General features: G+C 38.4%; 4 long non-coding RNA genes across 4 annotated transcripts; 3 read left to right on the top strand and 1 right to left on the bottom strand.

The window, feature by feature from the left end:
* Positions 1-50210: 50210 nt before the first annotated feature.
* Positions 50211-57419, top strand: LOC135298697 (uncharacterized). Its single transcript, XR_010360746.1, has 3 exons — positions 50211-50320; positions 55726-55816; positions 57221-57419. It is a non-coding gene; the product is annotated as an uncharacterized LOC135298697 (long non-coding RNA).
* Positions 57420-74464: 17045 nt separating this feature from the next.
* Positions 74465-114556, top strand: LOC135298698 (uncharacterized). The gene is made up of 4 exons (XR_010360747.1): positions 74465-74685; positions 99838-99973; positions 100963-101068; positions 114373-114556. It is a non-coding gene; the product is annotated as an uncharacterized LOC135298698 (long non-coding RNA).
* On the bottom strand, positions 102141-122970 carry LOC135298699 (uncharacterized). The gene is made up of 3 exons (XR_010360748.1): positions 122480-122970; positions 121222-121290; positions 102141-102751 (listed from the first exon to the last, which is right to left on the bottom strand). It is a non-coding gene; the product is annotated as an uncharacterized LOC135298699 (long non-coding RNA).
* Positions 122971-126911: 3941 nt separating this feature from the next.
* On the top strand, positions 126912-129705 carry LOC135299941 (uncharacterized). The gene is made up of 3 exons (XR_010361785.1): positions 126912-127229; positions 127559-127682; positions 129589-129705. It is a non-coding gene; the product is annotated as an uncharacterized LOC135299941 (long non-coding RNA).
* The last annotated feature ends 14474 nt before the right edge of the window (positions 129706-144179 follow it).

The raw sequence follows: 144179 nt of genomic DNA, 5'->3' as shown, positions 1-144179 counted from the left end.
GTGATGGGGATTTGCTGGGTTTTTTTTTAATATATATATATATTTTTTTTTTAAGGAATCTCTGTACTTGCTGTTCGGAGGTGCTTCGTGCTGCTTCTGGGGTGGTGTCTCAGCCTGAAAGGTGACTCCGGTGTTTATTGTATGGGGTCGGTGCAAGCCCCGGTGTCAATCCAGGCTGGGGATGGACAGATTGAGGGCAGCCCTGCCCAGGACTTGGGGGTGCTGCTGGAGGAGAGGCTGGTGACCCAGCAATGTGCACTTAGTGCAGAGAGCCAAACATGTCCTGGGCTCATGCAGAGCACTGTGGGCAGCAGGGGAGGCAGGGGATCAGGAGATCCTGCCCCTCTGCTCTGCTCTGGTGAGGGCCCACCTGCAGTGCTGCATCCAGCCCTGGGGTTTCCATCACAGGAAGGACATGGACCTGTTGGAGTGACTCCAGAGGAGGTTACAAAGATGTTTGGAGCGATGGAGCGCCTCTGCTGGGAGACAGATTTGCTCAGGCTGGAGAGTAATCTTGCTGCCTTTTGGTACTTAATGGGAGTTTATAATAAGGGTGCAGACAGACTTCTTTCCAGAGCCCATTGTGATAGAACAAGGGAAAGGGTTTAGAGTAAAAGAGGTTCAATTTTGATTAGGTATAAGGAAGAAGTTTTTACTATGATGGTTGTGAATGACAGGAACATGTTGCCCAGGGAAGTGGTAGACGTCCCATCCCTGGAAACATCCAAGGTCAGGTTGGATAGATCAATTAGATGCACCTCACCTAATTGAAGATGTCCCTTCTCATGGCACGGGGGTTGGACTGGGTGACCTTTAAAGGTCCATTCTAAGTCAAATTATGCTATGTTTCTGTGCTTAGGACTAGGGATGCACACATGGCAGCTTCATGCAAATCACACTGAAGACTGTTGAGAGAAATAAAGGAAATAAGAATCATCTCTCTAACAGTTTTGGTTTTGTACCCTCAGATTCATTATCTTTTTTGCATACTATAATTTTTCATTGCAGTATTTAACATAGATAGCTGCCAAGAGGAGGGCCATTAATAATGTCTCAGAATGAGCTATATTTTAGCAGTTGTATTTTACAACATAAAGTCCTTACTGGTGTTTACATTTATCTTTCCTTCAGACACATCATTTGGGTCAGAAATCCTGGCCCTTGTTCTGCATGTGTTCTATACTTTTATCACTGTAACTATTCCAGATCAGTATTCTTACAGAAAGTACAGAGCCAGGAGTACAAGGTCCTGCTTTTCTTCTTGAGATTCAGAGAATATCTAGAATGATAGTAAAATGGACTTCAGTTTCCCAAGCTAAATGTTACCTGTTTTGCTTTAAAAGATAGCTATCTTTAATTTCTCCTTTCCATTTTCACTGTTCTCCTGACCTTCTTAGGTCATTTAGAGTGGCGGGTATAGCAAAGTATTTTGGTGATGAGGGTTTTGAAGATGTTTGGAAAGTTGAGCAGACAGCAGACATTTTTAAAGGGGAAGACAGAGGCGTTTTTTTGTCCATGAATAAACAAGTAAAGCCAAAAATTTACTGAAGATTAGTGAAGAATAAGGAAGGATTCTTGTGTATGCAGTCAGTATATTGCACAGGACATAGTAAATGAGACAGAGATCAATATGAATTCTTCCAGTCATGTCTTTCTAAAGTGTTTTAAATTATGGGATCTTCTTTTATTCAGTCATACTCTTTTAAGATAGAAAATGACATAAAGACTAACAGTGACAGTATGTTAAAACCCCAGATATTTTGCTTATAAGGCAGGTAGTGACTAAATTAAAGCTTTATCTCAGCCATACTAATGAAATGCAATTACATTGCAATCTTTAATTACATGATTGCTTGGATCAGACTCACAATGCATATAAATGACTGTAGCTCCCCCAGAGTCCATGCCAGTGTACACTAACAGAGAATGTAATTCCTTTTCTTGAACAGAGTAATTTTCCAGAGAAGAACCTTCATTTACTTGAATTAAAAGAATCTGTATAGAATATTTTAATCTGGTCTACTTACCCACAGGTGTAGGGGGCTGCATAAGCTTATTAATGGCAGTACACCAGGAAATGTGTTGTTTTTATATTACATCACTAAAGACTGCTCATATACTTAAAAACCTGTATCATCATCCATATGGACAAGAAGCAGAGCCCTGGAACCCATTTTTGGCTGGCAGCTGCCTAAATGTGCAGTTTCCCCACTCCATTAATATGCAATTTTATGGGGATGCTCTAGAGCCCTCCTAAAGTGTTGTTGCAGCATTCCTTTCATATACCTCTCTCATGCCAGGATGCAAATATATTTCTTCTAATGCCTCAACCTATTTTTGTTTTGCATCAGCTGTTAAGGTAAAAAAAGCTAAATCTAATATTTCCATCCCTCCCCATACAATTTCCTTTATTATAAATACATAATGATTTTGGATTCCCTACGCTAAATTGCTGCAGGGTTCCCTGTGAGCATTAAAGGCTGCTCTTAAATGCTGACCAGTTTTAAATACCCCAGCAGGCATTAAACGTCTGCCAATGAAGGTAGTGACTTGGCCGCATCTCTGTGACAATGGGGCTGCAGTGCTGGGTTTATTTAGCAGACACTACAGGGAGGACTCAGGTACACCCTGCACTTGCTGCCATTTGCAGGCTCCTCTTGCCTTAATTTTTCATGAGAGCAGTTGTGTTTTTAAACTTCCTGGAGCTTAATTAATAAACATGATAACAAAAGTGAGACTTGGCACAAAGCCCTTCCCCATCCAGCACATGGGCATAGCAGGGTAATTGCAGTTATTTACATTTGGCATCCAGCTGACTGAACTAACAGCACAGTATCTTTTTTTTTTTTTCCTCTTGGAGTAGAGAGGCTATTAAATTAAACAGGTTAATGTAGCTGCAGCATTTCACCCTCTGCTATCCCTGCAGCCATAGTAAATCTGCCACCTGTTTATTTCCATAAAAATTCAATTACAGCACTACCAGTTTATTCTTCTTATGTGTGTTGTTAACTTGAGGCAGTTTCAGACTCAAAGTGCATGGCCTATTCCCTTCCAAAGCTGGTTTTCTGATGCTTCTCTTTAGCTGGTAGCTTTTAATTTTGTTGAGTATCCCAGCCCTACAGCTCTCGAAAATGAGAGAATAGATTTCTTCTGCGGTGCTTTGCCTCGGTGCTGCAAAAGGCAAAGCAACATGTGCACATACACACATATAGACAAATATATACACATTTGCACACATCTCATCCCACTGTGGGGCACAAGCAGAGAAATGGCTATAGGCTCCCAGCAGCAGCAGTTAAAAGAGGTTAGCAAAACAGGCTAATGACTTACAGTAAACCAGACATATTTTTAAATTGGGTATAAATTCTCCCTCTTTCTTTCTCTTTCCTGATTTTTTCCTCTGAGAGGTGCAAACACATCTCTCTACAGCAAGGAGGCTCTGAATGAGATGCCCCTTCTAATTTGGGCTGCATGAGGTAAAACACAATCTGTACAACCTGGACTGGCTCTGTCTCTGCCTGCTGCAGGTTCTCACTTGGGTACGACATGGACTGGATGTGATGAGACTCTCAGAGTGAGAAGAGAAAGGGGAAGGCCTGAAGGTAAGTCAGCTTGTTTTATGGTATCACTTCGTCCCTTCGGGATCCCAAAGGGAATGGTAACACTTAATTCACTCCCTTACTTCTAGTGGGACAAAATAGGTTGGAAATGTTGTTCTTACAACAGTGTAATTTCTGGTCAGATGTTTGTCTTTTTCCATTTCATCACTGTTCCCTCCTCTTCCTCCACCTTCACCTGATTTTGTGGTTAAGAGCTTTTGCTTCTGCCAAAAGCAACATTTTTAATGGGGACCCTGAAGGTTAGAATGCAGAGAAAGAAACAGTGTTTGACTCAGAAAGGAATATGCTGTCATTCTTGGTTCTGGTATTGCTGCTAGCACAGGCACTGAGGGAATGAAAGGATCATTTTCCATGTGCTGCTGCTGGGAGAGCATTTAAGTCACTAAGCAGAATAGGAGCAGGATGCTTTTACTGCAGAGAAGGGAAAACCACTGTTTTCTTCTTCAGGAGCTGGGATAGCTTCATTAAAAAATTGCAGGAACTATAAGTGCCTCATTTTGGACTTGTGCAGAGACTCAGAGGCTGATTTCCTCTTACTTCATGTCTGTGCCTTGGGACATTGCAAGTGGCCACCGAGCCTGAGATTTCCCTAGAACATCTCTTGTGGCAGCATTTGGCAGAGGTACAGACTAACCTACACTGAGCAGAACAGTCCCCTGGGCTTGTCAAGCTCTTGAGAGAGACTAGATTTGTTACCCCTTCTTCTGTGGCAAACAGGCAGGTGTTTTCCTGAAAAAAATACCACACTACCAAAAAACATTGGCTTATAAAATACTGACAACTGGTGTGTCTGTTGCATTATTTATTTTGGTTTTTACAAGCAGAGACCATTCTGAACCCTTTTTGTGACTGGCTTCTTTCTCCTGAAGTCGAGAGAACATGCTCCAAAGCCGCCTTCTCATCCTGCATGGCTGCTTGGAGGCTGCTTGAAGGTGGGGGAACCTCTCATTGGACTTCTCTGAAAGGGAGGATGCACTTGCTTCATCCCACTTTCCATGAAAATTCTAGTTATAAATCAACTGTTGCGTGTGTAATGTGTAAGAGAAAATTGAGGCATAAGGAAATCCTGCTACAACCAAATTATGTGGGTTTTATCTCATCTGTTCAATAGCCTTTGGCAGGAATATTGTCTATTTAATACACTTTTTCTGAGTTTTGTATAGTTATTTATTATGCATTCTTCAGGTTGGATTACACTAACAGTCTTTGGAAATCTCCCCCATTTTTTATTGTTTTCCTCTCCAGAGTTATATCCTTAGGAGAAGAATGGCTGCAGAATTTTGTGAAAAGATTTAAATTTGGAATGACAATATTTTCAAAGGACAATTCAGGTAAATGAGGTTTAGATCTATGTTATGGTATTTTGTCAGAACCAGATGTGGATGAATTTTCTTTGGATATCAAATTATTCAACTTCAATACAGTTAAGCAGTAATATTTTTTTTTTTCCCTTCTGGATGATTTGAGTCTTTCAAATAAAACTCTAATTAATTTTTTTTCTGTTTTGACTATCATCTTAAGCAAAATTCAGCAAGGAATTTATGCCTCTGGTTATATTTAAGAATGCAATTAACTTGGGGTTTCTTTACATGCCAGAGTTCAAGTTTGCCTCCTGGTTCAAGGATTTGCATAACCCTGTTGAAGTCAGAGTAAATGTTTGTGCAGGAAGGAGTTCTTGGCAGGAGCCAGAGCATCAGAATCTAGTCTTTCTGCAAAATACAGGATAGCAAAACATTGCTGTTTTTGTTGTTAAGTAGCAAGGGCTTATTTAAAAAAAGAAAACTGTGGTGATGTGTTTGTTCTTGCTGCAGGTGATCCCATGTGGCTGTTATGGAACTCTTGGAGTCATAAGGCTATATTATCTGTATTAATTGACCACGAGCTGTATTAGAAAGGGTATTGAGGAAATTGTTAAAGAAACCCAAAGAACACTGGATAGTTTCAAAATCTTTCTCATTTGGGGGTTTTAAGGTTAACTGGAAGATTTAACGGCACCTCTTCATAAGAATGAGTAGGTAATAAGTTATTTTATCATTATAGAGAAATTGTCATTTTGGTGGAGAACTTTTCCACATGACCTCTAAGAAAAAAAGGTACATCTTTATATATGTTCCTTGTATCTTTTGTAAGGAGCAATTTACCGAGTAGCCCTGTGGAGCTTCAAAAGCTTGAAATTGTTTTTCAAGCAATACACAAGCGCTATTCCTCCCTATTGAAATGTGACCTTTTGCAGGGTAAAATGTGACAACTCTTCAATGCAGAAGTAAAGGACCATGAAGTAAAGGTAGATTCTGTGGGCTGTAGTAAGGCACTATGTAATTATCCCAAGTAATATGTGGTCAAAGAAGTTAGAGTCCCATTTTATTCTAGAGACACTCTTTTTCTCTTTTTCATTATGAAGAATGATACAACTTTGGTTTTGTTTTTATTTTGTGTGATTGTTGGGTATTTATTTTTGTTTTTGTTTTGTTTATTATATTGGAAAAATTGAGTTTTGGGTTGGCTAAGTCCTTTTTACTGCAGAACACCATAATTTTAGATTTTTTTAATGTCCTTTTATATAGGTTAAATTTCTCAGCCATTATCCTTTATGTGACATAATCCCCTAAAGAAAGTTTGAATCCATTTAATAAAAGACTTAGGCATGTTTTTTATCTTAATCAAAAAGGTACTTTCCTGAATCCAGGACACTGGATTCAGATGATCTGATTTCACCAATTCCATTCAGAATTTTCTAGAAAGGAGGAATGTTATTTTATTGTTCTGAACTTTCTGGAGGAGTATTAATAAATGTTATGGAATGGAAATGTGTTACTATTTATTGATGCTATAATTTCTCAGTTTGCACATAGGAAACCTTCCTTCCTATTATCTTCCATTTTTATTTTAGCCTAGCACTAGTTGTTTGCCGTCTATAGCTCCTTCACAAGGAAAAGATCACCTAAAGATCACAAAAGATCATCATTATCTTTTATCAGGACACACTTGCTATTAACCAAGGCATACCGAGTGCTCTTTGTCACCATATAGTTTGGATTTATTTATATATAATTTATTCTTCTACTTTTATGGATGGATAAAGTTCAGTGACAGCTGGACCTCGAGTGCTGCTCTGATGAATAGGTAGAACAAATAGGCCATTTAGAAGAAAAATTATATAACATCCTCAGCAGATTTTTCATGGGAAAAAAAATTTGGATGCTGCTTCTTATTGTTACACAAATTATCTGGAAAGGGGAAAGGTCTTATTTCTCTTTACCATACCTACAAAATGAAGATGGATTTTCCCAGATTATGTGAAAAGAATGTATGGTTTATCAATATTTCAAAAATAAAAGAAGTCTAGAAATTGCTGCATTCACCAGCCAACAGGAAGCTACTGATGATATGTAATGATCCTTATTTATGTAACCCAAAATATAACTATATAAGAAATCTATACTGGTGGAACAGTTGAACTTTGAAAAACATTGTACAAATATTTTAAAAACATTTAAGTATATAGTTAGTGAGGAGGGAAAGAGCTGTACTTTCCCCCCTCTTTTCTTACCCTTTTTTCTCAATTTTAATTACTTTTGGTGACACAGTTTACAAAAACTGGTAGAATACATTTGGACTGTGGGAATAAAACACTGGGAATATGTTTCCTGATTTGACTTCCTGTATCATTGTGAAATCAATGCAAGCTGAAGTTGTGTAAGAAATAATAGAGAAAAGGCAAAATTTCCAAACTTTTGTTGTGCGCACAACTTTAAGAGTTATTCTTGATTCTCTTAGTGCTAAATTCTCATGTAAAACTTCGTTTTAGCCACTGGCCAAGACAAAATTGCTGAGGGTTGACAGCATTGCTCAGTCTATCCTTTCTTTCTGTGAGGAACAGATGTCACTCCTTCTTAAGGAGTAATTGTGAATATACCAGTGAAAAATTACTTAGAAGAGCATCATAGTCAAATAACTGCAGGAAGACTGCCAGCTTTAAAAACCCACTGACAGCCAGAACCTGGGGTCTTTGTGGCCAACACTAAGGTGTCAACAGCCTGCCAGAGCTTGTCTGTCATTCCAAAAGGAGATAATACATTTGGAAATTTGTGAGCTTTAGGAGGTAATGACTATAAAGGCAGTCTGGGGCGTCACTTCCTCTGTGTGTCCCTTCCAAGTGTTATATTTGTCCAATTATCCAATCATAAAAGAAACCCAAACAAAATTAAATGTAGCAGCAATTTTAATTAAGTAGCTTAAAAGTATATAAAATTGAATACACTTGAAATATTGACAATATAATTTGGTTATGATAAGGGATAATTTGGTTCTTATAATAGTGCATAAACAAAAATAACCGCACGGGGTACGGAGGGCAGGGCTTGACACTGTCACCTCACGTATAAATTGCCAAGCCTAAAATTCTCCTTTTTATACTGTACGTCATCACCATCTCCTCCCATTTTCTATTTGTCACTCTTTGTATCTCCATTATCACCTTTACCAAGCATGCTCCACCATTTTTTAGGTGGTCACACCATTTTTTGGGGTCATCTCTGATGAAGGCCTCTCCTCTTCCTCGGTGTCTTTTGATTCACCTTTTGGATTACACACGTGCACCAAGCTGGTATAATGTAAGCCAAAGCTAATATCATTCAAGCCAATATTATGTTCTAGCATCTAACATCTCATATAATTAATATTTTCCTGGATGTCCAACCAAATTTTCCTCCCTTCCAACTAAATTTAGTAATAGTTATCTCTTGCTTCTTCCTGTTCTGAACATCTGTAGGAGAAGGGGGGCAGAGCCCCTCCTCTCTCTTTCTTTCTTGGCATTACATCTTTAACTGTTTTATTATTTGTAAATATTAATTACTGTATCAATATTGATTATTGTGTCAATTTATCAGCACAAATCACGTCTATTTATTACACAAGGGTAAGCTGAAGGCTAAACACTGGTTTCCTGCAAGTTTTTGATCAGGAATTCTTGGAGGTGTGAATGAACAACAATGCAGTGATTTTGTGTTTTAACTCCTCTGGTTGAATTTTACTATTTTGAAAAGAAGAACATGGCTCACTTGAGAAGTTCAGATAGCTTATGAAATTCTCTCTTTTTTTCCTTCTTCCCCTTAAGTTTTTCCACCAGTGGTAAGATTCATAGTGCAATTAAACTAAATTGGTGATTTCTGTATACTCTCTAGAAGCAGTGATTTCAGGATTCTTAGATTATATTTCATGTGAAAAATCAAAGGAAACAACCCCCCCAGTATTTTGTTTTTCCTTCAGCACTGTTAGACGGTTGCATTTGCTGTGGCAGAAGCATTCCTGTAAGCTCACTGGCATACACTGACTTGATCTTTTTCCTCTTAATATTTCAGGAGAATAGCCAACGGGCTACATAATAATTCATTGTTAGTTTCAGGTTTTTTTAAACAATAATCAAATAAAGAACATAGAATATATTTATAAAAGTAATTTTTGATCAGAAATTTTCATTTCTTACCTTGGATGTGATTGGGCCACAATGGGGCACAGAACACAAGTTCATAGATCCTTAAAAATGGGTTTAAACAAATCGAGTTAGTTTAGTCTAGAGAAAGTTATGTTAATTCATCCCACTGAGATTTATATCTTTATGTCTTCTCATTAGATGTTTGTGTGAAAATTTCTTGATGGTTACTAACAGAAGATTGTTTTGTAGACATGTAGAACTTTTTAAAAATGTGAGCTGCAGGGAAACCTTGAAAATTCCTGTTAGGAGTGTTTGAAGACATAATAATTTCACATGGGCTGCAACTTGTACTTGAAAAACATTGTGACAAGGTGTAGTCTATTTGTAATTGGTAAAATCATATAAGCTGTGTTTTCAGTGCTCTTAATCTTCACTGATACTATGAGAATATCAGTTACAGCTACCTGTTGAAGTCTTGATCTTGAGCATCAGATTAAGGTCCCTAATTTGTTGCATGAATTAGTTATACTGTTTATTATTGCTATTAATAAACAAGATCTAAACAGAGTGCACTGGATTGCCAGAGTTAGTTACTCTTTGTAAAGTAGAATCATCAGCTCTAATCAGTTCCTGCTACCTTTTATGGACTACAGAAGAGAAGAAACAGCAGTAGTGTGTGTGAGAGAGAGAGAGCTCATCACTTTTAAAGGTGTTTTGCAATTCTTTCATTGATGTAATTAAGTCAAGAGAAGAAGTTGTGGAAAAGCTATTCTAGATAAGCCCATTCCAGAAGCCCATGAATGCAGACGTTCAGAGACAGGTAGGGATGGCTAGGCAAGGGATCAAGGACAAAAGCAGATATCCTTGCAAACAAATCTATTGAGATTTTACAACCTGCTAGAAAACTAATCTTGACAAATACGGAGCAGTGGAGCTGTGTGAGAGAGATGTACTCCTTCAAGTCCCTGGGTTTCTGAAGTCTGAGCAGCTTCCTGGAACAGAAAAAAACCATACAGAAGGGTATTTGACGACTCTGGAAAAGAGGAAATTAAAGCACCATATGAATTCTTCTGCAGAAGGGAAGTAATGACAGAAGTCTGTGCAGGTGATTCAATGATCTAGAGAATGCATGAAGTCTCTAAATGAAAATAGGGTCCTTTCATTTCAGGCAGAGCAGATGTTTTACTGCTTATCTTATGGTGAGAATAAAGTCCAGCATTTTGTGTTGACTTCCACTGTTCTGTAGGTTGGAGGAAAAAGATGCCAACAAGCAATATCTTTCATGATTTGGACATTGGAAACTTTGGATACAAAATACCTTCTGGCTGATGATAGATGGTTGCTGCTCTCTCTTTGTAAGATTTTGCAGTAATATTACTGACGTCATCCTTGTTTAATTGCAAACTACATGTAAAAAGAAACTTTAATATTCTAAAATATCTTCTGTTTTTGAAGTCTGAATACTTTCTAAATTTGAAAAATTTTCAAGTTTTTTTAAACAATAATCAAATAAAGAATATAGAATATATTTATAAAAGTGACTTTTAATCAGAAATTTTGTAATGCTTTTACAAATTAAGAACAAAAAATACTGGAAACATATTTTTGATCAAAATTATCACTTTATACCCTTTTTCTATTTGCTCCTATTTATCCCAATACATTTTTTGTAACCAAAATGTGTGCAACCTATCTCTCTAAGTGTACATTCTCCTATCATCCATTCATTCTTTCAATTTCTTTCGACAGGATCAAGGAAGAAATGTGAGGGTGCCAAGAAGAAAAGCAATTACAACAGAAAGAAATGGGCTTGTTACAAGCCTACAGGCAGTTAAAATGTTATTTGTTCTACTGTGAAGCAATTAACGGCTAAGACTGTAGCAAATTTTTAATTGAGTATTGATTTGAAACAAAAGCAGTGATCATTTAAGTGGTTGTGTTCTGTTGAATGTTCCACATCTTGGCTTAATGCAGACCTTCAGTCAACTGTGTTAATTAATCTGTATATGGCATTTGTCTTTTTAAAAATCTTTTGCAGGATCATGACAGGGCTCTTTTGGACGATTAAAATGGCAGTGTTTGGAAGATGCTACTGTAAGGTTATAGGTGACAGCTATAAGAATTCTGTTCAAGTATATAACAGTAATGAAGTTTCATCTTCAAAAACAAAACTGGCACCTGTATTACTGCTGTACAAAGAAAAGCTAGTGTTTTTTTTTTGTTTTGTTTTGTTTTGTTTTGTTTTGTTTTGTTTGTTTTGGTTTTTTTTTTGTTTTTTTTTTTGCCAGGGAGCAAAGTAGTACATTCTTTTTCTCCAGCCTGTTTTTTTTTTGTTGTTGTTTTTTGTATGTTTGTTTCCTTTAGTTTTACATTGCTTCTTGTCAAATAATTCTCTTTGCACACCCTTATTTAGTACAGCTTAGCCTCTACTTTCAGCTGAGAAATCAAATATTGAGTTTTAGTCATAAATCTTAAAATATTGATGACAAACAGTAATTTATGTTTATTATAGTATGCACATGAATTGGAAGTAAAATATCTTTGGAAAGATATTAACTGGTATAATTTATAAATTATCAGAGATTGATAGGCTTTGTCTCTCTTCTCAGTGTGCATATAGATTTTGACAAACTCACTGTATCTTTCCTTTTGCTTCTATTTCTCTGCGTTTCTTCCTCATTGATAATAGTGTCAGCACAGGTCAAAATGTTAACTGTGCTCCTATGGAGCTCTTTCCAAATTCTAGCTTCTTGCGTGGTAGGCTGGCCCAGAAGACATTACCTATCCTAAACTACAGCCAGTTAGGTTAGCAATTTTGTTACTAAAAAAATATGTATGAATTGCAATCTTATCTTGCTGCCTACTTAGAAATTCACTTTTTGTGCGTATGACTGGTTGCTACTCTAAATCAAATGTCTAATGATATTGAATGGCATTTACTGTGGTTACCATTTGACAGATGTGCAACTCTAGCAGAGTGGCCCAAAATTATGCAGAAATATCTGAGCTTGGTGTTGCATCCTCTTCCATGAACTGTTTTAAAAAAGGAGTCTGGGGAAAACTGACCCATGCGGGTTTTTGTAATGAGCTGTCAGAGACTGAGGGTGGAACAGTGAAATTCTGGTGCTCAGACCTCTGCTATAACCATTTTAATTTAAATTTTCTTGTTAACAGTGAGATGAATAATGTTTATAATTCAACAGACACTGCAGTAGAATGAGTGTTGCTAATTATGATTAATTAATATTAGGATAATTGTGTTTAAACTGGCAAAAGATTGAAAAAGCATAAACTATCTTTCAGACAGAGAGAGGAAAAAGTATTTAGCAAAAGTAAAAATCCCAGACCTTTTCTCATATACCATTCAATTTCTGAAGTACATTTTGCCTCCAACATCTCCAGAAAACCAAATTTGACCTGACTCAATTCACTAACAAAGCTGAATATATGTTTCTGTCCCTAGGAGCTAGATATATTCCTGCCTGAAACACCTTTCAGGCATGTCATGTCTAAACTGAGGGAGACTGAATAATGACTTAATTCAATGAAGAGCAAAAATACAATAACTTTGTGATCCTAAATATTCTGTAGTTCCCTAAGCTTTCTTTTTTTTTGCATACTCAGCTTCAGAATAGAAAGGCTTTTTTTTTTTTGCTATAGATTAGATCTCAATTTTCAATTAAAAGGACTGATGTTCATTCTTACTCACGTATTTCCATAATACTTTGAGTCCTTTGATTTTAGGTGCCCTCTCTGCTTCTGTTACAAAAGCAAGAAATACAGCATAAATTAGACCTGTCCAGGAAGACAGTACCTGTGCTTCTGACCATGCATCTCAGTGTTCCTTCAGCATAACTTTTGAAAGCAGCTGTCCTGTCACATACTGGATGATGGGGAAAGACAAAGGCATTGTAGGAAACCATGTCTGATGTCTTCATGTTATCTGGGACCATTCTGGATGTTAATGTGGGAGCACATAAGAACAGTGACCTGACGCTTCAGAAATGGCAATTCATAAATTATACTGGAGAAGATGTGAATGACAACAAGCTCTGATAATCCAAATGTAAATTTTTCTTTAAATAGTCTGGTGAATTGTCTGTTACATGGATAAAAAAGTGGTTGGACAGTCACATCCAGAGGGCTCAGAGTCCCAGTAACAAGTGGCTCAGAGACATCGGTAACAAGTGGCATCTCCCAGGTCTGCATTGGACCAGTGCCATTAATGACCCAGGCAGAGGGATCTAGTGCACCCTCAGCCCACTTGCCCGTGTCACCAGGCTAAGTGGTGCAGTTGACACACCTGAAGGATTGGATGTCATCCAGTGGGACCTGGACAAGCTCAGGAAGTGTGCCCAGGGAAATCTTAGGAGGTTTAACAGGACCAAATGCTGCTGCTGCACCTGGGTTGGAGCAACCCCCAGTATCAATCTAGGCTGGGGGTGAGCAGATGGAGAGCAGCCCTGCCCAGGAGGACTTGGGGGTGCTGGTGGAGGAGTGGCTGAACATTCCTTGGCCATGAGCACTCACAGCCCAGAGAGCCAAATGTGTCCTGGTGTCATCCAGAGCACCGTGAGCAGCAGGGGAGGGAGGGGATTCTGCCCCTCTGCTCTGGTGAGAGCCCAGCTGCAGTGCTGCATTCAGCTCTGGGGTTCCAGCACAGGAAGGACATGGACCTGTTGGACTGAGTCGAGAGGAGAGACACCAAGGTGACTGGAGGGAGACAGCACCTCTTTTTCGAGGAAAGGCTGAGCAAACTGGGTGTGTTCAGATTGGAAAAGAGAAGACTTCAGGGTGACTTAATTGTGGCCTTCTGGTACCTGAAGGGAGACTACAAGAAAGATGGAAAAGGGGTTTTTGTAGGGACAGGTCGAGACAGGACAAAGGGGAATGTCTTCAAACTGAAAAATTAGGTTTAGATGAAATACTGAGAAAAAAATCTTCACTCTGAGGTGTGAAGCACTGGCATGGGCTGCTCAGAGAAGTTGTGGATGCTCCATCCCTGAGAGAGTTCAATGCCAGAATGGATGGAGCTCTGAGCAAGCTGATATAGGAAAAAATGTTCCTGTGCACAGAAGGAGATTGGAAGTAGGTGATCTTTAAGGCCCATTTTTTTCTCCAACTACCCACATGACATGTGACAAATACATGCCTTCAGAGAGGCGGAACAGATTTTTGATTGATTATTTATGAGACAAAAATAGTCTCTACCGCTGATACCAGTGGCTGTTTATGGAAGAAAGAGCCAGCAATGTTTAATGTTAATATCTTAGCACAAAGTGATATAAATGGGCATCTCAGTGTTGCCCATGGGGAAATGAAAATCCCAGGCACAGATTGCCTTGGTGTTGTATGCACTGACAAGGGATTTACTGTAAGAACTATGGATTGTGGCAAGTCTTGGGGTCTTTTCCCTCTGGGTAAGTAGATTCTGCTTTAAAAGTACTTTAGGCAAAGTTTTTATCTGAAGGCAGAAACCTCACAGGGACATTCAGAAATCCATTTTTGGTGCAAAGGGCAGTGAAAAGAAGATGAACAAAACTCTTTCTTCTGTTCCTGCCAATTGTCTACCATTTGACATACAGGATTTCTAAGTAATTTTATATGGTATACATGTAAGAAGTCTTTGCTGAAGTGTTCATGAAAGGCAGTGAAGAAAAACTATGTATATATGCACTAATGGTATTGTTATACATCTCCTGTGTAATAAAAATATGCAACTCATGTTTTCTGGATTCCAGAGCAGTTGTACTATGACTTACAGGTGCAAAGTGGCTGGAAAGGAGTTGTAGCAGCAGGAGCAAATTGGTAAATGCCTTTAAAAATATTACTTATTTCTTAACAAGCTGCTTTGTGTGCAGTTTCTTTAGTCTGATGAGAAAGAAGTATAAATTTGAGTTGGTATTTTTCTACATGATTTCAGTATATTTTGGTATAGTAACTCAGTGGAGTGGTGAGGAAACATTACATCTTTGGCTTAACTTGATGTTTCAGTTCTTTGGCTGGGATGTGAACACAGCTAGTTTTTATTCAGGCATGTAAGTAGAACTGGATTTACTTGTGGAGTGGTTCTTTTTTGATCAGATTTATATTTTCTATTAGACCTATCCAAATGTCAGAAGATACAGAGCCATATTCCTCACGTGGGTTCTCTGCCTTTTCAGAATTTCTTGGGAACCCCAGAAATGACCTTTAGTGCCCTCAGTTTTTCATGTCAGGAAAATCTGCAGCTTTCCTTCCTACCTTGTTCTGTGATCTGACAGATTTCACAAGCTATTTTAATCATGGCTTTCCCAGGTCTGTGCCTGGGTGGGGGATTTCATACTCCAGGTAGGGGATGGCAGAACAAATGTTGCTGGTGGTTTGGAAGTCTTGATTCACAATCCTCAACAAGTGTCCAGCCATAGGCAACTTTCTTTTTTTCTTTTTTTTTTTCCTTTGGGGGATATGCTATTTCTGTCATGAAGAAGAAGAGATGTTATTTATTGAAGCCATTACTGACCATCTTCAGTAGCTTTAGGCACCGAAGACTGGACTGCTTATATTTGGGAAAAGACAGTCTACAACCAAATTTCTCCTCTTGATTTTGTATTGCTGTGGTGGGAAAAGCTAACTACATTCAGAAAGAAACATATGCTAAGTAGCTTTCCACATACTTTGGGATAGCAGATACTATTAGAAGCGCAGTTTTTCAAAATTTTAGAGTAATTTCTTTCCTTGCTGCTATAGGAAGCAAAATAGATTAAGAAAATACTTTTGGTCTTGTGAAGTTTTCAAATTTACTTTGTTGTGTAGTTTAAGTATTTTGTAATTAGTACCTCTTTTTTTTTGGGTAAAGGTCTTAAAGTTATGAACATACCTGAAAATTCACACTGACTTACTCTCACTTCTGACTGGTCCAGTTTACCATAACTGGGTGTTCCACCTCACAGAGTCTTCATTAGGATTTTTATGTTAGACACCCTTGTGCTGTACAAACCTTCACTTAGAGCAGCTGACAGAGCTAACTCTGACAGCTCTAAAGTTTACATGATAACCCACTCCTGATGGGGCTCTTAAGTTTGTGTTTCATTTTGTTCAAAGTGAGTGAAAGATCAAAGGAAAATGAAGTGGAAAAATCTGGATGGTGAAAAGGATAGACATCCACCCCCAAATTACTCAGGATTTTCAGAACCTAGGTGATGGACTATCATTATTACACCGTTTCCAGTTTTTCATTCTTTTAGATGTTCTGTACTATGACTTGTTATCTTGTGTCAACTTGGCTTTCTGTCATTTTGGGGAGTAGTCAGGGTGGAACCAACAATTACACTGAAAGGTGTGCTAAGGTTAAAAACATGTGAAGTTTCCTGCATTTGGTGATGGTAGTGAATGCAAACGTGATCTTACTCTTCTCTTGCTTTTCTCCTTTTTCCAAAAAATTGCTGCTCTGAAAATTTAGATGAAGGTATTTTTTTGTAATAAAGGGACTACAATAATGTGTGAAAAAAAGTCTTAAAGGCATTTTCTCACATCATTCTAACAAGATACTGCACACTGTTTGAAATTTCAGAAAAATTTCACTGTATAACTTCACAGCAAATTGTTAAAATGCAGGTTATAAAGAAACATTCATGTTTTTTTTCTCCTCTCAACTCCAACACACTAGAAGGAAAAGAAATTTTGGAAAATAGTGTTCACTTGTGTTCTACAATGCTCAGAACTACATTATCCATCTGGTGTCTATATGCTCACTGTCTTCTCACATCTAGTCATTTTTCTGTGCTATGGGACGCCTTTATTTCAATGACATGATGGTTTTGGTATGAGAGTCTAACCATAACCAGATGACATGATAAGCTTAGACATACAGTGATAAACTTACCCACTGAAGTGTTTCCTTAGGTCTTGTAGTAACTTGGATGAATAAAGCAGTCAGTCAATCACTCAACCTTCATATTTCCTCTTTTTTCTTTTTAGTAGAATATACGCTATAAATCAGAAATTATTTCCAGAAAAGAGGTACATCCACTAGGTATGCACGTTGGCATATTTTGGGAGAAAAACTAGTTCCAGAATAGTCCTTAATCTTATATATGCTTCACTAGAATAATAGATTTCTTGCAGTTCACAGGTGAAAGAGAAGTGTTTTGAAAGAGGTTTTCAACATTTATGTATCACAACCAGAATAATGGTAGTTTAATGTTATGCTTTAAGGACCATGTAAATGTTTTGTTATTAGGCTGCAGTATAAGGCTGCAACATATTAGGCTGATCTATGAATTAAAAAAACATGAGGCATGAGGTATGGCTTCACTCTTTCATAATCTGTGCCATATTTTGCACCACCTAAACAATGAAGTCTCCAAGGTAGTTTGGATTTGATTCTGGCGTGTCTAGAGTTTACCTTGTGAACACAGTAAAACTTTTTGGGTATAGTGCAAGGAAATGGTGGGTGGGCTCTGTGCAAAGGCTGTCTTGGTTTGGGGTAGGGGGCTTGAGATTGGAGGCTTTTGGGTTACTTTATTTAATGGTCTTGCTCTGCAATCTGAGGCCAGCATGCTTAGCAGGGTTATGCTCTCTGCTTTCTTTCTGTAAGCATTTTGCTTGTTTGATTTGGAAACAAGAGACTAGATGCCAGGGGAGTGGAAAAGGAGTTGAGGTTCAAGTGCATTTTGTTATGTTATAAAGGAAAAAGCACAGCTGTAGGATCAAGTGGAGCTAGACCCTGAGAGAGGATGTGAGAAACCTGAAACATGCCTGTTGTCTCCATTGTTGAGGAATTGCACACACCTTATCAGCTGGTCGGTCTTCTGTACATGTGCTGGATCTTCTTTTATCAGAACTGACTCTTTCATTTTCTTTTTGTAAGTCTCTGGCATCATGGAGTATTATTTAAACTTTTTTTTTCTGTGTGCTTTGCAATATCTGGAAGCAAGGTCATACACAGCCAGACTAATCATTGCCTCCTTTTCACTGAGGTTGGTATGAAGATATATACACACTTCCATCTCTCTGGAAAGAAATATTTCAATTCCACAGATGTCACTGGGGTTAAACCCAGTAACACATAAATTCCTCTGCTCTCCAAATAGCCCTGAGGAATTCTACTGTGTATGTAAAACTCATCAGCAGTGGTTTAAAATCTGTACCAAACCAAAAGTGTAAATGTCACCTAAAAGGCAAGTTTACAAAAATCACAGGGGTGTTAAGTCCAGGAATAAGTGTGCACTTTCCCAGAGTTTTTGTTGTCATGAGCATTGGGCAAACAGACCTCTGGACCATATGGCAGGACTGTAAGCTTTGTAAGCTATCACTTGAAACTGTGCTATAGTAGCTGCTGAAAAACCTACAGCTTCCTCAGTGGAACTTCTCTGAGTGTCCATTCCATATCAGAGGTTCCTTTAGCTCTGAGAGCTTGGTACCAATTTAGGGAGAGTTTGCAGTATTTCTTGCTTTACTTGGTGTCCTGAGCAAGGGGAAGTTAAAGCCTCTTCTCTAATTTAGATTCCCCAAATATTTAAGTGACCAAATTCAAGGGAGAGAAACTGTGTTAGGGCTTACCTACACTTGTCAGACTGTCAACTGTCAGGCATCAATTTCCAGTATTGAATTATGAGATCTGAATCTCAGTCAGTCTTAAGTTTCTAGGCCCTATAAATATAAACCTCTTGCCTCGAAAACAAAAAAAGTAATGGCTACAAATCAACTGACTCTGAAGAGCAGATGATGCAATGCTCCTCCACTCATTTTTATCTATGTATATCTCAGTCACATGGACAAGAGATGGATATAAGGTAAACCAGACAGGGCATGCTACTTGGAATATGTCAAAGGCTTTGGCTTATTCAAGTTTGGTTCTGTTCCTGTGTGTTATTAGTAGGGAAATTTTGAACATCTTAAGGCGTAAAATTCACAGATTGAACTCTTGTTGCTAAAGTAAGAGGAATTACATTTCAGATGTTTCATGACATAATTTACAGCTCTTAGCACTTTGTGAGGCATTGGTGATGAGGCATTACTTTACTACAAATGGACAAATTATATTGGCAGAGGTAACTGCAGGAAGGTAAGTGAAGCATCTTATGTTTGAAGTGGAAATTGTGCAAGTGACAGAAGGCAAGTTGCTGGTGGCCTTCTCTCTCTGAAGCATCCTCTGTAGCTGGAACAGACTTTAACTACTCCTCACAAACTATGCGTGGGTGCTTTAAAATATTTATTACTTTCTCCCTCTTTAAAGTTAAAGCCTGCATCTGCTCACCACCAAATCCTTTAAGAATAGACATGGCTTGCTGCTTCTCTGCAGTTAGCACTTAGCAGTGAAGAGAGAAACTTGTGTCTGCAATTAGAAATTAAATTCCTCATCCCCCCTACTGTGTGGGAAGTTCTCATTCCTTCATCCTTGCCTTCTTGTTGCAAGGCTGAGGCATCTGGCTATCCTGAAAAAGCCTGGGACTCCTAAGTCAGATATTTCAACATTAATAGTAATAATTAAAAATGTACTCAGCTTGCATTTTTAAGCACTGAATAATCCTTGTCAAGTAGCTAAGAACTGAAGATGAGTACTTGTTATAATCACCATCTTTTGGGAAAGTGGAAAAGGACTGTTAACTACTGAATAGGACGAAGTCTTCTTGGGAGGAGCAGGTATAATGACCCCCTTTTTGGTACCTGTGGACGTAGAAATCTAATTATAGTGTATTTTACATAGCAGTTATGTAAGCAGACAGATTTGCTTTTGACCTGTTCTTTTCAATGGACCCAGTTAAATCCTCCTGATTTATTCTGGTAGGCGGCACCTTAGTTCAAAGTTAGATAAAATAACACTTCCATTATGAATAGTAATATTTTTTTCCAAAGTTATCTCCAAGTCGGAAGGGAGGTGAAAAACTAAGCTGAATTACTGAATTCTGAGTGTTTGTACTCAGATTAAGTTTTTTGGTAGCAAACTAATCTCTACTATTTAACATATGCCCCTGTTGCTGCAGTATTTAAGTAAAATCTCAGATGCGGCATAATTTAAGAATAAGGCTTAAAACTCTAGGGGCACAAGCTCTGAAGAGATCAGAAAACAGCTGTTTCTTGGCCATTAGTCCCAGAACCAACATGAGTAGCATTAGTGAACATGTTTTGCACCATTTGGAGCACGAGAGAGAAGCTGCTCTGCTCTTTGTTCACCCAGAGCAGACTCAGCTGCCCAAGGCACAGATACTCCTTCTGCATGGCCACTGATCACACGTGTGTTCAGACTCTTAATTCAGTACAAAAAGCTTGCCTGTAGCCACAGAGTAAATTTGGGGGTTTTACTCAGCCTCTGTTTCGCACAGCTTTGTCTTTAGAAGAATAACAGCTTCATCCCTTTTCCTTTCCGCAGGGAAAGCAAAACAGTTTTATAACACTTGCTGTCTTAGACATTTAGCATGTAGGGAGTTTTGCCCCTGCATCTGAAGTCACTTTTTCTAGTGGCACTTGCTGGTGGGGCTGTTTGCTTCTCTGCTTTGCTGGCAGAGCACTGAGCACTCTCTCCATCCTCGTCTTGTGGGTCAGGGTGCAGTGGTTAAAAGTCTGGGAAAGGTCCAGTTGAGGACGCAGAGTGTCAGAGCAGATGTGTGGAGCAAACAGGCAGAGCTTCTGGGAGTGTGTCTCCCACGCTTGGCAGAGATGGTGACTACTCATCACTCCCTGGTCAGCAGAATGCTGGGACTGGGACTTCCAGTTAGCATCCTCTGTCAGACTGGGATCTACACCAGAGCTACTGCCCTGAGCAATTCCTTGTGAGAATACTTTGCTCTGTTGTCTAAAATTGACTCTATGGTTGGAATGCCCCGTGCAAAATGCAACAATTCCCTTTCTTTTACAAGAAGTCCACCGATTTCTGTGTTCTCCAAATCAAATCAAGTGGAAAAGCAATTTTGGACTAGTAATTATTTCATTTTAATATTGACTTATTTCTACAGTAGCAGATGATTAAAAATACTTTGGGGAAAAACATTGATAAACTTGTCCTTGGAATGTCAATAAGAATTTTATGACAATATAATAACACTACTGTTTTTTTGTTCTTGTTTTTCCCAAGTAAAATTTGGTAAGGATCCACTGATTCAATTTTACAGGACATTGTAAGGTTGTAATTATTTTTTCTTCTACCAACTTTCCATATTGTATCTCTGCTGCTTTTCTCTGTGCATCTGAAAAGAATATCTGTCATATTTATTTTGTATGTTTCCATACAAATAAAAAGATTTTGTTAAAACATTGTCTAAACTTACCTTTCATAGAACTTCTTGATATTTTTCTGCCGAAATTCAACAGGCTGTTGACTTAATAGAGTCACTCACCAAAATTTGGATGACATCTCCCTGAGCATGAACAAGACTGCACTGCAGAGACTATGTGGTGTCCCATTAAGTGAGGATGCAGATTTCTCCATGCTAATCTATAAATATGTGAAGTCTGATCTCAGAGTTGAGGGCTCATTTTACCTTTTCTGTTTGGGCTGTGGCATGTCTAGCACAGTATGTATGTCAGCTTGGCTGAAATGTGGTGGGCTTGTTTTGTGCAGAGGCTTTTGAAGTCATTAAGTGCACCTTCTCTGCCCAGGAATAACAGGCTCCCTGTTACCTGCAGCTAGGTGGGCATCATGGCCAGCTTGACCTTTGAGTTGAAATTTCTTGCCCACCAAATAACTATCAAGCGACTTTAAGTACTATGCAATTAACTGGAAAGTTAAAATAACATCATGGCTGCGTCTGACAACTCTAAGTTCACACTCATGCCAGTGTTAAATTAGTTATGTGAATTCTGACAACCCAAATCATGCTGCTTTTCCTCCCAGCCCCTCCATGTACAGAAGGATCATTGCAGTTCACAAGGGTCTCAAGCATGGATCTGGGCTGTGCATCACTCTTGTCTGTTTGAAAAATGTAGGCAATAATGAAGCTTATGCTGTTGACTTAGAATTGTTTCTCAGGAAGGATGTCTGCTTGTGGTCAAGGTCAAAGCAAAGTAGAGGAAAAACATGTTGATTTTGGTTGGGGAAAAAAAAGGCTGTTTTTGAATGACAAAGGTTCAGTCAAAAAATGTATTATACAATCACCCCAAAGTGGCCTTTCCCCCCCTGTGGGTGACCCATTTATTTTGTTTGCCTGGCCTTCACAGCACTATCCATGTGAGTACATTTCTTGTATAAACTGTTAGGATGTTGTCATTTGGTGTCATTCCTAGTTACATGCTTGCTTTGTCTTTATTTTTTTGAGACTTTGGGGAATAAAACTTAAAACTTCTGCTGTGTCTGTATCATAAATCAAACATTTTGGTGGAAGATAATAGTGCACTTAAAAGTGACAGAGACTTCAATCTATATAATACCTAAAAAGCAGCAGCTTGCCTGCAGCTTCAATTGTAGTTAATTAATTAGAGTCAGCATTTACATATTTAGTATGTTTAGTATGTTTAGAAAACAACAAAAAATAAATCCATCCTTCCAATGCCTTTGATCAATGTATGAAAATCAGAATAAAAATTTTTTTAACCTGTTTTTATTTTATGTACATTATTTAAGTAATGTACACCCCTGGGTAAAGCTTATAGAGAAGTTAATTCAACCATTCTGTCATTTTAATTCACTTTCTGCAAGCTGAGAAGAACCGGTTTGCGCATTTACTGAAATCTCTTCTTTCAGGATTCAAATGCTTCCCACTTCCGTCCGTGTTCTCCCCTGAAACAGTTTTGTGGGAGTTTTGGATTGAACCCTGCAGAGGCCATTCTCTGCAGGACCATGATTTTCTATGCTCTCTAGGATACAGATGGGTATTGTAGACCTGTGTGGGGATAGGCTTGTGTCCCTTGTGCTACATAAGGGGTGCAGGGTCCCTTTTTAGCACATAGAAAGGGGTTTCAAGACTGTCATAGTGTTTGAAGCAATGAGAAATAAATTCAACATGGATAAGGGGACTTTGACCCTTTGCCAATATTGTGCAAAACAAGAAGAAATTGTTTGGTATGGTATAAGTTCCCAATAACCATGCCAGGAAGGTTAGCTGTAACCTGCACGAAAATGGTTGTCACCAAACTTTAATGCCATATTTGCAGTGAGTGTTTTTGTATACCAGGCAGCCCCTTGCATCAGGAAATATTTCAAAAAGCATGTGCCAGTGTGGGGAGGACCAGAACAGATTGTTTGTCTCAGCACAACTCATTTTTATTTAAACAGAGGGAAGAGTGCCACTTGCTGTGAGACAGGACCGTACTCCCCTGGAAACCAAGAAGAGTATCTGTAAGCAGACAGACTGATACACAGCCAAGGGGTTTTGAAACATTCCATTAGATAATCCTTTTTCCCCGTCCTTCCAGATCCCTGCTTGCTCTGTGAGTACCTCTGTGGTCACTGCCAACCCAAATGCTGTCCAGAGTTGTTCATGTACACAGTGCTCTTCTCCAGGTGTCCTGGAGAAGAGAGTGTACCACAGATCTGTAGAACACTAATCTTTGGTAACAATCTATTAAAATACATGCTTTTTCTTTTTCTTTTTCTTTTTCTTTTTCTTTTTCTTTTTCTTTTTCTTTTTCTTTTTCTTTTTCTTTTTCTTTTTCTTTTTCTTTTTCTTTTTCTTTTTCTTTTTCTTTTTCTTTTTCTTTTTCTTTTTCTTTCTTTTTCTTTTTCATCAAGAGAGTATTAAAAAGGCTAAACACTGAAGGAACTGCAGCATTTTGCTCTACTGTGCAACACATACGAGTTACTAATTATTTACAACCATACTTAGTGTCTGTTTAAATTGGTTTAAAAGTAACTGGTTTACAGTCAAGAGAAAATTTAGTTTTGAGTTGTCTATGAATATGCAATAAAGACTGCGCATGTGCCTGAAATGGGAAGGTAAAGTATTCAGGACCATTAGCAGAAGTTCCAGACTTTGAGTGTATATTTGCAGACTTGCAGAATGATACTGAGCCAGTTGAGTTCACTTCCCTGTGGGTGATGTCTCTAGGGCCATGTTGCTAGGTCTGCCTTTGCACCTTGCTGTGACTAATGGTAGCATCTGGACAGCACTTCTGTCACACAGACATGGAATGAAGGGTCTGAAACTTAGTCAAACCCTCTGAGCCAAGCACTGTGGAACTATTATGAGATCAGGAGAAATAGAAACCTGAATTTGAGTCTTGTTAGACTCTCTATCACCTCTGCATTGATCAATTTTTTTTCCAAAGCAGAATTTTAGGTTTTATATTTCACCTCATTTGACTTTCAGACCTGCAAACTCTCCACTCACCCATCAGCCACAGCCAAAGAGTGGCCTGGGTACATACTTGTGGCATCCTTGCTATAGAGCACTTCAGAGATGATCACAGTGTTTCTAAGTGATAGATTTCTCAGTGAAATCATAAATTAATGCAAAGGATGACTCTGTTATCACTGCTAAGCAGGTGAAAAATAACTTATAAAAACTTCATTTAATGTATTCTGGATGAATATATCTCTAAAACCAACAGCTTTTATAAATCTCTAATTGCTTTTAAAAGCAAGTTTAATGCACACAAATATTTTTCTTTTAATAAATATGTGCTTTTCATATTGAAGGTTCTGAGCTTTGCTGTGGGTTCAAGAGTTCTTCATCGTTCTCAATTATATTGCTTTTAAAAATTATTACAACTAAACAAACAGGCTTTGTCATGGTTAGGATATGTTTTTACTTTTATAAATTGTCTCCCTGGTAAGTAACTCCATGTTGAGCTCTCAGTATCTCAAACTTTTTAAAGGAATTCCTTATAACTTCTGACCTTTAGGACCATTTTTTAAAAAACCTTCAAGATTCCATCTCCATTTTTGTTCTCTTATTTTGCTGTCACATACTGAGTTTATTTAGGAGACTTAATGAGTTTCAGAGACTTCCTCAAAGGTTTCACTGCTAGGAAAAGAAGCATGCTGAAGGCTGCCACTTTTTCTGTAGATACTTGGATGTGCCTAAAATAAAAGCTTGTTGATAATGCAGTATTTTTTGGCTATGGTTTGTGACTTCTTTGTTATGCTAGTAGTGGCCAGGGCAAGTAATCCTAAATAGTGGCATAGGAGACACATCACTTGTCAATCTGCCCCCTGAATTTCATGCTGGGGGAGCAGAGATGGAAATATTAATATGAAATTCTTGCATATTCTCTTTTTATTGTTTCATTATTGACATGAATTCTAGAACAATTACCACAATCCGTGGCTGTCTGTAGCTGGGGAAGTCTTCTTTCCTCACTGAAGGTTTCATTGTCTTCATCTAGGCATGTTGCTTGTTGTCCTGAGCAAAACTTAATTTTAATAAACCCACAGCACTAAATATTTTGAGGCATCACTTCTAATTGTATTACAATGGCACGTATGGGTCAGAGCTAGCAGGGAAGCCTGCTAAGTCAACCAAAGTAATAAAATTAATCATAAACTAATTTTCATGACTGACACTTCCTCTCTGAATTAGAGAAAAGAGCAGAATAGCTTGAGAGATGTTATAGAAAATATCAGTTTAATTTATGGACAGTAAGGTTGCTGTGCACTACATGTATATGAACATGGATTTAAATTAAAGCTACCACATCTTGTTTGAAGTGAATTTTTAATGCCACAGTAAAACTTGAAGAGAAAATATAAGCAAACACTATTCTTCCCACTAAAAAAGAACTGGGGGTAGAAATGTAAGATCTGTCAAAGAAACTGGATTCAGAGGTGGCACTCTTGCTCTATATTCTTCTTGTGTAAAGATTTATTTTTGTCTTTGATGAATTCAAACAGATGCAGAGAGAATGAGCTAGAACGATTTGTAAGGTTAACACAGCAAAAACCCTGAATTCCTTATGAAGATGATGATGATGCCAAAATATTAGGCCTACAAAAAGGAGGGAATTTTATGCCTAGTATGAAATTAGATATGTCTGGTATTCAATATTGAGCTGAGATTCACAGGTTCAGTCCATGTTCAGTCCAGAGTTCAGAGATATGTCCAGTCCCCTTCTCTAAGGGATATAAAACTCCAAGGGATGAAGCAATTAAAACCCAAATCCAAATCCTAAACCACCAGATGACAGAACTTCCTTATCTATCTTTCAAACTTACGGCCAATTTTATGACAGTAACTTCTGCTTCTGTAGCTATAATCACCCCCCTCCCAAATGTATTCCGATGTAAACTATCTAAATCTCTTAAATTTACTAGAAAGGGAATAATTTTCTCTGAATGAGAGCCAGTGGATAGTAACAATGCTCTTGGCAGCATCTAAAAAGGATGTTTACAGAGGAGGGGGAACAAAGCCTGGATTCAGTTGGGTGATCTTTAAACTGTTTAATGTTCTTCCTTACTGATAGCATAAAGGAGGGATTGGCATTGTGTTCTCTTTAGATGACAAAAATATAGCAGAATATTCCAACCAGTTAAAATAAAAACATGAGGATAATGAATTTTCAGAATTTATGGCCACTTCACTTACATGAAAGCACAGAAATGAACAACCTACCATCTATCCAAGAAGTTTGATAAACCAGGATGTATCCTAGGGAGTTTAAGACAAATAAAGCTTAATGGCAAGGACTGTTGATTTTTATAGGTAGTAATTCTATTTAACTAGAATTTTTTCCAGATTATTTAGTGGTGCTCATTATATGGTCTTTATCTGTCTCATTACCCACTTACCATGCTAAAGAAGTGTTCACTTTCATCTTACCTGTAACTCATAAATGCAGTAATTGAATTCTCTGTCTGTGGTTGATAACTGCCTTATTCTCCACCACTATGCAGTTAATAAATCAAAAGGCAGATTAATCAAGACTATAAAAAAGTCTTTTGTAGCTTATTTCCTTTCTATACCCCAGGCTTATTTTTCATAAGCTCCTGTGTAGCATGTGAAAACCAGCCTATTTTGGAAGTGACCTAGGATAAACTTCATACATTTAGTTAAAACAACTGACTATCTTCCAAGTGTTTTGTACTGTTATAGTGTATAGTTGTTGATGTGTACCTTTTTTTTTTTTTTCTGTAAAGACACTTTTCTATGATAAGAACACCGGGATCAAACACATCTCCAGTTTGCACCTCTATTTTTGTAGAATATCTCCTCATACCACATACCTTATTTTTGGATAATGCCTCTCATTGAAAGGTTGCACTAAAATTATTGGAGTAAAATTGGAAGAAATTGTTTTAGATTTTAAGTTGGAGTAGACACCTGCATACTACAGTGCTGAATCCCTGTTTGGCAAGTGATGGCTCTCTGAAGCTCCTGATTGCCCCTTGACTGCTTGGACTTCTGGGGCCCTGGCTGTCCTATCTTGCCTCAGAGTCCTTACAAAGAAGCTCTTGGGATGCCCATTTTGGTTCTAAATGGAGTAGAAATCAGGTGCTGCTACATGGAAATTTCACGGTTTTGTGTCCTCCCAGTTCTGCTCAAACTCATACAATAGAATGGGTGGTGTTGGAAGGAACCTTAAAGATCATCCTGTTTCAATCCCCCTGCCATAGTCAGGGACACCATCCACTAGATCAGAATGCTCACAGCCCCATTCAGCCCCCCTTTAACACTTCCTGGGGTGGGGCACCAACAACTTCTCTGGGCAAAATGGACTTATAGAGACAACTAACTGCAAGTGAGTATGGTGATTGTAGAGATATAGGCAGAAGAGAGCAATTTCTTTGTGGTTGGACTTAAATGGAAGGGCACATATGCCCTTCCATTCCACATATGCAGGAATATTCAAAAGCTGTTTCAGACATCAGTAGCTTCAGAAGAGTGGACTCCAGACCTATTAGTCAGAGGCAAAGTGTTGTGGAAGAAAGTTCAGTGATGGAAAAGCCAAAATAGCCAAACTCCCAAGCACTGGCTTACACTATCAGCAAACAGCCTGTAAAACTTGGTTTCAAAAATTAAAGCTGTTTCTGAGTTTTGAAAACACAGAGTCAAAACTCATGTCTGATTCTATGGCTTAAAAATATTGAGAGTTTTTTCTACCTAGTTCAATTTAAGAAAGAAAAGAAAGAGCCCTTCTGGCTCTGGCCATGTGTGCCAGCCATCAGCCAGGAGCAAAGCTTTACAGCTGACTTATAAACCCATGAGAGATGGGTTTTCTAATGGAAATACTGACAGCCCCTGGACTAGCAACACTAGCAGGCACCGTTGTAATAAATGAGACTGAGAGACACATGATACAGGGCCCAGAAGGTAATTAATGGCTGGAGTGAAATAAAATATAGACACAACATCCCGCAGAGAGCATGACTCAATGGAACAAACTTGTAATAAAGCACAAAGAATGTCTGTTTAGTAAAGAGCTGTGTGAGACTGCTTGTGAAATAAATCATGAGTTAGTGCTAGAGACCGCTGAGCTCTCTGTATGTTTCTTTTAAATAGAAGGATTAACAAACGCCCCTTCACTGTAAAAAGCCATTTTTGGCAATGCAGAATTGCAGCTAAAATAAAATGAGAAGAAATGAAATGCTAAGTGCACCTATGCAAACAAGATCTTAATACACTTCTCAGCAGAAATATGGCAGAGGGGAGTTATGACTGCAGCTACCACCTCACCTTTTTAACAAAGTAACTTTTAGGATTGCTCTCATTCTGATTTAATCCAACTGTCTTCTCATTTGGAATATTTGACTTTATGCTTGTCGCATGTTATATGTCAAAACAGGCATCAAAACAGTTCCTACTCTTTTATTTCCTTCCTTAAATTCTTAGCTTAAAAAAAATTTAAAAATCACCACCACAAAAACATTCCCAAACCCGACTCTGTTGCCTTGTTTGTTGCTGTGCTTCCACTGACTTACAAGACTGTAGCTATCCTATATGAAGGCAAGCTATTGTTTTGGGATTATGCACTGTGATGCCTGATCATAGCTTATTACTGTTAATTTACTAACAATGTGCTAATAAGCTCCTACCTTATTATTGGTAATGTATCCTATGTTCACATTTCCAAGTCAGAAGAGTAAATTGTCCAGATTCCGATAGTCCAATTGAGTCAGACACCACAATGAATGTATTCCCAACACTACCAGCTCCCACACTGCAAATCTTAGAAGATTTCAGACTTAGGGTGATGCAAGCAGTTCTCATGTAACTGCTACTTTAATCTTTGTCAAACAGTGTTGGCAAGCCTCAATCCAACATTCCTTGAGTTAGGACTAAAAGTACTTGACGAATGATTAATTTCAGCTTCTGTGATTTCTATCACTAATTAACACATAAGAATATCAAAGCCCACTGTTTAAAACTGATCACTGAAGTTGAAATATGGCAGCACTACAATGTCAAAGTTGACTTTGTGACATGTGAATTATGTAAAAAAAACAATCAAAAATATCTTATCCAAATACACTTTTGTAATTTTCTGTTTCTGCTTTGTTTCATTTTATGTATCCTTAGGGGGAAAAATCAGAAATTGCTTTCTAGGTTCTTATGCTGCAAATCTTCTGTACTGGTGCATTTCAGTGTTTTTATTTCTTGACTGAAGAGCAGGGACCTGTTTAGTGTCAAGCTCTGTGCAAAAGGGAAATACTACACACCATCTTTGTGACATACTGCTGGAGACTAAAACACTTCCTTTACATCATCTACACTACAAAAGTTGCCGAAGAAGTTTTGTGATTTCAAGCAGTCTGCTAGTTAGTTTTGCCATAGTTTCAGTTCCCTTTCATTCTCAGGAGGCAAGATACCTTAAACTCAGTACTGTATTCTTTTCATGTTCAGGCTTTAATAATACTTCAACAATTATTCTCAGTGTGAAACACAGTGAGTTACAATAAATAGCTTTATATAAAGTTGGGATCAACTTCAGAAAGAACAAACCCTAAAACCCCTTCAAAATCTAAAAAACTCTTGTGAGCACAAGGGGTTTGGGGGTTTTTTCTTTCAAGACTAAAATGCAAGAAGTAAACTAGAAAGACCCCTACCTACCCTTGGCAGAAACTTTGGAGGCTTCAATAAATGAGCTCTTGCAAATTGCAGAAGGTGATTTTAATGATTTTTTTTCTGCCTTTAACTTTGATTCTGACATGTGGGTGGTTGGAAAAATGTTTTCTCAGCTGCTACAGTCATGTGATGTTTATGCTGGACATTTACTAAATGTGTAAATCCCAGCTGAAGTGAAGTATGTGCCCTGATTCTTTCTTATTCTGTCTGTAAAATCTTGGACATTTGTATCATTCCAGAGCTGGATTATGGACTGTGAACTATTTTGCTGAGTGGGACCATACTAAACTCCTTCAAATGTGGACCACCCTCTTTCCAAAATCCTAATTTCTTTTGTATTAAGCAAAAATAATTTGAAAATCATTACTTAATTTTTTTAATTGCCTATTTGCTTAAACAGAAATCATTTATGCCTCCTGCTTGTAATGTGTAAGTGACAATTTCTTGTCTGCTATTTGAAGTTTCTGTCTTAGATTTATAACTGGCTGAGTCTTATTACTTGATTTACAGAGAGGCTACAGATGAGTGCCCATATATTGCTGACTTAAACTAGATCAGTTATCTAAATCTTTATTGTGTATACAAAGAGCCAGGAATTAAATTTAATGCCCTTGACACTTCAAAGTATCAGTGAGAGTACCCAGATGTACAGGAACAGTGGCTTTTTATCATCATTATTTATGGACTTTTACATCCAATGTCATTTGTATCTTAGAATTATGTGGCAATTGGGAAACTTTATTGAGAGCAGATCAGGTTCCACAGACTTTGCATTGGAAATGAGAAGGAATATGAAGCGTTTTTTTTGATAATGTCACAGTAGAATCAGAAGCTTAATTGTTCAAAAACAGTGCTTTAATTGTAACACTGGAACTTGTCATATTTTGTTCAACCCTATGAAAACTGGAACATAATTTTTGATTCATTTTGATCACAGGAAGTATTTGAAATAATGTATAAATAGAACAGTCTAATATACATGACTAGTGATTGAAAAATCAGATAATAGCACTATGGCAAAAATATTCATACCCATTTTTGTCACCCCACTGCAGTAGCTGCGTCTTTCAGTGAATTCCTCTGAAGGTTATCAAGGTTTGATGGCAGAATTTGAAGTGTGAGAAGTCTGGTAAAACAACCATTTTCCCTTTCCACAAAAAAGCATTTAAATTCAGGTTCAGAAAGGCTCACTTGTCAAAAAGGCCTTTTGACACCCTCAGTCAAGCATCACCTTTCTGCTCCTGTGGGAGGGGAAAAAATAGAAGTTTTATTCTTAATGTTTAAAGAAAAATCCAACTCTCTTGTAGCTGTGTTGCACTAGGAAACTAATGATCCTTCCTTTGCAAGAATAAAAACAGAACTGGCAGAATTGCTTCCACTGACTACTGCACTGACACCCAGACTTATGAGAAGCACAGCCTAAGGAGTGCTCCCTTTGAAGTTACGTGTAAGGGGAGAATTTACAGATCAAATATTTCACTCTATCAATCAGTAGGCAATTAAGTCACATTGGTAGGCTGATGAGTGACCTGAAATTGGATTTGTGCCTTTTTTAAGATCTACAGTGTTCTTAAAAAAACAATAGAATCATTGAAATCCACTTGAGACATTTTTCCTAATGCTCATCTCTAGATTTGAAATTTATATGCTATATGAATGAAAGTAATATATATAAGTAGTAAACTAAAAGGAGAAAATTATAGGCTTCTAATCCTGGGTACCAGTACCTTAAAAGGAAAGGAAATTCACTCTGGAGACTAGCTAATCCATTGCTCTAGTAAAAATAGTCAATTTGGTTATAAACATTATGGTGAACTGTGGATTGGTTTTAACAGAGAAATTCTGTGGATAGCTCTGATGTTGATCTTTTAAAAATAACAATTTGTCTTGGGCACTCTTTACCTGAAATGGGTGTATTAAATATCATGTGGAATAAGACATGAAAATTTCATTTCTCTTTGGATATCCTTCTTGAGGACAAAGCTCAGTATCCAAGAATTAAAGCAATTTTGAACTATCACTATACAAAATTAAAGACTTTTACTCATATATGATGGTTTCACATAAAAAAAAAAATTGTACTAGCACAAAGAAAGGAAATTCCTGAAGTACAACTTCCTTTATGGCTACTCAATGAATTGAAAAAAATCTTCAAATCACCAAAACAGTTGTAATTCACAGAAGAGTTGTAAAGATTATCAGCAATAACAGTGTAGGTAATAGTCATGAGGACAAATGCTGAAGTACTGAAATAATTAAACATTTTGGATTTTTTTCTACTGCCGGCTTATTCTTTATGACATCTTATAGTGGTAGAACCTCTGTTCAGGAAAATAGTTTTTTGTTTTTTAAAAAAGCTATTTCTGATTATATTTTCCATTTCCTCTGAATATACTCCAGACTCTCATATATGACACCTTTTATTTCTCTACTTTGTAGACTGTTCTGCAGTCTTAAGTGTTGTACTGGATCATGTAGTAATTTCTCTTTAATGATCTTCCCTATTGTTTGTTTGTGTGAACACAGCCCTGCTTGATGTAGGTTGTTCTTATTTCATTCTTGAGTACTTCACATACTTTTCTTTTATGCAATGTGGTCCTTTTATTCCTGCTGTCACTTGAGTTCATGACTGTTTCTTATGGCTGTTTCAGTGCCTGTTCATTTTCACATTTATCACAGGCAGAAAGGTTATCTAGTGCTTAAATCCATAGTTGTTACTATTGTCATCAAGGGTAACCTTAGTTATGGTTTCTAAATTCTACATGTATTGGCAGAATCATGTTTGTCTTCAGAAGCAGAGTGATTAGAGAAAAGCCATTTATTGTTAAATATCTCAGTAGGAAGATGACTTTTAAGTCTCCACCTATTGATAGCTAGAGCTGACAGGTCTCTAATTCTTCAGAATTTCCTTGCCATCTCTGTTCAAATAAAACAACTGACAAACCTGCATACAAAGAGCTAGTACAGGCTCTTTTTTTCCTGGATGTATGTTGTTAGGAGTTAAAGCAGTTTGATGCAAGCATGTTGGTTTTTAATTCATTTTAATCAGATCATTAACTTCTGTTTCTCTTCTTTTCACTGTCTGAATTCACTACAATTTATTCAATGTATTCAAATTTTTAAAGTTGGTTTTTCTCAGCGATTCTTTTATTCTGCTATATTGGCTTGGTCATAGTTAATCCATGGTACAAATCACTGTGCCACATTTTTCTTATGGCCTTATGCTCTGGTTAAAGATAATGAGAAGTGAGAACTACTGGTATGGCATGAGAAGTCACTTGTATCAGAGTCTAAATTGCTTTGCAAAGGTTTCTGAAAAGTGGTCCAGATTTTGCTCTTATTCCTGGCATAAAGATGGTTTTAATCCATTTTGCCATATTCTCACAAAGAACGAGTAAGTCTTTCAGTCTAATCTTGATTTCTCTCTTACTTCTACCAGTTTCTTTGCTCCTGTTAGGAGTATCTCCACTTCTCTTCTTTAGACCCCCAAAGTTTATTCTGGTAGGTTTATTTCAGTTAATTTACTCAAACCAGCCTCAGTGGTACACATAAAGTTCACTGATGTTACATTTGTACTGCGAGTTATTTGGGTATTGATGTTGATGGGATTCCATGTTTTTTTGCGGATACTGTCTGATTCTTGGGTCTGCCAGGGTAAAACACTTGGTATATTGGATTAAAGCAAAAGAAAACCCTCAGCTGGGAAACTGAAGTTGTTTTTAAAGATGTAGTTGACAGTTGTTCACAGATTTTAAGGCATAGTTTAATTGCACCCTCACATTGGACAGGTTTTGAGAGCATTGAGACTGAGAGGAGAAAAACTCCACATTGGGTGTCAGAGTGTAGCATGGCTGTGCTCTTGTCTCTGATCCATTCTCCACATTCACACTAGCACTGGGATGCTTTTGGGAAGACCTGCCAAGAGGCCTACAATCTGCCCCTTACTTCACATGATGCAGTATAAAAACCTGGGGTTATTTTCTACTGGATAATGTCTGCCAAGAGATCTTGTGGTATTCATAACAAGGTCAAGTAGAATCTCTCTGTAGCAACTCAGGTGTTCTAAGTGTCTTGTCTTAAACCTTTCAATGTAGATATCCCTAGGGATTGTATGACAACAGGGACAAGGGACTTCTAGATGACTGTACAGTACAGGAACTTAGATGAAACTGAGCTTGCGTTATAAATGGGTAGTTTAGTGAACATTCTCCTTCTCCTTATTAGCCTTTATAATAATTATGGTATGTATGGCATGTTATGAAACTGTGAGCCCTTCTACACCCAGCTGTGTTGAACTCTACCGAAAGAAAACATTCTGATCAACAAGAAATGAAGGACAGAGTTCTGCTGTGATTAGTTTGAGTGCTTAGAGACAGAATTAGGTGGGAGGAGAGAGGGATTGGAAGTCTCTTGGCCTTGGCTTCTGGAGAAAATTGTAGGTTCTGCAAATGGGTGCCTCTTTTGGGGTCCCACTCTCCAGTATTTTACAATATCCTTAGGAAGCTATTTTTTTTTCAAAACTCCAGAAGGAAAACTGGGAGACAACAAGAAAAGGGCAGAGATAAAGTCAAAATTCAGGTGATGTTTTTTCCCCATAAAACTTTCTTCTGATTTAAGAGTACCAAATCAAGTGCCTCTATCAAGCTGTTTCCTAGGTTTAATATCACCTTGGAAACCAAGTTCCCTCAGGAAGTTAATGATGGTTAGGCAGATGATGAATCCACAGTTTGGATATTGGTTTGTTTTGTGTCCTTTTTCAAAACAGACATACATTTTGGAAGTAATTAGACCCAGACATTAAAAAAACCCCGGATTCTGTAGCTAATGTAAACCAAAGAGACACTGAGGATTGTTCAGAGACCTAGGCCTATCAACTTAAACCCTATGAAAGCAGCACTAGTATTGGACTTTATTAATTTCCAAGTGCACAAAAAAACCCCCAATTCAAACAGAACAACCAACCAACCAAAAAACAATCCCTCCCTCCCCCAAAAAAACAATCTCAAAAAACCCCACCAACCCACCCCGTCCTGCTTCTTTCCCTCTCTTGTTCCTTTCTTTCAACTGACATTACTGAAGAATGAATAGTCATGCATTATGCAGCATAATTATTCTATGGGAAATGTTCACAGTCATCTAAATTAATGGAATAAGTATGTAAGCTTCCAACTGCTAGACTCAGAGGATTTTCAAGCACAGATACAGTAACAACAGCTGGTTTCTTTAAGAATTCTAAGTAATTTAATTTTAAAAAATTAAATATGCATACATGCAGCATATTTTGACTCAGTTGCAAAGAAAGAATCCCCATTGCTTCTGCTCTTACTGTAACATATTGCTTTTCATGCTTTCCCCAGAGTATTGAAAGAATGCTGCAGATGTTCTCATTTAAACATTCTGTGTCCTGTTAAATAGATGAGAGAGAAGTCTCCATGCAAAGTCTCAACCACTTTTCAGAATGAAGGTTGTGAAATATATTTCTTCTCCATCAGGTTTTTTCACGTGAGTGTTGAACTTCTATAAAGAGTAGCAGTTTTCACTTTTTGGAGAATGTGAGGAGGCAGTGTATCTAAACAAATTAATAAAATTTAAATTAAATTCAAGATTTCAATTGAGTTTCAGTATTTGTACTAGATCTGGTATTAGTGTTCATAAGTTAAATAGTATAAAATGGGGAACTGATATCTGAGGATTTATTTACACTATAATTAATACTTATAACTCATATATTTGAACATCAAAGTTAATACTAATGAATAAAAACTGGGCACATCAACAGTGATTTCAACCTGAATGGCACTGTAGAGGCATTTAAATTTCGCATTTAATATTGGAGTTTCTTCAATTTAACAGTATTCACAGAATCACAGAATGATAGAATGAATTAGGTTGGAAAAGACCTTTGAGATCATCAAGTCCAACCTATGACCTAACACCTGCTTATCTAAACCATGGCACTAAGTGCCATGTTCAGTCTCTTTTTAAACACATCCAGGGATGATACCTCCACCACCTCCCTGGGCAGTCCATTACGATGCCCAGTCACTCTTTCTGTGAAGAATTTTTTCCTGATGTCTAGCCTAAACTTCCCCTGACACAGCTTAAGACTGTGTCCTCTTGTTCTGTCAGTGGTTGCCTGGGAGGAGACAACAACCCCCACCTGGCTACTATCATCCTTCAGGAAGCTGTAGTTGTAGAGAGCGATAAGGTCTCCCCTGAGCCTCCTTTTTTCCAGGCTAAACAACACCAGCTTCCTCGGCTGTTCTAGTGGCCCAAGCCCCTCTCCAGCCTTGTTGCCCTCCTCTGGACATGTTCAAGAATCTCAAATTCCTTCCTAAACTGAGGAGCCCAGAGCTGGACACAGAACTCAAGGTGTGGCTTCACCACTGCTGAGTACAGGGGAAGAATGACCTCTCTGCTCCTGCTGGCCACACTATTCCTGACACAGTCCCGGATGGCCATCCAGCCAGTTCTGAACCCAGCAAAGAGTGCGCCTGTCCAAGCTGTGGGCTGCCAGCTTTTCCACAAGTGTGCTGTGGGAGACAGTGTCAAAGCTTTTGATGAAGTCCAAATAGGCAACATCCATACCCTTTCCTGCATCCACCAGGTGGGTCACCTGGTCATAAAAGGAGATCAGGTTGGCCAGGCAGTCCCTGGCCCTACTAAACCCATGCTGGCTGGGTCTGATCCCTGGCCATTCTGTAGGTTTGCTCTTTGATTGCACTCGATGATCTGTTCCATGATCTTGCCGGGCACTGAGGTAAGTCTGACAGACCTGGAGTTTCCTGGATCCTCATTCCAGCCACTCCTGTAGGTGGAGGTCACACTGGGCAGCTCCCAGTCATCTGGGACCTCCCCAGTGAGCCAGGACTGATGGCAAATGATGGAGAGGAGCTTGGTGAGTTCTCCTGCCAGGTCCCTCAGCACTCTGGGATGGATCCCATCCAGTCCCACAAAACTGGGAGCATGTCAGTGGCATCTCACCAATTCTCTGACTGCTTCCTCCTGGATAACAGGGGGCCATTCTGCTCCCTCACACCATCTACAAGCTCAGGAGGACAGTTGTCCTAAGGACAACATGTCTTTATGCTGAAAATTGAGGCAAAGAATATGTTAAGTACCTCAGACTTTTCTTCATCTTTAATTATTAAATTCCCTCCCACATCTAACAGAATGGAGGTTGTCCTTGCCCTTCCTTTTTCCTTTAATATGTTTATAAAATATTATTTACTGTCCTTCACAGAAGTGGCCAGATTGAGTTCTAACTGAGATTTTGAATCTCTGCTATTTTTCCTACATGACCTATCAACTCCCTTCAGCATTTCCTGAGATACCTGACTATTACTGCAAAGGTGTCCCAGACGAAGGAGAGAGAATGATGTGTCTGACTCCATCTTACCAGAAGGCTAATTACTTTATTATACTATATTACATACATCTAAACTGAATCTGCCAAGCACTCACCCTGCACACAACTGCACAGGACTGCACTCATCTCCTGGCTGTCCCGGGACTCTCAGCTGACAGTCAGGACACACACAGACTCTTGGCCCTGACAGGCCAAGGAAACAAAACACCATCACTCTGGGTAAACACTCTCCATATTGCATTCTACTTTGGCACAACACAGGCACAGCAAATAATGAGAATTGTGTTTTCCCTTTCTCTGAGGTTCAGAGAATGTGAATCTCAGAAATCCTTGGGAAGAATTGTGCCTTGCTTTTCTCTGTGAAATGTGGCAACAACTGACCATCTGTCCAAAGATGATAGACTGTCTTTTTTGTCCCTAGTTCCTTGCTCCTTGTCCATCCAGGCCAGTCGTTTTCCTTGTTGGCTCACCTTTCAGTGCACAGAGACAGTCTGTTCCTGTGCCTTCAAGACCTCTGTTTTGAAACATGCCCATCCTTCCTGAACTCATTTGTTTTTAAGGGCTACTTCTCAAGAAACTCTATGAATAAATCAAAGTCTGCCCTCCAGAATTTCGCTATGGAAGTTTTATTGGTGCCCCTCCTTGTGTTGCCAAATATTGAAAACTCTATTATTTCATTATCACTATGCCCTAGATGGCCTCTGAGCACCACATCTCCCACCAGCTCTTCTCTGTTTGCAAACAGCAGGTCTGGTGTAGTCCTTCTCCTGGTAGGCTCCCTCACCATCTGTGACAAGAAGTTGTCCTTCATACACTCTAGGAATCTCCTAGACTGCCTCTTCTCTGCTGTGTTGAGTTACCAGCAGATATCTGGCAGGCAAGATTTACTTACAAGAACAAAGGTTGGTGATCCTGAAACATCCTCCAGATGCTTTTAGAATAATTAATCCAACTCTTCTACCTGTTTGGGCAGATGATAACAGACCCCCACCAGGATGTTAGCTTTGTTGGCCTTTGCCCTGATTCTTACCCATAGGCACTTGACCTTATCATAATTAATCTCAATTTCCATGGCATTGAGAGCCTCCCTAATACACAGAGTTACCCCTCCACCTCTTCTCCCTCTCCTGTCTCTTCTGAAGAGCTTGTAGCCATCCAGTGCAGCACTCCAGCCATGTGAGTCATCCCACCATGTTTCCATGATGGTAACTACATCACAGCTTTGCTGCTGCCCCATGGCTTCCAGCTCCTCTTGTTACCCACACTGTGTGCATTAGTGTACATCCACTTCAGCTGGGCTTCTCATATCACCCCTGACTCTGGCCTTTACCACCCTTGGGCTTTTCCTGGAGAGGATAGTTGCATCCTCTTTCCCCTTCAAACCTAGTTTAAAGCCCACTCAATCAGTCCCACCAAATCATGGTCTAGAATCCTTTTGCCCTTGATAGACAAAAGGAGCCCATCTGACTCCAGCAGGCCAGGTGCCAATTAAAGAGCCCAAAATTCTGCTGATGGCACCAGCCCTTAAACCACTTGTTGATAATGTGGGTTCTCCTGCTCCTTTCATTATTTGTCCCTGCCACTGAAGGGACTGAGGAGAACACCACCTGTGCTCTTGCTCTATCCATCAACCAATCAACCCAGAGCCCAGAAGTCCCTTTAATTGCCCTGGTGCTCTCTTCAATCTCATCACTGCCAGCCTAGAGTAGCAGCAGTGGGCAATAATCAGAGGGCTGAATCAGCCCAGGCAGCAGAGCTCCCTGTGGGATGGGTCCAGTTGACATATGGGGCCCTCTCTTCCCCTCAGAAGGGAGTTACCCACTACAGCTACCCTTCTTTTTTTAGTGCTAGAGGTGGTGATCCATCTTACAGACAAAGTGTAATTGGGAGGTTCTCCAGGAAAATTATTTTCTTTGATGTATTCTGGCTGACCCTCTGGATCCAGGGCCTCATACCTATTCTGAAGTGGCACCTGGGTAGGTGATAGGGTTTGGGAGGAATTTTTATTAACTCCCTGAGTAAGGGAGTTAATATAAATATTTTCACTCCCCTTCATCTACTAGGTGTCCTCCTTCTGCCTGATGGTAGGAGGCATGGGAATCCTCTGACTCCAGGTGGGCTTCTGTCAAGGATGGAAGGGTGAAACTCCACCAGTCTATTTCCCTTTCACTTTCCCTAATACTCTTTAGTCTTTCTACTTCCTCCTCAAGCTTGGCCACCAGACAGACGAGATCATTCACCTGTTTGCACCACAAGCAGGTGTCTAGTACTGACCTCTGGTACTAATGACTGCCTCAAACAATCACTGTACAGGAAGGGGTCCAGACAGATGCATCATTCTTGGGGGGTTCTGTTTGGGTTGGTAGACTTTTACTAGCTATAGCTTTTGATTGTTTCGAGACCATTGCTGAAAAAAAAAACTCAAACAAAATTTAAGAGGTAAAGTTGTTATCTTCTCAAAACAAAGAAATAGTTAATCGTGTTAGAATATAGATAGCTTTGAGAGATAGATTGAACTAAAGAATTTGGTAAACACATGGTATAGAGGCTTACTCTGAGCTCCTTACTATATCACTGGGAATTATAATTGTGTGGGCTGAAAGGCGTTGGACAGTTCAGAAAACCAGGCAGGAAAAGGATGTGATTTTAAATGGATTGGTTTCTGAGGAACTTTTCTGATCTCAGCTGGAGAGAAGTGCCCTTCACTATGTATGAAACTCAAATTCGTACTGTAAAATCATGCTTCCAGGAAAACAGTCCAGTAGCTGGTATTGACTGGAATGGAGGGAAAAGCCTTCCTTTGATCTAGAAGGAAGGAGAACTTGCAAAAATATCTCTAGTATCTGGTTGGCAGCTGAAGCTGGCGAAGCAGATTACTTTTCTGAGATGATAAAAATGAGAAATATTTTTGTAAACATATTAACTTACTATTTATTTACAGAAAGTTGATGTCTACACTTGTATATTAATGCCATTAGTTCTGTGTATAATTGACAGGTACCTTAAGTTGCTTTGCATGGATCTCAGGCAGTAGATGGGGTTTAAATGAGGTAGTAATTTCTAGACACATGTGTGGAGCTGACCAGGAAACTTAAACTTTAATTTATAAAATGTGTTGCTTGCAATTAATAGGTAAAAATTAACTTTTTTAGTAGTTACCTATTCCACCCCATTTTATTCTTCTGTCTTGGATTACTTGTGATCTGATTGCTTGGAATATCTGCATGGTTTAAATTTTTTGTTTGTATCAGGTTCTAGTTGCAGACTTAGGAAAACTAATCATGACAGCAAAGAATATGGAACATTTCCTGCTAAGGATCCCCTCTTATGCCCTCAAACTGAAATAAAAGATGACAAATATCCTCTTCCCTTCCTCCTCCTGCTCCCAGATTTGCGAGCCAGTGTCACAGCCTCTGGAGTATGAATGATGGCACAGTGTGGAGTGGGGGCAGGATCTCTCTCAAGTGATTGATCGATCTGCCACCTCATCACTTACTCGTAAATTCACTCATTCAGTGCAGAACTCATGACAATAAAGCACCATGACCGATACAGCTACACTGGAGCCTGATTGAGCTCACTATTGCAGACAGAAGTGCATAGTGAGTGTAAGAATTAGTTTATTTTGACCTTATGTAAGAGATTTCAGTTGTGCTTTTTTCCCTAAAATTCTCTCTTTAAGCAGCGAAAGCGATTATTGTACACGAGCTTCAAACCAGCAGCATTTTGCGACTGGATTAAAAATATGTACTGATAATGTTACTTTGTTGCCAGTGACAGCTTGAAACTTTCTAAAGAAAAATAATACAACCACCTCATAAATAACTTTATGGCTTTTCAACCACATAAATAAAATAAACCAAGTGTGTGCATTGAGCTACTTAGGCTTTACTGCAATTACTTTTGAGTGTGAGGATTGATAATATAAAATGATATAAAATTCAGAATGTGGCCTTGAACAGTGCTCCAAAGCTTCCTCAAGTAGAGAAATGACACCTTTACTCAACACGGATTTTTAAATGACCCAAAACTGTGGAAGCCTTTGTACAGAGGACCTCCAGGGTGAATACATGAGTCTGAAAACAATCATGAGCCCTTTACAAGGTTGGCTGTACGAACTTATCTGTCATTCTGACATGCTAGAACAAATCTACTGGAAATCTTGGTGGCAAGAACAAGAATTGGACTTGTTGAGATTTAAGATATCCAAAAGCAGATTAATGTGAAGACATTCCATTAATCAACCTGACAACAGGAAAATCCAGACAGAGGAAAAGTATAGAGCTGTCTTGCTACAGAATGGCCCACTATTTTTTTCCATACACATTCTAGTACTAGCCAGTTCTTGAGCTGTTCTCACAAATTTTATGTATTGGGCTGTCTATTACTTTACATAGCACTTTATTTTTATAGTCGGATTATACTCTTTTACTGTCACTGACCCTCTAAACCTTGAGCTCCTTTTCTTTCATGCAGCGCTGGAATCAACAGGGCCCAGTTTCTGGAGAAAAGTAAAAAGCAAGAGGAGCATGTGCATGTGGCTTGTGATTCCTAGCTATGTAAGCATGTTACTATCAGATTTCGTTTGTCTTCTCATTGTACTTAGTAAGGCAAAACATTTCCCTGCATCCTCATTCCTTTGAGGTCATGGGCTTAGCTGGAGGTCACACAACTCTTGGTTAATATTAAGGTCATATATTTGGACAGGTAGGAAAAATACCAACAGCTGAACCACCAGTGAAATTTGCACAGGTGCTTTATCTGTGTAACATAAGCTAGATCACCTTATTGCTGCAGCATGGCTTTTATCTTCCTGGTATTTGGTAAAAACTAAGCAAACTATGGATAACTTTGAAAATGTATGTGTTTTCAGTCTTTTCTCTACATTGAATAAGGTAACAAACTCTTAAATCCAAGAGACTACATATCTAGCATTTTCTGTTTAAAACTGAATTCCACATTTAAAAAACCTTTTGTATAATAAACATTCTTCATACAGAAGTGTAGCAACAGCCTTTAAGTCACTGTCATTTTTCTCAAATCTGTAGTTCCTGCATCGGGAATTTGCTAGGCACGATTGGAACTGCCTCTCTGTTGTTAAGGACTGATTGTGTCCAGAAGTGAAGGTACTCATGTCAATTTGTATGACACCTGTCTGATGTCCTGAAATGTAGATTGGTGATACATACTAATGAAATACTGCTAATGTGGTATATCATTTACTAGAGAAATGCTGTCTCATCTTCATTCTAGCTGGCAGCCAGAATCCTTTGGAGTGATGCAACACCAATTTTTGCAACAGTCAATTAATGTTCTGTAATTTTCTGTAGTAAAGTAGTAAATAATGTTTTACTACCAGAACCTTGTCTGGAATGCTATCCATGAATGTGTTCTGAATGTGTTCTGAATGTGTTCTAAATAGCAGGAACTTGAAATGGTTTCAAGATAGTTACTATGAAAATGAAGAGGCTGCAGTTCACTCTATTGTCTTTCCATCTCTGTCTTTCAGCATGTACCTTCTCCATCCTGTATTCTTCCCTTTACCACCAAGGGCCTAGAGTTAAACATTTATTCCTACTAGAAACAGTCTTCTCTGGTATCAAGTTTTCAAAGTCATAGCAATCTATACTTCCAGCCTAAATTCCTTGGCAACACAATGAACTTTTATTTTAGTATGATGTGCTTTCTTCTACTGTTGGTTTGAGTTGCTGTAATCAGATTAGGAAGAAGGTAAAGTCAAGGAGACAGGGAAAAGGTATAGGAAATAAGAAATTTGGCAGCATGGAAATGTACAACTAAAAAGGGACAAAGCAGAGTCAGCATAACTCTTTCTGCTGTAACAAAACTGAAATTTCTAAAACAAGTGATATTTAAAAAAAAATGTATGGCAAGTTGCCGACTCCCTTTAATGTCGTCTAAAATCCTATGTTGAAATGTTCTCCTGTTCCCCAAGGATCAGAAGGGCATGGATTTTCATTACATCCCATGGCAGATAAGCCTGGAAGAAAAACTTCTTCCTGCACAGGAGCCAAGTAGCTGCGGAAAAGGCACCAGGGAAGGGATAACATCACAGAGCAGTACTCCTTGGGGGTGCTGCAGGCCAGGACTGGAGCCCCTCTGCCTAATTCATGCTCTTTATTCCCTTAGAAGCACTTCATGACATCAGTGAGGACTGCTGTGGTCTGGAGGCTTTCACAGTTCATCTAGAATCAGCTAGAAATTTGTGACCATGTTGGATGAAACAATTTGGGACACTGTATTCCAGAAGGTGGAAAGCCTTCTCTTTGCCTGTGCTGAAACACTAACTTGTGCTTTTTGTAGAATAAAGTGTATTTTCAAGACTATTTTACTTCTCTTGTAATTGCATTCATAAATTTAGGATAAAAAACCCTGTTCCTCAACCCCTATACATAAAATAAATTATTGTTATGAAGAAGTGAGTTTTGAAATGAAAGCCCTTCACAATTTCAAAAAAAATTTTTTTAATTTTTTCTTGCCCAATTTTAGCAAGAGGAAGCACTTGAAAATCCATTTTTCTTTGCCTCTACTGTGTGGCGTGTTTTTTACCCTGAAGTCTTTGTTTGGAGTTGTTCTTGCTTAGAAATTATAAAGTTGTTATTTTTTTTTGGCCAGAGTTCCTTCAACCATTATGTGAACTTGTAATTAGGAACTGGCTTCTATTAAAGAGTTCAGTTAAAATGCTTTTTTTAGGCCATGAGTAAATTATACTAAGATAACTTAACCATGTATTACATATTAATTTTTTACAAATAAAGTAATTTTACAGTTTATCTTATTTTTGTTAGTCTCAGTTTCTGGCTAAACAATAAGAACTTGGATTAGCAGTGGAGAGTTTGGAACTTTCTATTTTGCACCTCAGAGAAGTGGGTTTTTAGGAGGGTGTTACCTATTTAATGCTTTATAACTAGAAAACTGAAGAAACATGAGGAAAGAACTGAGGGAATTCTTGAGGAAATGGTTATTCAGCAAGAACAAGCAAAAAACCTGTGAATTTTTGACTAATATTTTCTATATGTGAGATAATTAATGAATGTGATCTACTACAAAATCACTTGATATCCAGGGGAGCTGTGCCAGAGTTGTCTTTCCATTTAAAGATCAGTGCACATCATATGTGCTGGGTCATGAACTTTATTTCAGCACAGAGTCCTTATTTGAATTTGAAAAGACAAAAGAAAGCCAACCGAAGCCTTGAAATAGAATATACTACATGATCTTTTCTTTGATTATTCTGGACAAGGAAAGCTAAAATAAGTATTTTGTGTGACAAAAGAAATTCGATTTGACGGTTCCTCTGTGAAGGCTATTCTGGCAGAATAACCAACAAGTTTGATGCCAAAAAATGACATTAATAAAGTGGTAAGGCTGGCTGGAAGTGTATAGTGCTTTCCCAAGATGCCAGTGTGGGGGCTTTAAAAAAATAAATATAAAAATTAAGAACAGGAAAAAAAGAACAAAAAAAAAAAAGAAAAAAAAAGTCCTCCAAGTTATCTGGACAAGCAGAAGCAGGGGATTAAGAAATTAAACACCTTTGCAATGTTGCCTTGCATTAATACACACTGAATATGGGCTGTGTCCGTAATTGAGAGTCAGTGTTTTATATTCCAGGAGCAGCACAAAAAGTTTAGCAAGGAGCCACCTCCACGTTAATTATCATGCTTCAGTTTAAAGTCTTTCATCAGGTAACCTCATAATTTTAATTTTCTTCAATAGAAAGAAATGTTTTTAAATCTTAATGAGACTGATGTCGTTGACGTGTATGCATACACATATAATGCTCTGCATCTCATTAAAGGTGATTCATAAGTGTTTCTCCATATTCCTGTACAGTTTAAAGAGGAACAGAGAAAAACAGAGTATATTTTGAAATTTTTAGTTTTACTGCTTGACAGGAAAGGTAGAGAATTCTCAATAGCCAAAAGAACTTGACAGTTTTGTTACACAGTAAAGACAGTAACTAGAAACATGTGAGAGAAGATTGATGTGCTTCCAGACTTCTTCCATAAAATACAGCTTTGTCTACCCAGGACAATTAAACTTCTCTTTCTTAGTCTGTTGAACTGGATGCTGTGGAAGCTATGACCACGTGCATGAAGTTGCTCCATGCTTTCTGGAGTTTTCTTTGGCTTCAGTCACATACTGCAAGCAAATTCAATTATACATATTGATTCATTCTCTGCTTGTGCTAAGGCTTTTTGGAGGGCCTCCTTTTTACATCAGGAGCCAAGAGCATGGGAAGTGAATTATCTAAAATTATTATTTTGAAAACAGTGTAAAAATTACTTTATTAACCTATTTGGAGAAATGTGGTATAAATGAGCAATATAGCTACCAATATTTTAATTTGAAAGTGTTCATCAACATGCAGCCTTGCAAGACTAATTTGTGGCTGGAAGGTTGCACTTTACAAAGGTTTAGGAAGAACAACAGTTTTACAAAAACACAGCAGTCGTCATCTTTTGTGGAGGAGGTAGAGTGCTTTCAAGAAGCCAGGATTTACTGCATATCTGTGGCATTCCAGTCCTGCAGATGATATGGTAACCCATGTTTACAATGGCATGAAGTTGACAATGAATGAAAAGGACTGCCGGATGTGTTCATTAAATTTGATATTCCAAGGAGATAGATCTTCAACTACTTTTTAATAATCCCATTGAGTTAAAAGTTTGATCTTTCCTTCAAATAAAATTAATATAAATGTTTCACCAGTTTTAAAAAAGTATGTGTAAATATATTTATTTAAATATGTGCAATATTCCTGATATCTACTTCATTAAAATGTTTTTTTTTTCTGTAAGATCTTGACAATAACTGTGCTATTTTAAAGGCTCTACATAGTTTCTATTCAATGTTTTTGCCTTTATTTCTCTGATCTCAGCAAAATCTCATTAAAGTGACATATTTTAACCTAATGAAATGAAAATTTAAACACTGCTTGTCACTTTTTGGGGGAAGGAATAAACCCAAAACTTACACATACCAGTAAAGAAAAGGGCATGTTCTGCAAAGAATGTTTGAAATGCTCATTAAAAAGTGTTAGGAAAGTTGGTCTGAAGCTTCAGCACAGTTTTATTCCTAACTGGAGAAACTTTTGTTTTGAAATTGTGCTTTCTGTTTACTTTTCAAAGCCTTTATGTTCGTCTGGAGGCAGAATTCTAAATTATGCTCTTTTACAAGTGGTGTTTTCATTTTTATTTTAAAATTTGGACTTTCTTAATTCATCATAAGCCCTTACAAAGCAAGTGTTTAATGGAATGTGATAATGTTATTGAAGGTGTTGTTTTGAAGAGATGATGATGGCAATATTCTACATGTGTGCTGGCTGTGTTACATACAGATAAATTTAATTTTGCTGTAGAAAGGAAAGATCATGCTTACAGGAAAATTTCAGTGCCATCACATGCTACTGTTAACACAGGTGATTAATTTATCTTTTCAGCTTTCTCCACTTAAAATCCTTGTCTCTGTTTCCCCCAGTGAGGTTGGAAATGCTCCTGTCAATTTTTACCAAAAGTAAACACAATTATGATTACGTGTATTTATAGTAACTGCCTTTGTTTTTCAATCTAGAATGTATTTTAAGAGGATATTATTTTCTTCAGTACTGTTGCTGCCAGTAGACACATCAAGTGCATTACTATTGCTGTCTTTTATGTTTTCCTTGCTGCTTTTATCACAGAAAATTTTAGAATGTGTATAGATTTCTGAAAGTTGACGTGGTACACTTAAAGGCTGCTGAGTGGCTCCTGTTTGGGAATGGGGACATCCTGGGTTCACCAGTTCTTCTCCTTTCTCACTGCTCTCTGTCTGTAGATGGCAGTGGGCATACACTATGCAACAACTTTTCCAATGCAGCATCACAATAAGAAACTACTTCAGATTCCTATTTTCAGACTTTTTCCCTGGTGTTCTTTCCTTTTCCTTTTCCTTTTCCTTTTCCTTTTCCTTTTCCTTTTCCTTTTCCTTTTCCTTTTCCTTTTCCTTTTCCTTTTCCTTTTCCTTTTCCTTTTCCTTTTCCTTTTCCTTTTCCTTTTCCTTTTCCTTTTCCTTTTCCTTTTCCTTTTTCCTTTTTTTTCCAGGAAAAAATACGATTCACCCTGAATATCACCAGCATCTTTTTCCACTAAAGCTGCCTACCTTTTTTTTTTTTAATATTTTATTCTGAGCCAAGTAGAGAGATTGAAATTTTACCATTTGCACCGACAGTTCTCCACTCTGATACTCAGGCAGTAATGTTTAACAACTTCCAGTAAGAAAGCTGAAGTGGGAGTGGGTGTGCAGAAATCCAGTATGTTGGTGTACACTTAGTCTCTTTAATATTCAGTGAGTACTGTGCTGTTTGTCTCAGCAAGAAGTTTAATCCAGGTCTTTTATTTTACATCTTTTTCCCCACTTTACTATTCCTGTTACTCAACTTCAGGCTCCAAGTGGGACATTCCTAGCTTTCAGATCCTGTCTTTGGAGTTATTTCAATCTCTCAGATGGATATAAATGAAAGTAAATAAAATGAAATGGCCAGCAGGTTAAAGCAGGTCATTCTTCCCCTCTGCTATGCACTTGTGAGACCCCACTGGAATGTTGCCTACAGTTCTGGTGTCCCCAAGATAAGGACACAGAACTGTTGGAGGAGGAGGCCTCCAAGTTGTTAAGAGGACTAGAGCATCTCCCCTGTAAGGACAGGCTGTGAAAGTTGGAGCTGTTCAGCATGGAGAAGCTTGCATGGAGACCTCAAAGCAACTTTCCAGTATCTGAAGGGGTTACAGGAAAGCTGGAGAGGAATTCTTCATCAGGAACTGTAGTGATAGGACAAGGAGTAATGGGCAAAAATTGAAAGAGCAGAAATTTACACTGAATATTAGGAAGAAATGAGGAATAGCAAAGCGCTGGCACAGGTTGCCTAGAGAAGCTGGGGATGCCCCATCCCTGGAAGTGTTCAAGGCCACTTTGGTTTGGGATCGGAGCAATCTGGTCTAGTGGGAAATGTAGCAGACAGGTTGGGACTAGATGGTTTTTAAGACTCATTCCAACCCCTTAATACTCTAAAATTCTGTGAAAAAGCCTGGTGGACCTGCCCTCCCCATGTTGTCTCTCTGTGTGTCATGTATGCCAGTACCACAAAAAGCAGGATCACCACTTTTTCCCTATCTTCTGAAAGGAAGTTTTCTGCATCTCATCCATACTTGTGTATTATGCAGAGTTGCAAACACTCTGGAGTAAATCTCTCTAGATTACATATCTTTTTAGCAACTAGAGAGATACTGTCAGCATAAGTTCAGAAGGTTCAGTAAGATCTCTTATATTTCCTTAAAATCTTTCCTATTTTAAGGTATGTGTACATGTAATGCCAGTGCAAATATCCAGAGGGCCAAAAGCAAAACATGACAGCATTTACTTTTCTTGTTACTGGATTTTAAATACAAATAGACAATATGTAAAACAGAAAATTAAAAGATGATACAGGAATGTGGATAAAGGGTTAATTTGCAATAAGAATGCCAGAACTTGGTGCTGGTTTTCCACTTAGGTGAGACAAGTCCTGCCTTCAAGCTGCTATGGATACACACTATTTTGTGCCTGCATTTCAGATCCCTTCCTGTAAAAGCATTATTTTTGCCTCTGGGGCTTGATGAAATAGGCATGTTGTATTGTGAAGTACCAGATGTTGGAGGAAAGGAACATAATGCAAGGTGAGGAAGCTGCTTTTAAGCTCTCTGTGGCTATTTTGGGAACTTTATCACATAAACAGTGAATCCAAAGTTATGGAAGCACAGGATGTGGAGCGAAACCACTGAAAACCAAAAAACATACATGAGAGAAAAGTGCATGTAAAAAGCATTTCCAAGATGCTGTTAGTGAATGAGCATAAAAGGAAATGTCTTTAAGATGAACATAGAAAAGTAGAAGTAGCAGAGTCAATTACGCCAAGCCTGCAAAAGCAATTTGATATCCAAGAATCCACATGAAACTCTGCCTCTTGGAGTCAGAGCAGGCTATAGGAGGTCTGTGTAAGTAGGATTTCTCTCCCCATTCTACAAGTCTGTTATATGTTACTGGAGACCCACATTCTTTCAAAAAAAAAGTAATTTCATAACAAACATATGCTAAATTCTAGATTAGTTAGATCATTACTTTATAAAATAAGCTGGTAAATGTGCCCTGGGCCAGGAGGACAAGGTAATTATTCCATACTTGAGGACCTTACCTATGTGGTTGTATTGGCTTTGATCCTGCAAGCTCTTTCTGTCACACCTAATCTGAAGCAGATGGACTCCTCTGTTGAAGTCATTGCTTGCTGACCTAAAGTTTTCCACTGAACCAAGCTAACATCAGATGAAACACTTGGCATGAAGTCAGAAGAGTAATAAATTGAACTATGCAAGCTGAAAAGTTGATTCACATTTGAATCATAGAAGATTTTGGGTTGGAAGGGACCTTTAAAGGTCAATGTCCCTGCAGTGAGTAGGGACATTTTCCTCTAGAACAGAGCACAGAGTCCTGTCCAACCTGACTGTGAATATTTCCAGAGATGGGGCATCTACCAACTCTCTGACCAGCCTTTTTTAATGAGCTGGACACAGTGCTCTAGGTGGAGCCCCAGCAGAGGTGAAAGGTAGAGTCATCTCCCTTAACCAGTGAAATCCTCTTTGATTAACATTTACTGGAGAGTAGAAAAAAAATTTTTTAAAAATATTTCCTCAGTTTTTGCCTCATTAACTCTAATTATAATTTTTCTCCCAGCAAATATTCATCTGAAGACACCTGGAAAATCATTGTAAAGGGAAGATTATTAGGTCACAGTACCTGTGAGGTGGGATGCCGTGTCATTATGTGTTACAGCACACAGACCTGTTTGTGGGGGACACCAAAGATAAACAGTAGAACTTGGTAGCTTCCATGATCCATGAATCAAATGTATAATTCTAAATTAGAGATCCAGGATCCACACTGTTCCTCAAGAAAGGTAATGGAGACATTTGTCTGATAAAGCAGGTTGCTTTTCTGATTGCTACACTCGACTGCAGAAATGAAGGGATGACTCTGACCTATCTAAAGGTTAATTAAAGTAAGTCAGAAGTAGGTAAATAAAGTCCAGATCTTCCCTCCTTGTTCATGGGGAAGCCCACTGAAGGTCATTTTAATTTGAAATCTGTAGGACTGAGCACCGAAGGTGCAGAACTCTGAGCAGATATTGCTTGCGGTTTTAAATCTCAGATTCATTTGATGTCTGCTGTTTGTATGTGATTGTTGGCAAAGTTTTAATAGCTGAGTACGATTTAAGATCAATAGGAAGATATCAGTTGTGACCTATGAGGCTTAACCAACCAACAGGTATGTGAAGATCATGAAGTTATATAGTGAATTTTTATATATATAAAACCCAATTATATATGCACAAACAGCTTAAGTCACCAGAAAATTACCACTAGGAAAGCAAGTATACTTATGGCACAAGTAAAGTAAATATACATACATTATAAATTACTACAAAATTCCAATTCTGAAGGAAGTATTTAGTTACGAACATTTACTTGTATACACCTGTAAGTATGTGACTTCTGACCAAACTGCTTCCAGGAGTAGGGCTAACCACTAACAGAAAATTCTTACTTAAAGATGATCTGCACCCCTGGAACTGGAGTTTGTCAGGTGTTCCCAGCCAGGATCCCATTGGGGAGGTCTGGTGCTCCTTTTAGGCAGGCAGTGAGTTACTTTTTATACCTTCTGGTATAGATACATAACTGTGTGTAGGACATCAGCTCATGAGATAGCTGTTGCTAGCTTGTGCTTTTCTAGAAGGCAAATTTGTTGCCACAGTTTTTGTCTTAGTTCAATCAAACTTTGTTTTTATGCTGCCAACCACACCCCAGCAAGAAAGTTTAGGGTGAGTTTGCCAGGGATATCCTTCACCATCAGTATGTTTACCAGCTTTTGTATGTAGGAGTCCCGTCCCATTACTAGTCAGAGATCGTAACAAGATGAACAAAGAGACATGCTTGTAGAACTTTCTACATGCTTGCAGAAACCACTTAAGCTTTCTTAGACTTCAAGGTCCAAGATGATGAAAGTTCTCAAGAAAAATACCCCTGTAATAGACGAATGAGGCCAGACTTCAAGAAGAAAAAGGCTCTTGTTTATTAAAACACATTACAGAGGACGGAGAGTTCAAGATAAGCCCAAGCTTCCATACAACAACTCAAAAATATCAATGTCTCCCAAACACACTGAGTTCTGCCCAAAAAGGAGTAAGTCACAGAAGGAGAAGAACCCCAAACTGAACCGAAATCCCCATTTTATAACCCCTATCAGGTCCAGGATTGGTGGGTTTTGGATCTGCGCATTGATTGGTTGGTTTCTGTTCTAATTGGTCTTTATTGATATTCATTCTGGACCAATCATTCTCTCGGGGCTTCAAGTGATTGGTCAAGTCTCCTGCCCAAACACCTTCCAACCCCCTTTGACTATCACCCCCACCAACCCCTAGACCTCCCCTCCCCAGAGCCCACAACAAGTATTCATCTACCCACCCTAAAACAACAATTCTTAACTCAGCCCCAATTTAACACAAACTGAACTCCATTTATAACACCCCGACCCTTCCTTCAGTTTATTTTTTGCAAGGAAATCTTCATGAAGTAAATAACCACTTCAGCAATTTTCTCTCTCAACCTTGGCTCCCTCCTCGTCTGTCCAACGGGATTAAAACCAAGCCAAGTAATTTGACTCAAATGTTATAAACAGCATACTGTGTTCATTTTCAGAGGTATGGTGTTTACTGTTTGTTGTTTTAAAAGTTTATGGCTCAGTTCACAAACCTTGAGAATACAAAATTGATTATTCCTTAATGTACTAAGGAGCTTGTGATTTGGGACCACTTTTGTCCCAAAAATTTATGGTATTTAATGTTTTCATAGTTAATGCATTGCAACTAATCCCTAGAAGCCATTTCATAGAAGCAGCAATACATCTTATTTGCTTAGCCACATTGATGGCAGCGTAGTGTAGCAAAATTATCAATTAGCACAGAATCATTGTGGGCTTAAACCTGTTTTTTAAATAATGAGTAGTCTATAGATAACATAACCAGAATATTCATGCAACACTTGATATGCTGAGAGGTCTCAGCCAAAACCGTTCTCTCCTGGGTAAGAGAACTAGTAAGTAGGTTTTTTTGCTAGTAAGTTATTTTCCAAATAAATTAGATTTTTTATTTGGCAGAAATTAGTATAAAAATGTGTCCATTTATTTCAGATTATAATGGAAAACTCTATACTTGTTTATAAGTACAGTCACAAGTTACTAACATTCAATATATTCAAGATCTTCAAATCTCACAGCAGCATTATCTTATTTTTTTTTCTGCTTGCTTTAGGCTGTTTCTGGCCAAAACCTAGGAGGAGCAGTAAGGAACAGCAAGTGGGATAATCCAGGCTGAGAACCAGAATATTTGTTATGTTCTCTCCTTGTTTTTAATGGTTGTAAATTTTCTGATGTTTAGAGCTGCTGAGAAAGCAGCTGCACGTTCTTGCTGTCACTGTCTCCTGACAGGGAATACCTGTGAAAAGCATTTGTTTTGTACTAGTAATATGTGAGCCTGTTTAGAGTTGGAAAAGACTGCTTCCCCTGTAGGATCCATGAGCAAGATGATGCTCTTCAAGTGCTTCATTTTCAAATAAGACAGAATAAATGGTAACAAGCTTTCAGTTAGATTTCCAATTAAAAGTTTGAGGGCATGGTGTTTTGTGGTCTGTCAGTGATTTGTCCAATAATGCTGGGAACCCCTCAGATAACTGTGAAGTTGGTAGATGAAATTTGAACTCTGAGAAAGGTGTTTTCTGTTTTTTGTTCAGGTTTTGCTTTGATTATTTTGTTTGTTTTTTGTTTTGTTTTGTTTTATTGCCAGTGGTGAATCTGTAGAGCTGGCATGAGGCCAGCCAACGAAGGCCATGAGGTAACAGTCTCAGTTCTAAAAGGGAGGTGGGAGGAGAATCTGCACCATAGGAGCACTCTTGGAATTTTGGAGCTGAGGCAATAACTTGAAGTAGAAAAATATGTTAATTAAAACATTAGATGGGGCCAAAACAGCAGTCCAAGAGCCCAGCAGAGCACATCCATGATGAACATTCAAGGCAAAAATCTTTGACACTGGAGTTTTCCTTGGCTGATTCCCTTTATTACTATAATTCAAGCAAATGTTAATGTATATCCTGAAAAGACAAGAAGTTTCCCCAGAAGTATTCCTGTACTAACACTATTAACCAATCCTTTAATGTATTCTGTTCTTTTTTTGGCTAAAGAATAGAGTGATAAATAAATGTCTTGATAATAATAAATCTGTTCAGCATGTACTTATTGGAAGCCCGTGATTAAGTAAACCTTAGTAATTTGGTACTCAATGTGTTGTGGGTTTTTTGCCTGAAACAATCAAACTCTTCTAGTTTTCCTAGGGAATTATATTGCTAGCAAAGTCATTAGTGTTTGCACATCAGTTTTGAGCCAAATTATGAATATCCCTGAATGCAAAGGAGTAAGTTTCTAAACTACATCATTACAGAACAAGTGTATTGAGAATAAGATCTTTTTTTAATCCAAAGTGCTTGGGGAGTTTACCCCTGAGTATTCAAATTAATCATTAATTACAAAAGCAATTTGTTGGGCATTTGGAAATCGTTACCACTTTAAAAGACTTAGCTTCTATTTCAAAGCTTTCAGTGGGCAAAAAAGCTACAGCTGTCACTTGAGAATACCCAATCTACACAGCAATTTAAACACTGTGTTTACAACACACATATGTGGTTTTAATTTTCACAGCTTTTTGTGTTCTACTTTAATATCTATTATTCATTCATAGCAGGGAAAAATAACCTTCAGTAAAACAAGTATGTTTGACATGTTGAACCTGGCACATTCAAAGCTAGTCTGCAGAGTTCCTCATGGGACAAATTGGTGAGAAGCATCTACAGAAGTCCAACAGCAGCTTCAAGCTGAGTTTATATACACTTTCATAGAGGCTTTGTGGTGAAAAATAAGTGACATTGTGGGTAGGATAGAGGATACAGCAATATTCAAGAGATCGTTGCTCTTTTATATGACAATTATAGTGTGAGTTTGGTCCAGTGTAATTTTAAAAGAGCATTTCAGTTTAGTATTTAATAACCCTGCCCTCAGTAAACAGGCAGCTCTGAAATCTGCCATTCTGGCACAGATGTGTAAGTCCTGGGCATCTTGCCTTTTGGAAAGCCTTCACTAAGTTGCTTTAGGAATTAGCATGGCTACAGAGGCAAGTAGCCCAGATAGTGAGGAGGAATATTTGAATTTCTGTGTGTTTTAGTCTTTAAAAAATGCCTGTATATGGAGATGTTGTTTTACTGAACTATATAGGTTTTATTGTTTGTGTACAAGGATTATTTGCACTTGTTCTATAAAAATGGGAATGTACTTCAAGACTAAATGAAAGTAATCAGTAATGTAAAACACTGTACTAGTTTGCAAACAAACCAGTGGGAGATTCCAAATCAGAAATACAATTTAATAGGAAAATTTAAAAGAAATGCAGCAATAATACTGAAAAACTGACAGAGTCAGAATACAACCTGACACCCTGTTGGTCAAGGTGTCAGGTCAAACCTGACACCCTGTTGGCAGCAGTATGATTAATGGTGGCTGCAGTCCTCTTAACAGATGTGGTTCTGTTGAACCAGTGATCCTGTAGAAGGGTTTGGTCTTCCTCTGATTGTCCAGTGGTGATTATGTAGCTCTTGTCCTCTGGGAATTCAGTGGATAAGGCTGCTTATGATGTTGCAAATATCAGATTATCTCCAGGTAGGAATACTTGGCTCCTCCCCTTGGGCAGGCATCTCACAATAGACTGATCTAATTTTATCACTCATGCAGTGAGATTTTGATGGCCAATTGACAGAAGACATCCCCTGGAGGGAGTTATCACGGCTGACACATGGAGAAAATAAAGAACACTGTTTTTAGCATCTTACATAGATGGTGATAGAATACATACTTTTGGTTACATCTTACATGGTTACCTAAGACAACACATACCTATTTTCTCTTGTCTGCAGCAAATGCTCTCCTTTCTAGATAGGCTTTTCTTTCCCTTGATGTGAGGCAATAAAAGGCACTTCATATTTAAAAAAAAATACATATTCTGTACTCAGTTCCTCAGTTCCTAGAATTTTTGGTAACTTACTATTTCACACATGATATTTTTACATTGGATCATATATATATTACATTTATATTTCAGGTGATATATCTTCTTTGTGAGGGGAGATAACCATGTATGAGTTGGGTGCTGGAGGAAAAAGATTGCTTTAGCCTTACAGGAAAATATCTTGGTTTATTCTAAATTAGGGCCTACTAAGCTGGAGTTTGGGAAAGTCAGTAAAAACAATCTATGGATACATCTTAATTTCTGAAATCCTTGTGCAGATCAGGAAATCTGGTAAGTAAAAGGTCAGGTAGAACATGTGTTTTACTTGTAAAAGCATAATTGTTGTGATTCAAATACGCCACACATTCACCTTACCAGATTTTGACTGAGTTTATTTTTAAGTGGATGTGAAATTTAATAGGCAAATGTGTGGCATAAAACTGTTTACTGTGCAAAAGTAGTAAGTGGTTAGTGCAAGGCCATGCTCAGATTGTAATTAAATAGTCACAAATAAAATATTTCTTCAATTTTATGGTAATTCTCACCTTAGAAATATTTCTGTACTGGTGTATTGATACAACCTGTAGCTATCTGCTGTAAGAAAACAGCTGGAGGTACCCATGGGAATAGCCAACTAAGTCCCAATTATCCCATCACAGCTGGGGTAGAAGAAAGATGCTTTAGGACATGTCAGAGGAATGGACTGGACTTTTTGGACTCTCAGTCACAAAGACTATTGTAGATGTGCAGATGCACTCCTGTCTCTGTGCTGATCCTGTGGCTGCCTGACTGAGCTGCTCATCTTTTACATTCTGACTGAGAGCTGATCAACACTTTAATTGTGTGACTCCAACAAAGTCTGTTCTTTGCCTACTGGGCTACAGAATAACTTGAGCCCTCCATTGTTTGAAAATAATTGGAAACTAATGTGTCTCACTGAAATAAAAGCTCAGACTTAGGGGAAAAAAACCCCAAACCCAACCCCTCAAAAATTAGTTTCTTCCTTCTTTTGCCAACACAAAATTTATAGGTGAAAGATAGATTTCATTAACAAGGCTGGAAATGTTCTGTTTTCCACCCTAATTTCTACGTGGCTGGGAAAAGCTCAGGGCTGTTTCAGATGGCGTCTATAGTATTTGGAGATCAGAAGCTTTTATAGAAATAATGAAGATATTATAGAATGTTATCGACAGAATATAGATGATCCTAAAAAATTGGTATCACCTTGCTCTGCTGGAAGTCCTGTTATTTCCCCTTCTAATTTATTTATGAAAATTCCACAGGAGAAGAGTATCAACTTCTTGGAAACATTGATTAAATGTGTAGGAAATACTTAAACATCTCCCTCTGAATACAAACCTGACTGAAGTAAACATGAAAAGTCCTATTAATATTACCATGCATAAGCATGGTAGACAAAGCCTGTGATTGCATAATCTATGCCTGAGTTCCAGTGTGTTTTTTAAAATATGCCTTTAAAATGTACTGCATGATATAATGACAGCAAAGGGCAGAGTTGAACTGTGCATCCATAGCAACAGGATGCTCCAGTGGCTTGTAAGATGCAATAACACCCAGCTCCTTATCAGATAAATTACTATCAGGTCTAAAGTGCCTTCATCCACCCTCACTGCTCTGTGAAAAGAAGATAAAATATTCGGCTGAAAAATGTTGATAAATACCAATGTGCCACAGGGTAAAACGTGGAAACTACCAGGACCAAAAGAATGTCAAGCCCTGGAAGTAGGAGTAATCACAGGAGAGAGGGACATCTCCAAAACTCTTCAGCATCTGCAGTTTTCCAGAACGTGCTGATTTCCAAAGATTAAGCCAAATTACCAGTATGAAGAAAGAGTCAATAAATGTTGACAGACAGAAAATGTGGTTGAAGAAAAAAACCCCAATATGCAGGAACACAAATCTTTTGCTCTGCAATTTAAACAAAACCCAACAAAGCTTGTTTCAGACAAATCATAGTTTTGTGTTTGTGTTGGTGATGTATTGAGGAAATCTTTGATTTAGTGTTTACTGTGTTTAAAACATCAGCTAAGAAAGTCAGTAGATAGTTAGCTAAGGGCCTCAGCACAAGCCAAGTTATGAAATTAGGATTAACCAGAGTAAGAAGGAATCTGCAAGACTCAAGGCTCAAACACCCAGAAGGAATTTTACTGTGGCAAATAATTCTGGCAATTATAATGTGATTGTACCTAGACCTTGTAATACTCCAATGCACATGTATCTGCATTGATGGATTTTATCTACTGACATCTCATAAGAGTTGACAAATGCTGCATCAGTGGTATATCTTCTCTGTCAAATATTTCTGTAAATGTCATGAAAGCCCTGTGCTCTATCCTTGTTATTTGAATATATATTTGTGTCAAAGGAATGACAAGTGTGTGTGTCACTACATCTTCCTGCTGTCATCCAGTTATTCTGCTGGAGTGACCAGCAGTTTTTATTCAGTCTGCATAGCCAGATAGCCAGAGTTCTTCCCATAAAAGCTAGGATGTGACTGAAGAACAAGATGTATGCTGGGGTCTTGAGGTAACCTCATTTTCTCTTTCTGGCATGAGAAGGAGTGTACTAACTTGAAAGCAAACCAGTGGGAGATTGTAAGTCAGAAATACAATTTAATAGGAAAATTAAAATAAATGAAACAACACAGAAACACTGTCAGAGCCAGAACGTGACCTGACACCCTGTGGGTCAGGGTGTTGGTAGCTATTTGATTAAATGGTGGCTGCAGTCCTCCTGCAGTGACAGATGTAGTTCTGTTGAAGCAGTGATCCTGTAGAAGGGTTTGGTCTTCCTCTGAATTTCCAGTGGTGATTATGTAGCTCTTGGTAGCTCTTGTCCTCTGGGAATTCAGTGCATAAGGCTGCTTGTGATGTTGTAAACCTCAGATTATCTCCGCGTGGGAATGTTTGGCTCCTCCTCCTGGGTGGAGCATCTCACATTGGGATGATATAACTGTATCAGTCATGCAGTGAGACTTTGATAGCCAATTAACAGAAGATATTTCCTGGAAGGAGTGATGAGAGATGGGTTATTGAAGACATAAACAGCACTGTCCCACCTGGTGGTAATAGGTGGTAATAGAATACATACTTTTGGTTGCATCTTGCATTGCAGCCTAAGACAGAGAGGAATGCTATTGCATCACTCTAGCAATACACAAATTAAATATCTTTTAAGAAAAATAAATTTGACTCCATGTAGAAGTGTGGAAGAAATGCAGATCTTCAGTAGCACTAATGTAAAATGACCTCAGAAGAAACAAAACAATAATGTCACTTTTTTGGGGTCTTTTTTATTCCTTTCCCCTCGCCGCCCCAACACCCCCCCCCAAATTTAAAAAATAAGCTGACTATCATGCTTGGTCTCTTTACAGTGGTTCTGACAGCTGGAGGAAACCTGTATTGCTGCTCATACCTATTCTATTTGACAAACTTGATTTTAGTATGCATAGTTAAGGATTCTTCTGAAAATAAGTTTCAAAAGCAATATAGGCACCACAGTGTGTGAATAAGAGTGGATTCTGTGACTCCATGGGCAGTAGAAGATATCTCAGAGTGAGTTCCCTACACAAAATTTAGTAGTAATTTCGTTTGATTTGGGAATGTCTTTTTTTTGGTAAAAGAAATGAACCAAAGGTGCACATTACATGTTATATTTCCTTTTCAATTATTAAAATAATATATTACAGAAAATTTTATTTGAAGAAGAAAGGAAATTTCAATATGTGAAAAACTGAATTCTAGAGCTTTTGGAAGAGAGCTGAAGTTTAGAAAGCATGCTATCCAAAATTCTTATAATTAAGTAAGTTACTGAAGAAAGTGTAGGCAGTTTAATAAAATTCCTGTCTCACAAGTTCTGCTTGATCACATTACTTTAGGCTTTGTTCAACAATATCAAATCAGTTTTATTAACTTAAGTCATAATATTTTTAAAGCTTTGTAAATCATAATGAAACCAGCCTCACTTTTCCAAATGAGTCTTAGAGAAAAGTAAAAATATCTTCATCAGCTAAAATGACAAAAAAAATTATGTGGTACTTAAATAAGACCAGGGGAGAAAGAGGCAATGGAACAATTTTAGTATTTCAGAAAAGTTTTAAGACTGCAAACTTTTATTTTCTAAACAATTTCTAGGAACAGTGGATTGTTCCAGTTGTTCCAGTTTTGAAATTGTTCCAATTTCTTGGAACAATATTGGGCTCTTCCCAGTGGCAGGTATGGGGCTGTGTTTTGGATTTGTGCTGAACACAGGGTTGAGAACACAGAGATGTTTTTGTTATTGCTGAGCAAGGCCTTTCCTGCTCTCCATCCCAGCCATGCTGGGGAGGGAGCTGGTGGTGCTTGAGAAGGCAAGTGGGACACAGCTTGGATGAGTGATTCCAAGGGACCAAAGAGATATTCCAGACAGTATGGCATCATGCTCAGTATACAAAGAGAAGGGAAGAAGGAGGAAGTAGAGGACATTTAGGCTGATGGTGGTATCTTCCCTGGTCACTGTTACCTGTGATGGGGACCTGCTGCCCCAGGGATGACTGAACACCTGTCTGGCCATGGGAAACACTGAATTAATTCCTTGTTTTGCTTTGTTTTGCTTGTGTGTGTGGCTTTTGCTTTCCCTGATAAACTTTCTTTACCTCAACCCACCAGTTCTCTCCCTTTTACCCTTCCAATCTTCTCTCCAAAATCAGGATACCCCATGTTCCTTGCGTTCCTTGCATTCCATGAGAACATGTTCCATTTTCTTTTGCTCTTTCCTACCCTGAGGAGTGCAGAAAACATGCAGATAATAAAGAAACCTGAGAGCTGAATGTTAAACCCATCAGTAGATAGTAGACAATATATTCTCACTGTATTCCATCTGTCTCTGATTTACAGCCAAAACATTCTCCGTATGCTGCTCTGCTGATTCAGATGTAAGTGAATATCTGGATCCAGATATGGAATCTGGGAGGGATATGAACTACTTTACAAATTAGAACAGTTGCAGAGCTGGTGGATGTTGTGATTGTGGTAGGGGAATGGCCTTATTAATTGGGAAAGGCTTGTTAAAAACTGTGCACTGATGTGTGATGAGATATTAAGGAGTCAGAGCTTTATAACATAATAAGGAAAGATTAGAATGTATATAAATATGGTATTTGAAATTCTATTCTGTCTCTAATGAAAAAGTATCATATTTTAAAATGTGATTTAAAGCCATTGCATACAAAGAAAGTATGAAACTTCATTTGTTTTTAAAGTAAAAAGTTAGTCTCTGTTTTTCATGTTCTGAAAAAGTGAATTTATTAATGGCATAACTCCAAAAAGTAAGTGTCATAATACTGGGATGAACTTTCTTGCATGACCCACATTCACATTCAAAATGTACTGCTTTATTTCTGGTGGCTCTTTCTATCCCTACTGGAACTGTTTTTCTAGTTGCTGTTTATTTCAGAAGCTAAAAGACACTGCAGAGGAGTGCTCTATTAAATGCTACCTCAAGGAAAAACTGAGAAGTTCTAATTAGCTTCAGGATGCAACTACAACTGTGCCAAACCTCTGACATTTACAGAGGTAAAAGCAGGTTGAAAGATTTGAGCTTTGTTTTCCACTTTTATGTTTCTATCAGTAAAGGTGGATTTTACATTCAGTGAAAATGTTGGTGGAAGTTCTGAATAGCTCACAAATTAAAATTCTGTCTTTAGAATTGTTCAGAATAGGTTTCAAAAACTGGCTAACTGGCTTTTCTTAGGCTTTGTACACATACCAGATAAAACATAAAGCATCAAACTTTCCTGAAATGTTATTTCCTTTCTTATAGCAAATGTGATCTGAAATTAATGGAAGATTATTTAAAAGGTCTAATAGTGTTCATTTCAAAGTCAGTAGATTTTAGACTCGCTTTCAAAGATTTAGGGGCTAGCATTTCATCTACAGATGTAGTAATCTCTAAGATTTTCAGAAATTACTATTATATATAAAAAAAATCCTCAATCTGGAACTAAGAGTAGAGGTATTTTAAAATTCTTAATATTTTTATTAATTGAGAAAATGGAAGAAATTGGGGTGATATTGAACAAATGTCAGAAAATGAATGTTAGAAGATAAATATTTATTTTTACTATTTATTTATTTGCTTTATATGCTTTCTGTACATTTCATAATTTGATCTCAGAGTGGTGAGAAAAAGATGTGGGGAATGTCTTGCAAATCCATGTATGTTTTGAACATCAGGGTGATGCTATACCCATGGAAAAGAATAAGAATTATTTTGCTGAAAAGTAGAGAAAATCAGTTTATAGTGCCTATAGTAGAAATTACTTGGCAGTTGCTGTAAGATACTGACTGCTGGGGGAGGTGTTTGGCAGAGCCTCAAGCTAAAACTGCAGTCAGAGCCCACTATTCTCCCAAGAGCTGCCAGTTAATGTCCCATTAAACTTTCAGGAGGAGGAGTTAGTTCAGACTGAATTCTGAATCAACACACACAGAAAGATAAATAATTGAGAGAATATACAGGCATTTATAATATCAAAAGTCTGGTCTTGGACTCAGAACTGGGATGGAGAACAGTTGAAAGTAGTACAGTTGAAATACTATATTATTTGCAAGATTTAAAAAACTTAAAAATTTTCATTCAGCACGATACAGTAATTTTAAAGCCTGAACCCATATACAGCAGACACTGAACTAGTTTTTCCAAACCAGAAACGTGTATGTACAAACGTATTTCATATACAAGAAAGAAGCTTTAATTATTTGTAATCCAGTTCTCTTGTGTTCTCTGTAACACAACTGAGTTGTCTTATTGACTCACTTAAGCAGGTGAGGTTTAGACTGAAGTCTTCCACGGTCCCCAGACATACTGCTTGGCATACATAGGTGCCCTAAGCAAATCACAGAATCACAGAAAGGTTTGGGTTGGAAGGGACCTTACACATTATCTCATTCCAACTCTCTGTCATGGGCAGGGACATTTTTCACCAGATTGGGTTGCTCAAAGCCCCATCAAACTTGGCCGTGAACATTTTCAGGCATGACACATGAATGTCCACAGTGTTTATGCTCTCACTGCGTATGCAGCAACGGGGTGATGAGGTGGCCAAGGCTGATTTCAGAACCTAGTTTACGTCATTGCTGTGGCGTGTGTCTGACTTCTGGTGACCTCTCTGACCCAGCCAGCAGCGGAGTGGCCAGAGACGGGCTGGCAACAACACCCTGAGGGATCCCCAGGGTGCACGGGGAAACTCTGGTTCTGGGAGCTCCGTGACGGTGTGGTCATGTGGCACAGCAACAAGGAAGGGCTGGGCTCAACTGAAGCGCCAAAACTGAAGATGTTTATTATATAAATAAAAAGGTACAAACAAGGGCCCAAAACAAAACATAAAGAGGCTGCTTCAGAAGACCCCAAAGTGGGGCCGACAAATATATATATAAAAGCTGTCTGGATGTCATTAGTTGTAGCTTCTTAATTGGCTCTCTGGCCAGTTTGCAGCCTGTTCCCTCCAGGACAAGCTCCCACACTTCATGACTTCCAGTGGGGAAAAAGAAGCTGTAAAGCTGTGCTGGCACATGCCATGATATGCTGACACATGCTGCTGGTATCTTCCTCTGATGGAAATTTCCTTTGGCTGTTTGACTACTGCTTGTACAATGACTCTGTCCTGTCCTGTCCTGTCCTGCTTAGTGTGGTTCCACTGCTGCAGGCAGCAGTTTCATTACAAACTTCAGAACATCATTTTTTCATATTAGGAGAGAGCTTTCACATCAGACCTTGTTTCTTGCCATGATGGGCTTAGCAGCAGGTGTATGAGAGTTGTCACAGACAGTTAGTGGATACCTGAATTCTTGCCACTCAGAGGTAGGGTGTAAAGCTACCAAGCTGGCTGTCAAAATGAGTTTTTTGATGGCTCCTAATAGCACAGTTAAGATATTGAAGTTTCTTGGGAGCCAAAAAACTTTTAAAAGCAAGTGTCATATATGGTAGTATAGAAAAAGAGAACAGTGAAGAGATATTTGTCTTTCCCCCCACATTTCAAAATGAAAATGGCAGTTATAATGCTGTGTGGGATTTATGCCTATTTGCACAAACACATGCATATTTATGTCATGAATTTCTCTGAAGTGTACCGTGGGCAAAGTGAACGCTGAAATCTAATCCATCCTTTTGCATAAATATCTGAATTCTCTATTCCTCTTGTTGAGATTTTCTTTTTCTTCATCTTAAATTCATAAAGGATCCAAGGAAAGGATATTTTTACTCTAATAGCAGCTTTAAACATGAATCTTGTGCTGGTCTCTATGAAGCTACATTATATGAACATTTTTTATTGTTGATCAGATCTTGAAGCACTCCATTTTTCTGTCGTCCTTCTTCAGGGTAAACATCCTTCCTATAAAACATGACTGCTTATATGTCTGTAAGTGTATGAAAAAATAAATTGTTCATGATCTGACCCATAAAGAAATATTTATTCTTGGTGTCATACTAAGTTGTTGTGTGACTTGGGAGAAACAACTCTGTCTCTATATTTCCTGACAGCTGTAAAACAATTCTACTTCAAAAGTCACAGGATTTGAATTTCAAAATAACTTGCAGGCTGGAAGCAGGGCTTTAATGGTTTTAACTGAGAAATAAGCTGAAAATGATTCTAAGTGTCAGGAGAATAGTAATTTTCATGTGTACAGGGCTTTAAAATTCTGATATGCTTCTTTCAGAAAAGTTGGAATAAGCACCTTAGTCCCCTTGGAACTAAATGGACCAAAAGAATAATCCTAAAACTCCTGGGAGACCCGCAAATGACCAAGGCACAGACTCAGACCGGCAGGGAACCTGAATTATTTATTCAAAGAAACAAGCTGGTTTTAAACACTTCTTCAAGACACAGTATTTCTTTATATGGTAATTCACACTCAGCATCCTATCACACATCGCCACATCAGCAACACTCTTTCCCAATGTCCTTCTATGGGGTGATCACTTGTTATTCTGGGGCTCAGCAACTTCTGGCAGCCTCCTTTCCATAGGGGTGTGCTGTGTTGTAGCTCCTACCTCCTTCCCACAAGGTCAGGCAGAGACAAACTTCTTTGTGCTGTCGTGGCGTTCTGCAGCCACATCCCACAGCCTGTAACTCAATTCTATCTTATCTCTCCCCACAGAGACCCACACAAATCTGGCACTGCTTTTAGCATGTTGGGAGTGTGAAAGGATCCTTTCAGAGGTTACAGACAAGTTTTCCATACTCAAACTGTTATTGCAGCCCAGATGACAAGTCATGGGGACAAATCAATCCATTGCTTTGAAACCAGTTCCCAGGTAGAAGAATCAGCTCTACCTAATCTACAAGAGCTGGCTTTAGAAGTTATAGGAAATGACTGCTTTTATTTAGTCCTGTGGATAATCTCCCCTTCCCTATTAAGTGTGGCTTTTTACAGGGCTGTGGTATGTGCCAAGCTGTGGATGTTCCTTCCTGGGCAATGTACAAGACCAGGCTGGATGGGGCTTTGAGCCACCTGGTCTAGTGGAAGGTGCCATTACCCATGCTGGCGACATTGGAAACAGAAGAATTTAAGGACTGTTTCAACCCAAACCATATTATTTTTCTACAAATGTATCAAGGGAGACCGTAGGGAACTGAGGAAGCTGGTCTAGCTGTGGTATTTATCTATGCTCTTTGGAAAACTGACAAAAGATATTCAGGACAGGCAAGATAGTTTTGCTGGTTAACAAGAATGAGTCACTGGAGCTGTACACAGTAGCCAGATGCTAATCCAAGGTAGAATAATGAAATGGCTACTCTGTGAGTCTGTTAAATAACAATTAGATAATATAAATATAATTAGGCTTGTCACTATGGAGCCTCTTCTCAGACAGGTCAGCTTTTGTTTTCAGCAGAGTTCATGGTCTGGTTGATGAAGATATATGTGTCACTATTAGTTACTTTGATTTCTCTGAGGCATTGAATTTAGTATCACATAATATTTCAATTTTAAAATACTGCATTATGTAGCATAAACAAACTTAACCCCTTTATAAGAATCACCTATGATGTTGAGAGTAGATGTTGACCAGATGACCCTGTTAATAAGAGGGCTTCCTAATTCTCTGAAACCAATGACATTACAATTACAAGGGAAAATACAGGCTTTCTACTATCCTGGGTGGTACCACCTCCTGCCCTGCAGGAGATACCACTGCCTGAGGATGCAAAATGTTGACCAGGGGAGAGGTAGGCAAGGAGTGGATTAATTTTGGGTGAAAGTAGGATCCAGTAAAGGCAGTAGTCGGCAAACCAGAAACTTGTAGAGTGAGACACGCTCGATTTAGTCCAAGAATTTCACCCAGGATTTCCTCCTATTCCAACCAGGGTGGGCAGAAGCATCCACTCATGAGATAGGCAGTTTGGTCACAAGGTTGGGAGAAGGAAATCCCGAAAAGACTAATGAACAGTCTCTCCAAAACCAACTAGAACAGGTAGAGTCAGAGTGGCCAGACGGGATGTCCAAGAAATCACATGCAGAGAAGTATAACATAAGGCCAGATGCACCTGCCTTATATTTCCATGATTGATCCAGACATTGATGTAAAATCCTTGGTGAAATTTTCAGATTAATTAAAGGTCTGTGAGGTAGCAAATACCGGAGACAATAATTAGAGAATCATGCCACATGACAGTTGGATGTTGCAGTGGGTTAATGTTTCAGTGGTGCCTGGGTGCCACTGGGTACTGCTGTGAGGGTAAAATGCCAAACATTTCATCAGTGGCCTCATGTTCAACCTGCTGTGGAGTGTTCTAACAGTGCTGCATGCTCCTCTCTTCCTCAACAATTCTCTATTTACCAGAAAATACGTACAGAAGGCAGGTCTTGGGAAGGAAAAAGTTGAGAGATGTTGCTCTGCTGTTGTGGTTCCAATTAAATAAACTCAAGCAAAGGATAGCCTCTCATAGCAGAAAGTGAAATTCCCCATGGCAAATTAAGACAGATCAGCTGGAGAGAAAAAGATCAGATTTTTTTTCCTCCTTTTTCTGTCAAGTTGTTGCTTTATTTTCTCAGAGCTGTGTGGTAACAACCTGCTGGAAAGTGCTATATGCTGGTATTAGCATTTTTTTAAGGTAATAACAATCCTGGAATTAGAGAAAGGTGGTTGTTGGAGAGAACTTCGCAGTCCAACTTCTTGCTCAGGACAGGACAATTTGGAAATTAGGTGAAAATGCTCAGAGCTTTGTCAGTTGAGCTTTAAAATTTCGAAGTCTGGGATTTCCTTATCTGCTTTGGGAAAGCTGTTCTGGTGTTTGACCATGTATAGGCCTAGAGAAGCTGCCTTTAGTCACAACATCCCCCTCAGGTTGCACTGTTATCTGAGAAATTCTCATTAGGCCTCAGCCTTGACAAACTGCAACTGGACAAAGCCTCTCTCCAGCTTATCAGAAAAACTGTCTGTTCTCAAAATGAATGCTGTCTAATGAGCACCTGGTTTTTAACAAGCAGCCTTATAAACTTTTTTTCTTGTCTGAATAATAACCCAAGTAGAATATTTCTGTTGCCAAACCATTAATAAAAGTTACCAACTTGAAGTTTGGCCAGGGTGCAAAATTTCTGTGACTAAGGCCAACTCTCTTGAGACCCAGTAAGCAGGTCCAAAGTAAGATCTTTTTGAGCTCTCAACGCCTGGAAGATAACTGGCAAATGTGTGTGTCAAGCACTGATAACTGGGTGGCTGTGGAGCCAAGGAACTCTTAGTAATAACAGACAAGGATGGTTGGTAATAACCAAGGACCATTATTACTAAAATACTGTTAGAAAAACTAAGTTTTGGCTGGTTAAGGGAGGCCAGGTGGAAATAGGGCAGCACTTTTTCACAGGAAAGACCCACAACACAGTAGAGCAGAAGTGCAGAAATGATTGGCAGGAAGTGGACGTGGACTGTAAGGCAGGACTGGGATGACCCAAGAGCCCTGAAGCTCTCTAACCCATGCCCAAAATATGTGAAAGAACAGACAATGCATGATAACTAATTAGCATAGAAAGTGAGAAACCTGTCTTTGGGTCAGTGAAATCTGTCCATATAGAGGTACGCCCCCCCACAACCCCACACCTGAGCAGTCCCCTCCAGCCCCTGAACATCTCATCAGCCAGACCAATGCAGCTGGATTGCCACTTATTGCCTGGACTGATGCTGAGACCAGGATTGGTAAGCCATCAGCTGGATTGACACTGGAGCAGGGATTTACCTTTTTGCCTCTCTTTTTTCTTATTTTCCCCCTTTTCCTTTCCCTTTCTTTAATTAATCTCTCCCTTTTAAAATAACCTGTTCAATTTCTCTTTTCCCTTCCACCTTCCACCTTTATCCAACCCTTCCTATCATGAGCTTAATTTCTATTTTCCCTTTACTATTCTCTTTTATCCCAAACCCACTCCTGTGTTCCTGTATCGTAAGCCAGGGACTAACAAACCAATTTCCATGTCAAGTGTATAATTTATTAATGAAACTCTCTGATTGATTGAGAACTCTCTGAATGTTGTCATTAATTTTAATCAATGAACATTTTTGAATCTTAAGTGCTTTTTTCCTATTAAGGGATGTCCATCACAGACCATTCCAGTGAAGACTTTTTTTCCTTTTACCTGAAGGGTATTTTCTGTATTGCATCTTGCTTCTTGTTGTTTCAGTGCACATATGCAAGAGAAATGTGAGCTGTTTGAACTTGTTTCAATTGTCGTTGATAGAAATATATCAGGTTAGTTCCTGGTCACGATTTTGGATGCTTGGGGAAGTGAAAGAAATCCTCTGTGTGTGCGTGTGTGCGTGTGTGTTTACTTCATCATCTACATTCAGAGTTCTGATGGTGTCTGATAGCACTATAGGCATTTTTCACTGCTTTGATCAATGTCTACAATAAATAGTAGCCCTTAAACTTTTACTTCAGCAGTGGAATTGTACTTACCTAATTTCAAGCTCTGTATAGTCTTCATAACATGAATAGAGGCAGTTTATATCATTCCTTGCCCTCAACAAGCAGTCATTCAATTTACTTCTCAACCCTAGTTAAAATTATTTCTATGTCTAAGCAGTTTTGAACCAGTTATAAAATGTATTGGGTAGGAAGAAAATTTATGCTACTCAGCCTTTTAGTGATTTTAATACAAAAATATGGTATTGTATCTAGAATAAATGGAAATTTAAAAAGCTATGGAAATGGATAATTTTATTCTGAAAATAAGTGTCACAGTTTCCATACTGATGTTTAGTGTAATTTTGAAATTGTCATTTGTAATCTGAAATAATCCCATTTCAGTGAAGGAGATGCTGGGATATTGTAGTACAAAATGTTGAATTGACTCAGACACAAAACTGCTTTGCCCGAGTTCGTTCTGTAAATTACATGAAATTCTATTTTAAATGAATAATTTTATTAAACTTAGATTTTTCTACTTCAAATCTCTCCCTAAAAGTATTCCCAATCTTTAGTTTAAACTGTGTTATGCTACAGTTAAATATCTTGATCATAGTTTTCACAATGCAATTAGAAATCAAATTGATATGAAAGGAAGCTACTGAATACTTATCTTCTGCTCTCAATATGTAAACACATGCATTTATATATGTATAAATATACTTGCCCCACAGGGAACATCATACCAAACCCTAGAAACCTCAAGATTTTGAATACAGAGCTCTTAAATGCAATAAGATGGAGTGTGTTTGAATAAAACAGTATTTTGGCCAGTTGTACATGCAACTTGTATTTTCCTCAACCTTGGAAGGACATAGCAATGAAACTGCTCAAGGTTTAATTAGGATTAGGGCACTGTTTTATTTGATTACTTGTGGGTCCCTTACAAATCAGGAAAGGAAATCTATGATTTTCCATTTTCCCTTGGTTAATTCAGAGGTTATAATAAAGAATCCATCACAATAAGTGAAATCTTGGCTTGAGTAAAACTTTCTAATTTTACATTGTGCTTCATTTTTGATCCAGGATTTTGGAAATAGGCCCTGAAAGTTTAGTTAGGAAGTGTGTAGGTGGCTAAGGCATGGAATAAACCCAGAGCTTGCTTCTACTTTGGTATTCGTGCTAAGGATAAAAAAAATAATTGTAATAGTAATAATAATAATAATAATAAATGTTCATCAGAACACATTTTCAAAGGCAAATACAGTTCTAGATATTTGTTTAGATAAAAATTATTCCAGTGAGAAGTACAGACTCTGCCTAAGAGACAATGGGAGGAAATAGGACAGTCAAATGCTGCAGTTTCTGGAAGTCAGAAGTCACTAGGGCACCATACCCACTTGTAAAATAAAGGAACACGTTAGCTGAATTAGACTTTGATATAGAGGATGAATTATTTTATAAAGCCAGCCCTCTCTTTTCATTGTCTAGTTAATAGTCCTTGAAGGGGAAATATAATTGTAATGTGCCCATTTAGGAGCTGTTGATACTGTTTTAGTTTCTGTTAGACTGAAGAATTTTAAACCTAAGTAGCTAACTTATTAATGAGTTAGGTACTCATTAAAAAGAAGAAAAGCACTTTTGTTCAATAGCTATGATTTAAAATCATGAGTACTTAGGCATATAGATCCATCATTTTTACAGACAGACAACTTTTAAATTATTTTACTGCAGTTTTGACACAACATTCCAGCAGAGATGTCTTCATCATCTTCCATTTTTCTTGGTGTGCTGATTTGGCATAACCAGATTTTTTGGTAGCAGGGGAGGGACACAGGTAGATTCTGTGAGAAGCTGCTAGAAGCTTCGGCCATGTTCGACAGAGCCAATCTCTGATGGCTTTGAAGATGGACTTGCTGCTGGCCCCGTTAGGGAGGTTGGTAATGCCTCTGTGATGACATATTCAAGAAGAAAATCAAAACACTGCACGCACAGTTTTTTTCCCAAGGGTGGGGAGGTACCGAAGCCATCTTGGTGCAGCCTGCGCCGCGCCTTGCCTGCCTAGCCTGCGACCTGCCTAGCTAGCTGCACTGCGGACGAAAGGGCAGGGGCAGGGGGGGCAACTTCACCCTGCCAGTGCCCTGCATGAAGAGAAGCATTAAATAGCACCAGTGTTGCTTCAGCTGCTGCTGTCCATGCGATGGTGGCAGGGCTGCCTGGCTGGTAGCGGAAGCATGACAAGCACCTCCCCACCATGGAACCTACATGAGATCAACTTCCTAGCTGTGAGAAATGTCACTCATTTAAAAAAGTTAAAAGGTTTATTAAAAACCTTAACAAAAGGACTGAATAAGGAAAAGGGACAGTGCACACTAGGAGCAGGCAACCTGGCATCCACAAGCTCACCTACAAAATGGCTGTTTCTGCCTTTTATATCCCTGGGATTACATCAGGCCACACTGACCCCTCCAATGGGGTCTTTTCTGTTTATTGGTGGATACTTTCTTGCAACTTGATTGGTGGTCAGGTGTTGTCATGCCACACCTCCCCAGCAAGAAGCTTTGTAAGGGGTACAGGTACGCGCCTTCTGTCTACATGTTCCAGACAACCCAGGCTGCCCAGTGGAAACAAGGCAGAGAGGGGAAAGGGGATTATGGGGAGAACAGAGGATGTCCAAAAAACAAACTACAACAATATAACCAGACATCAACAAAACTTCTCTTAACATACACACAATATTAATCTCTTAATTGTGAGAACCAGTAATCTCATTACTCATCTTAACATTGGCGCCGGGGCATCTTGCAAGAATCTTTGAATTGCTGGAACTTGTTGGCAATGGTACCTACAAGCAGTAGTTTTTCTTCTAGTCAGAGAAGAGGAGGAAGTGAAGACATGTAAGAGAAACCATGGTGGCACCAGGGTCATGGAAAAGAAAGAGGAGGAGGAAGTGCTCCAAGCATTGGAGCAGAAATTTCTCTCAAGCTGTAGTGAGGACTATCATAAAACAAACTGTTCCCTTGTAATGCATGAAGTGGAGGTGCCAAAATCTGCTTCCAGCCCTTGGGAAAAGTGCTCACTCTGGAGCGGGTGGATGTCAGAGAAAGCTGTGATCCAGTGGGAGACCTGAATGGAGAGAGAGGGCCCCTGCTTCCAGAGACAGCAAGAGAGGGCCCTTGCTTCCAAACTAGAGCAGCCTGTCCTGCACTCCACGGATGAGTGACCCACACCACAACAGTTTTGGGAAGACTGTTTGCCTGTGGGAGGGATTCCACAGTATAGCAGAAAAAAGACTCCTCTTCTTGAATGAATGGAAAAAGGTCTTGAGAGACGAACTGACCAAAACCCCCTTGCCCTGTCTCCTTGTGCTATTGGTAAGAAGGAGGGAGAGGCTCGGGAGGAAAAAGGTATTTTAAAGACTTGTTTTACTTCTTATTATCCTCCTCTGACTCTATTAATAATAAATTTATTTTATACCTTTAAATTTGAACCTATTTTACCCTTAGAATGTTTTTTTTCTCCCAGTCCTTATCTCAACTCATGAACCCTTCATTCATTTTTTTTCTCTCCTCTGCCCAACTGTAACGAACGAGGGTAAGTGAATTACTTTTGTGAGGGTCTGGCGTTTGGCATTTGTCAAACCACAACACTTGGCTTTTCATTTTCATGAGAATTTTAATTGGTTTATGAAATATATTTAAAATTTGACCCAGTTTACCATGTGTCAACGTGTCATTCACACTTTAAATCTTGTTCTAAACTGGTGAAATTATTTTTTTTCCACAGGGGAAAGGATTTTCTGCAGTTGAAACACATTCTTTGTTAGTAGAGAGTTGACTTTCTTTTTAATGGTCTAGTATTTTGGGTTAGATGATTAGTTGTCCCTGGATGAGGAAAAGGCTATTTGAATGGCTGTTCCTTCTAATCCAAATAATCCTGGTCTCTGAAGAGATTAACATAAACACATATAGCTTCTTCCTTTTGCCTGTGCTTCAGTGGTTTGGTTAGTTAAACTGTATGCCATCTCTGCTTTATAAAGAGCAAACCAAAAAACAAACTAAAACTCTGTGAAAGCAATGGCTAATTAAAACCATAACTACTAACTGAGAAAGCAACACAAACTGGGTCAAGTGTGTATTGTTTATTGTTCACAACACAGACTGGGTCAGAAAAGAATTATTGCTCACATGAGATAAGTTTCTGTTTGCAATCCTATGCAAGTTGATGTAGTATTGATGTTCTTGCACAGGCCCAGTGAACTTTTAAGCTGGGTAATATGCATGACTAGCAAATTTTGTGTGAAATAGGCATAAATTAAAATTGTTGATGGGAACTGTTCATTTGTGAGATACAGCAAATGGATGTCATCTGGGCTTATGATGCTAAAATGTGAAATTAATCTGTTTCATAGCTGCAGTAAATGCTGATGGAAGAAACAATCAAAAGAGGATGGCTATAATTTTTTTTTTCTTTTTAATTAAAATTGTTGCCATTACAGATAAAGAATTTTGTGTGAAAATGTTATATAGCTAATTTATATACATCTTTCATTCTAAGTGCCCAGCTTCTTAATATGGCCTCTCCTAGACAAAGAAACTCCCTTGTGCACCTAACTGATCTCAATACTAATGAAGCTCAAAGTATAACACTTTTTTGCTTGAGGTACTGATTTGTTGCCTAATATGTCATTGCGGAAGTTTCAACACTTAGGTAAAATAAATTCTTTAAGAACTGCTCTAGTGGTGTACACACACAGTTGGCCCTGTTTTCCGTCGCTCCTTGTACTTAAAGCAGTGCCTTGCTTAGAAACCAACTCCCAAGTGCTCCATCACATCGGCCAGAATCTTACAGTCTTCAATGGCAAATTCTGTCTGAATATTGGTCTGTGGTCCTACCTCAAATCTTGTTGATTATTTACCAATTGTTTAGTTAAGGTACAACAAATACTGTAGGGTTCAGACCAGGAGGGAACACAAATGCATATAAGACATCTGAATTTACAGGAAATCAATAACTTCAGGTACTTGATGTCTAACAGCTTTCAAAAACAGACTTAAAAATTTAAGACTATGTACCCCCAGGACAATGGGGGGCATGAGGTATAACTTGAGCATGGTTGGAGTTTTCACCAAAACAAATCATATTCTGCACAAGTTCATGCATTATTTTAGTGTGAAACATACTTTGTCAAAAGTTTTGTTTGGAAGACTTCTTCCACTGCTAAAAAATATGAAAATAACTGGAACATATATTTAAATATCTTAACATTTTAGCTAGCTCTCCTGACAAAAAACCCCAATCCCAAACAGAATGTGCAGAGGATTCAGCCCTTGAACAGACCAAAGACGGATTAACAAAAGACAGTTTCCAAATATGAGGTATTGATCATAAGATGTATTTTCATTTACTTAAGGCAACCCAAAAAATTCATTGCTAGAAATAAAATGCTTTGGTGCTCTATCATTATTACCCCAAGATAGTTAACTATAAGGTAGCTTGATTTTCACATTAAATGTCAAAAGTAATTTGACACTGAAAATGTGTCTTTGCCTATTTCAGAAAGTAAATAACTCTGGATGGCATGTTTTCCATTTGCTATTGCTGTAACAGTTCTAGGAATGATAATAATGTATCACAATTGGTTTCCTGGCAAAAATCAAACCAATAAATATATTATGTTTTTAACAATAATAACAACAACAAAGCAACAACAGTTATTTTATATTAATTTGGTAAGTACATTAGAAATCTTGAAGTAAAAGATTGCATAAATATTTAAATCCTGGTTAGAATATTCTTGAAATCCAGGCAGCTCACACTGCAGCATCTTGATGAAGTGCTAGGAAGGAGAGTTTCTCAAGCGTCATTGTGATAAATAATAAATTCTCTTTCAAACCCTTGAATTCCAAGGCATACATCACGTGAATTAAATGCTAGGAAGCCCACAAAGTTATAAATACCAGGTGCTCTCTTCCTATATTCTGAATTCAGCTCCCTGTTCCAGTTTGGCTTGGGGGAGTTGTCAGAAACTGGAAAAGATGATCTGTTCTGAGACATCTTGGGGGCCTGTGAGAGGGTAGGCCTTGCTAGGGTATGGTTGTGCCCTGCCCCCAGCAGCCCCCAGTCCCGCAGTGTCTGTCAATCAGAACACACTAGAAGCAGCCCCAGTGTTGCCTAACCCAGTCCCTGAGTGGCCAGGTGAGCAGAAATCCCACCAGGGAGGAAGGCCCAGGATGGGCCATAAAGGTTTAAGAAGGGTCACCACGAGGTAAGCACATTGTCCTTTAACCCTGCCTTCATCTTGGAGATCTACATCACTGGAACCCAGGAGTTGGTAGCTATGTCTGTTTTTCTACAACTTTCCTTTCCAGAAGTCTTTCTGTTTCTCTCCCTTTCTTCTTCTTCTTCTTACTGTCTTCCCACAGAATGTAACATCAAATGAGTTTAAAGATTTTCTATGTCCAGTGGGCTATGCTCTGATAAGTGATATTATGTTGTCTGTACTCTTGCCAATGTTCCTTAATTTTCTAAACTTTGTCAGTAAAGTTTAGGTTTTTTACCTCTTGAAAATATCTCATTGAAGAAACGTGTTGCCTGGGCTGTTGGGGTCCACTCCGGCTAGCTACAGACCCTTGCCCACACGATAATTCATAGACGGAGGTAAAAGATTAGAGAAGCGCTCTCCTCCACGTGGGAAACGCTGTCCTTTATTCCAAGACACACATCAGGTGGGCAAACCCATGGGAGGAAAGAGAGCATTCCCTGGTGGCAGGGAGCTTTTATACCCTGAGATGGGGACAGAGAGAGAGAGAGATCCACAGCCAATGGGACACCAGTGAGGAGTGGCGAGGGGAGGGGTAACCCAGGGGAGAGACCACCAGGTGGTACCGGGACAGGTGAGGGAAAGGCCGTGTGATGGGGGAAAGGGGTAACAAACCAGATAAGCTATACAGTGCAATATAAAACTATTCTGTGCAAATTCCCAGTCACCCAGTGCAAGAGAACAACTAAACTGGTGCACCACAACATCTCATTGGTATTTTCTCCTTTGCATCTACCCAGAGAAAAAGAATCTTGGTTTCACCTTGGAATTCAGTGCCTGGGGTGAAATAGGAGTGACCCTCTGAATACACAATGGGGTGTTGCAAGTGGTGTTCATAACTTTGAAAGTAAAGAGGTTTGTTTAAAGGCATTGAGCATTGAAGAGAGGAGAGTTTCAGCTTCAGCTTCTAATTTCAAGTCAATCCCTCTGTCAAGGAAATGAAAGATCTGGATCATGTGAAAACTAGTCTGTGTTTTTCCATCACTTCCTAAAGATAAGTCAAGTGATAAAAAACTTAGATATATTTTCCAATATCAGCTTCCTCTCTGATAAATCCCTGGTGTAAAAAAAACTACTGAATGATGTCCAAAGAACTGAGGAGTGGTTTAAATAAGGCCACTGTGATTTACTATCTCATAAGTCTAGTGTGAAACAGAAGCTGGTCTCCTCTACAGCGTCACGCAGGCATCTGTTGATAGCTTTTGTGGATAGGAGCTTGTCACTTGCAGAGTACTCTCGTATCACTTCAGCACCGTACCACAGCTGTCAGCTTTGAGTATGGGTATTGCCTAGCTTGGATAGATTATGTTCATAAAGTTTATAGAAAGGGATTAAGAATACCCTGCTGTAGTGTTGAGGTGGTAGGGTTTCACTTGGACTGGAAAAGAAGGTGATTTATGTGAAGCCCTAAAACATCTGCTAGCACTGAGTATCACTTAAGGATATAATTAGCTGAAAAGATCTGGTTAAGTAACAACAGCCACCAATCAAAACTCAAAAAAACCCAAACCCCCAAACCCATGAAAAAACTCCGCATAAAACTTATTTTTTAATAGATTAAATAAATGAGAACTTATATCAATATTAATTCATTCTACTAAGAGACAGAGATGGCTGACAGGGCCTTTGTGTTCCCTTCTAGACATTTTTCTAAAAATTGTGTGTAGTAGCTGCTCTTTATTTGTGTGGAGTGGCTATATACAACCAGGAACAACTCAGCTCTGTTGATTAAAGTGGGTGATGGAAATGAAAGCTATAATGTCTTTTAAAAAGTCTTGATATTGGTAAAAGAAAAATCATGAACTACAGCAAACTTGTGTAGTAAAGAACAACTGTAAGATACCACTTCAGTGCTGTCCAATATCAGGCACTGCTACACCTGACAAAGTCCAGAATCTGCCTGCAAACACAGTCAAAATATTTGTTCACATTGACAAATAATTAATCTGAATTTTGAAGAAATAACTCAGCATATTTGCAGGAATTTCTGCACATCAAACATTTTTACATTTGTACCACATTCTCTCCCTACAGCCACAAATGCCCTCCCTTTTAGTTTAATTCAAATTCACTAGAATCTTACGTCAATTATAGTTCATCTGTACAACTCTAAAATGCATAAATATTCTCCTTGATCCATCTTTTTTTTTGGACCCCTCATAGTCCTGGGAGTGTATTGGGTGATGATCATACAAGACTGGAGCCTCTTAGGAGCCTAAGAAATGAGCAGTTGGAATTCTCTGTTGATTTTTATCCCCATTTATTGGACAATTTTCTGGCCAAACCAAATAGACCAAGTGAACTGTTTTTTTTTTTAGCTAATCTATCAGCTGATTTCCAGAGATGTACAAACATAACTTTGATGACATGTAACTTAGATGAGTGTTAGATTCTGCATCTGTTTGGAAGGTAGGTTTGTATTCCAGCCTTAGACAAAAAGTGATTTCATGTTAAGAATACACAGCAGTGGTGCTGTAAAATCTGTGAATACACAAAAGAATGCTTATTACCTTTTGATATGGGAAGCTCAGGTTGCCAAACTTTGAAATTTCAAGGACTTGGTGATTTCTCAAAGAGATCTCAGCCTGATCTAGACTGAATGGCTGAGAAAATGAGTAAGTGGCCATCTGTGGCTTGCAGGACAGAATCAGCAGAAGGAGCATAATTTAAAATATAAATACTTTACAAAGAAACTGGCTGAAATTAGCCAGTAAGCTTTCCATTATGATGTCTACACATGGTGAAGACACATTCATGAACAAGAAAGCAATATGTGAGTGGGGAGAAAAGAAATACAGAAGTTTTGTGTTGCAAATTGCTCTGTTGCACAGGTGCCTGGTGCTTTTAGTATAATGAAAATAGCTGGTCAATTAAAGAAGCAGAGACAGATGCAGAAATAGCTCAGACTTTCCTACTGTCTTTTACTATCTTCAAGGTAGTAAAGTTCAAGGTACATTATCCCTGGTTCGTGCTGAAATTATATTTCAAAATCTAACAGGTAGCACACATATTTGGAAATCTTCTGCCTGTTTGTTGTGTATACTTGCAGGGGCAGAATTGCTGCTTCTGTCAGTTAACAGTATGAGCAAATCACTTGGAGATCTCAATATATTGAGATATCTTCTGATTTATCATGAAGGAGGAAAAAAAAGGGTTGAATTAAAGAAGTTTTGTTTTGATTGGTTTTGGAGAACTATATTATAAAGGATATTTGTGATATATTAATGCTATGCTTGTATTGCTCTTTTCCTGATGCTCTTTTCCTGAAACAACCTGTTACATCGAGAAGAAAGAAACTGGAATGTGTAGAGTAGAAACCAGAAGACAGGACCATTTGAAGCTAAAACTTTTTACTAAGGAACTAAAGATTAATAAGGACAAGAAGTCCTTAAGTCTGCTTATTTAGCATGACAGATAACTGAGATACATATATATAGATATATATATATACACTTCTAGTCTAGAAGGACCCATGATACATCTGTACCATATGTCCTTGCAAAATACAAGTCCAAAGTGTTACCCTGAGAACCCAAGCCCAAATGAAATTTGTGGTAGATTAAACAAAGAGCCAAAGCCCCTAATTTTTAGCATTAAAGGAAGAAAGGAAGAATGAGAGCGGAAGCTGTGTAATCAGTCCACAAAAAAAAAAGGGGGTGCTTATGAGTTACTGCTGTGATGTGGTGTGAGTAGGAAACTCAGCAATGTATAATAAAGTTCATTTTATAATTTCTACTTATCTGAATTTCTCTGTGCAGTGTATCCAAGAGGTTTTTGAGTATGTCAGAAACATTTGTGTAGTCCCCTTTGACACAGCTGAAATCCTGCTAGACTCTTACTGTCTGATGACAGACCTTCAATGTACAGTTTAGAAAAAAATAAGGTATCTCCCCTCTCCTTAATGTCTCTAGAGGGTTTTATAAACTATCCGTTTTGAAATATTCTGTTAATAACTATGCAATATTCTGTTAATAACTAGCTGTTTTGTTCAGAGCGACTATATAAAGTAAGCCAAGAAAAAACAAATACTATTTCCAGGTGAACAGGTGTTAATGTCTTTACCCAATTTTATTTCTGGTTCCTTCTCTACTAAACTCTCACTGAAGTCAGCAAGTATGCCTCAGTAAAGAACAAATAGTCATTAATTAAATGCCATAAGTTTTGTTTCGGGGCAAGGAAATGACTGTTGGATTGCTGATCAGCCAAGCTTTTCTAGAGAGAGTAAATATTAAGCTTTCCATGTATTAAAAAATCACTGTGTAGAATTCAAAATTAGTTCAAAGATATCTGTCTCTGAAATACAGGTAAATATTTTTAATAATGTTTTTTATTTCTCAATGGATATGCTTTTATAGGGGGAAAAAGTTGATCAAGCACTCATTCATGTATGAACTAGTATATTATCATTTCACTAACCTAAAGAAAAATATTGTTTTGCTTTGTTTGAGAAAGGGTTAAAATGAAAAGCAAAGTCTCACCTGCGAATGTATTGTCTAAATCAGTATCATTTTGGCAGGTGTAATCTGAAGCATGCATTAGTACTGGTCTCAGACACTCAGCCATCTGTCAACGTCAAGAAGCTTTGAACTGGATTGTGAAGTGAATTTGGGACAATGTTGGTTTGACCCAGTTTAATTTTATAACACAGGAATGATTGCTTTATATCCTGTGATTCCAGTTAGCAGTTTGCCTCTTGCCACTTCTCGTGTTATTGGTGCTTTGAATTTGAATAAATATTTTGAAAAAAAAGTGTATTTTCTTTCCTTTCTGCAGAATCCCAAAGTAAATGTATCAGAAGTGTGGTGGCAGAGAAATTGGGAGAATGAAAGTATGTTCTGCTTTTCTCTAATGCTTCCAGGACCTCTGATAGGAGTTCTAGACTAAATGGGAGAGATTAATTCTAAGCTAGCGATCAACAGAGTTGCAAAGACCCCCTGGCAGTTGTGCCAATACAGTCATTCAGAATTAAGTTTTATGTGGTTGCACATAAGGGATGTGCAATGGAATTTAGATATTTGTTGTTTTTATTATACTATCTACAGATAGGCTATTCTGTGATTTCTAGTTTGTGCTAATTACCTATTGAGTTCTGATGTTAAGCAACGTTCTGTTTCGGTACTTTTGGAAAGCTAAGTATGGTAATGAGACATGGGAAGTATCTAATGAGAGGTTCAACACTCAAGACTTCCATCTAGTTTTGAGAAATAAGGTGATGATGGTGATTATCGTTAAAACTATTTGTCATCTTCACATCAAAGTGTTTATTGGATAACACTGATATGAAAGTAAGTAGCATTCAATGCCAACTTAGATCTGGTTCTAATGATAGACTACAACACCTTAAAGCAGTTTTGTTTCAGCTTGTTTTCAGCAAGGTTGTATCACATTATCTGTTGTGATGCAATTTCAATCCCCCCAGGTGCTCCTTGATGCTTTTTCTTCTGGATTTAATAGTTAGCATGGAGAATCTAGCACAGAGAGGAATCCTATCAGGGCTTCACCAGCAAATTTGATCTAAAATAAATGGATGTTCACTGCATCAATCAATTTTTGAATATTCCAATACTTGCCAGAGCTGGGAAGGAACATCTTCATTCATCATATCTCCTTTTGTATTATTAAGACAGAGTTATTGTGTGTATTTCAAAGGCATAACTCCAGGACAAAGTTGGACAGTTTGCATCATGACCAATGCATTAAATATGATCTAAAAAATGTTAAGGGAGGAAAGGATCAATGAAATATTTCGGAGTAGACCCTGGAATCAGAATTTAATATGAACATTTGCCTATAATGGTAACATTGATTGCTGTAAAACAAGTTGCAGCAAGTTAGCTTGATCTTAAAATGGAAAACTTGTGAAGCACTGGTTTTTCAGTCTCCAAATGTTGAGAGAATAACCCATATTCATTCCAAGATTGATTTGATGTTTTACTCTTCAGGCATGAAGAAAATGCAAATGTTAGCCTAGTATTTAAATGTTTTAAAAAGAAGGATGTTTGCAGGATACCAGATAGCTACCTCTCAGGGGTTTGGTGGGTTTTGTTTATTTATTGTGGTTTTCTTTCCCTTTTCTCTTTTTTAATTGATGGAGAAATGGAAAGACAGGGTCAACGCCTGCTGAGATGTCTACAGCTACTTCAATCTCTGATTGAAGTGCTACAGTTCCAACAAACTGTTTTGCCTGTAGGCAAATTCTCACTTTTCAAACATTGTCAGCATGCCTAGGGGTTTAACTTGAGGGGAAACTCAGGCTGGTTATGTTTATGTTTTAACCTGAACTTGTCAATATGAGTCTGGGGATCAATATCTGGAGTTCCACCTTCTTTACTCAGGATTTTATCCATTTTACTTACATGTGAATATGACAGAGTGCAAATCAATGTGCTGTGCTTAACAGTGTTTAAACAAACAAGGGTCTGTTTGCTGATTGCCAGGTACTTCTCAGCTCCTTATTTTCCACTCATAGTGAGACCTTGGCTCACCAAGTTCTTGTAACACAGACACAGAAATAGCAGTGACTAACAGAAAATATCCTGCACACATTCATTGCCCTAAGCTTTATGTATGTCTCCCAGGAGTAAATTGATAACACATAAGCTTATAAACTGCTATTCTTTTTTTCCTATTTGATGAAACAGAAGCCGGAATAGAAGGAAGCCCTGAAGCATAGATAATTTTATTTTGTTCAGTAACAGGCACAGAACATGACAAACCAGAGACAGCAGTGTGGCAGAATCACAGGAGATACTGGGCAAAACCTCCACTGGCATCTTTCATGTCCTGAGATCTGCGTTCCCGAGGTCACACAACTCATATCTTCCCTGAACCTTATTAGACTGCTCCAGCAGGACCATCTCTATGCTAATGAGACCTTTGCTTTCCATGCTTTTGTTGTTTTAGCTTCCTACCACATATCAGAAAGATCAAAGTTCTCCTTTATTATTTTGCTACCTGTTAGCAGCAGTAGCCTGGGTGGCAGTTTAGAGTGAGTGGAATAAAAATTCAGTGTACTGCTAATGACTCGATACAAAGGCCTCTCTTTTTCTTGGTTGTTTGGGTTTTTTTAACAATTTTTTTGACAGAAGTAATCTCTATTTCATCTCTGCTACAAGCAGTGCTTTTTGGCCAATTTATAACTGCAGCTGCCTGGAGAAAACCTAAAGGAGATGTGATAAAGCCAGACTATATAGCAAAACATATTCCATAAACATGCAACATGCACAAAGAAATGATTTGAAGTATGAGGGGGAAATGTCAAACAGGATGTCTGAAAACCAATTTGGCTTAAAATTCGAGACATTATGTATATGTGGCATTTGCCAGCTTTCCATTTATCCTTGGAGGGAAGGCAGACATCAATCATACCTGCATGTCAGCTACTGTCAACAGTGCCAAAATTCTTTACTGGACTTTCTCATCTGGCACAAATTAATTTAGAACAGATTAATGTAAGAACTCTTGCTGTGATTTTTCCTTATAGGCATGCAAAAATTATTTCACTTAAAATATATGATGTGAAACTGAATAATATCTCCTAAGTTGCTACTGATTCTCCATTCAAATGTTGCTGCTTATTAGGAATTCCTTTTCTTTCTATGATTAGAACACTTAGGAAGGTTCTAGAGCTAGAAGAGTCTTCTAAACACAAATTTAAGTGCTTACAAGCTCTGAAACAAATATATTGAACGCACCTCTCACAGATCTTAGAGGTCTTAGGTCTTAGATGTCTTTTCCAGCCTAGATGATTCTATGTTTCTAAGCATGTCTGCAATCCTTTGATTAAAAAAATAATTTTCCTCATGTCTAAATGAAAGATTGCTTCTCACTTCTCACATATGCAATATTTATTCCCATTACTCGCCAGTAGAGATCTATTAGTTACTATTAGTTAATAACAAATATGACATAGTAAATCTGTTTTCATGTGATTTGACCTTACATTTTTTCTGAATTTAGAGTAAGATGATTTCTTTCTGCTTCGGCCAGATTTTGTAGGTCTTATTCCCTTTGATATTCTCTAAACTTCTTTTAAGCACAAACTGGGGTTTTCATGGAGCTTTAAGGGGGAGCACAGCACAATACTGAATTATGAAACATACAGAACCATCTAGTTTATGGTATGTGTCTATGACATTAAGTGTGCATTTTAATGAATGTTCAGTGAGTTTGGTACTTACTAGTTTTCAGCTTTTCACTGCTTACAGTCAGGCTTGGAGCAGACTTGACAAATAAAAGGATAAAAGTTATTTCAAATTGCTTTAGCCACATAGCTACTGCCTATTGAGCCTTCACATGCTTTATCTGAGTGCTTTCAAAAAACGTATTGTCAGTTGTTATTGAAAGGCGGTTTCCAGCCGGGCTGTGCCCGGTGGGCTGCCTTGGCCAGGATAGCTCAGTGGGGCTCAGCACAGCGTCCAAATTCCCAGCAGCTCCCAGCCGCCGGCAACCTTAGCAAGCTTTAGTGATTTCAGCTCTTAGTGATTATCAGCTCTCAGTGATTTCAGCTCTTTAGCTTGCTAGGTGCAGCAGACGCCGGGAGAGAGAGGAGAAAGCTGTATGAGGTTCCAAAGAATTCTTTATTGGTCCACGAAGGTTCTCAGTGACAGCTTCTTCTACTAAACCAGGCAGGAGTAGGGGTTTATATACCCTACAGGGGTTTTGGAAATTGTCCAATAGTAAAGGTCAGGGGAAAGTGACCTACAGGCTTAGAGAGAGATAAGCAGGGTCTGAAGGCAGAAGAGAGGGGCTGCTAAGGCCCAGCCATCATGACTGGGCATTTCCAAGCTCAGGCTTCTGGCCGCCAAGGAGGCCTTGCAGGCCCTGGGCCTGCTACAAGTTGTAACAAAATCTATGATGCTGGAATTTCGGTGCCCTCGAATGTTTTGTAAAGGGTATAATACAAATGTTTGCAAATCCCTCTGTACCTATCGAAACTCCAAGGGATAATCCTTTTCAAACTAGACCATCAGAACATGGGCAGCTGTCTAAAATGTTTTGCAACTTTTGTTCTTCGAAAGATAGTGTTTAGTTGTTTCTTTTTTGGTATTTTTTTTTGGCTGGACATGAGGTCTCCTTCCTTTATTTAACAGTGGTCTACTACATTCTTCTGGAGTTAGCATGCTTCCTGTGGCATTCCATCATTGTGTCAAGGTGGTGCTTCACAATATTTTTCACATTTTCTGCCTCATATATCAAACTGTAGTAGTTATCCATAAGGCATAGCTGTCATTCTGCAAAATTTTTAGTAATGCTTTCATTTTTATCTGACAGCAAGAAGTACCTAAAGTAATAAAAAATCATTTCTACTTCATATTTGCTTTGGTGTTCATTTTGTCCCTGTCAGTGTCTGTATATTACAGTAGGTGAGATTTATACATCCCCTTACTTGGCATTTTGGGAGAGCCATGCACAGAACCCGAGACTGTGAAATTATTCCTCTTGTCAAGATTAAAAAAAAATAAATTATTTCAACTCACAAAAATTTCCATTGAATGTGTTATATATGCTCTATATGAACATAAATCAACACTTCATTGAATGATTTCTGTTCTGTGCATGCTCTTTTTTTTTCTGTAGAGATTGTTACATTCTCCTGTTTCTATAGTTCTGAAGATCATTAAGTTTTGCAGTATATTTGCAGAGAATTATTTTATTCAGTAGAGAACACTGACAAATCTGTACTTTATTTACTATTCAGTTGAACTGTGTAATTTATCTGCAAATTCAGTCCTCTAAGTCATTAATATAATCCTGAGGAGAATATAAAATAAATCTGTCATATTTTAAAGTAATCATTTGCATTCAAATCAATATATACTGTCATATCATATAGCTGAAAAAAAAATTGAAATCTGAATATCAGAGCTCTTAACATGCTTTACCCATTCTGAGGATTTTACCTCAATGTTCAATGTTAATTCTATGCAGCCAATACCTTTCTGTGATCACTAAAATATCATGTTTTCGAGGCCATCTGTTTGATACTTCACTTGATTCTTATGAGGTGCAGGTTAACTTCAAAGAACACAAAGAATGTACAGCCCATTGGACTGAGTCTGTAATGCAATTCTTAAATCATGTCTGCAATATGAGAAGTATTACTAAGCCAGAATTATTCAGTTGTGTGATCATTAACAGAAGTCTAACAGTACTGTACAATAATTCCATCTGTTTCCTAAATGCTCCCACATTGACTCCTCCATATTATTGACTTCCATATATTGTCATAGATTGACAAAAAAGGCTTTGGAAAAGTTAATGCAAATATTGGCAGGTTATTTTAATGCTGCCTAGTCTGTAAAGGTACATTTAAATCTGACTAGATTTAAATTTCTTGTTGTATAGAGGCACTCTTTCCAGTATTAGCAATTCAAATAAGAAGCTGTGTGTTATACCAGAGAGCAAGAACTGTCAGGGTTCCAAAGTTAATTAGACTAAACAGACAACTAATTATGTCTTATTAAAATGTAAAGGACCTGTGACAAATTGCACTAATTGCATGTTCTTATATTTCTGAAGAGGTCAAGCTACTTAAAAATCGTGTTGTTAAAGGAAGACAAATGTAGTTTTATATGCTCGATAGGAATATTATAAACTGCATTATTTATGACTCTGGGAGGAACACTTAATAATTTTAAGCTATAAATCAAACTGTTCATTAAGCTAGGGAATCAGCACACAGTCCTGAAAATAGTCTGTAAAAACCTGCTGCCAATGTAATATTCATTTGAAGGTCTGTTGTTCCCCCACCCTGGCAATACAGATATAGTGCTATTTTAAAGTACGTAAACCCTAAGGGAGTTACAGCTCTTTGAAGTTTTCCCCTACTGTCCCAATCAAATAGCACAAAAACATTTTATAATATTAATATTTTCAAGAACTGTGTAAAAATCAACTGCTCTCAGGTCTAAATGTTTGCAAGTCTATGTGATAATTACCAGTAAAATGAAGAAGAATTAAATAGTGGTTAATAGGATAAAGAATACAGAAAAAAGTTGAGGAAATTCCCTAAAATCTTTGTAGGTGTTGCTGTTAAATATTGAACCATTATTGCATTTCTGACTAGATACACTAATATTTAAAGTACTGGTTATGTTCTGTTTAAATGCTTTAGAATAAGTGTAAAAGCTGGGGTACTTATGATCTCCAAATGAACCAAGCCAAGACTAATGCAAGAGTGAAGATTTGCTATGCTGGAACAAAAGGGAGATGCCATTTCAAATCACAACTAACACAGGAGAACACGGAATCACATTTAGAAAGCCTTTGTCACAGGCTTGGGAGTACATTATTTCTTAGACTGCTCTTAGGATGAAAATGAGTGCTAAGAAACACATGTGGAGTGAAAGCCAAGGACACCACACTGATGTTACATTTATAATGCTTTCCCTGGGAGGTAACCATACTTGCTAAGACAGGCATTCAAAATCACAAGCTTTTCTAGACACTTCCATAGCACAGAACATGGAAGACAGTGTTAGAAATTTTGTGATACTGTAAGAGCATTACAGATAACAGTCTGCAAGAGTAGCTTTAATTTCAGGTACTGCAAAGAACAGTAATGCCCATGATCCTCTGAGTTTTTAGGGGGAAAAATGATATGACTGAGCATGATGTTAGCATAGATTACATTTTTCTTTGATCTTAACAATTATTACATTTAAAGTTTATTATTCTTGAATTCTTGCACATTTCTACCCTGATAAATTAATGTCTAGATCAATAATTATTCTTGCTGATGCTGGTAGTTTGTGAGAGTCACAGGAATCCAACCATTGTAGTGTCTAATTGCTTTCATGTTAGTGAAAAGTTATTAGTGTGGGATTTTTTTCTGACAGCATGTAGTTCTTGTTGAAATACATTGTTTTGACTGAATAGATACAAGTTTCAAATATGAATAAACTCTAGAAAAAAATCTTTAGTAGGGGAGATGTATTTTGGTATGGAACCCTTCATACTTACTGAAAAAAAATCAAAATAAACCCCACAAAGCCAAAGAAACAGGACAGAACTTTGAGTGCAACAAATACCGAGATTTATATTCCTCTTCTAATAAAAAATATTCTTCATTGCAGCATGCAAAATGGTAAAACAAGCACTTTTGTTTTCTTCTGAGTATAAAGGAAAGGAATGCAGAATCAACCAGTTTGGAAAAGACCTCGGAGATCATCCAAACTATGATCAAAAACCACCTTGTCAAACAAACCATGGCACTAAATGCCACATCCAGGCTTTCCTTAATGACCTCCAGGGACAGTGATTCCACCACCTCCCTGGGCAGCTCATTCCAATGCCCAACAACCTTTTCTGGAAAGAACTTCTTCCTAACGTCAAAGCTAAATCTTCCTTGGTGCAGTTTAAGACTGGTTCCTCTTGTCCTGTCAGTGGTTGCCTGGGAGAAGAGACTGACCCCCACCTGGCTACAGCCTCCTTTCAGGGATTTGTGGAGAGTGATAAGGACTTTTCTGAGCTTCCTTTTCTCAAGGCTAAACACCCACAGCTCCCTCAGCTGCTCCTTACAGGATTTGTGTTCCACACTCTTCACCAGCCTTGTTGCCCTCCTCTGGACATGTTCCAGCACCTCAAATTCCTTCCTGAACTGAGGAGCCAGAACTGGACACAGCACTCAAGGTGTGGCCTCACTAGTGCCCAGTACAGGGGAAGAGTGACCTCCCTGCTCCTGCTGGCCACACCATTCCTGATCCAGGCCAGGATGCCCTTGGCCTTCTTGGCCACCAGGACACACTGCTGGCTCATGTTTAGTCAGCAGCTGACCAGCACCCCCAGGTCCCTTTCCACCCAGGCACTCTGTCCAGGCACTCTGTCCCCAGCCTGTAGCACTGCAGGGGGTTGTTGTGGCCAAGTGCAGGACCCAGCACTTGGACTTGTTAAACTTTGTATCGCTGAATTTGGTCCATCAATCCAGCCTGTCCAGGTCCCTCTGCAGAACTCTCCTGCCCTCCAACAGATCAACACTTTCTTCCAGCTCTGTGTCATCTACACATTTGCTAATGGTAGAGTAGATTTCTTAGGACCCAGCAAAGTAGCTTAGCCACCATGTGTTATACTTTCTATCTCATTTTTTTACATCTGCCCTAGTTTCCATGGAATTTATTTCTTATTTAGTAGGAGAATTGAAATCCTTGTGTTACTGTTTTCTAGGCATTATTGTCAAATAAAAAAGTGTTGGATTTGGTTGATTTTGGTGTGTGTCTGTGTGTGTGTGTGTGTGGGGTGCATTTTTTGGGTGTTTTTTTTTTCTTTTTTTTTGGTTCTTGTTGTGCGGTTTTTTAGGTTTGGTTTGTTTTTTTTTTGTATGCATAAAATCTGCATACCTGGTAAACATATGAAGAATATCCTGTGAAATTTCTTTGGTCAACTGAGCCATGCTGAATTGTACAAGGTAGATACAGAACATGTTTAGTACAGGATAACTGAAACAGCTAATATATGATTTGACTGCAACACAACTGTCTGAGAACTTGCCTTTTGCTGTGCTTTTTTACTTGTTGTATGCTGTGCATGAACTATTATACATAATAAGTCAGTGCATTATATCAATTAGAATGTTAAAAATCTTGATTACGACTCTTCCCTGAAGTTGATGGGAATCTTCTACTTTACAAGGCAGTTGCACTTTTAAGCCCATTCCATTCTGGCAGTTGTTTTGATTACATAGACTTGAATTAAAAAAAAAAAAAAATTGGATTCAATAGATATTTCTTGCTGGCTTGATAGGCTGTGGCATTGCTGGAATGAAATTTTATGTAATGTTTCTAAAAGCTACTACTGTTTTTTTGTGTTTTCCCTGGCTATGCGCTACTGGTCGTGTTTCTGCAATATATATTTCTTCATTAAAAGGAGAGGCTAAAATCATCTTTTTGATTAGCTGAAATTAGTAAGAGTAATATCCTAATTTCATTTAAGGAATAAATCTATAGATATGTTTCCTAATTTTTTGGCTGCATCAGAAAGTAAATTATGGTTATTAATGGTGAATACAGTTATATAAAATGTAGAAGAATGAGAGAGTGGAAATTATTTAATACAAATGGATATATTTTGATTACTGATAGAAAAATGTAAGTGCTTTCAACCATGCCCCTAAGTAATCCTGAACCTATCAATACTGGATGCACAATACTTTGCTTCAGCAAGCTAATTAAATATAAGACAAAATGTGTCATTTTATAGCCTCCTGACTTAAGAATATTCAAATACATAAATAGAAGATTTTCTTAGGTATTCTTCTGAAACCAAAAAGTTGATATGGTTTGACACTCTCCTTATTTTCTAAACCTCGTAATTGGTTTATCCAGTATATTGCTATGCTGGTAAAAATGTTCAGTCTCTGTACAGTGCTATGTCATACCTCTTCTTGTTATGAGGAGTGCATCAGAAAAAAAATATTTTTTCACTGCTTTCTCATATTTATCCCCTAAGGCTGTAGTTTAATTGGCCTATGAACAGCCTCACACTCAAGAATGTCTGACAAATCTTGCAGCTACACAGTAGTGACTCTGAACGAGATACTGTAAGATCCTTTTTTGCCATCAACAGTACTAGAGCTACAGCCCTTGATGTTCCTGATTTTTCACATCAGTATTGCTTTAGCTGGCCTCTGGCACTTAATGATGGTACTGAGCTTACACTTGCTTCTAGTTAATAAGCGATCATGTAGTGTTGTTAATTAGTCTAATTTTAACTACGTGTGAAAGCCATACAGACTCTGCTTTAATACAAATTTGTGATAAACTTAGTTTTCTATGAGATTGTATCTCCTTAACTGACCTGTGCAGTAGCAAAAATAAATTCAATACCTCAGAAACAATTAGGTTACATATGCATAATCTTAATACAATACTGTTGGGAGCACCTTTTATCATTTTCTCAAGAGAGGGACTGCAGCAGAAGTCTAAACTTGAAATATTGGTATGCCCTGCACAGAAAATGTGTATACAAATGACACCTGAGTAGATTGAAACAGAAGTCATTGGTGGAATGAAATCTTCTTCTGGAATGATTAGGTTATACTCCCCAGCAGAGCTTACAGATAGCTGCCAAAGTAAATCCATGTAGGGAGGAAGGAGGAAATTACTGTTTATGAATGGCAGCCTCTGGCTGTGCCCCCAGAGAAGATGGCAGGACCAGAGATGATGAGTTTTAGTGTCTGACAAGGATAATAAATTGATTCAAAATAACCCAAACCTGGTGAACCCTTGGGTGTTGTGCATGATGTATGTATCTGACCGGATTTGTGTGCATACCTCTTGCATCCAGGGAGGGAGACAAAGGACTGTCCAGCTGGCTGAGCCTGTTCCAGTGTTACAACAGGTTATGGTGTTATAGCTGATTATTTTGACTTTAATCTGGCTTCTTTGGATTAGATTGGAGACCAGAGGGAGCAAGCAATTTACTGATATTGCTAGACATGCATTTTTAAAAAACTGGTCAGTAATAATACAGGCAGACATAAAACTTCCATGATTTGCGTGACATCTCTTGTAATTCTACCACTACAAAGTGGTAGAATGTTGTCATCACACTCCTGAGTGTGATGACAATATACCAGTCTCAATATAATACTTAGTGGTAACTGATTGTATCAGGCAAATGAAAGTATAATATTTATAATCAGGCATTATACATATAGTGGAAATGCATGCTGCATGCATGTGATCTGCATATAGTCTTGCTATGTAATTTACTGCAAAGAAGAATAGAGTTACTCAGACATAGTCATAAAGTCAACCTTTTCCTTCCAGATATTTTCACAAAAAAAAATAAAAATTAAAAATTGTTCTTTCTTATGGACAGACAGGACTAGATACTTATGTTTCTTGCAAATCAATTTGCGGCCAGATGGATCAATTTACTCCTCCGCAGAGAAATTATTTTCATGCAGCATGTTACAGTTCTGTTCAGAGATTGCTGCTTTTTTCTTCACAGTATTTGACTTCACCAGAGTATTGCAAATTTGTAATGAAATTCATAGACTTTTACAGAGTTTCTTGTGATGGTCTCTAGAGTATCAATATTCAAGTAGACAGTGAAAAGAAAGGCAGATATAATTTTCTCCTATTATGTAAGTCCATACCCTGCAGAATTAATTCAGAAAGTCAGAATTACTTGTGTTTACCTGTCTTATTCCTGCAAATTTGAACTGTTTACTTTCTGTGCAATATAAAACACTGCCTAATTTCCTCTTGTTCTACATTAATCTCTGTTTCAAAGTCAGAGATGATTTGTAAATAACATTGTTTTGTTACTTGTACATTTTGTTATAGGATAGCAAATGCTAAAAATTATCACACCATTTGAAGTAACTGCATAAACAAAATTGAACCAGAAATCCTTAGAATATTGTAACAATCTGTATGTAACTCAATGCTGGAGAGAAACAACTTTTTCTCATATTTGTAGTAAATTTAAAGGAATGTATTCTCTATGGCCTTAACCCAAATATATTTTTCAGTTTAATGTCCTTGTTCTGCATCTGCAAAATGATCACTTGACTAATATACATGGCTTGGGACACTCTGTCTGGGTGCTGTGGCTTAAGTACCAACATATTTATTTGTCACTATAAGGGATAAAAATTTCTTTGTTTTGCACATATTCAAAGCTTAACTACATGGCAATTTAACTGTCTGACTGTCATTTGACAAATAGAATGAATTCAGGTATGGAGCTCTTGATTCCTCTTTCAATTTACTTCTTTACAAAACCTTTTATTTTCATCTTGGATTCTTTTCTCCCATTCATGGTAAACGTTTTATGATAGTCTGCAGTTGTTTCCTTAAGCCTGATAGATATTTGCAGCAGCAACATGCTGAAATTATAATTAAAATGAGGGGCTGTAATCATCCTTATCATCTTCATATGTCCCCACATTGTGATCATTAATATATTCTGGTTTGTTATCTTAGTAAATTAAAACTGATTCATACTTTGTAAATATAATCAAAGACAACAGCTGCCCTCTTTGTATATTTAATAAAATGGAATCTTCTCAGCAATCTTTTTATCTGGAAAAATTACTATTTTATTTCAAGACTAAATACCTTTTTTTTTTGTATCAGTTTGATGAGTGGCATAAACCATTTGAGTCTAGTTCCAAAATGCTTCTATTATAGAGGCATCATTAGGGGGTCGACAGGATAAACTTGCATTTTGATTTCCAATAAAAGCAGGACTAAAATCTCCATTTGATACTTTAATGGTTGAATTGAATCTCTAAATTCAGCACAACAGCTTTTCAAGGGACAGCTGGAAATTCTATTCTTCCAATAAAATATTTATAACAGTCTTCAGTAGAAATATTTCAAAAGGATCTTAGAAGTTCTACTTTGATTTTCGTCTGTATTGGCTTTCCATAGCTAAGTAAATAGTAGTTCTCACAAATTTTTAGCTGATGATATTCTGACAGTGTTTTGTGCATAGATGTTTTCTGAAAAGTTTAACTCCCCTGTTTTGGAATAGCCTAGCCAATTTTGGTTAAGATTAACAAATAAAATGTTCTCTGCCCATATTCTTGAGGCACAGTGTATTAAGGCAAGAGAATCACAGGAAATATTCTATGTGCCTAGCTTTCAGCACAGAATTCCAGAAATTTTATGACATTAATCACAGTAAAGGGGCTCTCTTTACTCAGTGTAAAGAGTTCATTTTAGCTGTAAAATGAACTCAAATTTACAGGTTGAAGTTGACAGATTGAATAAAGGACACAAAACTGCCTTTAATTTTTGTTTTCTGTTTCCTTAAGGCCTTTCCAATCTGTAGGTTTTTTTATCTCTCTCAGGTTACTGCACTGCATCAAATGTTAGAAAGGTGAATAAAATCTCTTAGCTATTAAAGCCAATAGTAAATAGAATGAGTAGGATGCATATCTTGCCTCTCATTTCATGGAATACCTCCCTTGTAGTTATTGTTTTAAACTATTCTTGCATTTATTTTTGTTGAGAAATTTGGGCCAGTCAGTCCTGGCTGCTATTTATAATGTGAAGACTGAAAACCTGATTTATATAAGAGTCAGACTCGTCTCTGAGCAAAAAACCACACATTTATTTATGTATATTTAACATTTTCAAAACAACATGATATACTGTAAGGTTCCTAAGATACAAAGATGTCATAAAAATGACAGACTTCTACAAAAGCTGTGAAATAGTCTCTCATCCAAATTATTTGTCAATGTCTCAGAAAACAGAATCTGTGCTTGCAGGCACCCCGTGTGCTTTTCACTGAAATGAGTGTTTTTTCATCTCAGAGATGTGAAGGACGGAATTTGGTGCAGAAACAGTGACCACCCATCTAGAACATCCATTTTGGGATGGCTTCTATAGTACCTTTCCTCCATCCTTATAATATACCCCTTCATTGTCATCAGCAGGACAACAACTGCTGGCTCTATTTTTCCTGGTATGTACTACTCTAATTGCAAGGAAAGAAAAGTGATGTTCTCTGAGTTAAGCATGATCCAAGACCTGTGAAAAGCTGGATCTATGCAAAGTTTGTGAGAGGAAGAAACTGGCTCCCACTCGTGGGAAACTAGTAATTAGAAGTTAGGCACTGCTGTCTCTGAAATCAGTGCTGAGTGCTTTTCCTTGCAGAAGGAAATATGCAAGACTGTGTTTCTGTCTGGTCTTTGCACCCTGTGTGCTGTTAAATCCTGGTGGAGGATTTTCTAGCACATTAACTAGAGGCTGCATGTTGAAAGCTCCCATGTGTTTGCAGGAAGTGCACTGTGTAGTATTCCATTCATATGATAGGCAATGATGGAGAACAAATGTGATGGAGAACAGGAGTACAGGCTCAGGAAACTTCAATGGGAAAGACAAAGAGCAAGTTTCTTCCACATCATTTGTACAGGGAAATTTTTAAGAACATGTCTGCTGGCTGGCTCTGAGATTTCTGAAAGTCAAGCTGAGTTGTCCCCTTCTTGTTTCCCACTGACTCTTGTGGTGTAGCTAGTCCAGACATGGTAGAAAGGTGGGTTGTCCACAGGACAGATGAATGAATGAAAACAAAGATTTATTAATTAGATTTTGAAACAATATTTTAACCATATGGTTTAAAAGGTACTTACGATGCTTTCTACTACCAATTAATGAAAGAAAATCCCCAAAATTGGTGGGGCTGGAGGTTTGAGACTGTATTACTCTTTAAGCAGACACTAAATAATGTGAAAACCACATTAATAGAATTTAAAACCCTTTAAAATAAAAAGTTATCCTCTCTTACATGCTCCAAAGTGCTGCTTCAGGTTTTTTAATTGTTCTGTGAACTGCTAAAGACTCACTTGGCAGAATTTCTCTGCTTATCTTTTGGTGATAATCCTACTGTTGCCACCTGATCTAAATGTTGGGGAATGTGAATGCACACCTCTGCCATTTAAGCAAGTGTTATACCTCTCTGTCTGGTCATTCAAAGCTGTATGAGCTCTTCAGCAGGTGTTTCCAAGCAGGTAATGTCCACATAGCTCTTGGACAAGATTTGCAATGGGACCAAACTGTAACTAGGTCACCCTTCTCTGCTGGCTCAGTCCGAAGAGTTTCATGGAAACTAGGAATAGTTTTCTATGTAAAAAAATTCTCTGGACAACACAGAGATTAGGCAATTAAGAAGGAAGAATGAAGTGCTCCTTCAGACTGTGATTAGTGAGGAGCTGAATGCCCGGGGAGGTGGTAGAGTCACAATCCCTGGATGTGTTTAAGAAAAGACTGGATGTGGCACTCGGTGCCACGGTTCAGTTGAGGTATCTGGGCATGGGTTGGACTCAATGGTCTTGAAGGTCTCTTCCAACCTAGTCATTCGGTGAATTCTGTGAATTCTGTGAACTTAAAGAACCTTTGCTGAATCAATGAATTGCATATTTCCTAATGATGTCTGCAATATCAGATGTCTCTTCCACATTTCTGAAGTGGCAGCTCTCTACTGTCTAAACCTAATAAGAACAGCCCCTCAGTGGATTCCCAGCAGTCTGCCTTTTCTCTTTCTTCCCTTTATATTGGGAAGTTTTGAATAAATGTCCTGCAGAATTTGAATGACTTTTCAGACACAGCAGTATATGAACAAATGGATGATTTTGGGTTTAACACACTTTTGGTGTAGCTCTTGTCCACAGGTTCAAAAATATTATATATACTACCTTCACTCACAAATCTACAACATGCTTTAGCAAAAAACCTGTTCTGATTTAAAAATGAGTTGGCAGTTGTTAAACATTTCACCTTTTTTTTGTGACTAAGAAAAATAGCAATAAATGCATAGAATTAATAAAGGCTCAAAAATAAATGAAAAATTAATGGCTAAGGATAATAGCACCAGTGAAACATCTGTCTGACCATCCTAATAATCACTTAGATATCCAAGATGTTTGAGTGAGAATGATACCTATAGTCTGCTCACCTGAACTCAAAGGGCAAACTTGGAAGAGAAATTAAGTATAGATGTGCATTAGAAAGTAGGAAAAATTCTCAAGAGTCAGTGTATAATGATATACATTGGTCAGTAAAATGACATCACTTTTAGAGGAGATTGTTCTGATTGTGGCCAGGACAGGGTTAATGTTTGGAATAGCCAGGAGAGTAGCATGGTCAGAGAGAAGAACTTCAGTGGCATCCTAAATTTTATCAGTTATAGAAAGGTACTTTCCACATGCTTATGGGGATGCTTGGAAAAGGACTGCCTGGGTAGCAAACTGGGTGGTGAATTTCTGCTGTAAATGTTACCACATCTATTTTCTCTCAAGCTCTCCTAAGGTTTGCAATTGCTTTTAGTGCTGTGACTACCCTTTACTGAGAGGAAAACAAAATTATATGTGTGCGCACCCAAAACAGACTTGAAATCAGACCCTGAAACTGTGATTTATGTCTCTCTTTACAAGGAAGAGAAGCTATTTCTCCAGCCAACCAGTTCCATTCTTTTGCCGAGAAAGGTTAGACCAGATGATGTTTGCAGTTCCGTTCAACCTGGTTGTGTTTGAGGGTGTCAGGATGAGAGAAGAGATGAGAATCTTGACTCCATGTTTCAGAAGGCTGATTTATTATATTATGATATATACATTATATTAAAAATGCTATACTAAAACTATACTAAAAAGAATAGAAAGGATCCATCAGAAGCCTAGAAAGGACAGGAGAGGAATGATAACAAAAGCCTGTGACTCTCAGAGAATCTGAGCCAGCTGACGTGATTGGCCATTAATTAGAAACAACCAACACGCCCCAATCACAGATGCATCTGTTGCACTCCACAGCAGCAGATTGTTTACATTGTTTACATTCCTTTCCTGAGGCCCTCAGCTCCTCAGGAGAAAATCCTGGCAAAAGGATTTTTCAGAAAATATCGTGGCTACACCTGGTATTCTATGACTCATTTTATTTGGGGTCCTTATCTATACCAAGATACAAACCAGGGCTATAGGCCAATAACCAAACTGTTTTTTAAGCCTTTCTAGAGGCTTAGAACTTTCCTCCTCCCAGCTCCAGCAGCACTGTTGAATATAACTTTTGGAAGCTTGCCCATAAAACTAAGAAAAGGAGCTCTGAATAACACAAGATAACTCAGGCTTTTGTTTAGTACCTATGTGGCTAATATTTGGAAAATCACTTGGCTGAAGTGTGGTTCATTTATAGCTTTTACTGTTCTTTTTAGCTCTACCTGAAGAAAGAGAATTTCAACTGACAGACCAATCTTTCTTTTTAATGACATGAAATATAGGAAGAAGTGGAATTACTGCTTCCATAAATCATGGCTGATGATTCCAAAGCTCTTTTTGTAGTCTAGGTCCTCAGAGGTACATTATCAGAAAACTGCAATGCTAAGCTCTCAGATGCATGGTATTATCTGACATCGAGCATTCTATAAATTCCATGAACTTTGTTATAAAAGGATGCAGACAGGTAATTTTTCAATTTTAAAACTTTTAAATTTTCAGATTTTTCGTGCCTTGAGAACATACTTTGTCCCCCTATTGATCTCATCCTTTTCCATTTGGCAATATTGATTTGTTCTCCTATCTCTTAAATGTAACAGAATCCAGACAAGACTGTTTTTATTTAACAACTTCTATTTAAATAGTACTTTAATATCTTCCTGCAACAGTATCTTCAAATGATGCTAGCACAGCTCTGAGGATGTTATTCAGCAATGTGCTGTTGAAGTCAAAAGAGGACACAATATATTATTTGTATGCAAACCAGTGGAAAAATAAAGTTCTTTTTACCTTGATCCTATTTTCAATGGATTTTTTGATGAGAAGTTTTGAAGTATCTTTGAAAATAAATGACAACTTAAGCTAGTTTAAGCTGGGGGTGTTTAGCGGGGAGAAACACAGGCTCAGGGGTGACCTTATCACTCTTTACAAGGAAAGGAGAGTGTTGTCAGGTGGGAGTTGGCCACTTCTCTCAGGCAGCTGGTGACTGGACAAGAGCACAGGGCCTCAAGCTGCATCAGGGCAGGCTCATGTTGAACACGATGAAAAAGTTCTTCACAGGAAGGGAAGCGTTAGAATGGGCTGCCCAGGGAGGAGGTGGAGTCACCATCCCTGGAAATGTTAAAGAAACTGGATGTGGCACTTGATGCCACAGACTAGTTGACAGGATTGTGATTGGTCAAAGTTTGGACTCGATGTTCTCAGAGGCCTTTTCCAACCTAAATGATTCTGTGGTTCTGTAAACTATAATTATTGATATTAGGAAAATTGTGATTAATTTTGTAAACCCATACTGAGGGATTATGACTTCTACAGATAGCTCATTTTAAACTTAGTCCCATGTCCATTTCTAGATGCCCACAAAAATATTAAGTAAATTTGTGTATATTTCTAAGTCTTTAGGCTTTATTCAGCTTAGCTGATATAATCCAAAGCTAAGAGTGAGTACTACTCCCTGCAGCTTGAAATCTGTGCTTTTGTGACTTGAAAAGTGTATGCAGGAAACTGCAACAAAGAGTAAAGTTCTGACAGCTCAGATTTGCTTGCCACCTACAACTCACAAGTCATTGTGGCCACAGAAAGTCCAGTTTAGGTGCTGTGCTAGGCAGTATGAGTATCACCCCTCAACGTCCATAGTGAACTCTAAATTTCTTTCCCCCTGCAACTGCAAGTGGATATGGAGAAAGTTTGTCTCATCAAAATGAAATCCAGGATAGCATGAACCCTGTGCAAGGTATCGCTTAAAATGGTTCAAATTACACTGAAAATGCATGGTACTGCCATGGATGTACTTAAATATTTCTGACCATATATATGTCTTAAATTCCTTTTATTTCTTTTGAACTAGTGAAGATCAGTTCCTTTTTTTTTAAGATCTGTGAAAGACTTAATTTCTTCTTTTAAAACCAATCCTCAAGGTCCTCTCTCATTATACAGTTCTTAATTTTTTTTAGAACACTTACATAGGAGGTCAGGACATGAATTCAGTTTCTTCCTCCTGAGATTGTTCTGTAACTCTGGGAAAGAATAATGTATAGTTAGTCTTTGATCATTCACAGGAAAACATGGGATCAAAAGAGAGGACCAGAAAAACTGACTGTATCACTGGTGAGTGGTTAGGGCATTTGAATTATTAGGGAGCTCAGTGGGGAAGAGGAGTGGGCTTTATTTTTTCTGATTGATATTGTACCTGGTACGGTTCATAGAATCACTTCCCAATTCCACTCATGCAAAATGGAATGGAGTCTTAAGAGTGATACCAAAGTGCATTTTTTTTTTAATTAGTGGAGTCATGTTATGCAATGAGAAAGTCTGCAAATCCTTGAACAATGTAGGTAGAGGATTTTCTCTTGTGTTTTTAGATTTGTTGACATTATCAGATTGGCAGTTCTGGGCTGAGCAAGGATACAATGCTAGGTAGCCAGGAAAAGTTGATTTTACTGATGGAAAACTTAACATGAGCCATCAATGTGCACTTGCAGCCCAGAAATCTAGATGTATCCTGGACTACATCCAAAGCAGCATGGGCAGCAGGGGAGGGAGGGAGGGGATTCTGCCCCTCTGTTCTGCTCTGGTGAGAGCCCACCTGCAGTGCTGCATCCAGCTCTGGGCCCCCCAACATGAGGACATGGAACTGTTGGAACAAGTCCAGAGAAGGTCAGGAGATTGATAAGAGGACTGCAGCACCTTTCCTATGAGGACAGGCTGTGAAAGCTGGGGCTGTTCAGCCTGGAGAAGAGAAGGTTGTGTGGAGACCTCATAGCAACTTTCCAGTATGTGAAAGGACTACAGGGAAGCTGGAGAGGAATTCTTCATCAGGAACTGTAGTGATAGAATAAGGAGCTCAAACTGAAATACTAGATTTAGTTTAGATATTAGGAAAAAAAAAATAAATCTCTGTGAGGTAAGGCCCTAGCACGTTGCCCGGAGAAGCTGTGGATGACCAACTCCTGGCAGTATTCAAAGCCAGGTTGGATTGAGCACCTTGGTCTATGGAGATGTGTTCCTGCTCATGGAATAGATTCTCTTTATGGTCCTTTCAATCCAAACCATTCTATGCTTGTACGAATTCAAAAGTTGAGAAGAGATACAGAACTCCTCCTCACCATGCCCAAGATGAGATGGGGACTGAATGGGAGTTCTCAGAACTTCTCAGTTTTGGACTTTGATACTCAAATTCAGTGGAGTTTTCTGCTCTCTCATGCTCTCACACTCTCTATTTTGATTTTTCATTGTCTAGATCTGCTCTTCAGTATTGCATTGAAAGGAAAGCTTAGAATCAAGAAATAAAATAATCAGAAAATCAAAAAAAACTTCTGTAGAGACCAGGATCTGAATTATGCCTCTCAAGTTCAACTGTATTCCAGAAGTCATGAAATGTATTACATATTCATTTCCTTATCCCCCAAAGTGCTCCTTCATGTGCACGCCCCAATACTTTTACCTGTACCAAAGGGATTATAAGAGGTGATGGTGCAGTGAATATTTTTATGAAATGAAAAACTTCCGTTGAGCCACAACCTCTCTGGGTAGAACAAACTTCAAAACAACCCTTAGGTATCAGCTTTATGAATGCTTTATGCTGGCACATCATCAAAAGAACTAATCCATCTTTTTTTCTCTGTTCCTTCCCACTCCCTTTTTTTGTGTTGGTACAGTCATCTTGGGAAGCAGTTTGGAGCTGAAATGAATGCAGGAAGCTCACTGATGTGTTTTAGCCCCAGGGGATTTTCTGATCCTGTTCATTGTACATCCAACACTTCTAATAGCACAAAGGGAGAACTTTAGTTGTAGGTGAGTGCCTGGTAACATGGATATAAATCGTTCTCTTTAAGTGAAATTCCTAATTTTTGCTGCTTAAAGTATTTCTGAAACTGTTTCTTTGGATCAGCAATGACTCAGTGGATAAACCATGAGAAGATGGTGTTAGGGAAACACGACTATTAGTATCAAGCACACAGTTTCAGTCTTTGTCTTAAAATAAAAATCAAGACGTATTAGATGGGGATTTATGACCTGGTAGCAAATGCATCATCCCTGCCCTAGAAACCATTGTGGAGAACCTAGACCAGACTGCAAAAGAGTGTCTCTTGTAGAGATTGTTCAATATGGAGTCAATTACAGTTCTATTTCAGTCAGGAATTTTTAATGATTTAGCTTCCCTTGGAAGGAAAGTCAATCGAATAACAATATTGGTCCTAGTTAAGAAAAAGTTCCAGTTCTTTTTGTGGTAGCTTGCAAAAAAATAAACTTGTAAGTCTGTATAATATTATATTAGTCCTGCATGGCAGTGGTAAGGCTGGCAGGCAGCCCACTCTATACAATGTACATATGCCAACACCACATTGCAGTGGAAAAATCAATTCTCAGCCAACTGTACTTGGATTGGAAGGAATTTGAGCAGTTAGTGTTCTGAGTCCTAAATTGACACGATGACTTTGCTCAAAGAGAAATCTTATGAAGGTATTGGGGCAGGACTTGTTAAGACTGCATCTGAGAACAATATTTTTAAGAGTAGGGTTAAGGCCATTTCATTTGAAAATAATGAGACAGGGCGAGTAAGAAAGAGACAGATCCTATAAAAATTAGAAATCTAATTAGTGAGATGCACGTTGGTGGTGTATGCAAACAAAGGTGAGATTAAGGAAGAGCATAGTGATGCTTTTATAAAATCAAAATAATGAACACACAACAATAAAACTATCTAGGAGCAATAACAGTACAGTTTATGCATAATAATAATAATAATAATTCAGTTTTCCTTATTGCATGTTGGTATAAAGCTGTTTAAACACAGAGGAGCAAAGAAAATTAAGACTCTGTGAATAATACGGATCAAATCCAGAGACGTTTGAAAAATACCCCAAAACTTGATTGAAACCAAATGAGGTAAGATGTTTGTGCCAAAAACTTGATACTTTTCATTAAATAGTAAAAGAGGCAAAGAGAGAGAAAGAGAGAATAGAGAAAGCAAGAGAGAGAAAGTGGGAAGGGAGGAAGGAAGTGGCGGAAGGAAGGAAGTGGCAGAAGAGGGAGAAGGAAGGAAGGAAGGAAGGAAGGAAGGAAGGAAGGAAGGAAGGAAGGAAGGAAGGAAGGAAGGAAGGAAGGAAGGAAGGAAGGAAGGAAGGAAGGAAGGAAGGAAGGAAGGAAGGAAGGAAGGAAGGAAGGAAGGAAGGAAGGAAGGAAGGAAGGAAGGAAGGAAGGAAGGAAGGAAGGAAGGAAGGAAGGAAGGAAGGAAGGAAGGAAGGAAGGAAGGAAGGAAGGAAGGAAGGAAGGAAGGAAGGAAGGAAGGAAGGAAGGAAGGAAGGAAGGAAGGAAGGAAGGAAGGAAGGAAGGAAGGAAGGAAGGAAGGAAGGAAGGAAGGAAGGAAGGAAGGAAGGAAGGAAGGAAGGAAGGAAGGAAGGAAGGAAGGAAGGGGGAGTCTTCTCTATAGCTTTTGCAATATAGTTTTGCAATAATAGGCAAAAATCTTTCATGAAGATGTCTAAGTCACAAATTAAAACATTTCAGTCTCCAACATGTGTTCTCTGGTTTGTCTCTACAGTGAAATAACCTTATTAAAGAGCTTTTAGGATTTGGTTTTAGGTTGGTTTGATTACATGTGGTTATTTAACACTGAACCTTATGTCTCGTAGTTTGCTAAAAAGGCTGATGAAAACAACATGAATTTTATTAGGATTAACCATCTATTTTGTCTTGTAATAGTGCAATTGATACATTTTATTTTTCTGTATTTGGGAAGAAATCTTTTCCAGCCATACTTGATTTGACGAGTAATGGTGTATCTCCTCTTTTTCATGCTGTCCTGAATATTTGCCATGGTGTGAACAAAACTGGGGAAAAAAAAAACCAAAACAACTCTCCAAAAACATTTTTAGTGTTAGAGAATCAAGGCATTACTTTATTCTGGCCAGAATGTGCAACAGAAGTAATTTTTCCACCAGTAAAATCCATACATTGCCAGGGCTGTGCAGAGAAAATCACTCCATCACACATGAATTTTGCTAGATTTTTCATGTTTTATACCGTCAAACCCCATAAAAATTTATTGGTTCAATGTCCATTTGTCCCAAGTTCTTAGTATTTGATTTTCTATTGGATATGGATTTCTTTGCTTCCGGTGCTGCTTAGATTCTCATTCTTATCTGTCTTTTCCCTGACCACACATCTCAGACCATGCCAGGGGTGTTTTTCAGAGCTATGATCATTCATGGTTGCTGTCTTCTGTGTATCTTCTGCACTACTCCTAGTTTGTCCAGGTGTTAAACTCATCAGACCTCACCTGGTGGAAAAGTCCCCTGAAAAGAAACTTCAATTCCCTTCCCTCTGAGCAAAGGCAAACAAAACTGACTCAAGTTACATTAAAAATGTTAAACTTTATATAATTTCCAACAATGGGAATCTCAGTCCATTTTAAACTTTTTTTCAGTCCTGTTTAAAGTCCTGTTTTAAGTTTGGAGAGCCTTGATTTAAATAGCCGGTGTGCAAATGCTAGATGGTGTCTATGTCTGAAGTTGCCTTTTAGGTGTAGTGGGTTTCTTGCAAACTTCTTTCATGTGATTCAATTCAATCCTATGGAAAAAAAAGGAAAAAAATCCTATAAAAATGGACACTCTTTTTCACAGACGAACATTTAACTTCACATTAGTGCTGAACCTAAACCTAAACTCAGCAAGAAATAGTACCTATAATTAAATGACTAAATAGAATTCATTTATTTGGTTGCATGAAACACTAGTGGCAAAAAGGAACTACTGATGGTTTGGTGTTAAAAGAAAGACTGCCTGTAAGGATCAGCTTTAGAATACTGTGGTGAACATACTTTCTGCCTCTAATTAAAATACTGCTTGAGACCCTTTTCTTTGGCCTATTAATGCTGTACCTAAACTGAGCATTTGATGACATTATCTGAAGCATACTGCATCCTGAAAATTCCCTTCTACTTTCTTTGTCTTATATATTTTTATGATTTGGGCAAAAGACCCCAAATGAGACCTTTCTTAAGTTCTTCTTTAATGCAATTTAATCAGTGAAAAAGTTCAATATTTTGACTAGTGTGTAGAAAAGGCCATTTTTCTGCAGATACTTAATGAATGAAAGAAAATCTTTTATAACCTTGAATGCCTGTGAATGAAAACTTAATGACTTTTCTCAGTAATCAATACGCAGAACAACACCAATTAAAAAATAACTGTTTTATAAATGAAATAAATGGTTTTAAATATGTTTAGAAGAGACTTTTAATGTCAGCAGATATATGATGTTTTTGCAGTCAGTCTCTGTGACTAATCCACTGGAAAGATTTACTGTTAGGGAACTCAAGGTCTGCTTTTCAAAGAAAATATTGGTAAGGATGATTATTCCCTTGTCCCCAGCAGTTCTCTTAATCCCCTTACACTCAGAGTAGGATTTACAAATACAAAATAAATGACAAAACTGGAATGCTCTGAGGACCTCTGTTCACAGAGCTAAAAAGGAAGCCCAGATGATCTGAATCTTATTTTGAGTTAAATATTAGGCACCTACATATTTTTCCCCCTCTAGGCAATGTGGGTAACAAAATAGACAAATATAGGCCACTAACAAGTAGAAGCAACAAAAATCTACATGAAGAAGACCTTAATAATATATTAATAACATATTTACAAGACAGATCTTGAAGAAACTTGATTGTGACTGGGATTTAGGATGCTTTGGCCAGTGCCAAAGATTTTCACATAGGAAGACAAAGCAAGGTTAGATAAATAAAGACACATGGAAAGATCAGTCAACCTAGGTGATAATCAGGTATCTCAACAGTGTTGGATTCTTTCATTTGCATCTTCAGCATGACACTTTTCCAATGAAAATGTAAAATCTAAAATATTAATCTTCCTGTTAACCACTTCAGAGGGAAACTTGGACAGGCTTTCAGAGAATTTATATATATATATGCAGGGAAAGCTCTCCTCAAGAGCTGAAATGTAGATGAAATTTTTCATATCTGATGATCAATTATAAGGTATTTTCAAAAGGTATTTTTCTAGCACAGCCTGAATAAGAGCTTAATGAGATTTCATATCCTATTCCTATTAGTCCTAGACTACCTTAAGGGAACACTTGACAAGAGGTAAGTCCATTTTTGTATCTTCTGCTGAGAATACTAATGATAGTTTGTGTTTCATTTTCTCTAAATACAAAGCCTGCTAGAGACTTGTTCTTCTTGAACAGCATATGTTGTTTTAATCCACAGAAAATATGTGGTCTACTGTTTCCTTTATATTTTCTCACACACATGAAATAACGCTAGAGAATGTGTGAGAAAAAGCCTTCTTGTGTTATTTCTGTCCTTTTCTGTGACTTTAGACCTTCCTTCAGATATTGCCTTTTAAATTCTGAATTATAATAGGTTGCCTGGATTCCATCCAAGCCATTCTCTGATTTGGGTTTGTTTTTAGGGAAGTAGTCTTGGGGACCTTTCAGGTGGAATTAAGACTCACTTAAAATTAAATCCCATGGCAGAACATTATGAAATATTCAAACAAAGCCATATGTTGTTTGGACCATCAGTAATTAATGTAAGATGTACCTGTGGCTGTGAACATTGTGTAATCTAATGGAGAGGATGAAAAGATATTTTCTTTTAGAAAGAAGTTATCATTTTTTAACAGGTCACATGTTTTCCATTTAATCAGAACCCAACAGAATTAAGTCCTTACATCCAGTCCCTGGATTTTTTTGTGTCATGAAAAGTAATATCAGTTGAGGGCTCAAACATTTTAACGTGAAAGGAGCAAGGTCTCAAAGCATCCATTATATCTGTGGGGATATATTTTCACCTCCAAACCTCAATTTTCTGTGCTTGCCTGGCTGTTGAAGAGAGGACTCAAGGCCCTGATCCATCTGAAAAAAAGTCCTAATGCCAGGAAGCCCTCTATGTAAAATGTTTTGTGCACTTAGTTGAGCATTTCACAGGATAAAAGTGAAATTAAGAATATTGCTTCTTGATGATCAAAAGATCAAGCTCAGTCTCAAGAATCACGTGGAAGTGAGAGCAAAGCAGAAATTATTATGTGACTGTTTAAAGATGTGGTATGCCTGTAGTTCTAATTACCCCATTTTAAAATTACTTCTAAAATTTGACTAAGAAAAGAAATGTGCAAAGAGATAGAATATGAGAAACATCAGTCCAGTCTGATGACCATGTGGCACATTTTAAGCACTTACATAAATGTTTAAGCATGTAAACAAATGTTCATATGCCAGTCAGTGGAATAACTTAACTGTCAGTTAGAAATAGGAAAAAATCAGACAAGAAGCAAAGCAGAAAATGATCAATAGATATTTTGTAAGAGAAATTTCAGAGCTGATAGGAAAAAAATGCTATTGCGAAAATCAGCTTGTGTAAGTCATAGTAAGAAGAAACTATGATAAAATGATCAGTCTCTTCTCAGCCTCAGCATTTCAACAACCACTGAGGTAGAATGAGTGAGAACAGGAATTTCTTACAGCTTTGACACTTTTGTGCATCTGGGCTTCTTGTAATCTGTATAACTGCACTAATGCCAGCTACTGTCTATTCTTGGATGAACAGCTCTGTGCTAATAACATTGAACAACTGCCAATATATTATATATGACTTAGAGGTTCGTTATACTTTGTTCTTGGTTTGATGGTGTTTCTTACGTAGCACGTTTCTTATCTTCTTTCTAAAATACAAAATACCCCTGCTTTTTGGAAACTGTTTAAGGCTTTGCTTCCAACTTCTCTACCCGTGGTAGGGAAATGCATGCAGGAAAAAGCAAGAAGAGTGACTTAGTGGAGAGAAGCCAGATTATCAGTGTTTGAAGCCTCTGAAGAGGATACATGACTTCTTGAATCTTATTAGGCACAGTTTATTTGGCCCACAGCTTGTTTGTGTCAGAATTTTTAATCTTTAAAATGGGTGTCACTATATCCATTGTCTACCAGACAGGGCTCTGTGGGGATATGTGTATTAAAAATAGAGATAGTCAGCTCATGTGAATCTCAGGCCATTTAAGTATGAAAGAGAGAGGCTGATACTTTACATAAGCTGTTGATGCACTGCTGCCTGCACAGAGTAAAATGATTTTACTGGATTATGCTCACTTTAGTAGGCTAGAATTTTGCCCATCAATGGACAATGAGAACAGGTTGTTTAAAGCAACCATATATTGTGTTTGGTAATTTACTAAGATTTAGAGTGCAAAGAAAAACAGAGCTGTGACACAATTCACCATGAAATTAAATAGCAGCTTATCCCGGCAGCAAGCAGAAATCAGCCCTCTGCCAGAAATCAAAGCGCTGCTCCCACACACACAGGTTAATGCCTATCTTCTACCACACTCTGCACAAATTCAGACTCCTTGCAGTGTCCCCTGGCAGTCAATACACTTGGGCTATTTCAGATTAGAAGGGAACTTGTTCCAGGCAGAATACAACCATGGAAAACAGCCTATTACAAGGTATCTCTGCCTTCATGGTTTCTCTGCATGTGGTTCAGAACTTTTTGGTTCTCCTGGAATAGATTAAAAAAAAAAAGTTTACTTTCTTTAATACTCCTATGTGTGGATGCAGTTACTTCATGGTTTATATCTTAGAAGACCAAAAATAAAACCTTCTCCCTCCACCCCCAGATATGCTACCTTCCATTGAGCTAGAAAATAAAATTGAACAGTCATATTCATTAACAAATTTTTAAAAAGGTGTGATATGTGCATAAATGCTAAGTTTCTTATCTCCTAGATGCCTAGAAGAAAGCTGGGAAATATAGATCAAAAATATATTTGTAAATAGACTTTGTAATTGAAAGATAGACAGCCCATGCCCTGAATCCCAGGTTCTCTAAACCACTAAACCTCAAAACCTCTAACAGAAGGAAGGCTGGAGCCTGCAGTGGAGCAGAAGCCTCACTTTCTTTCAACTCTCTAGCCCACTCTAGATTTAAACTGCTTATAGACTGCTGTGGATGGGGAATCTGGATTTATAGTTTCAAGGAAGACATTCAGAATACAGGCCTTTATTTTGTCAGCATAAGAAAGACATATGTCATAGACTTGTCTTCACATTTAGGCTTCTTTCTGTCTCTTGGAGTACACTGTCATGTCTCCACTAAGCTCCCTCCTATTTTCCTCAATGCCTAAAATGGGGATCTTGTGAAAACACCCTTCCCTTGCCCCGCAGTTTTATAGAATTGCTTATTTTTTTCGCAGGAGAAAATTATGAGATGGGGAAAGGCTGGGCAAGGCTGGAGCACCTTAGTGCTTAGTGACAGTTCATACAAAATTGTAATGGTCTGTTATTTTCCTTCATGTGATAAAGCCACATGAACTTATAATGATATCTCTCTCTGTCTGTCTCTCTCTGTCTGTCTCTCTCTCTCTCTCTATATATATATACACACACATACAACAAAGTAGCTAGTGGGGAGAAATTAGTCAGCTGAAACTAATGGCAGACAGAAAATGAGACCTTTATCTCATTTGAACGGCCATTACTAAGCCCTTGTTTTATCAATTTCATCTTGAAAAAACCTCAATAGCTAGTATGTCACTTCCTGGGAAGCTGAAGGATAAACTATATATTTTAAATATTTATGAGAGCAGAGCTACAAGCTGAAAAGCAGGCCATTTATGGAAAACTTGGTAATAAAAATCTATTCAAGTTAGTATGAAATCTGCTGTAGGATCCCCACTTCAAATACATTTACTGATGCATGAAAACCATTAGTCTGAACTTGGCACAATATCAGCAAGTAATTGCATCAGAGGGAAACCTAGGCTTGGTTTGCCAGTCTTAGTTCTGGACAACAAACAAAATAAATGATGGATTTGTTACAAGAAAAGTTATGCACTTGTAGTTCTGAGGCTTTGACCAAGGGTTATTTTAGAACATATGTGATGTCAGTGTGGCTGCTGTCAGGTTTAGTATAATTTTGATCCTGCATGAGTTGACATGAGCATTCTGTAGTACTGACAATTTGCAAGGTGGTATATACATTGAAGGCATGTGCTCTGATAAATACTTTAAATGCAGCCTTCTGGGCTTTTGAAGCATTTGGGGAGCTCAGGACAGATTCCTATCTATATGCATGTGTCATCACAATGCTAGGAGAGCTGTTAGTTGGCTTAGAAAGAAGAATGAAACTGGCATGTGCGCAGTACAACTCCAAAGCAGTTAGAAAAGACATTTGCATCATCTTAAAAAGTCACCAGATCCTTTACTAATCCTTCTTTTAATGCCTGAATTCACTTTCACTTTTTCTTGGAAAGAATAGTTGCTTGGTTGCTAATAGAATAATGTGCAACATTATGAATCTCCTCAATGGAAAAAATAATTGTGTTCTTTCATCGCACTAGATGACAAAACTGGAATAAGAAGGAACACTGAAGTAGTCACTGGTTGTACTGGTTAATGGCACATGTACATCAGCAAATCCAGCTGCAACAGTCTCCAACATTTATTATCATTTATCATGAAAATTTATAAACACCTGACCTTAGTTCTCAGTTACAGTATGCTCAGGTAAGAGTTTTAGACTGGAAGGAGTGAGAAGGCAGAACATTTCTTAATCTGTATAAGACAAAGGTGCCTTAGACTCTCCTAAAGCAGAGGGGTCAACTTGAGCTCTAGGAAGCCTTTTGGCCAATACAGCCTGAATTTCAGTTTTGTAATTAAAATATTATCACATTGTGAAACTCCATAGGGCATGCAAGAAAATGTTAGTGTGGCTATGGCTCTCTCTAGCATATCAGTATAATGTGCTTTCATGCTGTGAGGAGGACATGCTTCTGCTAGCCACTTTAGATAACAAGTAGCATTTGTCAATAACTCCTTATAGACATGTTCAAGTTTTGTGAAAAAACATGAAGAGGAAAATTCAGTGTTTTGGTTTGAAAAGACAAATATCTGCTAAGGAAGGCAGGAACCTCCCTTGAAATAGACAGTGTAAACCCCCCTCCCTCCAAATTAATACAATTTTGAAATTAAGGGTCTCTTAGGCAACGATATGGGAGTAGGAGTAACAGTTCTTATTAGGAAAAAAACAAAAATTAAAAAAAAATTCAGTAATACAAAACAACACTGACAGAGTCAGAATATAACCTGACACACTGTGGGTCAGGGTCTTGTAGCAGTCCCATTAAATGGTGGCTGCAGCCCTCCTGCAGTGACAGATGTGGTTCTGTTAAAGCAGTGATCCCGTAGAAGGGTGGAGTTTTCCTCGGAAGATCCAGTGGTGGTGTAGATGGGCCTGGTCTTCCTCTGGGAATCCAGTGGAAAAGGGAAAAGAAAGCTGCTCCTCTGGGAATCCAGTAGAAAAGGCTGCTTATGGTGTTCAAAATTTCAGATTATCTCCAGGTAGGAATGCTTGGCTCCTCCCCCTGGCTGGAGCATCTCACAATTGATGATGTAATTTTATCAGTCACGCAGTAACACTCAATGGCCCATTAACAGAAGATATTTCCCCGAGGGTGTGGAAGAGATAAAGAACACTGTCCAATTAACAGTAGGTAACTGCCCCACCTCTAACAGATGGCAATAAAATACACGCCCCCAGCCACATCTTGCAACCTAAGACAATGGGACAAGTACTTTTACAGCCTATCCTCTGTCCAACTCAGAATGTCATAGGTAGTTAGTTATCTGTTCTCAGATATAATATCAGGCTCTTTAGTCTCTCACCTGATACTGAATATAGCAAACAGTAATGGTGGGACACGCTCAGCATTTTCTTGTTCCCATGGGAATTTGTCCACACACACTGTGCGTGCAAAAACCACTTACGTCACGCAATGTGTATCATTTCACAGTTATTACCTTTGGCCCACTCCAAGTACAGGCTGTTGTCTTTATATCTGTGTGCAGAAACTTTTGGGTTTATTTTGCTTATCCTACATGCCTCAGACATCATCTGTGCCGTTGAAATGTCTCTGAATCATGTTAAGGAATGCACCCTGAAGTTGCCTACTAGCTCTGTTTGACTAGCACTGTACCTACCAGAAATAGGCATGTATTGTCCCACACATGAATCTCGCTTCACCCCTCGTCTTCTACTTTGGTAAATTAGCTGTTCCTGGCAGTCAATCACAAGCTGCTTTTGGCAGTAATTTGCTGTTTGTACACCTCTGCTCTAACGGTCAGGCCACACTGGTGTCACATGTTCATCCACTCCTATCTAATCAATCAATTTTTCTTTCTTGCACCTGTTAAGTTACATTACTGTAAGTTTTTGTGTTATGTTTCTCTACCCTTAATGTGAATTAATTCCTTCTATTTTTTTTCTTGTTGTGCCTTGGGGTTGTTATAGTATGTACATTATTTTTGTTCTCACTCCAGGCTGAGAGCAGTAAACTTTCAACTGGGCAAAAAGGTTTTAGGATAAAAATCCTCTGTACCTTGACATTTTCTTCAAGATCCGTGAGCAACCTTTTGCTTATAGCCTTGAAAATTAAGCTGCAACAACAATTTTTTTTCATATGCCTTTAAATACATGACCTTTTCTAGGATCTAAGAGTGAGGCTTCCTAAAAGAGGGCTCTGACTGAAAGCTTGGGTGAGTTTAACTGCTGCAGTATGAGGTCTTGCCTTTCCCTTCTGCAGGGATTTAGAGACCCTGCTGCCTGGGGAATGAGATGCAGTTTTTCAGAAACATCTTCGCCTGTTTTTCATCTCAGAACTACCTGTTATTTACTGAAACAGATGAAATATCCATGGTGAATGAATATGCCTTACAGCTTCCAGGGAGGTCTTTCCTTAAACATCTGTGCAGATATCCCAGAAGGCAAACGTCTAATAAGCATGAGTTCAAGAACTTGCTGTATAGAAGTAGCCTGTATTAAAAACAACAGAAGAAATAATAGTAGAAAGTAGCTTTTCAAAAACTATAGGTAATATGGAATCCAGATTTGAAAGATGAAATGCCTATGAAGCCTAGGCATATCTTTCAGATACTTTGAAATGCTTTCAGGAAAGAATATCAGCTGATGGATCATTGAGAGAAAGAAAAGTGTTAGCTGGCAGCAGTCTGATAAGCCTCGCTATTTAGAAAAAAAAAAGAAAAAAAAAAGAAGCTCTTCAGCAAAATGAAATCCCTGCTAAAAAATCCTTAAAGTATGTAAGCATGAACATAAGAATGGACATACCAGAGCAGACCAAAGCTTAGTGTTACATCTCCTGCAATACCATTGATGAAAGCAGAGGAATGATACAGCCAAACTGAACTTGCAGCAACATTTCCCCCCAATGTTCCTCAATCCTTCTTGGACATGTATCTCACCTGTCATACTTCAGAATCGGTATCTCCATTAACAGGTTTCGCCACCTTTTAGGACTGCATTAGCTCCTAGAACAGTGCAGTATATGGCCACAATGCTGCTTCCCCTCATCTTTTTACAGTTCATAGCAAGAAAGAACTATTTTAAAATTCTTTTGTCCTTTCTTTCCCTTTAATGGATGAATTTAATTGAACACATATTTTTCAGCCTGCTTGAATTCCATGGAGAAATTTCCTGCTGCTGAGGGGCCTTCCTGTCTTTGGGACTGGCTTAGTAAAATGACGTTATTTTCAAAGAATCACAGAATGGTTTGGATTGGAAGTGGCCTCAAGCTCTTTTTGTTCCAACCCCCTGTCTAAAATTCTCAGCATCTAGGACTCCAACAGGCAGGGACACCTTTCACGGGACCAGGTTGCTCAGAGCTCTGGCCAACCTGGACTTAATTCAATTTAGAAAAAATATAAATGCTACATTTTCATCAGACCTACTATTTGATTGCAGTTTTTGGGACAACCTCCTGGTCACTGAAGGCATCACCTGCCAGCTCACATTAGTCAAGACACCTCTGTGAACACAAATCTAAAAAGATCAATGTGCACTCTGCAAAATCATGCTGATCACAGTGTTCAAATAACAAATCTTCTCGTTATGAATAATGGTATGAAAGGTGGAATGAATGTCTTGGCAAGATGGCAAATGACTTACAAGAGAGCAAGCTGGGCAGACTGCAAGAATATTCTCATACATTGTGTCAGCCTCATGTTCTTCCAAGTGTTTTAAATAAGTGTTCTGTGATGGACTGTGGTATTTCTGAGGGGGCTGCAATTCCCAAAGAGGGTTTCCAGGATGTTCTTGGTGGGAAACAATTTAGACTTCCTGCTTTTGATGTCAAGCAAAACAAAATTTAAGAAAGCATCTTCTGCCAGTGTGCAGCTTTATAAACCAAAATATTTATTTTATTGATTATAGCATAAGAAATAACATACCATGCCAGGTTTTCAATACTAATAAGCTGGTAATTTAATTATATTTATTATATCAATAGTAGTTTTATTATAACTTTATTAAGCTTATTCCAAAATAATGTTTTACTGTTTTCACAAATCAGGGCAACTTCTGACTTTCTGTTGACAGTTAAAATATCTGTAATACAATAGGATTTCATGGCGGCATCTAAGTTTGGGGTGTCAGAGCATTTGGACTGCTCTTCAGTAACTCGACCAGGGCACTAGATGCCTGGAAAATAACCAAAAATCCACAAACCCCAGGTTCAGTAACTTCATCAATGTACAGATCTCTCCAGCTGGCATTCTGGTTTTAATTTGTCTCTTTTTCAAAGTATTGAAAAAGCATTGAAAAAGTATTGAAAGAGACAACAATGGTCTATATAATCTTTCCCCTTCAGATCTAAAGCTGTTTTGAGACCTTCATAAGGCAGGCTGCCAGCTCTGAGAACCTGTAGCCTTGTGTGCTCAGGTCATGGGAAAGCATTAAATCTGTCACATTCAGAGATGCCAGTGACAAACCAGAGCTAATGCTAATCTCTAGTTCATCTTTCACTGCCAGATGCACCAGAACTATATCCCAAATGGGGAGTACTTCTCAAGTACCCTCTTTGGATACCATATTTAGAAAAATAACTGTCTGTTCAAGATCATATTACATTTTTGAGTGTTTCCAGCTTCACAGAAAGCCCATGTTTTCAAAATTTTGTTTTATGTAGAGCAGATGGAGTTTCAAACTGTGTGATTGTTAGCGGGGGCTGGGCAAGGTGACTTTCATTCTACTTTGGAAAATGAGACTTTCTGCAGAAATGGTGTTATTGTGATTATCTATGTTATTCTTTCTCCAATATGAGAAAAGTAATGGCATATTGCTTGAGGCTAAGTTCTGAAATTAGAAATTGAAGTTGGGACAGAACCCAGATGTTGGCTTAATAAACATTGCTCTGTGCTGCTTGCTCTCTGCTTCCCACCAGCCCTTTGTGCTCCTGGGACAGCCAGGAGTTGTGGTTTGAAATGACAAAACCTCTAGTGTTTTTCAACAATTTTATGCATTAGGTGTTGCACTAAGTGAGTGCTCTGTGGTACTGATATCAAGCCCCCCAAGGTCTGAGCCCTCAAGACTTGAAAAAAATTTTCAATAATTTTTTAAGGTTGTTAATCAGTTGTTATAGCTAAGCATAGCTCATTAAGCAATTGCTTGGCCAATTTTCTATTTTATGAAATAGGAACGTGAATCCCAAGGTAAATGGGCTGTCTGGATGAGAGCCACCAGGAATGAAATGAGCAGAACTGAGCAGTAACTGGGGAAAAGATAATTATGGCAGTGGGAGATTGCGGTGACTGGTTGACCACCTAAAAATGGGCCCCTGACTCAAGTGGAGGAAAGAATTCCATGTGAGGACTAATTAACATTAGAAGCAAGAGATACAATAAGCAAATAGGGCTTTGAGTATTAACAAATGAAAAAGTTGCATAATCTGTAACCAATGAATGCTGATGCTTTTGTTTATTGAGATATATAAATAGTATAAAGTTTTGATGAATTAGTGTAAAGTTTTATGGGCTACCAACTGCCTCCCTCCTCTGTGCAAACTAGAGTAAAAAGTAGAAATACATTGGTGTGTATTGATGGTTAGCACTGGGTAATGAGCCTGTATTCAGATCAGTTAGATCAGTAAGGAACTGTTGGTAGAGTTTGTCAGAAATCCCTATCCTCTCCTCTGCCTGGTTCCTACCTTATGGCATTTGTTAATCCTCAAGAAAATAGGAATTATCATCACTTTTCCAGTGTTTTTGAAAAGTGGATGTACAAATATACTTGATCCAAAGTGCTTAAGTGCTGTGGATTGTAGGAGACAAGAAAAGTCCTATAGAATAATAGGCCTTTGTTCACTTCTGTTTACTTCTGTTCACAGAAAGCACTTTGGGAAATGTGCAGCAGACATGAACACTAAAAGCAAGTTATTTAATGTGTGCACGGACACCACATGATCAGAGTGCTGACTGGTCAAGAGGACGTGTGGACAGCAACACAGCAGGTGACATGCTGCCAATAGAGGGCTTGTTTTAGTTCACAAGAATGTTAACAAGTATAATTATAGCCAGAGTATTTTTAGCACAGTATTACCTACTTGTACAGTATGTAAGACCTTGCTTGATGGCAATAAACTTGATTCTCTTTGGAAGAAGCAAGAGTCCGTGCCCTCATTCTCAACAATGGGTCTACTACTATTACATACCTTTTTTCCTGCTTATCGTCAGCAGGATTTTCCCAACAGAGTTGATTTCCCTTTGAGAAATCTTCCATATTCATAGAGGGAATGGGGTGACATCAGGTTGGTGTCCAGTCACTAGTGGGGTTACAGGGCTATATCCTCCACCCTGTGCTCTTCAACAACTTACAACAACCTGGATTCAGGGCTTGAAGGTAAATTTGGATGACACTAAATTGCGAGGAGCTGTCAACTTCTTCCAGGGCAGAGAGGCCCTGCAGAGAGACTGTAGCCATGATATTTTATGAAAAATCCTCTGCTAGGATTTTTCTCCTATTCTAGCTGAGAAGCCTCAGAAAAGAAATGTAAACAATTAACTATCTGATGGCTGTGGAATGTGGTCTGGACATTATTTACCAACAGGTGCATCTGTGATTAATCAATGTGAGTTGTTTCTACTTAATAACCAATCAAAGATGTATCTGCATTGGACTCTGAGAGTTATTAATTCCTTTGTTATTCATTCCTTTCCTGTTCTTCCTAGCCTTCTGATTAATCCTTTTCTCTATATTCTTTTAGTATATAATTTTAATATAATATATATCATAATATAATAAATCAGCCTTCTGAAACATGGAGTCAAGATTCAGATCTCTTCACTCATCCCGGGAGCCCCCGTTGGCTCAACCATAAAAGCCCTTGATAAATTAGAGGGCTAGGCAATCACCAAACAGATCAAGTGTTGGAGAGTGGATTTTTCATTCCCTTTGCTCACTATCCAACCCTTCTTACAATCTCCTGCAACAGTCTTCAAATTGCATTTTGAAAAAGGAAAAGTGCCATTTGATGAGATTTAGGTTGACTCAGATTCCTTGTTGAACAACTTTGTCTAGATATTCCTACTTGTGCTTGGGAGGTTGGACTAGACAACCTTTAAAAGTACTCTTGATACAAACTATTCTATGATTCTTTGATTAAAATGTTTGTCCGCCTCTAGAGGAGATCAGGTTTGCATCTACTGGGGTCCTGGTACTGGAATGGAATTGTCTGGCTTAAACATGTTACTTGGTTAAATTACTCTGCACAGGACTTGTACATATAACCTAAAGGGAAGCTTCTGAAGCACATGTAACAATGATAGAATAGAGCATACTTCTACGTCTCTTTATGTTCTCCAAGTGTTTTGCATTTTTGTTACGTGTTTGTTGACTTTGTGAAGCTGTAATGACTCTTATTGGCATTTTGACCAGAGAGTTCATGTTCCTACAGCAAGTTAATTTTCTGCAATTTTAGAGGCAAATCTGAAAGAACCAGGAAATCTGAGTAACCTCAGATTTGGGTTTATGTTCCCATTTTTTCACGGTTAAGTCTTTTTTTTTTTTTTTTTCCAGAGAAATCCTAGGTCTGAAAAAGTCCCACGTTTGAAATCTGCCCCAAATGAAGGAAAAATGTGTGTCTTGATGTGTCTGTGTTTCATTTCTCTCTGAATTACAGTAGAGCAAAATCCATTAAAGAGATATGAGTCAAGAAGACCTCAGGGACACTGTGAAGTTTAGTTAATTGTAAAGCAAAACCCTCTCTTACTGATGTGCTAAAGCCACACCACTATTCAGAAAATCACATTAAAATGAACTTAAATTTAAGCTTATGCATTTATCTCACTAAACATGTGCTAAACAGGCTTCCTGGAGACAAAGGCTTTTTCGAACAGAAGCTATAATTAACATATTGCAATTCTGGAATAAAAACTGCTACAGACACAAAAATCAGTTGTAATCATAATACCATACTCAATACATTGAAATTATCCTATTTTGTATTATTTTAACTTCAATATTCAGCTTTTAATCAAAAATTACAAATGTTCAAATTTAAATATGAATCAGCTTTTTAATTGCAATTATATTTCATGAAACATGAGTTCTAAATAAAACAAAATAATTGCAAATGTGTTGCCAGACTACATGGAAATTCAAATAATTTCCCTGAAGAATGTTCTTAACAGCTACACAAGCAATTTTGCTTATATATTTTAATAGTTGTAAGAACAAAACTGCAATCTCAAATGCCATACTGTTCTCAAATCTTTTATAGTAAGCAAAGGATAGGAAAAAAATCTTGTCTATATATTTCAATGACCATTTAAATCCTAATTCTAGCTTGACTGAAAATTAATAGCTCCTATATAATTTATTTTAAAAATGTGATATATTTTTCCTTTTGAGCTTTTAATTGCCCCTTCTTTTTATGGACCTAAATTCTTTAGTTAGGTAATCAACCAAGTATTAAGAATGTAAGTGATTTGCATGCACAAACAGTATCTACAGGTTTCAGTGATGCTTTTTCTGGATTTACATCAGTGAGTAGGGCCTGACCTTATTCCTGTGAATATGAAAAATTTTGATATAATATGTTCATGGTAAAGTATTAGTTAAATAAAAAGTCAGTTCAGAACATTGCTGGCAGGATCTCCATGTGCTTTGAGGAAAGAGTATGGAAAACATATGCTCACCTCATTTAGCTTGGCTGAATGTGCTGCAAGAATTTTTTGTGTTTGTTTCCTCCTTCAAAAGAAGGAATTTCCCCATTTCTCTACAAACCCTGATGGTTATAATTCAGTTACTTTCCTCTTACAGGATTCCTCTTTATTTGTTAAACAGTGTCCTGTATCTTTCTTGGACAAGTCAGACAGTACTGAAACACAGTGTGTTTCGTGCCAGTGAAGTGAACATGTTCAGGAAAATATTTGGGTACAAAGCCTCAATTGTCTCTGGTTTTCAGAAGGTCTTTGTCATTGTTTTGGATCAGGACAGCTACTATATTCCTGATTGGGTTTAATGGTTTGCTTGTGCTAAGGACCTTTTCTTGCAAGAACTCTTGGGAGCAAACCCTTCGTTCTGGAAGCCAAAATTCATGTTAGAGAAATGGGGACCTGACAAAGCAGATAAATGAACATCTGGAGGGTCATTCAAAATTGGCTGAAATACTAAATAAAGGTTGAACAGTTAAGGTCTGTAGGTGTGGGTAGCACAGCCATTTATTTGTGTGGTTTATCCTCTGGCTGTCAATGGCTGCAGAAATCTGTAAGGTTTCATAGGAGGTTTGTTGGTAGCTAAAGGCTTTCTAAAGAAGTTGCTTGGATTCACATTCTAATATTATTTTCTTGGTATGTTTATGTCTCTTAAGTGTTAAGGACAGTGTTTTCTGTCTGAAAAGGAATTTTTTTTTCCTCCTTTGTGGATCCTTTGCATCTCCACGTGGTGCAGATGAGACCCAATGAGAACTGTGTCTGGGAATTGGGAATGTATATCTGTAACTCATTTTTAGTAGAAAATTTTAAACATTATGTGGTAAGTAATAGTCTGGTACTGAAACACTGTTGCTTTACAACCACTGAATAGTCATTACATTGGCATTGTAGTGTTCATAGTCTGAGGAAAGGGTCTATTATTTTCCTGTTCAGAAGTTAGAAATTACCATGATGATCTGCATACCTGGCTTTCATGACTGGCCTAACAAAATTTTCTAGTACTTCAGTGTAATTGCAGTATTTACTTGTTTCTTCCTTTGCCTCTTTGTTCCCTTAATTTTTCAATAATTTTAAACAGTGTAGGAAAATTCTTCTGAAAAGTTTGTACAGACCCTGGTAAAATACAAGCTACTTCTTGGATCATATATGATACTATCATCACAGTGAATTTTAAAATTATCTTCCCCTCCTTTTTTACTTTTGCAATTGGCCACCTTTGTCTTGTGTTTTAAACTCTCGTCAGGTGTGTCTTGCTGTTCATACTGCTCTGGATTGGATACAATAATGGTACAAGTTGATAATATTTGTTAGAAGAGGTTGACTTTTTTTAAATCACTCTAGAGGTGATGCACTGAAAGTATTCTATTTGTATTAGTCTTTTGTTTACCTTTTGTTTAAAAATATTACAATCTGGTCAACTTACTTCTGGTCAACTTAATTTAAACCTGGTAGGATGCTAAGTCCCACACAAGCACTCACTCTCTTTTCCTACAGCAGGATGTTGGAAAAGATGGGAAGGGCCAAAGGGACAAAAGAAGCAGAAAAGGCACTCTTGAGAGTCTGCAAGTACTGCTCAGCAATAGCTAAAAAATCCCTGTGTTATCAGTGCTGTTTTGGTCACAAATCCAACGCAGAGCACTGTAAGAGCTACTATGAAGAAAATCAGTCCCATCCTGGAAAAAAACCCAGTATTTTCTCTAATAAATTGATATTTTGTAAACAAAGACAGCACCAAATATGAGAATGGGAGGAATTATTTTTAAAAAAAATGTTCAGTGAGTGATGAAATGGAGACTGTGGAGAACCACAAAACCCTTTTTTCTTCATAGTCATAAATGCTCCCTTTGGCTACAAAAGAAGCATCTGCCTCCAAGATTTGTTTGTGAACTATTGTTACCACAGCAGGTTTGTTTTCTTGGGTGAGTTTGTGTGTTGTTTTGTTGGGTTTGTTGGTTGTGTGTTGGTTTGTTGGGTTTGTTGGGTTTTTGGACAATTCATGTGTTGATTTACAGGTGTAAATCAATGACAGTATGATATAAATGACTGTAAGATCATTCCTTACAAAGAAATGGCTGAAATTGGAATCTTTAGTTCTTGTTCAGACATACAAACGTATGCAAACAATTATAGTTACAGTGATCCTGCAGTATGCATGTAAAGGAAAGTATCTGAATTGTGAGATTGCTGTTAAAATTTACTAATTTGGAGTATTTTTTCACTCTGTAGAATTGCTGTGTGCAAATGCTCTTTAGGCCTATTCTCAATTTTTCTATTGTTTTCTTTTGCTGATCAGAGGACTGGAACACCTCTTCTATGAAAATAGGGTCTGGGGCGACCTGATAACACCTTCCAATACTTAAAGGGGCTTCAAGACATCAGGGAGGGACTTTTTACAAGGCATGTAGTGTTAGGACAAAGGGGAATAGCTTCAAACTGAAGACAGCAGGTTCAGATTAACTAGTAGGAGGAAATTCTTTCGTGAGAGGGTGGTGAGGCACTGGAACAGGTTGTCCAGAGAAGCTGTGAATGCCTCATTCCTGAAGTGTTCAAGGCCAGGCTGGATGGGGCTCTGAACAACCTGGTCTAAGTGGAAGGTGTCCCTGCCCATGGCAGGGGTTTGGAACAAGATGAACTTTGAGGTCTTTTCCAACCCAAACCACTCTGTAATTCTATTGTTGAAGCAAGTGCTGAAAGCAACCTATCTTCAATCCCAAACTGTAGCACCTTATTTAATCAACAGTGTAGTCCACTATGTGCTCATAAACTCTTTTTATCCTTTTATTTAGGTGTGCAATGAAGGTACTTGTGGACTGAGATGTGAATTTATGTGGGTAAAAATGCCAGAGTCTTTAATTTCCATTGCAATAGTACTTTGAAACAGAATATCCTTTGTTGACAGGGTTTACTTTTACAGAGGTACTCCATGCTTCTTGGACTTGAACTCATTTTTTGTTCTGACCACTGTGAGATTTGGGAATCCACTTGTGTCTCAAAGCAAGAAAATGTTTTTGTTTTATTCAAGAAAGCCTTTCAACAATGAAGCGTCAACAGAGAGGTTTATTCTTTTAATTACAGATTGCTCCTTTGCCTCAGTATCTCTGCTCATTGAGTTTAAAATGTAAAGCTGCTTATTATGCAAGTCATGGGATTCTTTAGAATTTAAAAGAAGGGAAACATATCAAATAGCAAAGCAACACTTCCCAGTGCTTATCTAGCAGACTAGAGAACCATGATATTCCACTTGAATCAACTGTTTAAATGAGGAGTTTAATAACAGTCATTGTGTAAGATTTGCTCATGTAGCAACTTGAGTACTTGCACAAAGAATAGAAGCTTGATGAAACAGAATTAAGAAATGCATGCCAAACCATCTTGTTTCCACATTTTTTTACATTAGTAGATGTACTCTTTTTTCCATAAATGGAGAAGTTTCTATCCCTTAATAAGAAAGAAATTAAAAAGTGTTCCTTTGAATTCTAATTAAGTTTATTTATCTCTAGGAAAAATCTGAAGCCTTCTTCCTGTTGAGCATATTGCAAAAATGTATTTTTCCCTGGCATGCAAGTTTCTATTTGTGGGCAAGCAGAATACAAAAAAATGATCCAAGAAATGTGTTTCTACTTGCTGAAGGGTACTTAGTAGCAGGGCTTTCACACTCACAAGTTTCACTATTAATACGGGATGGGATTCATCTTATCTTCAAGGTCTGCAATTTATCTTATCTACAATGTCTGCAATGTGCTTACATCAAAAGGAGATAAATCATCTGACTTGCTTTATGTGCATCTCTCTTTAGATGAGAGAGATGTGTAGTCCATTGTAATGTTGCTGCCTAAAATAAAAAACCAAAACTTTTAACAGTGTTTAAGTGGTAAAAAGCAACTCTTAAATGAAAGCTTTCAGATATACAAACATGGCTCTGTGCACATGTGATAAAGGGTTTCTACAATTTTTACAAGGTTAATTAATTACTCTATCTAGCGGGTACATCCAATAGGAGATCAGTTGCCCTGGTAACTCACCCTTTGGCCAGCCCCTTGGAGTTGGTAAAGGGGCTTCTTTGACCCATTTCTTCTTGTGTCTCTTAAGTTCTGGTGGAAAACAAGATGCCCTTGTCAGCATTTCACTTCTTAAGTATAAGACTAAACAGAATTTCAAGAATATGTAATAAGGGTTAGCTTATTGAGAGAAAGGGCAGGAAAAGTTCTAAAAACCATACAACTATATATAAAAAATCTACAAGGCCACAAATATATGAAAAATATATCAAAAACAAAACAAAAATCTTTAGCCATCAATGCCACTCATCTCCATGGGGTATGATGAGATTCTAGTGAAAGCATCTCAGACATAGACTTTTGCAATGTAGTTGTAGGGTTTTGTTCTGTCAAATCCTCCCATGTGGACCCCATTAATTGGGAAAAATATTTTATGAATTTCATACACTTTTGTCCAATAGTTTTCTATAGACATAATTTTCAGCTATACATTTACATAGCTTGTGCTTTTGCAGGAGTTTGGCCCTCCTTAAGGGCATATTTTTTTTCCAGTACATGTGTTTTTTGAAAGCATTATTCCTTGAGGACAGAAGGAAAGATTAGACACCAAGTGCCGCCTGTAAAAGTTCTTTTCCCTCTGTTTTATCCCAAAGAATGATTCTGGACCACTCAATTTGTGGAATTGCATTCCTTTTTCTAAAGATATTGGTGAAGTCTTTCTACTCTCATTAAGGGTGACAGAATGTGAGTACTCTTACATTCACTTTAGGTATGTGTTCTGATACAGTTGTCCAGGAAAATGCTTGGATAATTGCTGTATTGCTTATGTAAAATCGAGAGAGAATTTATGGCATGTGATCTGTGCATAATTTTAGACAGCAGAATGTCAGTTCTGTGCAATGAAGTGCTTAGAAATATATTACAAACTAAGAATTATGCACAAACATTTTTTCAGTGACAATTTTTAATACGAAATAAATTTAATGATGAGTATGGCACATTCATGGGCAACTAAAGAATTAATTTGTACAAATTGCTTTCCATAAAGTGTTTCCCTACTCCAGCTATAAACAACACAGATACTAAAATATCTTTCTCAGAAGACAAATAGGCATTTACATTAAAATTAACAGTGTAATCAGAAAAAGAGTGCGGGTCATATGGTAAATTATTCTTAATGCTAAACTTCTATGTTTGTACAGGTCTTGGCTTTTATAGGAAGCACCATTTGAGTACAGGACATTTAATTTCTGGGGAGCATGCTATAGATAGATGCACATACGGGTGGGATGGGACTCTGAGCAACCTGCTCTAATGGAGCGTTCCCTGTCCATGGCAGGGCATTGGAACTGGATGATCTTCAAGGTCCCTTCCAACCCAAGACTTTCTATGTTCATAAGCACATAAACATAATTGGTTTTAGTTCTGATTAGATATATATACAGCATGAAACATAGCCGCTCTACTACTGGCACTTATACTGTAGCCCACATCTCACATAGCAGTTCTGCTTGCTGAAGACATTTTTGCCTTATTTACTTCTCTTTTCCCCTCTCTTTTCCCTCACCAGCTTAGGAATGGTTCATATCCCATAACCATTTTGTTTTGTGTCCAAAAATTGCCACTGACCCCCCCTTCCAGCTCAGTAATATCACAATGAGTGAAGGGCAGCCCAGGATCCTGCGGAGGTTGGGAGCCAGGGACTGCTCTTCCTTCTGCTGGGGTAATTGACAGAGTTGCCATACAGCATGGTGGGTTTGATCTGGGGTCCGGTTGCCCTATGGTTTTCGTCCTATTTTTCCCCCCCCTTTTTTTTTTTTTTTTTTTTTTTTCCTTTATGCACCATGACCGGGGACCAGGGCCTGTCAGCTTGCTTCTCTGCCCTTCTGCCATTTGGGAGCCCAGAGCTGTGCAGAGACCCAGGAGCCGGGAGCATTTCCCGCCGGGCATTCCCTCAATGTGGCAGCCCAGCCTCGGGACCAGCTGTGGCTCCTTGTGCAAAGGAGCAATCCCCACCCAGCCCTCACTGTTTTCTGCCACTGCTTCAGGGATTTTGCTACACTTCAGCTCAGCATCCCGCATCTGCTTCTTCCACAGCTTTGGGGTTAGTGCTACACTTTGTTTGCCACCCCTGGGGGCCTGTTCGCCTCTGCCATTCCAGCCGACTGCTCTGAGGCTGCTGCTACAGTCCAGCTCACCACCTGGAGTAGCATTGACACCGGCTGCTCCCTGTGGTTTTACAAAGGAAAGCCCCTTCTCTCCTCCCTCCCTCCCGCCGCCGGAGCCGCCATGGCCGTGTGGGGAGGCGGCCGAGCCGGCGGCACAGCGCCCCCTGCAGGCGCGGGGGAATCCTGGCAGCCGCCCTGCCCGGCCGGGAGCCACCAGCGCCCCTGCTGGCCGTGAGCGGAACTGCAGCGGAGGGGAAAGCGCCTGGCGGCCGCGAGAAGGCATGTATATATATATATATATGTATATATATATATATATATATATTTATGTATATTCTAGTAAGGTCTGAGAGTTCAATATCTAGCATTTATGTGCCTTTTTTCCCCATGATCTATAGGTGTTCTGTTTGTTAATAAACTGTTGGGGTTTTTTTCGCTTTCATCTACTAGAATTCATTTACTATCGGCAAAAAGGAATACTTGGAACCCTTTTAAAGGAAACACTCAGTCCAGAGTGTTTTCTCCTAGACTTGTGCCCAAACTGAGACACTCTACCCTTGAGGGTTTTCTACATGTGGTGCTTCCCAAACTTTTTTATTGAAAGAACAGGACAGAATAGCACAATAAACAGTGTGCTGCACATATCTCACTTTGAAAGGTTGCTGTTGGCAAGGCAGTGTGACATGAAACTGGGAGAGCTCCTGTCAGTCATACCTGAAAGGGGACACACACTCCAGCCCTGCCATGCCTCCAGCATCTGGGATAATACATCCAGGTCTGGATGGGGCTGCTTGAGATCATGACTCCTCTGCTGATGCAGGACTGCCTGACCTTGTATGCAGTGCATACATTGTGGCTCAGTTTAATAATCTGCAGTATCCCACACCATACTGTGCAGCACAGGCTTGCTGAAGAATACTGTGGCAATTGCCACATGGTGCTGTATTGCATTCCAGAAGCAGAGTGGTTGACTTATAAAAGAGAACCAGACAGAAGCATTTAAAGCACAAAAATCTGCAGTGCATCTGTAGCCCATGCAACTTTTCCTCTGTAAATCTTGGCATGATGTTGAAACTTATTCCTAGCACACATAAGTGGCATGAAAAACATACTAGGAAAACAAGCTGTATAAGTGACAAGGAGTCATATCAGCTTTCTAAGAGCTGGTCTGCTGCTGGAAATTATGGTATAAAGAAGTGAACAAATGCACGTTTACACATTCAAAGCTTTATGATTCACAATATATTTTTAAAGTATTCCCAGTGCAACCTACCAATTCTTTTTTTTTTTTTTCAACTTGCAACACATGAGTTTGCAGCAGTATGAATCTGCCACAAACATGCCTGTGACGTTCTCCACAATCCTTTGTTACAAATTGCAGTTCAGTTGAAAATCAAATCAGGCAATGAACTTGCATGGAATCCGATCCTCCTAGTTTGTAAGCCTATAGAGAAAATAGATCAGTGGCATTCCAGTTTAGTTTCACAGCCAGGTCAATTACGGAAATGTGCTACATCAGTGAGGCTGCTTTGACTCAAGGCCACATTCTTATCTTCCCACTCCAGAAAATCTGATATGAATGATGAACACAAATAAAGGATCTCTAACTTCCAGGAGGTGTTGTGCTCAAAGGTTTTTCATCTTCAAATTCTGTCTCAGCCATCAAAGTTTTTGGACATCAGGTAATTTTGAGATTTTTTTAATGTAAGAACTAGCACCCATGATTGTCTTTTAAATATATTCAGTTTTCGGAAAAGATCTCTCCCACTATGTAATTCTAAAGAAACCCATATGCAAGGATTGAATATAAGCACATTTTCACATACTTTCATGACGTGTAATTTGCCATAGCTCTGAAACTATGCTTCCATCTAAGGAAATTTTTTAATTTTTAAGGTATAAATGTCCAGTGAAAGGAAGAAGAATTTATCCAGCTAGATTTGAGACATCAATGGTACTAGGTAACACTGCTACCTTTTTGTTTTTCCTCTTCCTTCAGTATGACAAACAACATGTAGTTTTATTGACTGGGTTTTTGTTTTTTGTTTTTTTTTTTTTTTTTCCCTTAGAGAAAAGTGAAATATGGCTTCTTCAGATGTGGATTGCTCTTATATTATTGAATAGAATTGGGTGTTTGGGGTATAGGGAATCCACCATGTGACTTATGATATTTTATGGTGTCCTCTGCTAAGGTTTGAACAACAGCCTAATAAATCACAGTAACATTAGACAAAAGAAAGTAGCCTCAAAAGACAATTCAACAGATAAAAGTAAAAATAAATATATTCTGGCTTTGGCTAAATCTGTTTTAAGTCTTTTTACTGAAATGATGACCTAATTTGAGACATTTCTACTAGTAAAACAAATCTGAAAAATTAAGTGCAGTGAAGAGAACAGTATATTCTAAATTATTATGTTGTCTGTCTGACAAAAATATGTTTAAAACCTTTTGAAATATTAAAGGACCATCTAAGGATGTTTTCTGCTGGCTTCAGTAGTGGCTGATCTTTTCAAACTCATAGTGAGTTGGAGAAATTGAGAGGCTGAATCCATAGGATTTGTTTTTCTGGAAAAGGAGCAAGAAAGATACAACAATTGAAGTTCATTAAAGTTACAAGATAGTTTTGTTTTCTGATTCTGCTAGAGCTTAAAAGGAGTCTCTGAGCATCAAAATCCCAAAGAGATTTGACAGCTTAGAATGCAGTAAGCTAAATTTGTTGTAAAAATTATTTCTTTTGGCAGTAACACTGATCTATGAATATTAATGGTTCAACTTAGCATACATTAGAATTCTGTGGAAGGCATTCACAAGGAAGTCTGTAGATGCTCCTCTTTAGCTGTCAATCCAAGAAACATAATTTTGTTTCAAGGGAGGAAAAACATAACAAAGAATCCCCTTTTACTTGTCTATGAAGCACTTGACTCATGGTTGACTTTCAGCTGTATAATGTTCCTTCTGACCTGTTGGGAGATGACACACTTTTCCATGGGAGTCCCAGAGCTGGCATTTGCAATCAATAGCCTTGATATGTGTTGCTGTTATGTCTTCTTGAGTAGGCACAAGAGAACAAGCACTTACTGCCAAACACCTGTGATCGCTATATTCACACCGAAGGAGCTTCTGCTGATAACATATGCCAGAGCTATAGTATGAACCTCTCTTTTAAGCTATTTATAGAAAAGACCCTGGAATAAAACTGAGTTTCTGGGTATGCCCTAAAACATATGATAATCTTAGTTCTTCCCAAGGACAAGCAATAAGTGGAGTGAACACAAAGCAAGTGAGGGGTTCTCAAAAAGACATTCTTGTTTGGCAGCTGATTGTGGGATTGGCCAAAATGCCATTGGTGCTGGCAATGGTAATGCAGATCTCTCTGTGTCAGGATCCTGGACAGACCTGAGGACCAGCTGGTTTTGTCAGAAACCTGTGATATAGTGTGGGGTATCAATGACAGCTGGCAGCTCCAAAAGGGCAAGTGAGCTGTGGGCTGAGTGTGACCTCTGGCCATTATGACATTAACAAGGAGCCTGGAATTCAATCAGCACCATGATAACACTCAGAGACAGTGACTTGGATGAGCCTGGATTCAGCGATTGCCCAGCAAGTTCATGGTCCTGGGGCATGATCCAGAAAGTCAAGTCAGTGTGCAAGAGTCAGGATAAGGAGGTGTGAGTCTTGACAGCAGCAGGGATGAAGGGCAAGACATGTAGCTTGCACGCTTCTCTGAAGGGGAAGGCAGGAGATCCTGCACTGAGGCTCCTTTCCAGCTCCTCCTTCACTCTGGCTCTTGGCTCAACTCCCAGAACCAGTAGGGCTTGGAATCAGAATCACAGCAAAAATTGGGTTGGAAGAGACCTTTACAGGTAAGCTAGCCCAACCCTCCTGCAATGAGCAGGAACACCTCTAATTAGATGAGGCTGCTCTCAGTCCTGTCCAACCTGATCTTGAACACTTCCAGGGACAGACAGGGCATCTAGTACCTCTCTGGGCAACCTGTTCCAGTGTTTCACTGCCTTCATCATAAAAAATTCTCTTTTTTATGTCTACCATCTTGCAGTTTGAAGCCACTAGCCCTTGTCTAATCACTAAAGGCCCCATTTTTCTTATAAGCCCCTTTTAAGTATTAAAAGGTCACAATATCATCTCCCTGATGCCTTCTCTTCCCTAGGTTTAACATTCCCTAATTTCTCAGCCTTTTCCCACAGAAGAGATGCTCCAATCCTCTGGTAATTTGTTCTGGCCCTCCTCTGGACCTATTTCAACAGGTCCATATCTTTCCTCTGCTTAGGATCCCAGAGCTGGACGCAGCACTACAGGTAGGGTTAGAGACGAGCAGTGGGGCAGACTGTTATAGCTATTAGTCTGAATGCCTAAGAAATGGATGTGTAGGTTGTTCCTATACCTTGTTGGTATAGGAAAAGAGAGTCTTCCCCTCACCTCACTACACAACAGGTGTAGCATGTGTACATATATACACACACACACACACACACATATATATATATATATATATATAAGATGCACGTGGGATACACTGAAAAGAATGCTTGTTTGGATATGGTTTTTTAATTGTTTGTTGCTATATGTCAAAATGTGTTATTAATCTTCTGGCTAAATATCAATGTGTTTTCTGGTCTGGACTTTTAAGATTTTCATTTTATTTTGGTAAATTCAATCAGCATGAGAAGGGTTGCATAAGAAGTTATCTAAATGGAAGTAAAATAGGTGCAAAATTGGCAATGTAGCAAAAAGGAATGCAACCCCCCCAAAAAAAAGTAACAGCGCAATGCAGATGGTCACAGCAATATTTTTTGTAAGTCATAGCAGACTGATTATGTGTTCATATCAGTTTCTTATGTAGACAGATGTCATTCCAAACCTCTTCTCGCCCTGACATTTGCTCTCTATCTGATCTTGATCAATAGTTAGTCATGAGTCATATGTATTAGTCATGTAGGTATGCATAAAATGTGGTTATGTAGAAACATGCTGTGTGAAATACAAGGATTAATTTATGGCAAGGCAGAACTTTTATGCTGGAGGCATTCATTTGCAAAAGCGACATTTTTACCCTGTAATGAGTTACCAGCCTTTTAAAGACTTAGGCAGTCCTCGGAACAGTCATGAACAGTCTGGGCAAGGAGACGGTTTGGAGGAGACACAGGAAATATTGGCATATCCAAAGCAAGGATAGTGCCAGATTGCTTGAGAAAAAAAAGGCTTCAGCTCTTCCTAACTTCTCCTGGAGAGAAAGTGGGAAGACCTGGTGTTTACACCTGAGGATTCTCATAGGGGAATAGGGTCAATAAAAGACAAAGGGTCTGTCAATCTCTCAACCTCTCTCTCTGTGAAGGTTTTATGATAAAGCTGAGAATTGTATGCCAGCTTATTAGAGTTATTTGATCTGCCAAGTGTGCAGAGGTGACTGTTTTATCTGCTCTGAAAACTCAGAGGATAGAAAGGTGTTTTTATTAGAGGACAGAGACTGGGACCAGGCATGAGTGGACAGAGACACAGTGGATAACCACACTCTAATTGCAGAGCTGGTTTAAGAACAGGTAATGAAGGAATCTGGAAGGGTAAATCTCCTGGTGCAGGAAGTGAATTACGTAGGAGTGTACTCCAACCTCAGGGATCCAGAGAGTCTGTGCAGCAATGCTAGAAGGGAAAACGCAATTTAAAATAAGTAAGATTTTTATATTTGTCTGGTTTCTTAGTGGTTTTGCTCTGTCAGTCCCAGTTATAAAGTCAAGGACTAAGGAGGTTATTTGTGCTGAGAACATCCTGTTATGAAATTTAATAAGTACTGCTAGTACTATTTCATCCAGAAATGCTTCCACTTACTGTGAAGCAATCACATTCTCTTCTCTCTCCCTCTCTCTGTGTCTTTTTCCATTTCCAATAAACATTAGAGTAGTCTGCCTGCATTTTTCTTAACTTAATGTGTTAGCTAGAGTTGGGAATTGCACCTTAATATGATTTTAATTTACATTAACATAACTGAAAGAGTTTAGCAACTCTCAGAACCTGAGCATCATGGGAATAAAAGGGGGGCACTATGGGATTATTCCATCATCTCTATATTTTTTTTTACATTTCTTTTATTTTCCCATTTTCTATAGTAATATCCTAAACTCTTAAAAAAGTTGGAATATATAAACTATTTGGATGCTCAAAAAAAATATTATCACAATGGTATAAAGCATAATGTTTTAATTACAGGCAAGAAAGCATAGCTGGAAACACCAGTCACCATAGAGCTGTCAGAACTCTTTCTGTCTCTTAATTGTTGGCTTTGAGCAGAACACCAAAGATGACAAAACTCAGGAATCATTCTGGAGAACTGCTGATGCTGAAAGATATCAAACACCTGCTTGTTAATTTACAAGCTACCTTGATGTGGGGAGAAAAATGTTTACTTGTTATTTTTTTTTTATTACAGCTTCAGCATGAGATTTTACTAAGTCCCCTCTTTTCTTTTCTTTTTTTTTTTTTTGCCTGCTAGCTACTCACTGTGTTGTAAATCTAATATTTTCTACCTAGATCTGCCAAACTGAAAGCATACTCTGATACTTAAGTGATGCTTTCACACCCACTCACCACTCCTCCATCAAAGAGGACACTCCTCCAATGCTCTTTTTCTTTTTCCTGCAAATTTACTGTCGAAGAGTGCTAGGTCAGTCTATTGCAGGACACAGGACCTTGACATATGTCCTCCAAAGTACCAGTAACCTGTGCTAGCTGGGACAGATTGTCCTTGAAGGATGTCTCAGTGAAGACCCAGCTTCAGGGGTCAGGGCTGTGAGCCCTGAGGGTGCCTCCAGACCTCTTCAAGGATGTGTGGGCTGCACATCAGTTTTACATGCAGAAATGTAAGGGATACAACTCTCAGGGTTTTATCTATCATGAGTCGTCCAGCTGTGGGAGCCACAATACCTGATAACATTTTGAATTCTGGTATCCTTTTGGCTCCAAAAAGCACCTTCTCTTTTGAGTGTACCCAAGGTATGATGAGAATGTGCTAGCCTCATGTTTCCCAATTTTTGTTCCCCCATTCCATTTAGCTAAGTCCCACTGCCTTTCTGATTCTCCTCTACCTTCTCTCAGCATGTTTAATGGGTGATCCGTTAGAGGTCTGTCCTCCTGAAAGTCACCTATGGTAGGAAGACTTTCTTACTCAACTACAGAGGGAGAAAAATTGGAGTCTCCTGTCAGAGATTTGGGTACTTTCTATTAGACTAGATCTCCTAAACTTCCTAACTTCCTTGCACAAACTGCTGAATCTCTAGCACATGTCCATGTCCTTAAGCTCTAAATGTGGCTCACATTATTAGACAAATCTCAGTTTGCTTACTGTTGAAGTAGTAAAGCCTTTTTTTTTTTTTTTTTTTTTTTTTTTTTTTTTTTTTTCCTGTGATCTGAATAAAGAAAATGGTGTTCCAAAATGCAAATCTTGCTTTTTCTTTTCTTCGTGGGACAACTTTACCAGGCTTATGCCTTATGTTTGAGTGCTTATAGCTTATTTGAAGGAAGAAGAAACATCAGCCCCCCACTAACAAAATGAAGTCTTACGTAAGGATAAGTTTTTCAGCATACTTCAAAGGATATCCACTGAATCTGTGAAGGTTGCTTATTTTCTGTGGGGGACAATATTGTTCCTTAATTAGGCTTTTCAAATGTAAATTCCCAGCAATGAAACATTTTAAGGATAAAAGCATTTTTTTGTGGCATAATGCCTCAAAATGTCAAGAAATCTGAGTCTGTAATCTCCATACATTTTGATTACTTGCTATCAGAAGTAGCTACTTGCAAAGCAATACTTTTTTTGCCCCTCTTCTTTTTTCTCCCTTTTAACACTCCAGCCACATCTACTCTGAAGTTACACCTAGTGCCTGTCCTGTCTCTTGCCACGGACATATGACTGTTTGAGTGGAAACAAAACCACTTTGACAGATGGGCATAAATTCAGGGATGCCAAACAACCAGGTCCTGCACTAACTTTGAATGTTAACATGCCATTCACACCCTGTAGTGTCAGAACAACAGCCTATTCACAGCCCCAGGTCATTAGGAGAGAAGGGAGAGAGCAGAACATGTGGTCACGTTAATAAACCTGAGGATTATGTTGTTAGGTTTGATCCTGTAAAAATGGATAAGAAATTAAAATGAATTGTCTAGCATCTGAATTAGAGAACCAAGTCATATAATGCAGAAGGAAATAATGCATTTTCAGTGTAAGCAGTGTAAGCATACTCTGTGTATGTCCAGCTGGGGAGGAAATTTGAAAGAAATCCAAAAGAAATTCTGTCCAGGATTTTACAAATGGCTTGTTTAGTTACAGCAGTGAGATTTTGGAGTTTATGGAGTCATCCTCAAAAGCCATCCTTAATACTGGCCCACTCCTAGTGATCAACCATTTGCATGGGCAGATCCTGACAATTGTAGAAGAGGACACAGACTATCCAGTCCTCCTCAGTTGCTTTCCTGAGTGGCCTGTGTAGCAAACCAGGAATGCAGCAGCAGTGTTGTGCAGCTGCTGCATTAGGTCCACAACATTTTTCAAAAAAAGATTTTGAAGTGAAAGAAATTACATAGGAGATAAGTTGCTACAGGAAAAGAAACAGTTCAGCTGGCTCATGCCCATGTCCTCCTCATCATGCAGTTCTTCAGGGAATACAGACTTGTAACTTGTGAGTTCTCAGTACCCCCTGCTCCAGTGAACTGTACATTGCTGGTGTTTCTACACTGTACTCTGCAAGGATTTGTTCCCTTTGTTTTGCAAGGAAAGCTTGAGACCTGAGGGATGACAGCATCCATCCTCTTCTTTCTTAGTAATACCTTTTCATGCAGAGAAATTGAACTTCTTGGTAGAAGCTTGGGGTAATGTAGGTTTAACTCAGAGAAAAAAAAAATTTGGAAGAGAAAAGCACTTTATTATCTAGTACTTATTATCATGGCCAAAATTGCTCACGAGTCTTTGTACTTGGTGTTTTGACTACTTCAGGCTTTCAAAAACATTTAGTAAAAAGGAAACACTAGGCTCAGGGGCCGAGATGGAATTTAGGACAACTGAATAGTACTCAGACTTAACAAATTAAGCTGGCTTTTATCTTTATTTATGAAGGTTGTTGACTCTTTTGGGGCATCATTGTTTAGGATTTGATTTACAGTTTTGGGTTAAATAAAACCCAGTCCACATGGCCTGGGTTTTATTTAACTTTCACTCTAGGCACATACTGAAGTTTGTCTATGACAGATTTTTCCTACCCAAGTCTAGGTTTGTTACCAGGGCATAAGGAGTGAATGACACTTCCCGCCCTTCTTCAGCTTTAAACTTAGAATTTTTTAATGATGACCTCCTGTTCCAGCTCCTTCATCCAAGTTTCCTGTTACATTTTTTCCATGTTACATGTTTTTTCAATTTGGAAAAAGGGTACACTTCAGATTAAGAAATGGAGCAGAAAAAGAAATTTCCTTTCTGAAACAGGGCCTTTTTGAGATAATCCATACATGGTGTTTTTGGCCACAGACTTGGCATGTGCAGGCAACACTTGATTTAAAAGTTGCTATGGAAAACGAAAATGTCACTACCATGTTTTAAAAGGTATTTATAATTAATTTCCAAGATAGCAGCATAGATCATTAGACCCTTGTTTTTGAGAATGCAGTGGCAGTTCTAGTCATAGTCACAACTGATTTAATCAGCTTGAGTGTACGGAGAGATTGGCTCGTTTGGAATCTGGAGACCCTCTGTTAAAAGAGGGACACTTTCTCAGAAATACTTCTCTACATTATTAAATCATTGGCATCCAAGAAATACATACATATAGAAATATGTAAATTCCTGTGAGACTAGATAAACCTAGCCTTTTTCCCTAGCTCATGATTTATGTATCTAAATGCATAATACTTTCAGGAGAACAACCAGCACATGTGAGCATGATGAACTATGAACCACACCACACACACACATCTTTTCCTGCAAAATAGCTCTTTGCAGTCCTGTTCTGCTGCTGTCTTACAGGAGAAGGGCAGGAAACACAGGCACCAGAGTGCTGTGGAGGAGTGTGAGTCCCATTCCTGTCCTGCTCCTTGTGTTGGGGCAGGAGGCAGGATATGTTTGTGGCCAATGCACCTTTCAGCTGTACATAACACATATTTTTACCATGGCCCCTGAGAACTGCAGATGGATTTTAAAGTTAGGTTGAATTACAAATATGACCTGATCAACTGAGGACAATTGTTCCTTAATTTCTAGTCTGTCAGGTTTAAATCCACCCTTGGGGTAGATGGTAGCCACATTTGAGACAGATGCATGATGTACTAAGACCAAGTACAGTGGCTATCCTGCTTTTGAGTGGTTTTTTTTTTTTTTTTTTTTTGTATGCATGTGCATTTTAAAAGCTGTTAATTTTTAAAAATCAATATTTTGAAAGACAGAGGAAATCCAGTTAAATATTGACTTTCTCTTTAAATGCCAGATGTTGTGAGCTTTCCATCTGCTGATCGCTTCCTAGACAGATGCCTGAAATAAGATCTTAGCCCTTCCTCCCTCTAAAAGAGTTCTGCTTCTCTCCTCCTTCAGCCTTCCCACTCCTCACATCAAACTCTGAATTTCTGTACTCCTACAGGCATACAGAAATATATGATTTATTTCTACTCTTTCTATTGTTTTAGTCTTGCATTTTATTTAGTGCTTTCCAGTCTCCTCAGGCATAGAGATGATATGTTTGGGACATTAACAGAGATAAACTACTTGCCACAAAATAACTAATAGATATGGAAGAACCTGTGAAATTGTGGATCAGGCGTCAGGTTTTTTACTCTGATCTATTATTTTTAGTGATTACATTATGATTTTTGAACTGCTGGAATTCAGCTGCAAACTGAATGTTTGTTCAGCACTGACACCAGCTTTTCAGGAGCCTAAAAGGCCTCAGAAATGTAAGGAAGTATGAATATCAGGTATGGATATTCATCTCTATTCTCTTGGCTGCTCTTGGTGCTGATGTGTTCCAGGGAGAGAAGTCTTGGGAATTTTCCCTTATACAGTTAGGAACAAAAAGGAAGACCTTGGGATCACAACAGAGGACCATGTTGTGATCTGTAGTCACATCAGGGCTGGGGTAGAGTATTGCCACATTTCTCTTCACAGAGAAAAGCAAGGCACAATTCTTCCCAAGGATTTCTGAGATTCACATTCTCTGAACCTCAGAGAAAGGGAAAACGCAATTCTTATCATTTGCTGTGCCTATTGTGCCAAAGTAGAATGCAATATGGAGAGTTTTTACCCAGAGTGATGGTGTTTTGTTTCCTTGGCCTGGCAGGGCCAAGAGTCTGTGTGTGTCTGGACTGTCGGCTGAGATCCCGGGACAGTCAGGAGATGAGTGCAGCTCTGTGCAGTTGTGTGCAGGGTGAGTGCTTGGCAGATTCAGTTTAGATGTATGTAATACAGTATGATAAAGTAATTAATTTGCCTTCTGATAATACAGAGTCAGATGAATCATTCTCTCCCCTTCCTCTGGGCCACCCCTGCTACTTAGTAGAGTGAGGTGTTTTCCAAGATGTTTCAGGCTCACCTTTGTCCATCTGGTGGATCAGGAGGCAGAAGCACCCATGGGACTAAGTGAATTATTAGGATTGCAATGCTCTAAAGCACTTAAGTCTCACTTTAGACTGACCTGGCAGATGGCTGTGGCCTGGCTTAGGTAGTTTTGTTCTCCCTCAGCAGTGTGTCAAGGCAGACCTGGTTCAGAAGGTATGCAGACCTATTAATAATGTCTGAGCAGGAAAGTCACCAAAAAGAGAACAGGGAATTGAGCTACTACCTTGTCTGGAGTGACTCAGGTATCAGGTCACTTGTGGCCATTGGCGTGGAGTTTTCTAAACCACTCCTGTTGAAATGGTTACTCTTTCATATGAATAATTAAATATTTGGTGGATTAAGGACAGGACACTTTAAATTAGATACAATGTACTTGAAGGAGAAGAGTAATCTGAAGGATCTGATTTTCCTACCAACTGAATATGCACTTTCTCTGCACTGCACATCAAGATCCTTTGTGCTCTTGAGCAGTGAAGTTTAATTAATTCCTTTTTCAGCCTCGTTTTTTTTAATATTTCCATAATAGTTTTTAAGGTATTTTTAAATGGCTATTTAGCTTAATTTCCTCTCTGAAATCCAATCTTAACTGCAATCTCTGAGTGCTACATAAATGTAATGTTGGCTATGTGGCTGTAGAGCTAAAATGAGAAACATGTTTAGCTCATAATTTCTAATTGTAGATCTAGTTCTGAGTCAATCAGACCTATATTTAAAAGGCAATTAGAAGTTTTAAAGGGTTTTAGGCATGTAAATATCATTTGAAACTGTGGTTTCAGATTGCTTGAAAATGTTAGCATGCAGATAGATTGGGAGAGAAATAGTATTTTCAAAACATTAAGATAGCATTCAGAAAGACCAAATAGCCTGGCAACAAAATACATATTTGCTATAGGTTGAGTACCAAGTTTATATTTTTTTGCCCAAAATGTTGCAATGCATTTAAATTTTGTGTTGGGTTTTTGGCCCACGAACAGACTGTTTCCAGCAGGCCCTGCTGTGAATGTGCTGTGGCTGGGTCTAGAGACAAGAATGCTCTGAGCTTTTGAAACAAGGGAGCTGCATGAATGAGTTGCAACACAGCCCACAGTGACCCTGTTAGAAAGGGGTTAATGTTTGCTGGGCTGGAGAGGCTGGCCAGAGGCACAGCTTACTGTGGAGCTACATATATGTAGTTCAACACTGAACATTGAATGAAGTCAGACAACATCTGTGATGTAACCTTGCCTGATGGCTCCATTTCAGTTGCTGATGACCAAAAATCCTGCTTAATATGGAATATGGGAGATATTTGGACTTGAAGAAGTGGTGGATAGAAAAGGATTATTCTGTGTCACAGAGGGTAGAGTTAGATCTCACATTGCTCTGCTCCAAAATGAAGAGCACACCTTTGAAAATACATCCTGAAAGAATATGGGCTCCACTTTGAAGCACACTGCTTGGCCAGCTGCTGGAGACACACTCCAGCCTCTGATTCAGGTGCCAGAAAGAGAGCTGTAAGGAATTTTGCCCCTATGAAGCTTTGTTGAAATTAGAAACCACCAGCAACACCTGCCAGAAAATTCGTCAGGGATGTGAACTTCTTTGTGACCACATGCTTTTGGAAATGAGCTACAGCCATTTCCAAAATTCATACATCCAGCTCTGTTGGTTAGATTGAGCCTGCCCTTTAAAAAACTGCATAAAAATATTAAATACACTGTCCCTTTATATGCACCTGTCATAAACACACTCATAGGGATACACTTCATACATGCCCCAGTAACTAGTGATATTCCTGCTGTTTATTTAAATGCCCATTAATGCTGTTGTTGGATTTTTATTTATTACTAGGAATTAGTAATTTATTTATTAATAAGAATGCCCTACAGTGTGCACAGTTTTGAAAGCTGTTCAGTGCTGTGTGGCATGCTGTAGAGATATGGATGGATTCCATAAGGAGGGGTGCAGTGTCCATCTAGAATTCTGCAGGAGTGATCTTCTGCTGCTGGGACTTTGGGAGGGTGAATTAACCTGAGTTAATTTTGCACATCCAGGCCAGGTTTCTCCTACTGCCTCATAATCCTGACTACTGCAAAGAAATACCCTTGTGATCTTTCTGCTCCAAAGAAACTTAACAACAAAACTCCAAATGGCTTATAATTCAGGAAGCTTTAGTGAGGAAAGTCTTCTGAGGCAAGACTGAACTGTATGTCTTTGGCTCAGTTTTGGCAGAATTAACATAATGGTGGGCAAAAGCTGGTCTAGATATTGTATCTAAAACCCCCACTCCCACAGGTCCCTGCATTGGTTCAGATGAGAATGTGAATTATTTCTCTAATTACCTCCAGGGCTGGCATATCTGAGAGGTTAACCAGTAAAATGTTGAGATGTAGAACAGAATCCAGGTCTCCTATCTGTGTCTTAGCTCCCAAATCACCCTTTTAAGGAAAATTCTCAGGACCAGACATTGTAATTTCTAAGCATTAAATTCACTGGTATTTTTATTTTTAAACTTTCATACAGCTGAAGAACCTTTTTCTTAAGCTCTCTAGATGCTCACAGGCAAATTTCTTTTCTTTCATTTGTTTCTTTTTTTCCTTTTACCTAAGCCTTCCTTTAACTGGGGGAAAAAACTCACAAGAGAGGCTTTATGCTACTTTCCTGTTTTCCAGCATGACAGATGCATTAGAAAGTGTAATGCACTCTAACAAACAAGGAAACTTTGCATATTGAATATAGCACATGAAATAATAAAAGAAGAACAGCTGCTGAGAGACAGAAAGGGAAAAAATAGAGATAAAAGTTAACTTGAGTTGTGTTTTATATGAAGAGCTTTGAATTTAGTCAAATTTAAAATTCAACGCCAAGTACATCTACAGACATCTGGGAAATCAGGTCACATGCTCTTTGTTAGGGCTGCTACTACTCATATGAACCATGGCATGCAGAAAAGTAAGCCTGTCACAAGGACAACCTTTTTCTTTCATAAAATGACAATATAACAATTACATTCATGCGGTGATAAATGTGACCAGTGATAACCAGAAACAGGATAAAACCAGAAAGGGGCTATAATGGGGTGCCAGTTTTTCCAGAGTTTAAGGCTATCTGACTCTACATGTTCAGAGAGTAACATTTGTACCAAGTCTGTATTTGTTACATGAATGCTAAAGAAACCTTATGCGCCAGGAAATTAACATAGCACTGAAGGCATTAGGAAAGCACACACATATTGCTGCAGAATAGGTAACTGTTAATAATGAAGTGACTTAGTGGGATTTTCCTCTCTTCTTGCCACTGATCTCAATTGTCAACATATAGCCAGCTGGGAGGATGTATACAGCAAGTTGTCTTAGCTTCCCAGGTGTCTGTTATAAATGCTCTGTATTGAACATTAGAATTAGATTAGACTGACCTAGGCCAGTGAAGCATCCATCCCCAAAGCTTTGGGGGTAAGTTCACAGTGGTTTTGATCTCTTACATTGGCTAAATCTTGCAGAACAAGGCAGAGAATCTCAGGGAAAGTGGGTGAAGCTGCAGATGCTGACCCTGATGCTGAATGACTTTTGGTAGTTGTGCCTGCTTACCAGGAAATGTCTACGCCCAGTAGGTTAATGGATAGGAGTTTAATTAAAGTGATATCTGTGGTGCCCTAGGTACAAATACATGGGAAATGTATCTGCAGTGCTTGCACTTGCTTGACTCATGAGAAATATGAAGAAGATAAAAATAACACAGAAAAATTTATGCCTTTTTATTGCATTTTGGTTTTGCATCAACCACTCCTGTAGATACCTTCAGTTATAAGTACTCACACATGTTTTAAGTTCTAAGATTGGGTGTTGGTCTCCCTCCTTTCCACAGAGGAAGGTTGGGAGAAGTTGGTTTGGCTTGGATTTGCATTAACATTCATTTCAGTCTATGAGGTAGTGGATCATGAGACCCTGTGTCCAAGTCTAAGCTGAATTTTCAGAAATGTATATAGTCTTCAGCAGGGCTTACTCCTCATTAACAATTTATATGAAAGTGAGAAATTAAGCACACTGGTCATGCCTCCTGCATTGCTTTCTTTGCTTGAAGTAGACAGCAAACTTAATAAACCCCAAAGAAGGTATCTCTTAAAACCCAAGCATTCCTTGTAGGCTCTGGATGCTCCTTGTATGCTAATAAGCAGTTCCTTCCCTACATATTCCATTAATCCTTTCAGTCTCTCACTAATTCTGTTGAACAGGCCAAGCAGGTTCTTGCCTCTTTCTTTCAGACCCAGCACTGCAAATATCAGAGAACAGATTGCACAAAGTTCAGCATATGTGCTCAGAGCCCAACATCAGCAGTTGGATCAAGCCACTAGTGGGAACTATGTGTTGTGCAGCCTTTTGGGATTTGTTGGGAAAATAAAATATTTCATCATGTTGGCTGGAAGGGAAGGAAAAAATACATGTATGTTTCCTGCCTCAGTCTCCCTGCAGCACCAGTTTCAAGACATAAAGACTGAACATTGAGGGTCAGCAGTGCAATATTTACATTTATCTATCTTCTTTCTGTAGCTGGCTGAGAAGTAGGTGTGAGCAAGTGGGACTATTCCTGAGGGTGACAGCTTGGGTGTTCTGGTAGGTCTTGTAGCAGAGTTAATCCAAGGTGCCAGGTGACATAGGCAACTTTGCACTAACACGGATAAGGAGTGCAATGGTGAATTCAACAGCTGTGGTATGAAAGCAGTAGCCTTCTGTGGGGAGGTAGCAGTAACCAACTTGGGAGCTGATATGGTTAGAAGTTGTCATACTTGTGTCACAGAATAATGATGAGATCAAGGTGTATTTTCAAGGCATTATGGAATTTCTCCAATAAATTCTTCTCCAGGAGGATTTTCATCACACCCATCTTTAATGGATTTACCTATTGCTCAAGTTTTAGAAGTTAGACTGCTCTTGGTTCTAGTGTTGGCTCTTTTAAGTGGGAAGATTTGTGCTCTCCAGCTGCCCCCAGGAAAATTCAGAAGGAATTTTCAGTTTCACAGAGGGATGCTCACCTGTCTGCATAAAATCTCCTCTCCTATCCCCTGCCCTGCTGAAGTTACATAAAGAGGGTTGCACAGAAATTATAATCTGCCTTTCCCTCTTTTTTGTTTGAGGATGGTAGAGCTCTCTGACAACTGTGTTTAATGTGATGATGCTAGGAAGGTACTCTCAAAGTCGTTAGAGAAATCTAGCCTCATACCATTCCAGCAGCCATATCACCTGACATCCTTTGTTCATTTGCAGTATGTGGTGTTTCCCTGCTTTTTTTCTTCCTCTACTCTTCTGCAGGAAGGTCTTACAATCCCTCTAACAAAAGCTTTGGGGAGGTTATTTGGGGTTGCTCCCTAAGCTGTAATGAATATATGCCAGTTTATATTAACTGATGAAACAAGCTACTATTTAAAAAAAGACATCATATTTCTTTTGTCGGAGAAGAGTGGGGACAAGAGCGGAAAAAGAAAGGAAAGATGAAGAAATCTTATCTAAGCCACTTGTATTTTAAATGTTGAATTTCCCATCACATTTTTTTGATGAAGATGAAAAGCTTTAAAAGAAAATAAGACCTTGTAATTAGATGATGATGTACGAAAGGATGTGTCTGGATAATGTGACAGATGATCCTAACCTTCATTAATGTGATTTAATTGGATTAAGCTCTATGAAAAGCCTTTTCTTCTCTTCCAACACCTTCAGGGCTCTTGGCTGCATGACTTTAATGTACAGAACACCCTGCAAAAGGGCACTCATCCATCTTCATAGAGGTATGCTATACATCCCAAGTTAACATAAACAATTTATCTCCAGTGACATGACCCTTAGGATGCCAAAGGGGTGTGGCCATCAAGTGATAATTGGGCAGTTACAAGATTTATTGCGGCTTTTGGAGCACTAAATCCCTTTACAAACTGAACGGGTTGCTGTGCCATGGCTGGAAACTGTCAGCACAGATATCAGCTATTTTAATAAAAGTACAGATGATTGACAAAGGGGCAGCACCATTGCTGCTGTTAATATTGAGAATTAAAAATATGAGAATGATATTCCCTGCCTTGTCTCAATAGGTCTGCCTGGGGAGTAAGGTGTTACTGAGTGTAAGCCACAGTGGCAGCCGTGCTCATGAAATCATGGACAGGAGAAGAAGAAATATGTGCTTTGCCTTGGCATACTGAGAACATGCTCTGCATCATTTTAGACTCTTTTTTGTGAATGGAACTTACTCACACAGTTGCTTTTTTTTTTTTTTTTATTTTGCTTTTTTCTGACCTTGGACTCTATACTTATTTTGGCTGCTTTTAAAGACTTAGCACTGGCAAATTCCTCACTGTAGTAGATTTGGGTGCTGTTTGTGGGAAGATTAGAGAAATAACTTAAACCAGGCTTAAAATTAGGGGTAGGGTGGGAGATGGAGCTATGTGCTGGAAGAAAAAGGGAGGAGAGAAGCTTTCTAAACCAATAAATATGTTTCATGTCTCATAAAATACAGCATCTTGTGTTCACCCATTTTGATGATCATGGAGGAGTCCTTCTCTTAAATGGTACTTAACCCCCCCTGCACCCCCAACCCAGTAAATTACATGGTTAGGCACAAGTTGATGCATGTGATGCTGGCAGTGGTACACCTAAGTTGGAGTGGTCATTGTGCATTTCTGAACATTTGGTCTTTTAAAGGTCAAAAAAGCAGGGGCAGCTTGTTTTGAGTATTTTTTCAGTATATAATCTTTTTGTTATTGAAATACTTTTTTCTTTTCTTTTAAATTTGTTTACCATACTTTATTTACAGTTACCCTGGAACTATAAATTCATGGGAAGCTATCAACTTTATTGCAGCTACAATACTTGTGCATAGAATGTTCCCACAGTATGTCTTTGGGGATGTATCTGGGAGAGAGCCAACAGTTTTTAAATACTTCATATTGATTCATAGCTCTCCAAACGTTATTTTAGTCTTCTAGATCACAGAATGTGGCACACTCAAGATTTATTTATTTTTTCCATATTTTAGTTTGTCAGAGGTCTTTGTCCTACTTTTAAGATGACTTTTGCAGCTTCCTTTTTTTGCTTTTATTTGCTCACATGGTTCTGGAATAGTTGATTTTTATTTTGAGAATATTTTGACTCTTGGCCTTCCCTTCAGTATTAGCAGGAGAAAAGGGATTACAATTTTTGTCCTGCTTTCAAAAGCTTAGATTTGGGGTTTATTTGCTGCTTGGAGGCATAAGTGTGAACAGTAATAAAGCCAAGCTAGAAACAGGTTTGTTCATCTCCCCTCTCATTCTTTGATGTGATTAAGTCTGTTCTTTGCTGTTTTTCAGCCTGTGGAATTTTGTCTTTTTACTGAAGGAGAAATGAATAATGGTTTAAGGTAACAACCTATTGGGGCCTAAATGACTTCCTGATGGACAGGATTTTGTTACAGCCTGGTATCATCCCTCAGCTCCACTGAAGGTGATGTTGGGCAGAAAGGCTGATCCCCATTCAAGAAAAAATGCTCCGAGTGATTTTTTTTTCATTTTTTGTAAAAAGGTTTTGTTCTTTTGCCACCAACATTTACTAAACCAGTGACTCTGTATAACCTTAATAATTCTGTGTAGTCTGCATGTTACTACAACTTTAGAACTGGAACTCAGTCATCACAAACCAAAAATAGAATAGCAAGTTTTCAACTCTGAGGTCCAGACACCTGTTAGAAAAATTATATACATTGCCTAAAATTGTTCAGGTGGATGTGTTTATGTAGAAAATATTCTGGCCACCCCCATCTTATACCTAGATGTCTACTTTGAGCAATTGCACAAGAAAAACACCCATTAAAAAAATAGAAAAAAGCCTTTCACAAAGTCCTTGTTTGCCATAACAAAGCCATAAAGAAAAAAAATCACGTTTTATTCTCTTCCTTTCTAGGTCACCTTTAGCTAACTTCACGTTGCTTTACTCACTGACCTCAGTGACAGTCTGCTTCAGGCTTAAGCAGTTTTCTTCTGCAAGCTGCAATGTTTTTCAATAATAAATTCTCTAAGGTCAGATGTTAGTAACAAAAATATACACATATTTGTAGCAACCAGCAGTGCTGTGGCAGTGCTTTAGGAAAGCACTGCTTATCAGCATATTTAAGTGGTGGCAGCCTGTGCCACCATGTGGAGTGGTGGTACGTGGAGCTACAGCCTCACAAAAGGAGCAGGAGGTGAATATTGACTTAGAATTAACACCTCTTGTACCCCTCTAATTGAGGTTAGCATTCCTCCCTGGGATCATGACCTGACCTTGCTCTGAGCATTGGTGTTCAGTGTGCCAGTGGCTCATTTGAGGGCATTGATATTGTTCCAACGCAGCCCAAGCTCATGCTGTCTACAAATCCCACCTGCCTTCTAACCTGTAATTGATGTTTTCTTATCCTTCCTCAGTTTCATCTCAATTCATGTAAGATATTTTTTCCTGGCCCTTTAGGCCTGTGTCCACTCAATGTGGAAGAAGAGGTGGCATGCAAAATAATGTAGAACCAACTAAAAAAATCTTAACTCTCATTTGTAGTGGCAGCAGTTCAATTTATATTTTGCTTCATATAATAGAATGGCGCTTGTGGTACAGGCATAAAACTGGCAGTCTAACAAGATCTTAAATTTATGTGGCTTAAGCTTCTGTACTGTTGAAAACTCTCTTTCCTGTCTCCAACACCTGAAATGGGGTGAATCACAAACTCAAGGGCTCAATTGTTTGAAATGAGTCCAAGACCATCCATTCCAACCTTTGACCAAACACCACCATGTCATCTAGGCCCTAAGTGCACCAAGGGCATTAAGTGCCATGTTCAGTCTTTTCTTTAACACCTCCAGGGGTGGTGACTCCACCACCTACATGGGCAGCCCATTTCAATGTTTAATCACCCTTTCTGTGAAGAAATTCCTCTTGATGTCCAACCTGAACCTTCCCTGGGACCACTTAAGGCCATTTCCTCTTGGCCTGTCACTTTTTAACTGGGACCCCTGCCTGGCTACAGCTTACCTTCAGGGAGTTCTATAGAACAATAGGTCTCCCCTGAGCCTCCTCTTCTCCAGGCTAAACAGCCCCAACTCCCTCAGCCATTCCTCTTAGGACTAACCCACCAAACCCTTCATGAGCATTGTTATTCTTCAGCATCTCGATGTATTTCCTGAACTGAAGCTCCCAGAAGTGGACCCAGCATTTGAGGTGTACCTTCATCACTACTGAGTACT

The sequence above is a fragment of the Passer domesticus genome, chromosome 4 (assembly GCF_036417665.1).
Source record: "Passer domesticus isolate bPasDom1 chromosome 4, bPasDom1.hap1, whole genome shotgun sequence".
Classification (NCBI taxonomy): Eukaryota; Metazoa; Chordata; class Aves; order Passeriformes; family Passeridae; genus Passer; species Passer domesticus.
This window is presented reverse-complemented; position numbering and strand designations above follow the sequence as displayed.